The sequence below is a fragment of the Haliotis cracherodii genome, unplaced genomic scaffold (assembly GCF_022045235.1).
Source record: "Haliotis cracherodii isolate W230 unplaced genomic scaffold, xgHalCrac1.p SCAF_2, whole genome shotgun sequence".
Lineage (NCBI taxonomy): Eukaryota > Metazoa > Mollusca > Gastropoda > Lepetellida > Haliotidae > Haliotis > Haliotis cracherodii.
In genome coordinates, this window is record NW_027266275.1 from 75246992 (window position 1) to 75391170 (window position 144179).

The 144179-nt window shown below is 40.8% G+C and overlaps 5 protein-coding genes and 1 pseudogene across 9 annotated transcripts; 3 read left to right on the forward strand and 3 right to left on the reverse strand.

Moving 5' to 3' along the window:
* Positions 1-9379: 9379 nt before the first annotated feature.
* Positions 9380-39878, reverse strand: LOC139468518 (protein lin-54 homolog). Of its 2 annotated transcripts, none has more exons than XM_071250523.1 (12): positions 39790-39878; positions 37129-38153; positions 27098-27278; positions 25213-25346; positions 23920-24165; positions 21401-21597; positions 21038-21112; positions 20213-20367; positions 18918-19003; positions 17436-17635; positions 15128-15303; positions 9380-13657 (listed from the first exon to the last, which is right to left on the reverse strand). In XM_071250523.1, the coding sequence occupies exons 1-12, from the start codon at positions 39806-39808 to the stop codon at positions 13635-13637; spliced, it is 2517 nt and encodes an 838-aa protein (XP_071106624.1). In that variant the 5' UTR covers positions 39809-39878; the 3' UTR covers positions 9380-13634. The 2 variants fall into 2 exon arrangements, with proteins under 2 accessions (XP_071106624.1, XP_071106623.1); XM_071250522.1 differs by having other exon boundaries at positions 27098-27281.
* A 191-nt stretch (positions 39879-40069) lies between these two features.
* Positions 40070-55331, forward strand: LOC139469643 (COP9 signalosome complex subunit 4-like). Its single transcript, XM_071251871.1, has 11 exons — positions 40070-40164; positions 41295-41374; positions 41916-42067; positions 42289-42392; positions 42531-42684; positions 44037-44187; positions 47926-48010; positions 49516-49601; positions 52801-52916; positions 53637-53721; positions 54768-55331. Exons 1-11 carry the CDS (start codon positions 40082-40084, stop codon positions 54899-54901), a joined length of 1230 nt encoding a protein of 409 aa, XP_071107972.1. The 5' UTR covers positions 40070-40081; the 3' UTR covers positions 54902-55331.
* Positions 55332-68695: 13364 nt separating this feature from the next.
* LOC139469644 (peroxiredoxin-like 2A) lies at positions 68696-76667 on the forward strand (annotated as a pseudogene).
* Positions 76668-78812: 2145 nt separating this feature from the next.
* On the reverse strand, positions 78813-102842 carry LOC139468519 (histone acetyltransferase KAT6B-like). Of its 4 annotated transcripts, none has more exons than XM_071250525.1 (19): positions 102504-102842; positions 101019-101934; positions 98407-98515; positions 95888-96000; positions 95153-95234; positions 94820-94973; positions 93756-94660; positions 91373-91473; positions 89810-89928; positions 89063-89135; positions 88477-88707; positions 88178-88271; positions 87790-87936; positions 86208-86292; positions 85736-85895; positions 84232-84333; positions 83826-83937; positions 83166-83422; positions 78813-81871 (listed from the first exon to the last, which is right to left on the reverse strand). In XM_071250525.1, the coding sequence occupies exons 2-19, from the start codon at positions 101628-101630 to the stop codon at positions 79307-79309; spliced, it is 6021 nt and encodes a 2006-aa protein (XP_071106626.1). In that variant the 5' UTR covers positions 101631-101934; positions 102504-102842; the 3' UTR covers positions 78813-79306. The 4 variants fall into 4 exon arrangements, with proteins under 4 accessions (XP_071106626.1, XP_071106625.1, XP_071106627.1 ...); XM_071250524.1 differs by having other exon boundaries at positions 85679-85895; XM_071250526.1 differs by having other exon boundaries at positions 78816-81871; positions 85679-85895; positions 94422-94660; positions 102504-102838.
* An 11818-nt stretch (positions 102843-114660) lies between these two features.
* On the reverse strand, positions 114661-117437 carry LOC139467803 (uncharacterized). The gene is made up of 2 exons (XM_071249310.1): positions 117407-117437; positions 114661-115955 (listed from the first exon to the last, which is right to left on the reverse strand). The coding sequence occupies exons 1-2, from the start codon at positions 117435-117437 to the stop codon at positions 114661-114663; spliced, it is 1326 nt and encodes a 441-aa protein (XP_071105411.1).
* Positions 117438-143155: 25718 nt separating this feature from the next.
* On the forward strand, positions 143156-144100 carry LOC139467804 (uncharacterized). The gene has a single exon (XM_071249311.1). It carries the CDS (start codon positions 143156-143158, stop codon positions 144098-144100), a length of 945 nt encoding a protein of 314 aa, XP_071105412.1.
* The last annotated feature ends 79 nt before the right edge of the window (positions 144101-144179 follow it).

Genomic DNA, 144179 nt, shown 5'->3' on the forward strand with positions numbered 1-144179 from the left:
TTAATGTTACCAATTTTTGTTTATGGTCGTCATATTTGGGATAGCTGTACACATGAACAAGCTAAATTAATAGAAAACATTAAACTTAGATGCTCTTAGAACCCTATGTCCGAGGAACGAGACATCGACAATTTAACAAAACGTTAAAAAACAGAAGATACAATTCAAAATCGGTATTGTTTTACAAAATGAACAATCATCTCTCACCCGTATATCATTGTGGGCTTTTTCCTAATGCAGTGTCGGAAATCACAAAATATGATTTAAGGAATAAAGCTAGTCTTCAAACAGTGAAGTGTAAAACAAAAGCACATGCAGATTCGTGTATACCAGCTACAACACAACTGTGGAACACGCTACCAGAAAACCTCACGGGGACAGAGACCATTACTGAACTTAAGAACATACTTCGTGGAAGGGGAGACATGGATACACTGGGATATAAATTACGGAAACATTACGGTTATGTCACATTATTCACAGCCGCCTCGGGCTTGGCTGAAACTATCTTAACGCAGATAAGTATAAAAGACATATTTCGGATACTAAAGCCTGTTCCTGTGGATGGCATACCGAAGCCAAATGCACGCGCTTGATACAGCATATCATAATTACTATCATATCGTACTGAGTGAGTGAGTAAGTTGGGTTTACGCCGCTTTTAACAGTATTCGAGTTATATCGCGGCGTGTCAGCTAAATGTGGGAGGAAAGCCCGAAGTGATGCAGGTCTCGGACGTTTACCTCTTCGGTGAAACCCACGAGCACGGGTATGGTGCTGACAAACCTAGAAACATAATTGGGGCGAACATATCGTACTGCTCATCATGAAGCATATCTGGAGAGGTGAGAGAAGACAAACACATAGTCTATGAAATCCTTTATTTCTCTCCTCTAAAAATTAAAAGAAATAATTTTCCTGATGCTGATTGTGGAATAGAGCTGACAAGAGCTGACAAGACTTGCTTTTATGCATATTGGTTTTGTTTTCATAAAATACATATATTCCATTGTCATTGTGCAGGACTAAGATGAGAGTGATATTTCCTTACAGGCTGTGTACTTTGCCACAGTACGAATCAGTTACATCTTGTTTCGACTATACAATATTGAATATAAACGTTTTGTATACAATCCAAACTGTCACCCTCGATTATCCCAGGTATCACATCTTCATTCTAATAGGATAATTCACCTTGGACATGGACTCCTTCCTTACCGATCCGTGAAGATCCGGGGTAGAATAGGTCTTCAGCAACCCATACTTGCCGTAAAAGGCGACTATGCTTGTCATAAGAGGCCACTAATGGAATCGGATGGTCAGGCTCGCTGACTTGGTTGATACATGTCATCGTGTCCCAATTGCATGGATCGATGCTCATGATGTCAATCACTGAAATCTCTGGTCCAGACTTGAATATTTACAGACCGCCGTGCTATATAGCTGGAATATTGCTTCGTTTTGTGCCGTATTCGAAAGGCACGTCGCTAAAAATAGCCTTTCCGATTACTTTCACGATCGAGAGAAAGTGTATGCTCAGTGAGAGGGAGATGGCCATTTTTGAAACTAAGCCACAGTGGCGAATGGGTTCAGGGTATATATCTAAATTCAATGGACATATGAAATACTAGATAATCGAAGTTATGGGTTTCGAGTTCATTTCGGCACGGTGCATGATGAATTTGAGCATTATGATTTAACGTGATATATCCTTAATACCATAAATGATGATTTAATGTATTTAAGACATAAACATATTGTATTCACAATGTAGAGCTAGGTTGGTTACCTGTAGATTAACCGCGCTAAATTGATTTAGGAACCAAACGCGCAGCGTAGGGTTTCAAATGGTAAATGTAGCGTGATTAAATACACAGGTTACCGAGCTCTACCTTGTAAACACAGTATGTTTGTTTCCATTCTACCGTGACTAAATGAAACGCGAACTCTTTGGTGTTGGCAAATATACTGAGTAAAGCGGCATGGGTTGAGTCCAGTGTTTTCAGTGGGTTGTCGATCAGAATTTATGGAATCACTGAAAACAGCCTTTAAACAAAACATGGCGCTCTATATGCTCAAGCAGTTTGTTTACAGCGTAATACTTCACTGGAACTTATGACAGGCACTGAAAGTATGTAGCACGCCGATTTCGTAAGCTACAGTGGGGTGGGCACCCCAAAAGAAAAATAGGCACGCCCTACAGAGGTTTCGTTCCACGCGGCACGATACTATTATGACGTCATGTCGCTCTTTGTGACGCAAAAGATATGACGTCACACTCGGATAAAGAAAAGCTCCAAATAGCAAGCTCTATGTTGTCTTCAAAACTTGAAATATATGTTTGTAGATTTCTATCGTGATTTCTCCGCGATATGTATTGCCACACATCCTTTGAATATTGTAGTCACAGCAACTTTGCATTTGTAGCCTATAAGTGTGCGTATAAATTTTTAAATATGCCTACCGACAATGACTTCAAAAGAAGTACTATTCTGAAAAAAATAGCTTCCGCGGTGATGCGGCGGACAAATCGGCTGTTTCAATCAGAGGGAGTTTATTGTGATTTGAAACCTCTGATTAACCAATTAAAATCGAGTATTTCCCAAATTCATGGTTTAATATGCTAGCAAGATATAATGCTGCGATAAAACTGCATCACAGTGCTTTGCAGACCATTGTGACGTCATATTTACCTCGACATCAGTACTTTGTACACCCAATACACTGGCTATTTAGGAGATAAACCAACTGTGTTTTGAAATTTGATGTAGTCCCACTGTAGAGTAGATACCTCTTTATTAAAGAAATACCTAAAATAATGAGGTATCTACTCTGCAGTGGGACTACATCAAATTTCAAAACACAGTAGGTTTAACTCCAATCTACCATGACGGCAACAACGATTTGAAAACGGTGCTCTTGCAACGCGTAACAACACAGGTACACATGTCGGCAATCTTAGAACATTCTAACAATCATTACCTAAGTTCAAGATTAAAAACACCATAGTCTTCAGGAGTTTAAAATAAGCGTTCAAAACACATATTTTTTCAAAAAGAAGTTGACAAAAAACACTCCAAACTTAGTCCAAAGACAGATATTTTAATTTCTACCACCCCGTACTGCACTGTTTGGACTGACGACATAATTTCTTGGAATTGTGCGAGAGAGGTCATTTCTTGGAAATCGAATGTGCCATTTCTATCGTAGGGGTGACAGGTTGTATAAAAAGTTCTTAAAATGCTAAACGAGTATATTTCTACAACAAACTTTATGAATTTACATTCTATTATAATTCAACATGTGTAAGTGTTATTCGTTAGTTAGCAATTACCCCCAGTGAACAATAATAACATCAAAACAAATGCCTCTCCACCCCAAACTTGGATGTGGCAGAACTCGACCTACATCACAGTTACTCACACCTCACAGCTGTCAATGGCCGACAATCTTGTGCTTACATTCGCCGTAACTAGTTAGATGAAGCAAGATGACAACCCAGATCTATGATGTGATTCAACATTAACCTATAGATTTAATGGGAATGATCGAGCCTGCTGGTACTATATGATTACCAATGGAACTGCGTATAACCCGAACGGGCGCTTTTTAGCCTGCAGACGAGCCGGACATTTTGATACAAGGTGTCTGCATGGTTTGACCTGTCAATTTCAAGATTTCATGAATTCCAAGCCAGAGTCTGAATGAAATGAGACATTTGTGGCCCAGAAATAGGGCTTGTGTGTGATTTTCTTAATTGTGCGTGTTCTAAAATGAATTTGATCAAGTTTGACTTCAATGATGTCGGGACATTAGCTTTTTGAATGGACGTGGTTTTTTTCTGAGTGATGGACTTTCAAATTCTTTTCTGCCAAATCCTTACGATGGTGGTTGACGGGGATTGCAACGAATATCGATCACAAAGAGATTTGTAAACAATATGTTGTCATGAATAAAGTTTTTTCAAACAATTTTTATAATGCTATATTTCACTTTCATTGTCGGTTGTTTCAATGAGAAAATAGGGGTTAAATTGTTCCGATTCTGGTCACCATAGAACATGTCCCTAACAGTTTCATAAACATTTTATTTGTATGCAAAAGATATGCCTTCGTTAAATCTTTTACTGTCATCATCGAAGCAGTCAGGGTTGTGGCCTAGAACGCGCAAAACATCCGATTTCAAATTACCGTATTTCCTCTATTTGAGGCTATGTCATCTATTAATTTTGCGAGAGCCCTTGACTCGGCGTGTATCAGAGACCAGGCTGGTATTAGAGACGCAGCGTGTAATAGAGGAAATATAGATACGTTTTACAGTTAATATGGGGGTGATCGATCGGCAGCCATGTTTTATGAATCGATATGTAGGCTATCTATGTGTTCATACGCACGTTTTTGTGTGAAAAGGCTTAATATATTTGAAAGGGGTTTCCGTAGCAAGAAGGAAACCTCTTTTTAACTAATCAGAATCAAGCATTCATCAATGTCATGGTAGAATACTGTTTACAAACTGAGAAACTTGCAAGAATAATTCTGGATGATGAGCCTCAGAGTTTTAAATTTTTATCGACACGTGTTGATATATTTGATATCGAAAGACACTCAGGTGAGATTTTCTCTCTCGCTCGCTCTCTAATAACTTTGGTGAATCCCACGAGGACAGGTATAATGTTGGCCAAGTGGATAGCGTGAAGTGTTCCCGAGGATTACAAGGCGAAGGGTGACATGACAAGTGTCACGACATATCAGTACACCTGTATCGATCCATGGCGGGTGAGTGTTTTACTCCACCTTTAGCAATATTACAGCTATACATGGATTGGAACAACAAGAATATTTTCTTCACACATTATACACATGTTCGGAATCGAACCTAGCAAAATAATTATGGCGAACCGGGAATCGAACCCACGATCATTGGTTTCTGGCACGCCTAAGTGACGACAGGAGAACTGACACAACACAATACGCCAACAGTTTTCACGCGGATGTGAACCATGAGCCAAGAACATTCTTAGTATATCTTTGGCTTGGGCTGTAACAGTGACACGCGTGTGGACATATTTGCTGGCGTACGGAGGTATCTCAGCTGTAACTAGTCACACGTTTCTTCATTCATTGATATATTGTACTTGTTTATCAGCACACGCGTAATGAGGATAAAGTACCTACTCAACCACCCCTCACCGCTAATGAACTCGGCCATAGTTGGTTGAATTCCAATAAGCAGTATGGATAGAGCGTCTGCCCGGAGAGCGGAAGGTCGATGGTTCGATCCCTTTGGCGTCATATTTAAAAAACGGTGCTTGTTGTTAACCTGCCTGACACTCGGCTAGGAGATGAAACAAGGACTGGTCGGCTCTCTCTCTCTCTCTCTCTCTCTCTCTCTCTCTCTCTCTCTCTCTCTCTCTCTCTCTCTCTCTCTCTCACACACACACACACACACACACACACACACACACACGTTCATGCACGTCGTTATATAAGGGCAATAATATTGAAAGCGGCATTAAATTCCATTTGACTCACTTCCCCCATTGAGCAGGAACAACTATTGTGGACGAGAGCCTGGATTCTCCTTGCACGTGGCATGGTAGCAGCATGTTTAGCAAACGATTTCTCCCTTTTGTAAAAAAACAAGAACACTATTTTCTGGCACATTTCTCTTGATTTGGGTCATCCGATTAGTGCGCGGGATGTGCTGGTAAGTCGTGACAACCACAAGTTTGTCTTGTGAGGCCCATCTTCCCGGGGCAAGAGAGTTTAACGCCCATTGGAACAGTGTGTCAGTTATACCATGGCGTGTCCCTTATGTGGCAAGGTAAGACCGAGGCAATGCAGGTCTTATGGTGGAGACGCTGCTGTATATGTTCATTAATATATTAACAACAGATGATCATATCCAGGTGAGCGAGTGAATGCTGTTTAACGCCGCAGTCAGCACTATTCCATCTATATCACGGCGGCGTGTCATTACGCGAGTCTGACCCACACAAACCAGCAACTTAAAGCCTTAGTAAGGACATCGGGGAACGATGACATGCAGTCAGCATAATCGCATAACCTCGTCAACTCCCACAAGCAGAGGTTTTTATTACATTTTGAGTGTAACTACACACATCCCCACACGCACGGCGATAATGCACGTGCACACACATGCACACACACACGCGCGCGCGCGCACACACACACACACAGGCACATACACATATTTGGTAGCCAATTAATTACCTTATTGTTTGAATCTTCAATCAAGACGTCCTACCTTGCAGAGTTGTTTGGACAGCATTGTTAATAACATCAACTGCGATGTCAGTAGTGTCAGGCACGCAGAGTATGGCCTTACCGGCGACGGGGAACTATTTGGCTCAGTGACTAGTCAAGATTTATGCTGCATCGAGCTGATGGTAGAACCAGGGTTTACCGACGTCGACATGAACGTTTCTCCACACGGGAGGTCGACACATTGGCAGTGGCAGCATAATTATGTGGGCGGCAAACTCCTAAACTGGAGGTCAAAACCAGGCAACTTGACTTACTAGTGATGAAATCCTACAACAGCACGTTGTTTTCATTAAAAGCCATGCAAACGTCAACGCAACAACGTTAGACCGCATATAGCATGTGTAACACTGAGTAGCAACCGCAATGTACAGGCTCTCTAAATCGCCAGGTTTGAACCGATAGAACACCCGTTGGGCGAGCTGGATCGCCGCGTACGACAGCCTCATCCTGGACCACAGACAACAGCCTGCAGATGCACTGGTACTACAGGCTCAGTGGGATAACACGAGGTATTGAATTCTCGTGACTTTGACCTTTGTCATTTTCCGAGTAATGTCTTCACGTGCCCATGGTTACCTTTTTTACACTTATCAAGTGTTCAAATATGAAATATGTGTGTCGCTTTCCACACCAAACCCCTGGTTATGCGTTTCTTCTTTTGGGGAGTATAGTTGCAGTTTCAAGCACAACGGAATTATCTCCCTTTCTATTTCACTCTGTCGTGATGTTCATCCTTGAATTTCCTGTACCAAAGAGAGAAGAATTATTACTCTCAACACATATCCGAACCGACACCATGTTTCGAGCGGACACAGCAAGTAAACTTGTCAGTGAAGGCGTGTCCAGCAAAATCGAAATCCCGGCTCTATTATTGACGACGTCTCAGTGTGTGCCGGTGGGAAAGGACCATGGGGAGTTTTGATGAAAAATAGCCCTAACTTTCTCATCAAAAACAGATAAGTGAAAACCAAATATAAAACAGACTGCATCGTTTAATAGCTGTATTTAATCATCTACATTTTGATGTTTATCTTCCAACACATACACTCGTTTATGACTGCTATTATAATGCATTGCTTCGCGCAACCAGAGACCATGCATATACCGACTCTGACGCAACTCATCCATACTCCTGTAAATAATGTCATGAACAGTAGAGTGTTTAGGCTTCAAGTGGCAATAAAACAAGTGCTGCTGAGGTCAACTGCAACTTGTGTATGTTAAAAATTAGTTAACATTTATCTCGAGTTTTATGTTTTGGGGATTTTTTAGTTGTGCCGTTCTGGGCTCACTGTACCAACACTAACTGGTACATTCACGACACATCACCGCTCTCCCCTTGCATGCGATTTGTCTTACCTCGAAGTAATCAATATTCCAGCTATATCACGCCGACCTATAAATAATCGAGTCTGGGCAAACGTAAGATAGGGTAACAAGATAGACACATTTTTTATGGATAACAACTTCTTTAATACTGTAAAAAGCGACGTTTCGGTATAGATCCTTATACCGTTGTCAATCAAGACTGAATGAGGGACATAGTGCAGAATATATATAGCAAGTGGAGGATTAACAGTAGAGGATTAACAGTAACAACAAGGGCATACATGAGTGGGATAGCTATGTGTTTTCTGTCCATCGTGCTGTGATAGCATCATCCCTTTGTTGTCACACCTACCTATGTTATCCCACTCATGTATGTCCTTGTTGTTACTGTTAATCATCCACTTGCTATATATATTCTGCACTATGTCCCTCATTCAGTCTTGCTTGACAACGCTATAAGGATCTATACCGAAACGTCGCTTTTTACAGTATTAAAGAAGTTGTTATCCATAAAAATTGTGTCAATCTTGTCATCCGCCAACTTCTAAGTAATGCCTATCAAACAAGTTAAGATAGGGTACGCTGACATGTGGCAACCTGTAACCGTCCGATCCCCATTCGTCGGCTCTAACAAGCGCAGGATACTGGGAACCTATTCTGTCAATCCCAATAGGGAGCCTTAAGCATGGACACAGAGCCACGGTTTTGACTGATTTGTGAGAGATTACATATTACATATACCTTGTGCGTGAGAGTGAGTTGGGTTTAACGGCGCTTTTAAGAGTATTCCAGTTATATCGCGGTGTGTCAGCCTAATGTGGGATGAAAGCCCAAGTGATGCAGGTCTTAGACGTTTACCACTTCGGTGAAACTCACGAGCACAGATATAGTGCTGACAATGTAGAAACATAATATGGGCGAACCGGGATTCGAACCCGAAATCATGGTTTTCTGACGTGCTCAAGGGACGCCACTCTGCATCTCGAATGGTGGCGCCGTAGAAGACTGGGTCATCAGTCCCCCGACATACACTTGCGAACACGACGGGTAGAAACCAGGTTGAGACGTTTTCATGAGTCTTAATATGTTCATCTCATCGATGGTATTATTTAATGGAGACAAGAGTATCATTAAAACGTTTTCATACGAGAGAAACGTTACAATTTCAGGTAGGATATTCTTTTTTGAGAAGATGCTTTGAAAAAAGTGGCGACCGTGTTATCCTATTTGGTAAATAACCATCTCGAACAGATTTATCGCTTGAGCCCTCTAAACTTGCATTAATATTTTATTGTTTCAATGACGAAAATATTTGGTATATTCTGAATGCGTCTGGTCCGTTTTGACGAGAAAATGTCATAATATATGTCTATATTCCATTATCGTGCCAAGTTCGACTATTTCGAGCGTCAACCTGAAAGGCAACCTTGAACATACGGTCTGCTAAACGGAGGTTCGTGAAAACAGATGAAGCGGGATAGTCGCCGTCACCAGCTATGTAACTATTATGGGCTAGACAGTTGATAGGGGCATTGGCGACGTTTCACCTGACAACAGATCAGGATACTGGGATTGGAAGCCCGACAGAAGGTATTTGACGATACTTCAGCCAACTTCTCTTGATCTTCATCAATAGGTGCAGGTTATTTTACGGCCTCTTCCATAAGCTGGGACACATATTTTCAGAATGCATTATGAATGAGTAGCTAAACACAAACAAGACATGAGGACATTTAATATTTTGCATTAAATTTATTCACAATTTAAGAATGAGTTTATCATGCAGCTTACAAGTTGCATACTAGGAGAAGCAAGATGAAGCAGCACACCGAGACTGGGTGGACAAAGGACAGACATTCTACACACAATGCTTTCACCCTCCTCTAGCAGGCTCCCACAGATGTACCCTCTCAACACAACGCTTACACTTCATCGTCTTGCACTCTTAACAAAATGCTTACATTAGCATCTTCCTTGCATTCTAAAGACATTCATTAGATTACTGCTCTGCTACATATTTCTTCTACCCCTGTTATGTCTTTGAAGCAGTTTCATCTTACCCACTCCATGCCACCCTGACATCAACGGATCAGGCTCCATTGTGCCGTCAGTCTTGACATCTACAGACCTTACTTGCAGGCATCCAAACATATTCCTACAATACACATGTACCCTGAATCTCCCTTGAGCTAAAAACTGACCTAGCACTCAATACAAAACTTACTTCTACCATAACGAAGCAAATCACAGGTATTTGTTCAATTATTTTACATAACAAAGCTTTTATCCTCATTATGGCCACTGACTAAAATATCGTACTTGAAGAAAATGCTTCTATAATTCGCACACTTTTAGAGAAACACAATATCTGAATCTTTCAATAGATTCTTGAGTTGCCGAGGAAAAGAAATAGTCTGATAAAAACATAATCCATGCCAAGTCACAAGATAAGATCTGATAAGAAACCATATCTTTAAATTGTCAAGATATCTTTATCAAGAAATATTATGATTTAAATGTAAAATTAGATTCTCACAGTGACCAAGTCCTTATACTGTTTAGAAAGACAACAGCAATATCACAACCAAATGCCACTAGATGAAGTCGGGGACATTTTCATTGCAATGTCACAAAGGGAAGCATTGAATACAACTCCACCTTACTTGACCTGTACATGATCAGTTTCTAGAAGATTCGTTAGCCCAATCTCTCCATACGACACTCACCCTCATCATTCCAGGACTTCATTCATACCCAAGTTAGTAATGTGAGCAGGTCGTCTCACTAGACTTCCAACAGGTACTGATTGCGCAGATAGCTGTACTTAAACATTGTCTCGGTAAACATGGGTCACTATTTTGGCATGGTAGTGCACTTAAAATGACATGGAAAAGAAACTTAAATGAAAATATGTTGCTAAAGGGTAAATAATTTGGTGTATACAGAACTGAGGGTAAACAATAGACATATTTCGAGAGTATTGATGTAAGTAAAATGATGGCACTGCAATGAAACATGAGGTGTGTTGAACATGTTGATACATATAGGATGGCCTTTTCATTTTCAATTGTTTTTCCGACATATCTTTTAACTGACTAAATATATATTTACGAAGATATTACATTGAAATGTCCGAAGAGAATAATGTTACTTGTAGGAAAGATGGACATGTGTAATAAAGGCGGGTATCAATCTCCTTCTTTGATATGACAAAATACATTTTGCACATTACAAAAATCTTCCCTACCAAAAACTTAACTGGCTTAAATGTGATATTTGAAAATGAGTGTGAATATGGCCTGAATATTGCAAAAGTTTTTGAAAATACAGCCACAACGCTCTCCAGCTCACCTGAATGATTTTGGAATTTGGGGTCACAAATTTTGGCTCACTGCATGTGTAAGTAATTAAACATTTCTGTGAACAATAAGACAAGACACGGACCGTGGGTATCATGAATGACAAGATTCAGCTGCAAGGGCCTTGTGGTTTCAGGGGCAATGGTTTAGGATGGGTAGACAGCACACAACACCATGACACAAGAGCATATGAGCGATCAGTTTAGGTGAGCTGAAGGCTGGTTTTGGTCAAACATTTGTTTCAGAACTTAACAGATCAACAAGACATGACATGACCTGGGATGAGCCAAAAACAATACAGGGTGACTATAAAATGAAGGTTTGTGCTGAGGGGAACAAAAACAAAACCAGGTCATTTTTAGCATCTACTCACTAAAAAAATGCCAATACTCGTTAAGCATAAAAATTCTTTATAAAAATATGTTATCTTAATGATCATGTAAGTCACGTATGAAAACAAGGAACATAAGTTATTTCATCCAAATAAAAGACTAAAACACCACCATGAACCAACTGAATGTGAAACCATAAATACTATAGAAATGTGTATTCTAACTTATAAAATCTAAAAAGGTCAAGAATATTTTCAGAAAACATTGCTTTTTAATTACACTGGCTCATGGAAAGTATGAGCAGCCAACACTGCATGTGACCATCAATTAGGTAACTAAATGGCCACTTACATGGAGAAAGAGACCACTATCTCTTTAAGCAGAGACATGGGTTCAGGTCAATAGTAGCATCATGATTTTCAAAACAGAAAATGTATTCCTTTTTTGTAACTATGCTTAAGCTGAAGGCAAACAGGACAGCATAAATGATGTATCAGAATTAGCTTTACAATGACTTGTACATCAACGACTTACTTTGTGGTAAAAATATAGATTTCAAATTGGCTTGATGGAGGATGATGATAGTGGGATGAATGGCGATGTTCATGAGAATGGTGCTCAGCAGTTGTACTGAGGGAGGTGACACTTCCAACAAAGGAAACAAATAATCACTTATCCATTGTCCAGACAGATTGTACACTATAGATTCATACAAAAATATCACCGAATCATTAACTGTTTGGATTCTATTCCAAGATAACATGATTAATGACATCCGTACTGACAGCCCCCAAAACAAATTCTGAAAAAGAATCCTGAGTTGACCATTTTGTCCTATTTAGCACCATGCCCACTGGGCCTAGCATGGTCAAATAGGTCCCATCCCAACATAGCCACTTTCAACACCAACACTAATAAGCAACAGTTTATCACAAATCACTTGTCTGGTGTGCAATTTGTCCACATATAGTCAATAGTTCCATTAGTCAATCATGGTGCCGTCATATTTCAGCTGCCATTGTGGCAAATCTCTCCAACAAGAATTGCATGTTACACTGCATGACCAAGGATTTCACAGCAATCAGCACAGTTAACATACACAGCTGGGTTTGGTTTTCCCTCTCACAAATCCATTCTCACACATATCCCAAAAGAGGCAAAACTGCTGAGCACTGTCAATTAATGAGAAATGATCAGGATACAACAGTTAATTCTGAGTAAATCATGATATTGCACTATCATTACAGTCTATACAAATGATTTTCCACAGGGCTACCGACCCACATCCAACATGGGCAGCAGGAGGACAGCTCTATACACACCATCAGATTATGTCACAAGGATGCAACTGTTGAAACAAATACTACAATATTCCTGCCCTCCAGAGCATCACGTGAAGATACAAACACAGTGTAAAATTCAACAGTTTGGCACTGCCGAGTGCTGGCTATAAATATAGTACAAATGCTCGTGCTCTGGAGTCAACAATACTTTAAACAATAGTTTATCATATTTCACATATATCATACAGTTCAATAGATAATAAACAACAATAAAATCTGTTGTCAGCATGATCTGCTGAATAATACATGTGCACATATGCACCATCTTAACACTGTACAAGTTGAACATTATACAATATCTGCATATATTATTATATCTGAGATGGTAGTCCATTCCTACCAGATCCAAGTGGAGGCGTACTGGGCAATGCCAAGTTGGCAGCAAGTGAGGGAGCGAGCTTCATGACAAGTATCTCAAAGACAAGAAAGATCGTGGGCCGTCGTGAAGCTGCACTGACCAAGCTTCTATAGGCACAGGTGTTCGGACATCTTTGCATGCCCTCAATGTCATTTATCATTGCAAGGCCATGCCCTTAACGTCATTATCATAACATCATTTCATCAGACCTTTAGAAATGAATGGTCATGTCCTCAACGTCAATCATAGTGTGGTCCAGCTTTCAATATCACCGTCGGTCTTGTTCTCAGCCACACCAATACATAGATGTAAGAAGTCGTTTCACTCCTAACAGCACACCACATCCTGACTTCAGCTATGTATTGCCATTGATTTATACACAGTAGTATCACATTGCCACATGGTCTGCTGGGCGTGGCCAGCATGGTTGAGGAGGCGCTTCCATGGGATGCAGCACAGCAGCAGTATGGGACTTCTATTGCCTGGCAACGTATGAGTGTACTCCTTGCATGAAGTACTGTATGTATGTGACTGGAAGGGAACAAGGCATCTCATAGTGAGGCAGACAGAGTGGAGCTTCAGTCAGCTTCTCCTCAGGTTTAGTTCTGGATATTGGTCTCTGTCCATCAAGGCAATGATTCTTGAGCAGCTGAAACAGAACAGACACTGAATTAAACCTCCACCACGTTTTGTCAGGCCACATGAGTAAGTGAGTGAGTGAGTTGGATTTAACGACGCTTTTAACAGTATTCCAGTTATATTACGTCGTGTCAGCTTAATGTGGGAGGAAAGCCCGAAGTGATGCAGGTCTCAGACGTTTACCACCCACGTTTGAAACCCACGAGCACGGGTATGGTGCTGACAAACCTAGAAACATAATTGGGGTGAACCGGGATTCGAAGCCACAATCATAGGTTTCTGGCGTGCCCAAGGGACGCAACTCTGCACAGCGAATCGCGGCGCCTTAGACGACTGGGCCACCCGTGCCCCCTCAGGCCACATGAAATCAGACACGTGTTTTAAACAACAACAAGAGTTTGCCACTAACGTGGCTATATCCCCCGCCCCTGTTGCAGAATTTATGACATAATTAAATCTAAACAAACCCTAACCTTTTTTAACCGAGGTGGAATTTGGAATGTCTTAGTTGGTATTTCTGCTATCCAAAATGTCTTATTGTTGATATAAATGCGATGTTTTATAATGCGAGCAAAGACCAGTCACATTTTTTTGCATTTAATTCACAATCGCATAATTTCAAGATTTACAGTAGTCTCTGACAAGCACACACTCTTGTAAATGTTTATTCATGCTCAGTAATATTACAGCAATATGATGGTGGCCTACAGATGATCTGCTCCAGACAAACCAGTGATTGAAATAATGAGCAAAGTGCCATTGGAACCTAAGTCCATCTTGCTGCCATGGAAACGTAACATAATAAAAAATTCTAAAATTTCTAAATAGCAAAAGGCACCAGTTCAGCATGTACCTGACAGACCTGCAAAGTTTCATGAAAAAATATTGAACGGTGTATGAGTTATGCTCTGGAAACGAAACGTGACGGACGGATGGAGCCCGTTTCTATATCCCCTGCCAACTTTGATGGGCGGGGGATAAAAAAGAGGGGAAAGTCATTGATATTCCCCACAGTAGGAAATACTTGCTGTGAATTTGTCAACTAGTTATACTGATCACATAACTATTTCCAGTCTAAGTCAAAGTCGTTGCTGTGGAAAAATTATTTTTTCTAATCCCAAATTACCAAAAGGCACCAGTTCACCACTAGTCCATCAATGTGCCAAGTTTATACGTTTTTCAAGATCTGCTCTGGAAACGACTTCTTGCACACAGTGTCCATTTTAATAGCCTCCCCCCTTGCTTTGGATAAATAACTAAAATGGTATTGTTAGTTAGTTATTTGACAACAACTAAAAGATGTGTTTTAACTTTGAATATGAAATAGATCAATGTTAAAAAATCATATCAACCTAAGTTTTTAGTGGAGGAAAAGTATGAAATATGCCTTGATCCTTAACTATCTACGAACATAAAAGTCTGATCAATCAAGAGGAGTGATTTAAATAGTGCTTCAGTAAGGATGCAGATGAGCACTGACCTCTAGTTTTATTTGCAGATTCTATAATTTGCATGAGGCAGCGTCCAAACTCCTCAATGACCATCCTCTCCTGAACAACTGGGGGCATCTTCATCCGTTCCGCTTCCTCCGCCTGGGCCAGGAGACATGCACACGTGGCCTCTGCAACCTCTGTCGTGATCAATGTGTATGGCAACCTGGACACACAAAAACATTCTGGATAAAACACTGATAAATCTGTGTTGCTATGTCAAGAAATGAAGACAAATTTTACTCTGTAAATATATATCTTTGCAGCACATTCTAAACATTAAACAAAATTAAGCTCTAAAAAGATGCCACACGTCGACATTTAAAAACCAAATTTCAAGTGTACTTTATGAAAGTCAACATCAGACGACTTCCTTGTTCAGAAGCTAAACCTAGATGTGGAACAGATTCTGTAAATCGTGAAATTAATGTGTCTCCAAAACAAAGCGACCGCTGGCCCCTAGCCAAAAATGCGACTCAATATGAAGGCGACACCCCCCTCCTCTCATGCATCAGTGGATTTATATCTAAAGAAAATGTTCTCTGTCAGGTTTACAGGAGAATCCTCACCCTCATACAACCTTACATCAATCCAATCACACACCAAACAGCACCGCTTATTAGCGCGGATTAGAGTACTTCCGCTAAAACAATACATGCACGCTGGCTCGTGTCAGCCTTTGACGCAGTAGCAAAGAACACTGTGTTGTGTGGGTGGCGTGTGGGTGGACTTGCAGGTGTGATCAGTGATGACCTAAGTAAGTAGAACTCTTGTCTTGACTGCAGCAGTGACAATTCACAGGATGTAATTACCGTATATCGCTGTGTATAAGGCGAGTTTTTCGTACCTAAAATGAGGGGGCTAAGAAGGGGGGTCGTCTTATACACGGAGTCGAAGATCTCAAATTTTTTTCCACTAACGATGTCAACCGGCGTCCGATAGCCAGCCCAGCATTTGACAATAAAACTTCGCATTTCGTCCTAAATAACTGTTCCAATAACTATTTCCATACATAAACATGATTTGTATCTCTTTTCCTTGAATAAAGTTTAATAATTTCTGCAAATAAAGTTGAAATGACCCTCGCCTCGATGCAGATTGTCAAACCACCTGACACGGTAAAACAATCAACATCCGTGAGCAGAGAGCCGGAAGTACCGGTAAGTATTTGCATATTGCACATGTGACCTAACATGTGACCTAACATGTGATAACCGGTGAAGCTGAAATCAATTCCCACTGTTTTTACAGTTGTATTAACAAGTGTTGGAGACGGTGTGATTGTGGAATAAACACGCTGAATGTGAAGCAAACATAAGCCTAGTTAGTTACAACATAGTTAATTGGCGATTAAATTACTCACCATTGTCTCTTATATGTTATTACTTCATAAATGAATTTTATTTTACGGGCACCCATTTGGTGTCGTACCGTGTAAATACAAAATGGCGACGTGTGCTGGAGTTACACACGCGACCTATCATTGTAGAAAAAAAACAACGCAAGATAAACATATTTTTATTGCATATATAAGGTTTGTGTGCGCACTTGTGATGTGTGCGAAATACGCATCAGTCGGAAAGCGCACGTTAAATCTCCAAAGTAACTAACTAACTAACTTGTGATGTCCGTGTGCGAAATACGCTACAGTCGGAAAGCGCACGTTAAATCTTCTATATCAGTCAGACTTGTGATGTGTTTCATTCCCGGTCGCCTTATACACGGAGTATAGGATTTTGGGTTGATTTTTAAGGCGTGTACAGGGGGGTCGTCTTATACGTGGGGTCGCCTTATACACAGCGATATACGGTAGTGTTTGAATGACATTGTTTATATACATGTTACAAGTGCTGCTCAACAAACAGTGATGTGGAATACATAGTTGTTTGTTTTCTGTGTATGTCTTAGTTGGTATTTCTGCTATCCAAAATGTCTCATTGTTGATATAAATGCAATGTTTAATAATGCGAGCAAAGACCACTCGTATTTTTTTCTCATTTAATTCACGCTCGCGTTAATTTCAAGATTTACACTAGTCCCTGACAAGCACACTCTCTTGATAATGTTTATTCATGCTCAGTAATATTACAGCAATATGACGGTGGCCTACAAATAATCTGCTCCCGGCAAACCAGTGATTGAAATAATGAGCAAAGCGCCATCGGGTCCTTATCCATAGCCACAGTCACCGGCCCTTTTGACAATCATAGGTTGCATGGGGCATATTCAAAACTCAGAACCTCCACAGGGCTGCATCCAGAACAGTTGCTACGTAAGTCAAGATGTGTGGTTTCCTACCTCTCCCCACTGGCTGATGACAGCGGCGGTTTAGATGGAAGTCCCGACATCTGGGAAGACAGTTTAGTTTTAGCTGCTGTCTGCTGCTGCACTCGAACCTCCGCTGCATCAGCAAGGTGCATCAGTGTCTTCCTCTCCGGGCTCTCCTCAAAGTTTTTACAACCAACACACTTGCATATACTGGAGCACATAATCTTAGCCTGGAATCAAAGTAATCATTGTTACAGAAACAATAAAAACATGACATGAAGGATTCTTCCCCTTCCTAAGACAACCATTATCACTTTCACATGGAATTTAATCACATTTGCATGCAGACAAACAAATTCACAAACCATCAAATACATTTGTCTCCAATAACGATCCAAAGAATTAATGAATAATCATTATTTCCTCCCTTAGTATCGGAGAGAACAAACATGGAAATTAATTAATCAGTCTGTATATGCATGACAACAGATATGTATATAATCACGTCACAGATAGAGAATAGACGTCAGCTGCCATGAGGTTATTTCTTTGTTGACTTTGCTTATGAATTTAGCCCATGTATGTAGTGTCATCTCCTCTACAAGATGAGGAATGCCACCAAGTAAAGTCACATCTCTCACTTCGTTGTCTATACAATCTTCTATTTTAAGATATTGGTTAAAGCACAGTAAATCAAAAAGTTGCTCATAGAGGTTATTTCTTTCTTGCACCAGACTGTCACAGTTTACTAACTGGTGAAGTACAACATTGTTACATTCTTCTTCACACATCATACATATACCAGTTGTTATGGGTAAAATATCTAGTTTAACTAGAGCATATATTGGCCTGGTATTCATATTGTAAAAGTCACACATATTCCACAATCTGTGTGGAGCTAGTCTTTTATATATCATATTGAATGGTGGATAACATGGCTTTTGAAACTGTCAGTCCTGGTGGACTGGCAACTCTAAAAATTATCAGTCCCCCCTTATTTTTCAGTCCAAAATCAACAAATAAAAAAAAAACATGAAAATTACGTGGTTTTAATTCCTTCAACATCATGTTTAATGCAATGACGTCATCTCTGCAGCAACATAGTTAGATCTACACGTCATTCACACAAAGTTCACTCACAATTTTCACCTTTTTCTGAATATTTCAAGACTAAGTCGTTACAAATATATATATCACCTCGAAGCAAAGCGAAATGTTATTTCCTTGCCGTTAAAGTAGACGATGGGAAACCCTGATGCTAAGAGACAAGCTGACTTCATTTGAAAAATATACTTTTGTGAATATCGCCGATGTTTTGTTCAACAACAAATGTTTATAAGGTACTATATTTGCCGGTCCAAAGAGACTTGCAGTCACATGAAATACCAGTCCAAGCCTAACTTAACCGGTAAATACTGGTAATTACTGGTAAAAGGGAACATTGGGTTAGGCAGTAAATGAAAGAAACTAGCACAAAAACAATCTATGACAATATGCCATCTCCAACCTTACCTCGTAACATTCACAATAATTCTTCAGACATCCAGATCTCTTACAGTTACAGCCTTTATTGTGCCGCCTATCACCATCTACTTTGGCTATAAAAAAGACAATTATATGCTTGACAACTGGCAATGAACTTTCATTATAATAGGCAACATTACCATCAGTGCTACATGATTCCATTCCAGCTACTGGGTAGTTGACTTCACCAAACCTACTCTTATAACAAACTTCTGAGAGAAGGAGTTATTTTGTTGGAAGTTAAAAGCAATGAAAGAATACTAAGACTGGACAAAAACACAATGATCATGGTGAAACTTGTCCTACAACAACTTGCATACGAAGTGTCATACGAAACAAATTCATACATTTGCAGAAATTTTCCACCTAAGAAGATTATTTCCTGGTTAGTGCAAGCTTAAGGACATGTTCTCAAACACAGACTCTCGTTTCCAAACATTGTAATTAGCTGCGGCCCTTGCGACAAGCATGGAAGCACTGCCCTGCCCTGTAATCAGCTGCAGCCCTTGCAACAAGCGCAGAAGCAGGGCACTGCCCTGTTATCAGCTGCGGCCCTTGCAACAAGCGCAGAAGCAGGGCACTGCCCTGTAATCAGCTGCAGCCCTTGCAACAAGTGCAGAAGCAGGGCTCTGCCCTGTTATCAGCTGCGGCCCTTGCAACAAGCGCAGAAGCAGGGCGCTGTCGTGTAATCAGCTGCAGCCCTTGCAACAAGCGCAGAAGCAGGGCACTGCCCTGTTATCAGCTGCGGCCCTTGCAACAAGCGCAGAAGCAGGGCACTGCCCTGTAATCAGCTGCAGCCCTTGCAACAAGTGCAGAAGCAGGGCTCTGCCCTGTTATCAGCTGCGGCCCTTGCAACAAGCACGGAAGCAGGGCGCTGTCGTGTAATCATCTGTGGCCCTTGAGACAAGCATGGAAGCCGTCGATCTGCCCTGTAATCAGCTGCAGCCCTTGCAACAAGCGCAGAAGCAGGGCTGTGGCCTGTTATCAGCTGCTGCCCTTGCAACAAGCACGGAAGCAGGGCGCTGTCGTGTAATCATCTGTGGCCCTTGAGACAAGTATGGAAGCACGGCCATGCCCTATTATCAGCTGCGGCCCTTGCAACAAGCATGGATGCACGGCCATGCCCTGTTATCAGCTGCGGCCCTAGTTACAAGTATGGAAGCAAGGCCATGCCCTGTAATAATTGAGGGCCCTTGTGACAAGCATGGAAGCACGGCCATGCCCTGTAATCATTTGGGGCCCTCGTGTTATATGCCACCACACAAAAAACTACATCCACTTACATGTTTTTCCTATTTTTGGATGAAAAGCCATGGGGTTTCTATCAAGACAAGACTTGATTGCTCGAGAACGTTCCTCTTCATGCTCTAGGTTGTTGGCACAATTTGTACAGTTGCAGTTGTGACAGAATTCACCATTTGCAAAACAATCACAGTATCTGTGGACAAGAGAGGACCAGTCAGACATCGAGATGGAACAACAGGAACCTACATCTCCAACAGTAGTCTTACTTTAATCATTCTAATTAACAACAGACAAATAGACACTCAGGGAGACATACTCTTATTTAACTCTTTATTAGAATTTCATTCTTTAATGCCGCACACCAATATTCCAGCCATGTGACAGTGGTGTGTTACTTATCAAGTAACCAGATAATCTTGGTCGTTATGAGCTACATACAACGCTGTCATGATGACATGCAATCAACCACGACACAACCATTGTTGATCGTACAACAAGCATTGTTTGTTTGTTTGTTGTTTAAGGCCGCACTCAGCAATATTTGAGCTATATGACTGTGGTCTGTAAATAATCAAACTGGACCAGACAATCTAGTGATTGACATAATGAGCATCAATCCACACAATTGGGATACAATGACATGCAACAACCAAGTCAGGGAGTCTGACCACCTGATACTGTTAGTAACCTCTTAGAAAAGCATAGTCACTTTTTACAGCAAGCATGGGTTGCTGAAGACCTATTCTACCCCGGCTGTTCACGAGTTAAAAACAAGCACAAGTTGCTGGGGACCTTATCTAACCCAGAATCCAAACAGAGTGCTGGATTTAACAGTCAGATACAAAGATAAGTGCAATACTTACAGCTTCAAGCACTGAGATTTTGTACAATTACATGGTTTTCTTGGCCGAGCACCAGTAGCTTCTAGCGTTGTTGTTCTGCAAAGCAAAGACAAAAATGATAAAATATCAATTTCAGTTTAAGTCAAAAGTCGTTGCCATGGAAACACGAAAAATAAAATTTTCAAAAATATCAAAATATCAAATGGCACCAGTTAACCACTAGACCTATCTATGTGCCAAGTTTGGTTAAGATATCTCTCATGGTATTGTGTGCTTCTCTGGAAAAGAAACATGATGGACAGCACCCATTCCTATATCCCTCTCCCACTTTGTGGTGAGGGTAATAATACATACTAGTAAACAGTAAAATGTCCTGTTACTGACCCATTCAGTGAGTTCCTGGCCAGCACAGATGCAGACACAGAGGGATCACTACTGGCTATAGGAATGTAATCTCTCTGCTGCGTTTGCTGGGACTGCTGAGACGCCACCTGTATCGTCTGCTGTGGCTGTTGCTGTTGTTGTTGCTGCTGCTGCTGCTGCTGACTTGACTGGTTAGACTGCTGCATCTGCTTTTGAATCTATAAACAATATGTCAATGTAATGTTCAGATTGAATTCACTCATGTCAATAAAGTCCAGCAACCTAAAACAGGTGTTTCTTGCTGTCAGACCTTAGTACCAAAAGAATCTTAATTGTTGTTAACACCGCACTCACCAATTTCAGCAGTTTTGTAACATTTGATGTCCGAATAAAAATATTTTCTTCATTGCTATCCTGTAATTTTGTGACCGTTGACATGGCCCCACCACTGGGCCATATCAACGGTCACAAAATTACAGGATAACAATGAAGAAAATATTTTTATCATGTTTATTCGGACATGAAATAATACAAAACTGGTTAGTAAGGTCAAGGATTATTTTTAAGATAACCAAGTTTGTTACGTGAGTGTGTGTTTAATGGAAATAATTGAGAAAAAACAGTTGCCAAAATGATGGTTGATGGACTAAAGCAAAGCCCATCTGCCAGGGAACAGGACGAGTCACAAGGTCTCGGATGACATCCTAAGATGTGTAGACTGTACAATGCAAGTGAGTGAGTGAGTTGTGTTTAACGCCGCTTTTAACAGTATTCCAGTTATATCACGGCATGTAAGCTTAATGGAGGAGGAAAGCCCGAAGTGATGCAGGTCTCCGATGTTCACCACTTCGCTGAAACCCACAAGCACGGGTAGAGTGCTTACAAACCTAGAAACATAATCAGGGCAAACCGGGATTCGAATGAATGAATGAATGAATGAATGAATGAATGAATGAATGAATGAATGAATATTGTTTTACGCCTCATCAGCAATTTTCCAGCTATTCACGGCGAACCGGGATTCGAACGTACAATCATAGGTCGCCTTAAACAACTGGGCCACCCGTGCCCATACTATGCAAGTCTCTTTCCTAATGTGTTTAAGTACCACAGCAATTCACATATTCCATTGCAATTGCATATCTGTGTTTTAACATGGATGAATGAAAGGTGGGTTAGTTTTGACCCCATTTTCTTTTAATGTTAGAAACAAATGGTATCATGAGAACAAGGACCGTAATGTCTCCCTGTCTTAAAATATACAACTCAAGAACACCTAATCTGTCATGGCTGGCAGGCATTTCAACACACAGCTTTCCTGATGTGGCGTTACTTACCTTGTCTTGTGTAGTACCGTATTTTCTTGAGTATAGTGTGCACTTTTTCCAAAAAAAAACAGCTGTGTAGAAGGGGGTTGCGCATTATACACGAATTAATGAGTTTTGATGTTTTTCCCCCCATGGAAAGACATTACCGTGAGCATGTAACACCGGAAATACCATGTCAACAAATCCATACTGAAGTTCGCAAATTATTCATGTAATTACACTGTCTGGCTATAAAAGTGTTCTTTGTTTATCTGGACTTATGTTTGTAACTTATTTCATTAATTTTATTCAAAATTCCTTTTAATATTGTTTTAATTAATTTCGGCGAAATTGAGTGTGAAGCTATCGGAAGATTGCACAACTCACCGTTATTAACAGCAACCACGGTCAGATTGCCGCAATTGACGCCTTGAAACGAACTTTAGTTGACAGAGAATGGATACATATATCATACATGCTATACTTTGATTCGTTAAAAGTCATATTTGTTTTTGTTGGACGATTATATGTCAACAGGTAATTCTCGCGATCACGTGCACGGGGGCCTTGACGGTGACTGGTCAGACTGGTTCCATGTAAAATATAATACCCAGCAATAGTGATCAGCTGCTTCGCTTAGGGTTATTATTATTTTAAATATGTTTAGTAAAAGCTGCATCTAAATTAACAAGATATTGGAATATATTATTCCTGATAAAAAAAACTAGTTTCAGATACAACTTTTGCAGATCCTTGCTGTAAAAAAAAAAAATACTGTAAAGTTATATCATTGGGTGTGTCTTGACCGAATCACCGGTAGATTCCAAGAAAACGTGTGTACAGCTGATTGCTGTGTCCGGCTTAGTTTACGAGAAAATACACAAGGTAATCTTAATCCCTGGATATAATACAATGCCTAGCTGAACAAAAAATACCATTTAAACGGTAAATCAACATGTCTGGTGATTTCTTATCTCAAATTTCGAATTTGTACTGACAAAGTTTCTCATCACCCGTTCGTTTGCCGGACTTCGCTGAAGAGGTACTGTGTAATGTTTTTCTGCGCATAATATTCAAATTTCTTTTTTTCCAAAATATTTAACCCGCTAGAGGGGGGTGCGCATTATACATGTGTGCGCACTATACCAAAGAAAATACGGTATATTTACTGGAAGTTGTTACCTTGTCTTGTGTAGTATATTTACTGGAAGTTGATTGAACATGATGTCTCACCTGAGTGACATATGTGGCTGGCACAAGGGCAAAGCCTTGTAGTCCCTGTATGTTGCCACCAGCAGAGAGGATGGTGGCCCCAGATGGCAGGGCTGTCACGCCCCCCTGTGAAGACACCTGGACACTGTGTCTCAGCTGGGACAGGCTCTGGTTTGTTGCTGTCCTCACTGTGTTCACTGCGTTTGGGGCCGGAAGCAGAATACGCTGTACATTTTGAGAACCAGCTGAAACCCCTGACTTGGCTACCTATGGAAATAAGGTGAAGTCATGAATGGACTTCCAACTGTTCAAATGTTCCAACAAAAAGAGTTGGGTAAAGGCCATAAATCGTTTCGTTAAACATAGTTACACAGATTCAAACCTCTTGAATCAATTTAAGTTTCATTGGTCAAATGGTTTACAGTGGCAAGAAATTCATTTGCTGAAAAATTGGGAGCAGGGTCAAATCGCAAAGTTACAAAAAAAAGGTAAAAAGAATGACAACAATGTACATGTTGAGCCCCCTACTGACTTCACATATACTATAGGCTTCACAACTTGAAAAAGATTGACGAAATATCACGATTATTAATTAACAAAGATAGCTGCATGTGTACTAATACTCAAAGTATAAACAAGCCATTCCGGCGATTAGGAATATTATTTACAGAATGACAAAAATGGCAAAGTGCATTCTTCAAGAAATATATTTGCCAGCAATAACATGACCACTGACTTTTGATCACGTGGTTACAATGCAGGCAAGGATCGACAGTCAGGTCACTGCGAGCAGTTATATTCAGCAGTGTGTACATCTCAAACTAGGTTACTGACGACAAGATTATATGTAGTAGATAGACGCTGCATCCAAGTCTACACATCAGTCAATGAATACATTTGTCATGCACAGCTGCACCAGTAGCTTAAAGCCAGACACCCAAACAGGTTTGTTTTGGAAGCCAATACAGAAACTGTGACTTCAGCAATTTCAATTGGATATCGAAATACTTCCTACACATATCTCTTTTATAAACTGACTTCATGTTTCTTGGAAAATTGATATTTGTAATAAAATCACAATCAATTTTTTTATATTACTTGCCCTTTAGACACACTCTGCTGAAAACCACGAGCTCAGATATTGTGATGACAAACCAAAACAAATAATCAGGGAGAACTGGGATCTGAACCCATCTTTGGTTTCTGGCACGCCTGAAGGACATACATGTTCACAGCGATTTGCGGCAAACTTAACCATCGGTGCCCCCAAGGAATTATGAATATAGACTTCTGTATGAAGAGAGGAATTTGTACCAGTTGTGTTGACTGTACAGGGAGGGTTATCTTCACTTGGGAAGTGCTGGGTTGAGAAGCAGTTGTCAAGGAGGCTGGGGCAATGGGCCGCCCTGTCTGTATCACCTGGGTAACTGTTGTGGAGGGTTTCGACACTGCAACAAGCAAAAATACATTTAATGAATAAACAGCTGAATACAAAACACAAAGAACCAGACGTGCTTAATGCAGTGTGTTTACCGATATGAATGACACATATCAGGGATCTGTCTCGACCTGCTTAGAGGCCGATATTCAGGCACAAGTTTGCAGCAAATGTCTAAAAAATCCCAAAATGGAATCTTAAAATATTTCCCAATTCATGCTGTTATAGTTGTAACTAATGTTATGGTACAGGTGACTTGTATTTAATCGATAGCAGGACTTTTGCAGAGGCTTTAATGCTTAATTTTACATTGCATTGTATACAATGTTAAAATTCAATATTAAAATCAAGTCAAATCATCTTAATCCGATTCGGATGGTTGCATAGGATTATGTCGGATTAACAACTATGTTGGATAAACAAAATTAAGTAGTCAACAATTGGACAACTACGATACCAACATGTTATAATAAAAAAAAATTACGAATGGTTGTCCTGACGTGGCCTGTAATGGGATGTCCTCAGTGGTAGCGAAAACTTATTACTGATTTTAATGAGACTGAGGTAATCCTGTTTTGTTTAATCAAAGCATTAATTGTGTATTGTCAATTTTTTCTCTGCAGTCATTGTAATATACAGCTACTAGCCGACTCGTCCCACGTGAAAACACAGGCTGTGTACATGTAGGCAGATGACCATGGAGTATGTTCATCACTGTTGGATTCACAAGGTTGCTTAATGAGTGATTTCGGTAAATTGCTGCTTATTAGGTATGGCGGAGTCAGAGTGCGAGACTGTCAGATTGATGGGTTTAAACAGCACTGATATAAAAATCCTAACTTTGAACAAAAAATTATTTTTTACCCCAATTTGCCTGCCAAGGGCACTTAGTTTGGAATATCAAGTAAATCTCTACATCCATTCCCTAATCTTCTGCCAAACTCATCACCAAATTATATCATCTAATTGATAATCTTCAAGCAGTTTTCAAACTTAAGGGGTCCTGGGCTTCTTCTGGTTTGCTGTTACAGTAGTAGAATGTAGAGATCCTGTCCTTAATTTTGAACAAAAGGATCAGGACAACAAATTCCTGATTTATTTGAAACACTGAAGAGCATCCAATCCCAAATTCTAAACAAAAAGAATCCTGACAGCAAATCCTGATTTATTTGGAACATGGAAGAGCATCCCAATCCTTAATTCTTAACAAAAAGAATCATGACAGCAAATCCTGATTTATTTGGAACACGGAAGAGCATCCCAATCCTTAATTCTGGACATAAGATCATGGCAACAAATTCCTGATTTATTTGGAAGACGGAAGATCTTCCCAATCCTAAATTCTAAACAAAAAGAACCATGACAACAAATTCTTGATTTAACTGGGAATAGGGAAGAGCATCTGCCAGAAAGCAGAAATTCTTGATTGTGCCATCTGACTGAAGCCACGAGGGTAAGCAACCTGTCTGTCAGAAAGAAGCAATATTTCAGTTGATCAATAAGGAAGTAACAACTAGCTGCGAGTAATTACTGACTACCAGTCATAAACAAATTAATTGGTGCAAGAGTGGACAATATTCACACATACACAATTCTGTATTTTGAACTTAATTATTCTAGATATCATATACGATAGAAACTGAAGAAAAAAGTATTAAATGTCAACCCTACAACCTCGGACCCCAATGAGAATATTTTATGAAGTACTTTGAAAATGAAATAGTGACACCATTCCAACTGTTTTATGAAAAAGGCACCTACCTGTAGCAGTAGAGGTTTGAGAGGCAGGGCTGACTAGCCTCACGTAATGAAACTTGCTGCCGGGGACTTGTATTTGCTGTACATTGCTTGCCCCTCGGATCTGCATGGGGCGAAACACGGGCTGAGCAGGGGCGAGCTGTGGATGACTCTTCGTGGACACCGATTGAGCCAGTACATTAGTCTTCTAGCAATGAAGCAGAAAGCACAATCACATTATGCACCTGACAAATGTAATTCACTCAAGTCTTTCCACTGAGTGGCACATGAAAACCATTTCCATCACACAACACTAATTGAATCAGGAAACACATCCTAAATGAAATCAAATATTTTATGTGGCAGTACATACTAAAGTTTATTTCTGATGGTTGTTAGTGGCAGCTAATTGAAGTGCTTGTAAAATAGAGTGACCTCCCTTAGTTGTTCACAGCCCAAGGTCTGCCCCATTGCTTGACACTTCAGTTACACTCCTTGTATGAAGAGCTCAGATGTGAGGAATTTGTTTAGTTTTCGATTCACTACCTCATTTGAGACGCTTCACGAGGTAACACCACCAGTTTCTGGGAGGCTGCTTGTACCTATATAAGAGCGAGATGAGTGCAATTGGACGCCTTCTATGATCTGACTTATGTCTTATCTACCTGCCCAGGGCGGCAGACAGGATACCTATTGGAAAACATTGACTTGTTACCATTTCCAACACTGTCTCCTGGATTCAAGTCACACAAAACATTGACTTGTTACCATTTCCAACACTGTCTCCTGGATTCAAGTCACACAAAACATTGACTTGTTACCATTTCCAACACTGTCTCCTGGATTCAAGTCACACAAAACATTGACTTGTTACCATTTCCAACACTGTCTCCTGGATTCAAGTCACACAAAACATTGACTTGTTACCATTTCCAACACTGTCTCCTGAATTCAAGTCACACAAAACATTGACTTGTTACCATTTCCAACACTGTCTCCTGGATTCAAGTCACACAAAACATTGACTTGTTACCATTTCCAACACTGTCTCCTGGATTCAAGTCACACAAAACATTCAACAGTGTGTGTGTGCCCCCGAAAACTATTTGAACCATATTGTGGAGCTCTCTAGTTGAAACTTTGGGGGGGGGGGGGGTAAATTGTCTTAACACAGAGATGTAGGAATGATGACAAAAGCTGAAGTTCCAATGGTGATGTATATATTCCAGATAATGTTGAGACTTATGTGAGGCAAGGCAATTCAGAATAAAATTAAAATATGATGTTTAAAATACACGCCTGCCCGACTGTCTGATACGGGGCTACTTTGCTGACAGACAGTCAGTTTTCAAAAGTCAAGCTATCATTGTATTCCCTTAATTTCCTAAAAGTTCTAGTTTTAATATAGTGTAACAGGAAAATTAACTGTAAACGTTAAACACATTATTCAGTCACCTCCGCGTATGTTGATTATCAAGTTTCTGTCCAAATACTTTTCTTACCTTCACCCTTTTGTTACTTTTGTTTGATACTGATAGTCCAGAAAGTTCTGGACTGGCAACATATTATCTGGTCTGATAACTTTGCGAAATTGCCAGTCGGGTTGTCTGACTGAAATTTGGGGGAATATTACACACTGTTTTTATACAAGTTGTTTTGAGCGAATAGGTGTGAGATTACTGTGGCATTGCCTGAGAGCTTGAGTTTTGTTGAAAAAGTGTGAGTCTTATGCCAAATGTACGAGAATTACCAAATATAAAACAAATATCACATCTGACTTCTACATTTCATGAACTTGACAAATTACAGGTATCAAATCAGAGTTGGAAGCCTCCAAAGTGAAAACACACGTTGGGATAGAAAAGTCCCAGAAAGTTCACCAGTCGAAATAGTGGAAACATATCTGAACACCCACTTAACGTTTGAAATTGGACTTGCATTTAGATCATCTCCATTCTACCAGGACAAAAAAGAAAGAAGAGAGAAGTCTTTGCCAACAGCAAGGGTGATGAGTGATGTGGCATCAATTGAGTTAAATATATTTTGGTAGGTTGAATGGACAAATCTGGGTTGAACAATGTTTACTTTAATCGGCATGTTTGTTTCATATACCCAAACCATAATTTACACCATTATACTTCAACCACCTCAATAAAAGACAACAAAATAATCCAGCACAGATAGTCCTCCCTGGTGAATATGAAAGGTCCCTTGCAAACTTTAGTTCTAAAGTACACAGTACACACATTATGATATCATATTCTAGAGACAAGAAGTCCAAGACTTGTCACGACATGAAAGGTGTGATATTGCGTATGTTTTAGCACAGTGACGAAAGTCAAATATAGATATCATTGATGTCATTTCAAGTCATTGTTTCAGTTTCTGACCAGATTATATTGCAATACTTGCTCTAAATACTCCAGGACACTAAATACTGAGCAACCTTTATGAAGAAAAATCAATATTCTGAATTTCCAACCAGATCTATTCGCATCTATAAAATATTTGCAATGTGGTGATGCTGTTATTGCTAACAACATGGTCTAACATAGATAACCGATACCAGTGAGGGCCAATCCTAATGTAGAATTCTAGCACGACTTGGTAGAATCACTATTTGTTCGGGTACTGAATGTGTTGAAAACAGCCTCCTTTCAATATCTGCCTGGCCCTTGAACTATTTAAAACTGATCAGTTAGCCTGGTTTATAAGATGTGATCTGTTAGTAATGAGTTATCACTAGACCAGAACTGTCAACATGGCAGAATTTTTGTCAATAGCCTCTTCTCCTCTTGACCCACTTTACAGTTGAGTCATGCATTCAGCCAGTAGGTTACATTCAGGATGTTGATCTCAGTGTAAGTACACAGTAAATGGAGTGGTTTGAATCAAGAACAAACACTGGTTGAATGAGTTTGCTTATCTAATGCACTGCTTTCAAAATTCATTTTCACTAGTGGAGATTCCGAGTTAGAATAATTCAATATAGGTCCAAGCCACCTATGCTGACCTCCCTGGGGGATTTCTGGGTAAGAGTTATACAATATAGGTCCCAGCCACCTATGCTGATCTCCCTGGGGGATTTCTGGGTAAGAGTTATACAATATAGGTCCCAGCCACCTATGTTTGTCATAAGAGCCGACTAAATGGATCGGGTGATCAGGTTCGGTTAATTGCATGACATCATATTCCAAGTGTATGGATTGATGTTCTTGATGTCAATCACTGGATTGTCTGGTCCAGATCTGATAATTTACAGATTGTCACCATGTAGCTGGAATGCTGCGGAATGGGGTGTTTAAACCAAAAACAATATTCAATATTCAAAGCTCCAGATGACTTTTTGAGCAATGGCGATTTTACTCTTGGTTTTCCCTTTTAATTGGGTTATTACATTTTTCATTGGGTAACCAATATTTCTTCACCCATCCATTCATCTCTCTATTAGGTTTTTCCCAAAATAAGTGAAAATTTTAAGATTTAAAAAAAAATATGAAATAATGTTTTAGATGTATATAACTGTTCTAAATATATAGGCTCGATTCAGAAAGTAAATTAGCTCATAATTGTACACATGCTGAAAAAGCTTCATTGGATATTTACGCGTGCTGTTTTTATACATTTGAGTTTTTCATTTAATGCATGCGTTTCTGTACACAAGGTAATTGAAAGTAATTGGGTTTTGGATATTTTTGGGGAGTAATCTACGCAGCTGATCTATAGCTCTGAAATTCAAGCCTATTTACCTTATGCAATTGTATCTGCTTGTAAATGAACACAAGAATAGTCTTCCATGGTAAATGGGTTGAAACAATACTACTGGCACTGTAGCTCTCCTGGAAATGTAGTCAAAAGTTTAAAATATTGACAAAGAGGCCCACTCAGTAAACGCATTGTCAGCATTGACTAGGGCTTGGACAATACACCAACTGTGCGATCCGATACGTATGCGTGGTGCGAAAACCATCTTTTTCATAGACAAGATTGCCAAATACCTGGCACACTACTACTACATTAACAGTTGGCAGTGTCAGGTATGGCACAATGGATAAAAATATTTATACTAATTTCCTTCATTTAAACTAGTAATTAGTGTTTGGTGTAACACTTATTCAAGAAAACATTTAAGGTAAGAATCGATACTTTTTACTTAAGTGTGCGACTGTGATCGATACTTGTATCGCAAAGTAAAAAATCATGATCCACTAAAATGTAACACTAAAATCTATGAATTTGAACATCCCTTTCAGATAAGAATTTTACAGTGATTTTGAGAAAATATAAGAGCATGTTAAGAACAAGGTCAAATTTGAATATATCGTAGTAAAAACTAAATAACAGAATGTATGTGTTGAGTCCCACAATTAACAAAAGACTGCCGTCATGTAGCTGGAATGTTGCTGAGTGTGGCATTAAACAACAAACAAACAACCATTTCAAATGTATTTCTTGCATAGTTTCATATGCAGAGATTAAGATTACCGTGTGTATTTGTCTCGTAAAGTAAACACAAAATTGCAGCTGAACACACTTTTTCTCCCAATCTACCAGTTGATTCAGTAAAAAAATATCCAATAATAGACCTGAATTTTCTTTGGATGCAATGGTCAGAATTAATAGTATCCAAAACTATTACTTTAACAGGAATAATGTATTCTAGTATTATTATCTTATACAATTTAATACCTCACTTATCCAGGTACTAATGTCTGCACAAATGTGGAATATTTGTCCCCCAAAGAGTATTCCATTTGCATTCTTGTTATTATTCTCAACTCCCTGGGGAGAATACAACCAAAGCTGCCTACAGGTGCTGGAGAGCTTTTACATTCACTTCACATATTGTGTACCCATGTATAGAGAACAAACGAGCGACAAACATGGCTATTTAAGTTTCTTATACACGGCCAGAGCTCAAGCTTTTGGTTATTTGGGTATTTTACCCAGGGGTATGATTGTGATTGGGTATCCACAATTTTTAGAGGGTATTCAAATTATTATTACCCACCTGTTTCTTCACAATTGGGTATTTTAACTTGAAAACCTGTTTCGTCAAAATCCCTGGAAATCATGTAAAAGTAAATGAACAGTTGTATACCCGTTTGCACCTCTCTGGGAAGCCATCTTTGTTTGCAAAACCTACCATTGTAAGAAGGGTGTTATCTTTTAACAAACCAATCAGCCACTGTTGAAGATACATTGACTAGGCACAACATGCTTTTTCAATTGGAATCTATGGGCATTCGAGTTTTTTCATCGCACAAGCTTTTCTGATTGTAATAAGTCAGCATTAAAATAGCTGCAAGAATCACTTGAACATCCAATGAAACAGTTGTACCAAAGAGTGAAAGGTTTGTTAATGAAGTTTATCAAGTACAATCCAGTGTCAGTTGAGCATTGCCTCTTTACGACTTGCCACGCTGATCCATTCTAAAGACCTTCAGAACATGCTTGACTGGACTACACAAATACACTACACCTGCCTTCCAGTGTCTATTCTCCGGCACACAGTCCTGGCCAAATGCCCAAGTTATGGACAAATACAGTGACATGAAAAGATTGCAACTTTGATTTTCAAACAGACTGCAGCATGTTTTATATAAATTCCTAGGCCATTTGACGGGTTACAGCTTCAGCCAGCCCACATACTTGACTCAGTCACACTAGCATTCCAGAGGCATGTGTACATGGTGTATGAGAGCTTAAAAAAGTATCACAATTTGCATTTTGTTGTATTCACAGATGACACAAACACAGCATTAACCATAAAGTAAAGAGCCCTTGTCATAACCCTAATGCTAATAGTTTAACAAAGGTATAATTTATCCATACCTTCCCGATGTCAACAGAAGCTTTCAGTACTTATTATTCTATTTATACTGACAGTCAGCGTACATAGTGTAGACTTTCTGTATTAAACAAAAAACATTTCCATTACTACAAATCACAATGGAAGTTCATTCTAAGTTGTGTTTACATAGCCTGGTTACAGGGACTTATCTAGACCTGATCAGAGGCTGTTATTCAGCTCCAAGTCTGAAGCCAACGTGAGTGCAAATTACCAAATTGAAATTACAAGTTCCCAATTCATGTAGTTATAGTTATTACCACAGATAACAACCATTATGGCTTTGGTGAGGTGTTAAAGACTATTACATCAAATGCATTGTTAAAACAGCTCCTAATCTGAGAAAATAAGAACTTTAATCAAAATCCCAATTTTGAAAGAATTTCCATTTTAACTCAATTTCAAAGACTGTGTCTGACTGGTTCATCTCAGAAAGCAGAAAAATTGTTGGAGGTTACAATCTACCAAAATGGCGATATGACAAATGCTGTTGCACTAATATAGTGAAGTTCATGCACGTGTGTGTGTGTCTGCTTGTACTAGTCCAGACTGATGCTGATTGATGGTGCTAGCTCACTGAGATACCATGCCACAGTTTAACATGAATGCCCCACTCAGACTCTCCGGCGGACACTACCACCAGACCATGGAGGCGGCCCAGACAAAGAAGAAAAGGAAAGAGATAAGAAAAGTGACCTTATGATCATGACAGACATCAACGAGACAGAAGTTTAAATCCAAAAGGAAATCTGAATTGTCATGGCTCATTACCACTGATTCATGTACTGCAAAACATGTAGGCCATGTTGTCCTTTTTATTCCAAGTACATAGACCCTCATCATACGAGAAATACAAACTGTCATCTCCTGTTGAAGGGTTGTAAAAATGATGATTTGTTTGTAATCTACTCTAGCATACATAATGGTATGAACAAATGAGGCCTCAAACATTCAAGGTGGGCTAGTTATAATTTTCAGTCACAAGCCTGTCTGGCTTGTTGAGAATAAAGTTATTTCAGACACTGCACAGGAGACAACTACAACTACAGTACAAGGACAGTTTGTATGTTTGTTGTTTAACGCCGCACTCAGCAATACTCCAGCTGAATGACGGAAGTCTGTAAATAATTAAGTCTGGACCAGACAATCCAGTGATTGACATCATGAGCATCAGTGTATGCAATTGGGATATGATGACATGTATCAACCAAGTCAGTGAGCCTGACCACCCAATCCCATTAGACACCTCTTACAACAAGCATAGTCACCTTTTACAGCAAGCATGGGTTGCTAAAGACCTATTCTAACCCGGATCTTCGCAGGTTTAGTGAGTGCTGACAGGGACCTAATTGCATGTACAACAATATTCCTTGAATACTCAAAAACACATTGTTTTTCTGAAAAACACTTAGTGTCACAGGATGGATGTCAAAAGTGTTGAGCTAAGACCCAAGTGTTTCGCTTATGTCTGTGCCTAAAGAAAATGTCAAAGAGAAAACCTGCATCAGAGATTCTCAAAGGTGACGACCAAAGTGTTTCACATGAAATTACTCTTATTTTACGCCACTGATTACTCAAAATTTTCAATCAGGGTTGGCCTCTCTGAATTTGGCTGATTGACATGTTTCTAATGGGACCAGACAATCAAATGACACTTCAATGGTTTGGTTAATTAAAGTAAACAAAGTATTTTGTTTTATCAAATAAACAAAGTTTTATGTTCTATGCCAGTGATACAGGATTCAGCGGGAGCATCCATTTTATGAACTGATTCAAAGAAATCATTTTTCAAAACAGATGGCCTATGATTCTCCAGGTTGTCAAGGAGGCTCATTTATGAGTTTCATAATTATTTTATCAACTATTGCAGTTTGTTGTAGAAATAATTGGTACAGGCCTTGAGGTCTTCCGAGGTAATTACAGTAAAACAAAGTGAAACAGCTGAAGAACAGCAAGCTATATTTGTGGCAGCCAACTACAGTCAAGTCCCATTAATCCGACATTGTTGGTTGCATATGATTATATCGGATAAGCGAGTATGTCGGATAAACAAAATTAGGTATTATCAACGTTCGTGATCGAAAATTGGAAAACTACACGATAGATAACGATTCAAACATGTTGTAATAAAAAAAGGAAAAAGGAAATATTCATAATGTTGTGTTACATTGTTCGCGGAATGTTTTCTAATCATGCAACCTCTAAAGTTTAACACAAAACACAAAGTTTATCTCTGCAGCCGTTTAAATATGCAGCTACTCGTCGACTCGTCTCTCATCAAAACACGGGGCTATGTACTCGCGGGCAGATGACCATGGAGTATGCTGATCACCGTGTCAGATTAACGAGACTGATTAATGAGTGATTTCAGCAAAAGGTTGCAAATTAGGTGTGTCGGAGTCGGAGTGCGAGACTGTCGGATTGCACTGATTTAATCGGTTCCCATCATTTGTGTTGGATAAAGCCGATTGTCGGATTAACGAGTGTCGGATAAACAAGACGACTGTACAGCCCTAATGTCCCCATGGGCCAAGCATCGACTCCTCATTGTCTTTGTTCATGTAGTTTCCTTGGCTTCTTATTGAAAAAGACCCCTTTTTTGTCAACGAAGGGTCTATTGGGCCCTTCAATGAACAGGTCTTGGGAGCAGTGCAAGAGAAACTGGCAATGATCAGTTTTACAATAAGCAGTTACCTTGATCTTAGACCATGTAGACTGATGTTGACAAAAAGCTTTAAAAAGTAGTGCAAATATTAGGGGTGAAACAATGCATCAATGCACTGGAGCACAGGCGCATCATGAGTTTTCATGTGATGATATGAATCACTTTACCTTTTTTTCTGTATCAATACAAAATGATACACTTGCTAAAATAACTTTTTATTGTGAAATGTGTTGTAATTAGGGTTTCAAGTTCATTACGAAAAATAGCTGCTATGAACATGTGTCCACAGCTAGCTTTACCTTTTTAACTGCTCTGAAAGAAGTTTCCACAAGATTTGATGTAAATATGCATATTGCGATAAGTATCGTATTGTGAACTTGCTGTATCATTTCAACCGAAGGAAATATACTACAAATTTGGCAATAAAACTATTGAATTCTTTTTGAGAATGTTTAACAACAAACCCTCATACCGGAGCATGACCTCATGACTTAAACTTTAATAAAATGTGACAAAAGATTTCTGTGAGGAAATTTAGAAGATATCAAGGCTAAAAAAAATATTTTCTTGCCTTCTCATGCACTGCCAAATCATCATAAAACCCACTGCACGTTGCATTTTTAATTCCATTTTGAAAAAAAATATCTGTAAATATTCCATGTCTCAAACTCGTGACCAGCAATACAAATTGTTGCTAGTCCTATAGTCCTTGCCAAACTGCCCAATAGTTAGGTATCATAAGGACTAGTAGAAATTTGCCCTTTGTAAGGGTTTTGCTTTATGTTTTCATTAAAAGGACTAGTGGACTAAAACTGTTAGTTTCCATCACCACTATTGAATGCTTTCTTTCATCTGTAACTGTAAGTGTTATGAGCTTAATAAAATTAAAAATAGAGCCATACATCAGATTTGCGATTTAAGGTTCGCGTTTCCAGGCTGTCAACTGTCATTTTCAAGGTTTTATAGTTGGGTTAGCTTTATAGTTTTTTTAAATCCAGCATAATATATATTCAAGGCTTTTCAAGCTATTTTGGTGATTGTCAAGGTTTCTTAAGGTTGACACTGAAAATCAAGGCTTTTCAAGAGGGACCTCAAAGTTCAAAGCTTTTGATGCCTATACGTACCCTGGTAAAAGACACATTAGATAAAGGAAGCTGGTCACAGTTTGATTCAATTTTTTATCACAGGGATAAGTTGCTAATTTCAACTGGACTTGTCAGTTATGTAAACTTTGCTAACAACATGAAAATGCAATACACCGGTATGTTACAAACATTGTGATACTTTTCATTGGTATTCCAAATTGGGGTATATCTGTCAAACTGTGCACCTCCACCGCCTGCCATCGGCACTTACTGACTTAGTTTAGAATCCTAAATAAATACCTGGTATCATCTCAAATCATAGACACAATAACATTTGAGTCACAAAATTTCACTGCCTGCCATATATTTTCAGCTGGTTGTACCTCCTGGTCAGCACAAGATTAATCTGAAACATCAATGAGAAAAGAAATTATTATTGGTCATGTTTGCTTACCCCATTGCCTTGCTTAATTATGAGTTTAGATGGAGACATTGTGATGGTTGCAGGTTTGGCCGCTGAAGTTGTGCATGTAGTATGCGTGCTTGCTAAGTCTGTGAATGTCCTTGCCATTACAGTGCCACTCGCTGATACTGTCATTAAACGTTGTGGAGATTTAGCTATAGACACAGGGATCATAGTAATTTTTGTAGGAGTTTTTGCAGGCGAGAGAGGGACTTTATTTACAGGGATGACTTTTGTAGGAGATCCTGGTAATGTTGCTAGCACTGTTTTCATAGGGGACACAATTCCCTGTGAGGTTATAGTCACATTTTTTGTAGGAGACTGAACGTGTGGCATCACATTTATCCCAGCTAGTGATTGCAATGAAACAGTCTGACCTGGCTGAACTTGAGCCATTTGCACAGGAACAGCCTGGGGCTGACTAGTCGTAGGGTTTTTAGTAATTATCACTTTAGTCACAATTGGATTGGTGCCAGATCCAGAAGACAGTTGCCTCTTGATCCCCACTTTGTCATTACTAGATGGCACCTCCACCACTGCTGTTTGCATTTGGTTGGCTCGAACACTGCCTGTATCAACCCGTATGGTCTGATGTCCACTATCCGTTCCCAAAACTCCACTGTTGCTAGGGGACTGTACAACAATAGTCTTGGTACCACCTGCAAAAGAATCCAGAGAACCACCAACACCAGGGCCTCTCAGATAAATGGTCTGTGTGCCTTGAAGTGCAGAAGATAATGATCCAATCAAACTGGTAGAAGGTTGAATCACAACAGAATCACCACTCGACACAATATCTTTTGGCTGCAACTTGTCAGAATCAACCCCAATGACTTCCACAGTCTTGATGTCCGACCCCGAACTATTTGCCTGGTCAGCACGTCCCATCAATGGAGTCAATAGAGACACACCCTCTGAAGAGATTGTTTTCACAATGGGAAGTGGTGTTGTGTCTACATTCACATTCTCAATAGATGTTAAGAGCAATCCATCTGTTTCGTCATTTTTGGTAATGCCTGAAAAAGATAAAACAAAGCTGTAGATATCCAAGCAGCACAAAGCTCAAAGAAAAATGCAACTCCTTAAAAGCAAATCAACAGGGAATAGCAATCAATGAATACCACACAAATTTTGATAAAGATACTTACTCCTGACAGGCAGTTTACCATTTCATATCAATGTAATTTCACAATTCACCTGACTTTTGAAATACCCTGAACAGTTATTATTTTTACACTGCATGACTACAAAATCTTCAATATCCTGTCAGTTTCAAACATTATTAAAGAAGTACTCATTCACTGAACTGTAAACATGGTAAACAGCATCAGATTCTAAAACAAGTATCAGTTTATAGATTCTCTGCAGTTGACTTCTAGACAATTTGTTTACATGACACGGTTATCAGGTTAAAATGCTTGTCTTTCCAGATGACCAAATGGATTGGAGGTTCAGGCCCAGTGCCTTGATTGAGCGTGTGTCTCTCAGTATTCCATCGGCGTGGAATGTTGTTCACTGGTCTGTCCGGTCCAAACTTGAACACTAACAGGCCACTGTCACATAGCTGGAATATTGCTGAGTGTGGCATTAAACAACCTAGAAAATCTAAGATACATAAACCTTGCAAAATTTAACATGCATAGTAATAGTGAAGGAATGTGAAATTTTACAAGTATTTTTTGGTTCAATTGTCCCAAAACATCCACAGGTCATGCCAACAAGACTACACCCAATGAACATGATTGAATTTTTGTTAAAAAATTAAAATACCGGTGATGCAGAGCAAACACATATTTTAGTTGTCCTGCACATCATACCTCTAGAGGAAAGACTTGATAACAATATACTTACATTCTCATAAGGGATTATTGTAAATTAATATTATTGATAAAACTTGAAATGAAAGTAAATATGCGAAAGCAATGAAACAGAATCATGAACCTGTACTGAAAATCGGCATTACATTGAAGAATTACTCATTACGATGAACTTGTAGCAAATCTTATCACACAAATCTCTACATAACAATAAAGAAAGAAGTATTTATCTCACTAATCAGGTTAGATAACAAAATACACCTGTAAATAAAGATAATTTCAATGTGCACTTATGTATGCTAATACAGAGAAAAATGCATGGCCTATTTCATTTGTATTTAATTCCTGTGACTTCTGCTGATCATAGTTTGTTAATATGGACATTTTCTTACAGTAAATTGTCTTTAAAACACTTGATCGGGATTGTTAACACAACCGGATACTTATTCCATATCTGGGACACGTAAACATTGCTTGAAACACGCGCCATTTGGAGATGAAAATTCAGGGAAATTTAAATCGCCGGGATGTTTTAGGAGTGGAATATGCCTGTACAACCTCAATAACAACCTATTATATCATATCGCACGTCTGAAAGCAGGATCGTTCCATCTATATTTGATAGAGAACAGGGGATTATTTGCATATTTCAGTACCTTACATCTCTATATCGCACCACTGTGCCATATTTACCAAATAGGGTTGGATGACATTGGAGGACGCATTACATGGCCGTTTGTATATTATTGCCGAATCGTCCTAATTAGTGATTTAGTTTTCCGTGAAAGCTCAACATGGCCTTTCAATTGTGGTCCGGGGCTCAGAAACCACGTACCTGATCTCTGAGCAGGCATTCTGTATTTGTTCAAAATCACGCGCCCACCATTACCATCCCATAATGTGGACACTCGGCATCATTTTCCGCGAAGACAGTCGCACGGATGGAATAATCTTTCCGCGATAATTGGCCGAATATACATTTTTGCATTAAATGATTGTGAAAATAAAGATAAAAGAATAGATGTGAAATGCCATGACACAGTGCAGTTGATTGGAGTCAGTACTAGTATCACCAATGGTAATAAATGTTTTATTTATTTTAGTGCGCTCCTAACGTGTCAAGAAACATGGCTGCCCCTGTGAAACAACAACTTTCTCAACTGGCAAATTTGTCTCATGCAGGAGGTTCTCACAAGGATGTCACTGAAAAGTATTCATTTTAATTTCCAATGTTCCTATGGAGAGACTGAAATTCGCATTTACGCGTTTTCATAATCATTTCTTTAATGCATCGCATCTGGGTTGTCTGGTCCACACTCGATTATTTACAGACCGCGACGCGTGAAGATTCCGGGGTAGAATAGGTCTTCGGTTACCCGTACTTGCCGTTAACGGCGACTATGCTTGTCGTAACGGGATCGGGTGGTCAGGCTCGCAGACTTGGTTGATACATATCATCGATCCCAATTGCGTGGATCGATGCTCATGATGTCAGTCACTGGATTGTCTGGTCCAGACTCGATTATTTTACAGACCGCCGTCATAGCAGGAATATTGCTGAGTGCGGCGTTAAACAACAAACAAACAAACATTTACAGACCACCATCATATAGCTGGAATATTGCTGAGTGCGACGTTAAACAACAAACCAACAAACAAACATTTACAGATCGCCATCATATAGGCTAGCTGGAATATTGCTGAGTGCGGCGTTAAACAACAAACCAACATTTCAGACCGCCATCATATAGCTGGAATATTGCTGAGTGCGACGTTAAACAACAAACCAACAAACAAACATTTACAGATCGCCATCATATAGGCTAGCTGGATTATTGCTGAGTGCGCGTTAAACAACAAACAAACTTAAGACATTCCAGAGTCATTTTACATGTGACAAGTTTTGCAATCGGTACAATTTCTTTAGTTGTTTGTTTGTTGTTTAATGTCCCTACCAGTGATATTCCAGCTATGTCATGGCAGTTTGTAAATAATCCAAGTGTGGACCATTCAATCCAGTGATTGATACCATGAGCATCTGTCCACAAACCGGACTCTAAGTAAATCGTAAAGGGGTGTTTGATTGAAAAGTTGTGCCAAGGACAGGGTTTGAGGGTAACCTACCCTATTTGGCTAACCCAAATACAGCTAAACCCGAGGATCAAATAACCACAGCTGGAGCTTATTTAATCATGTTAATAGCACTATATAGCTAGGCTCAGTAAACGGCAGTCTTGCCATCTTTTGTCTGATGAACCAAATTAAGATGCGCAGACTGTTTTTTCAGTTGACATTCAACAATTTCAAGTGTATCATGTTGTATGATTGTTCCATTTTCAGATATAAAGCAATCCTTGAAGTTGTATTGAAAACTGGTGGGGCCGACTTGATACCATCTCTGCAGGCATTTGTAGAAGCTTGTGAGTTCTTAGCTTTACTCATTCATTGATGGACCCCTCCTTAACTAGCTGTGAAATAATACCTTTGTTGCTTTCCACATTAACTATCCTGTCCAACATTTTTTCAAAACAATTCACCAATGTAGTATTTGACAGAGCTTGTTGATTCCGGTGCAAGCTCAGCATTGGGCTCTCTAACATTTTTTCTATAGCAACGATTCATAGCTATGTATTTGCAATGTGATAATGTTGGATAGTAACATGTTAAAAGCAGAGCATGATATCAGGTTTCAAAATTAAGCATGAAAATCGAGGATCATCAATTTAATCCTAATGTTAACAATTTAAAAGAATGCAGACAATGGCAGATGCACAGGGTACCCCATATTTTTAATACTGCCTCTGCTTTCACAGCTACCCCATTACATGTATATAGTGAAGAAAAAGATACCTGATCAACAAGCATTTGTAATGTTATGTTTATTTATGCTACATTTCCAACAGAACTTCCAACAGAAAAGACTGACCCTTGCATTAACCTTTTCAATCTTTATCATTGCAGTGGTGAATGAAAATGTTAGTCTGGTGATATCTCGGCAGATCCTATCAGATTTCACCGCTCAGTTATCTAAGCTACCAGATGCTATAGCCAAGCAGGTGGCACACTACACACTAGACAAGATACACACAAGAGTCATATCCTTTGAAGAACAGGTAAACATAGTAAAGTCAGATCAAATTTGAAAATATCACCTTTCATCCATATGTAATTTCTATGTTTCTTGTCATAAAGTCACATCCGTTTGAATGTTTATTTTATCGCATCTATTACATATGCAATGAAAGAATTACTTGTTCATGTTGGTATCTGCAAACAAATGATTGACACATGGAAGGATTTGTTTGTTTACAGCCTGGTTATTTATTTGCTACAGGTTGCAGCCATTAGACAACACTTAGCGGACATCTATGAGCGCGAGCAGTGCTGGAGGGATGCAGCAAACGTCTTGGTTGGCATTCCACTGGAGACTGGACAGAAGTAGGTTTACATTAGAGAGTAACCAACACTGCTTCCACTTTACTATTGTTGCCACATTACAAATACACACTCACTTGAAGTCTACTGATAGCATGACACACTAACAGACTGTAAATCATATTTGTGCTTGACTTTAAGGCAATACAGCACTGACTACAAGCTAGAGACCTACCTAAAGATTGCACGATTGTACCTGGAGGATGATGATCCCGTGCAGGCAGAGGCGTACATCAACCGAGCCTCCCTCCTCCAGGCTGACACGCAGAGCGAAAAACTCCAGATACACTACAAGGTGATTAGAAGGTTATCAACTCTAAATTTGGGGACTGCCTCCATGTTCTAGTAGAGGTGAAACAATACATCGGTGCACCATTGTATTGTGAGTTTTCATGTGACCATACGATACGTTTTTTTCTGTATCAATACATGATGATACACTTTTTAAAATAAATTACTTACTACCCCTTTAATGACCCCCACCCCAGCGTTTTTGTCAGTCACATATTGCAAAACATGTACTTAGCTTTTCAAGTTCACTACTAAAAATAGCTGCTAGGAACATGTGTCTACAGCTAGCTTTTCCTATGGAACCTGCTCTGAAATATTAATGTCAAGCAGTTTCTGCCCTATTTCATGTAAATATGTGTATTGTGATAATGTATTGTGATAAGTATCACGTCGTGACTTTGCTGTATTCTTTCATCCCTATGTTCTTGTGGATAAAGTGTCTTCCCAGAAGGCAGAAGATCGTTTGTTCGATCCCTGGCCGCATCATATCTAAAGGCGTTATAAGATGTAACTTGTTGTCACTCTATCTGGCGCTTGGCATGAAGGGGACCAAACAAGGACTGGTCAGCACAGGGTTCATATACTGTCTCCGAGTGGGCTATCCATGTTAAACTGCAGCATGGTATCTGCATTGGTTAACACTATAAAACCGACATTAGTCCGGACAAGTGGAAGCAGTCACACACACTTGGCATGAAGGGGACCAAACAAGGACTGGTCAGCACAGGGTTCATATACTGTCTCCGAGTGGGCTATCCATGTTAAACTGCAGCATGGTATCTGCATTGGTTAACACTATAAAACCGACATTAGTCCGGACAAGTGGAAGCAGTCACACACACTTGGCATGAAGGGGACAAAACAAGGACTGGTCAGCACAGGGTTCATATACTGTCTCCGAGTGGGCTATCCATGTTAAACTGCAGCATGGTATCTGCATTGGTTAACACTATAAAACCGACATTAGTCCGGACAAGTGGAAGCAGTCACACACACTTGGCATGCACAGTAAACCCCCTTTCAACTCAAATTTAGGGTCTTGTGAGAAAAGCGATGAAAACTGGTTAGTCAAACCCAGTCAGGATTCCGAGTCACAATGGCAATCTTAATATATGTAAACATTTCTGTAGCTGTGAATTAATAATTAAGTATCGCTAGTCATGAATTTGTATTGATATAACATTGCCATTAAATATTCATCGATAATGTGATATCTAATGATATCCCTAATATACACCAGACATTAAAGAGAATAGGTAAACTGACAATTTTTCCAAAGTACAGCAGAAGTAACAAAAAGTATAACAGTTTAAAGTGTAAAACGTATGACTGTAATTATGTATTCATTGTTTACAGGCCTGTTATGCACGAGTACTGGATTTCAGAAGAAAGTTTATAGAGGCTGCCCAGCGCTACAATGAATTGTCGTACAAGACCATTGTAGCAGAACAAGAGAGGCTGACAGCGTTAAAGAATGCACTCATCTGTACCATACTGGCTTCAGCAGGTGCTTTCAAAGTCTCACACTCATTCACCCATTGCCTTTTATGAGGGTTCTCCTATGTTATTGATGAACATAAAATGTTCAATAAATGATGTGTTGAGGGTCATTTGTGAAAAGTGATGCAGGATTGTTCCAGCACTTTGCCAGGGGGACACTTAGTATTTTCTGGAGGCAAGTGGTTTTAGTGGGGATAAGAGAATGTTTAATGCCACCTTTAGCAGTATTCCTGCTGTATCATGGCAGCCTGCAAATAATCCAGGCTGGATGAGCCAAATCAGTAACTGAAAAGAAGAACTAGAATCCATCCCCTGGGGTATGATAATTCACAATCAGCCAAGCCAGACCACCCGAATTCTTGTTATCTTTTGATTAAATTTTATTTTCAGTTGTTTTCAATATTTTAAAAAAAAATTGATTTCAAACTAATGTCCAATCTGAAACCTTGATACAGAAACAGGCATACTGATCCATAGACATCCATAGTGAGTAAGAACTATCAGGATGGTGACCATTTTAGAAGAATAATGTTCATCCTATCAACCACTGCTTTACCTGTTTCAGAGTTGATAACAGTTTACAGGCTGTCATTTGTTATGATTGTAGTTTTGCTGAATATCAACCCATGAAATCTCAGGTTCTCCTATTAAGCTTTTAGCGTTGTGGAGATTCAATAACAGGTCCCAGTAACCTTTTTCTGTTGTAAGAGGCAACTGATGGGTCAGATAGTCAGCCTCCATGACTTGGTTGATTGCATGTCCCAACAGCATGGAAGGATGGTTTATTATATCAATCACTTGTTTCTCAGATCCGGACTGCAGCGTTAAACAACAAACAAATATTAACTATTTTGAATCTGATCCTATCTCACACGATGCACATCCTTCTTCTTTGATCCTGGAGTGAAAACAATCCTAAAACAAGTTTCCAGTTTAAAAAAAACATCCCACCCCAACACATTCCCGTCATCACCATGACCGATTTTAGATCCAAACCCTGTTACCCCCTGCTTCTACTCTCTAATCTTCCAAAGAAAGACAGCAGAAAGAGTTTTCAATATGAAGATCTTCAATTTGCAGTACTTTTACATGGTGTCCATCGCCTTGCTTCGCACAATCAATAGACCAGGAGACGTCATGGTCACTCCAGATCTTCAGGACACTTACTTTCAAATACTAATACATTGAGACCATCATCGATACCTCTGCTCCATATTCCAAAGATTGCTCTGTGATTTGCTGTGCAGAGTTGCGACCCTTGGGCACGCCAGAAACCTATGATTGTGGGTTCGAATCCCGGTTCACCCCAATTATGTTTCTAGATTTGTCAGCACCATACCTTGTGGGTTTCACTGAAGTGGTAAACGTCTGAGACCTGCATCACTTCGGGATTTCCTCCCACATTAAGCTGACACGCCGCGATGTAACTGGAATGCTGTTAAAAGCTGCGTTAAACTCACTCATCAATGGATGGTGCTCTCCTTTGAATTTCAAAGGCCCCGTGGTTATTCACCTGTGTCAAGAAACCTGTCACCCAGTTCCTGCATCGTTGTGGGATCATCCTCGAGGCCAACGTCAACGATTACATACAGACTCATGCTGAACCAACCAGCTCTTGTGAAACATCTTGACTTCACAAAGCTGCTGCTACATAATTTATTTTAGTGGGCTGATCAATGTGTCCATCACAACGCCTCTTCCCCTTCCAAAGTGGGGAAAATGTTCCTTCCGACAGCTTGTTGAAAATCCAGAAGCATGTGCCATTGTCTCTAAAAAAAATCTCTCCCTCTCTAACAATGGCAGGAATTCCTCAGCCTTCTCACACTGGCACAAGCTCTCCCTCAGCGAGGTCAACTACACCTTCCACTGATACAGTGTTTCCTCAGGCCATTTCTCCATTTCTTCACTGTTGTCATTACACCATCACCTCCAGTAATGGCTTCAGGAGTTTTCTTCAAGCCATTCAGACCGACTCATCACTTATTCATCAACACTTCCACCTTCAGTTGGGGTGCTTACCTTCTGGATCATCAAAAAGCATGACATTGGTCAGAAGAGCACCAAAAGCTGCAAATGAACAATCGGGAGTTCCAAGCTGTGACACTGGCCGTATCTCATTGGGCACATCTCCGAGCATCTCAGCTCATGATTCAATCAGACAACACTTTGGTAGTTTGGTACATCAACAAGATGGGGTCAACCAAGTCTGCATCACTTCTATGAACGATGATTCAGTTCTTCTCTCTTTGACTCGCTTCACATCCAGTTTCGAACCAGACACATTCGGTGGATTCAGAACGTGATAGTGGATGAATTATCCTGTCCAGATCAATTGTCCTTGAACTATATCCAGAGATCTTTCAATGGATTTGCCATCTCTATTGAACCCTAGACCTCAACCTCTTCACAATCCCCTTCAATGCACAGTTGCCAAAGTTCATATCCTCCATTCTGGACCCATAGGCATAGGGTCTTCTACCTATGGTTCTGCAGAAGGTAGTGGACTGATTATTTACCATTCAATTGTCTTCGTTAGTGGATCCTGACAATATGTCAGAGCCCTAAGGATCTCCTTGAGATTATTCATCCCACTGTCGACTGCGGCATACACTGAAGTGTCTCGGACTACAGTGTCCTTGTGGTTGCGGCCTGCGATCGGTCAGCTTACACGTCTGCAGGTTTACCACCTCCAAGGGCCTCCAAGCCACAAGAGACAGGGGCAGTTGCTTCAACCATAGCAACTGCAGTTCCCGGCTATAATGAAAGGTTGATTTTGGAAATCAGAGACAGTGTTTGCCTCTCATTACCTCAGGGACATCTCGGTCTCAGATGACCATGGACTCTGATGAATATACATGTACAAGCCTTTTCCAGAATCACAGGTCCTATCTTGTATTTACAGTAATAAATGATTGAATTTATTTCACTTGTTTATTATTCTTTCAGTCAGGTTCCCAGATGAGTTCCCAATGGAGAGTATATGTATACTCATCTGAATAGGCTTATGTCTATGTCACAGAAGTCACCATCAGGTGCAGCCATATGCCTATAGGTATTCTGATCTTCTACCTGCTAACCTGTTATGTACATGTTATGTCTCAGTAGTCGTGTCGAAGACCTGTAGGGGTATGGTCGATTATTTCCTCTTCTCATTCTAAGCATACTCAATTGCTGCTGTTGTAATCGAAAGCTTTGACAAAGGAGATTCCAAGCTGGCTCACCTTACGTACCCTGGATCGTAATGTGTGTGGCCTGTCATGCTACCACTGTCCAAACGTAGGATCAATTCTTAGTGTGAGATAAGATAAGTTTAAAAATTTGAAAATCTTTCAATAAATTGTATTTTTATATACTTATCCTCTCACACGCTAAACACCAACCCAACCATCCCCGCATCACAGTTACACCAGCCTGTACGCTCTAGGAAGAGAATGAGTACGCTGGGAATGTTATGTGATCAAGATGCACAAGATTCAGGTAGTAATCGACCTATTGTTTATGGTGGTGACCATGGTGATGACTGAGATGTGTTGGAGTGGGATGTTTTCTTTTGAAGCTGGAAACTTGTTTTAGGATTGTTTCCACACCAGATCAAAGAAGAAGATGAAATACACAGTGTATAGTGTAAGAAAGAATAAGTGTAAAAATATACAATTCATTCTAAAATTTTCTATTTCTTAATTTGATCTTAATTCACGTTTGTTCATATGTGGAACAGCTGCCTAATAGACATGTCTCTGTGCAGGTCAGCAGCGATCCCGGATGTTGGCCACTTTGTTCAAGGATGAGAGGTGTCAGCAGCTGCCAGCCTTCAACATCCTTGAGAAGATGTGGGTCACCTTACTTACATCTGTTGTCACATGGATTTGTTGTAATATTATCAGTTGATGACAGTCAGTAGGGAATAAATTCAAAATGTCAATGCCATAGAATAAGCAGCCTCAATTATCTGCTGAAACATATTCCATTTGGCGTAAGATAGTGATGAAAACTATACGAATGGATCACTGAAAATCAGTGTTCACGAAAAGGGTAAACATGCCCTGCTCTACTGGTAGCTCCCACCAGTCACACAATTTGCATTATAAAGTTAGTGCTTGATTGTTGCCTTACGCCACATCCAGCAATACTTCTTCCATACCATGGTGGCCTGTAAACAATCCAGTCTGGTTCAGACACAAAGTATGTGTGTACAAAAAGTTTTAGTCACTTATTACAAAACCTACCTGTTTTGCTCCCAACATTATTTGTTGAAGCATCTCCAGTATATATCCAGTACATATCCTCAATTGCTTTGGTGCGTTTCTTTTGGCACGTAATTCTATGCGTCATGAGCAGGCTACTATTTGTGACAATGTAAGCTCCATAATCATTCGCTTAATTGAATGTCAGGAACTGTTGTACCATACATGGTACAGGATCGTATAACTAAATGTGTGTAGCCTTGTGCTTGAAGCGTTTCGTTATTTCGTTTTAAAAAATATGGGTTTAATTCCCCCATAAATGCAATCATATTCGGACCTATGTTTGCAGCAAAGGTTAGAACAAATTCCCATATTAGATACAAAAATTCCCAGTTCATGCTAATATAATTATAGCTACTGTTATGGCTTTGTAGAGGTGGCTTGTGTGGAGCCTGCCGTGGTATTGCTAGAATGTTCTGATAGCAGACGGTCATGCCCGGAGGGTAGCAGACGGTCAGTGTTTAGATGATAGAAGGGTAGACGGTTAGTGTTCAGATGGTTAGCAGACGATCAGTGTTTTTGTGGCTTGTATTTCACTGATAACAGGAAGTGTGTGAAGCCTGCTGTGATATTACTTGAATGTTTCTATTCTAAAATCTGGATAATTCTTACTCACATATTCCCATGTGACTTAACCCATTAAGATCTGTGTTAGAATAGGTCTTTAGCAACCCATGCTTACCGTAAAAGGCGACTATGCTTGTCTTAAGAGGCGACAAACAGGATCGGGTGGTCAGATTCGCTGACTTGGATGATGCATGTCATCGGATCCCAATTGAGTAGATCGATGCTCATGATGTCATTCACTGAATTCTCAAGTCCACTTGATTATTTGCAGACTGCCATCATACAGCTCAAATATTGCTGAGTGCGGCATTAAACAACAAACAAACAATATATGAGTGGAACAATGGATATTGTGTGAACAGGAAAGGGTATCACATTATATCCAATAAAATAAACTCAACTCTGATCACAGCAACATGGAAATGAGGTTTCTGTTCATAGTTGAAGTGAATGTCAGGTGATAGCAGGAGTTGACTCATCGTGGGTTGGCCGACCTTGACAATGAATGTGTTTTTGTCCTACAGGTACTTAGATCGCATCATCCGCAGCAGTGACCTCCAAGACTTTCAAGCCTTGTTGCAGCCCCACCAGAAAGCCATCACCGCAGATGGTCAGTGATTACATAACAGGAGGGTGGAGAATATGTGATTACATGATAGGAGGGTAGCAGGGGGTCAGTGATTACATGATTGGAGGATAGCAGACGGTCAGTGATTACATGATAGGAGGGTAGCAGGGGTCAGTGATTACATGATTGGAGGATAGCAGACGGTCAGTGATTACATGATAGGAGGGTAGCAGGGGGTCAGTGATTACATGATTGGAGGATAGCAGGGGGTCAGTGATTACATGATAGGAGGGTAGCAGGGGGTGGGTGATTACATGATAGGAGGGTAGCAGGGGGTCAGTGATTACATGATTTGAGGATAGCAGGGGGTCAGTGATTACATGATTGGAGGATAGCAGGGGGTCAGTGATTACATGATAGGAGGGTAGCAGGGGGTCAGTGATTACATGATTGGAGGATAGCAGGGGGTCAGTGATTACATGATTGGAGGATAGCAGGGGGTCAGTGATTACATGATAGGAGGGTGGAGAATGTGTGATTACATGATAGGAGGGTAGCAGAAGGTCAGTGATTACATGATAGGAGAGTAGCAGGCGGTCAGTGATTACATGATTGGAGGATAGCAGACAGTCAGTGATTACGTGATAGGAGGATAGCAGACGGTCAGTGATTACATGATAGGAGGATAGCAGGGGGTCAGTGATTACATGATAGGAGGATAGCAGGGGGTCAGTGATTACATGATTGGAGGATAGCAGACGGTCAGTGATAACATGATAGGAGGATAGCAGACGGTCAGTGATTACATGATAGGAGGGTGGAGAATGTGTGATTACATGATAGGAGGGTAGCAGAAGGTCAGTGATTACATGATAGGAGAGTAGCAGGCGGTCAGTGATTACATGATTGGAGGATAGCAGACGGTCAGTGATTTCATGATAGGAGGGTGGAGAATGTGTGATTACATGATAGGAGGATAGCAGAAGGTCAGTGATTACATGATAGGAGAGTAGCAGGCGGTCAGTGATTACATGATTGGAGGATAGCAGACGGTCAGTGATTACATGATAGGAGGGTGGAGAATGTGTGATTACATGATAGGAGGGTAGCAGAAGGTCAGTGATTACATGATAGGAGAGTAGCAGGCGGTCAGTGATTACATGATTGGAGGATAGCAGACAGTCAGTGATTACGTGATAGGAGGATAGCAGACGGTCAGTGATTACATGATAGGAGGATAGCAGGGGGTCAGTGATTACATGATAGGAGGATAGCAGGGGGTCAGTGATTACATGATTGGAGGATAGCAGACGGTCAGTGATAACATGATAGGAGGATAGCAGACGGTCAGTGATTACATGATAGGAGGGTGGAGAATGTGTGATTACATGATAGGAGGGTAGCAGAAGGTCAGTGATTACATGATAGGAGAGTAGCAGGCGGTCAGTGATTACATGATTGGAGGATAGCAGACGGTCAGTGATTTCATGATAGGAGGGTGGAGAATGTGTGATTACATGATAGGAGGATAGCAGATGGTCAGTGATTACATGATTGGAGGATAGCAGACGTTCAGTGATTTCATGATAGGAGGATAGAAGGCAGTCAGCGATTACATGGTAAGAGGATAGCAGACAGTCAGTGATTACATGATTGGAGGGTAGCAGAAGATCAGTGATTACATGGTAAGAGGATAGCAGACAGTCAGTGATTACATGATTGGAGGGTAGCAGACAGTCAGCGATTACATGGTAAGAGGATAGCAGACACTGATTACATGATTGGAGGATAGCAGACACTGATTACATGATTGGAGGATAGCAGACGGTCAGTGATTACATGATAGGAGGATAGCAGAAAGTCAGTAATTACATGATAGGAGGATAGCAGAAAGTCAGTAATTACATGATAGGAGGATAGCAGAAAGTCAGTGATTACATGATAGGAGGATAGCAGAAAGTCAGTAATTACATGATAGGAGGATAGCAGAAAGTCAGTGATTACATGATAGGAGGATAGCCGACGGTCAGTGATTACATGATAGGAGGGTAGCAGAAGGTCATTGGTTACATGATAGGAGGGTAGCCGGCGGTCAGTGATAACATGATAGGAGGGTAGCAGACGGTCAGTGATTACATGATAGGAGGGTAGCAGAAGGTCAGTGATAACATGATAGTAGGGTAGCAGAAGGTCAGTGATTACATGATAGGAGGGTAGCAGACGGTCAGTGACTACATGATAGGAGGATAGCAGACGGTCAGTGATTACATGATTAGAGGATAGCAGGTCAGTGATTACATGATAGGAGGGTAGCAGGCGGTCAGTGATAACATGATAGGAGGGTAGCAGACGGTCAGTGATTACATGATAGGAGGGTAGCAGAAGGTCAGTGATTACATGATAGGAGGGTAGCAGAAGGTCAGTGATAACATGATAGTAGGGTAGCAGAAGGTCAGTGATTACATGATAGGAGGGTAGCAGACGGTCAGTGACTACATGATAGGAGGAAAGCAGGGGGTCAGTGATTACATGATTAGAGGATAGCAGGTCAGTGATTACATGATAGGAGGGTAGCAGGCGGTCAGTGATAACATGATAGGAGGGTAGCAGACGGTCAGTGATTACATGATAGGAGGGTAGCAGAAGGTCATTGGTTACATGATAGGAGGGTAGCAGGGGGTCAGTGATTACATGATAGGAGGGTAGCAGAAGGTCAGTGATAACATGATAGTAGGGTAGCAGAAGGTCAGTGATTACATGATAGGAGGGTAGCAGACGGTCAGTGACTACATGATAGGAGGATAGCAGACGGTCAGTGATTACATGATTAGAGGATAGCAGGTCAGTGATTACATGATAGGAGGGTAGCAGGCGGTCAGTGATTACATGATTGGAGGATAGCAGATGGTCAGTGATTACATGATAGGAGGGTAGGAGAAGATCAGTGATTACATGATGGGAGGATAGCAGACTGTCAGTGATTACATGATTGGAGGTTAGCAGACGGTCAGTGATTACATGATTGGAGGATAGCAGACTGTCAGTGATTACATGATTGGAGGATAGCAGATGGTCAGTGATTACATGATAGGAGGATAGCAGACGGTCAGTGATTATATGATTTGAGGATAGCAGATGGTCAGTGATTACATGATACATGAGTGGGTTTGTTTGCTGTATGCAACTTCCTTGTATGAATTAGTTGCTTTGCAAAAACATTTGGTTGGTTGTTTGTTTTTAGGGTCAACCATTTTGGATCGAGCGGTAATAGAACACAACCTGCTCTCTGCCAGTAAGCTTTACAACAACATTTCATTTGAAGAGCTTGGCTCCCTCCTGGAGATTCCTCCACAGAAGGTAGGTGTCTGACGAGGTGGTGGGTGTTCACAGCACATTCAATTGTTGTTGGAAAATGGTAACATCATCACATCAGCAGGAGCAGCAGCATCAACACGATTGTTTTGTTAAAACATTTCTTTATTTCCTTCAAAACCTGTTCCAAGGTACAGGAAGTCAAGTAAATTCTGGCATTGTCATGTGTGGTGAAATCATATTTATCATGATGATACCATTTCTAGTAATATCGTCCCCATAAATAAGTGTCTGGATTTACAAGTAATTATTACTGTAAAGGTCTTTGTATATATGTAGACATCCCTAACAGTAATCGGTTGGAATAGGGACTTCCAGACACCTGGGTTTCACTGCTTGGGATGTCAGTGAATAGTCCCTTCAGTCTGTCTGCACAGCGCTGACGAATATTGTACGGTTTGAATATTAACTAAGGGAAGACTTCGGAGGACAACTGCTACTGCCATCTGTTTTATACTGATGTAAAATATTTGTGCAGACACTTCAGAAAGGCTTAGCCAGATGGAACCCCTCCATGCCACCATTATGTCATTGGGTGGATGCATGGTGAAATGAATTGATCATTCTTATTGCTGTTACTTTTACATGCATGGTAGCTAAACACACCATACCTCGGCTTTCAAAACTTGATTATGTGCCTCTTGCGTAATGAATGTTCATAAGTTTACAGAGGCCAAATTTACCTGACTTTTGTCCCTTTTTCAGGCCGAAAAGATTGCCTCCCAGATGATCACCGAGGGACGCATGAATGGGAACATAGACCAGATTGACTCCATTGTCCATTTTGAAGGTAGAACAACAGCCCCAATACATCTTCTTTATGTATTTAACCTGTTGATGTGTTACTGTTTACTGACATCAACAGCTTGTCCCCTCCTAATTGTGTGTACTGTACAGCATGATGGACGGATGGCACAGCTAAAGACTCCCATCCAATGGGTGTTGGTCATTAAAGTCGTGTGTAGTACAATTATAACTTGAGATGCGCAGCATTACCGGTATACCACAATTTGAAATACTAATGAATATGTATCACAATATGTTTTGAAAATACCGGTATATTGCGTTTTTCAAATTCATGCATATTTTCATTTTCAAAAGTAACAATTATAAAATTCTGTTTTTAGCAACTGATTCCCGTAATAAGAAAAGCAAACTAATTGCAACCAGCTTCTTCTATCTAATGTGTCTATTATGCATGTAATGTGACCATAGCAACATCCAACAAAATGGCAGATGACTATGAAGTTTTCAAAAATGTGGAGGGTGGAGTCTGATGTATGGGTCCATTTCAAACATGATCACAAAATCAAAGATAACATTTGCAGTTTGCGAACATGGTCTGACTATTTTGTGAAGTATGCTGGGGTTGGGGGGCCACAAATTTTATTATGTACATACAGCAACATCATCCACTGAAAATGCGATCCTGTGTAAATTACAGTTGAAGTTACAGACGCATGCAATATATTGCACATATCGCAATACATGAAACATAAGCAATTGCAAGAACAATACGTTTGTTTTCACAAATTTACCTTTTTATACAACTGTCACTCATCCTTGATGCATTACTAAGAACAAAAAATGATAAAAGTCTAAACATTTGTGATAAATTTCTCGTGGCCATCAGTTTGAGATTTAATTCTGCCTGACATTGGTGATGTGAGATTAGAGATGTTTTCATAAATTTTATCAGTGTTCTATTCTGGGTTTGTTTACTGTTACCTTCAACATGTTTCAAACAAACTCATTTGTACAAACTTTAAGAAAATCCCCACCTGCTCAATGACCTGGCTAACATTTGCTGATGTCTCCGTGTGTGTCTTCCTACAGCACGAGAGACGCTTCCTACCTGGGACCGGCAGATTCAGAGCCTGTGTTTCCAGGTGAACAACATCATTGAGAAGATCTCCCAGACTGCACCAGAGTGGATGCTGAAAACAATGGAAGCACAGATCCAGCAGTGATGGACCATCTTGCATGCCTGTCGACACGCGACAATAACTTGGACTGTCATACAACTGTCAGCTTTAACACTCAACATTAATTTGGAAAGGAGACTACACAACGTCTCACAACGTGCTTATGGACAAACATGCTCAGCATGTGAAGGATATGAAGGAGATGCCTCACCTCCAGTCGGGATAGATTGTAATTTGTTATGGCATCCATCATACATCAGTCACTTTATTCTAATATGTTTGTTACTTATGTGACATGATCAATGACACTGAAGACCGGTGAATCATTCAGTAACATCTCTGCTGTATAAGAGAGGTCATGTTGGCCTGTACTGGTGTCAATTCTAGCTGGAGACTGCTCCTCACAGATCAGAATTGTTTCCACACGAATGGTGATGCCAAAGTCTCCCTTACGCAAGTGAGAAGTGCTATGAGAATAAAGTATTTATATTCATGAATGTTTGATGCCTATGTGTTGGGTTGTGTGCCATCATGGAGATGAGGTACACCAGTAGCCACGTCCTGCTGGCGCCTCCAGGGATTTATCCAGTAACTTAATCCTGCAACTTTTGCAAACTTTGACTCACCAATGAAATTACGAACAAGAAGTCGACATTAGCCAATTAGAAAGCAGTTATCTGGAGCTTCACGGCACTAGTTTCAAACAGACGACTTCCATTCCTGACTATGCTTTGAAAATATTTTGGCTAAGTTCTCGATTCAAAATTTGAAAACTGAACAAAACAACATTCTGGAATGTCCATAAGATGATTGAGTTTATATGTCTGGACTTCCCAAAATCTGTGGAAAATTTCTTCTGTTTGAAATTTTTATTCCATTGAAGCGAGAAACAAGTGTACTGTCATTAACCTTTTGAATTTGCATGATTACAAAACACATTCTGACTGTCACTATCCCGATCTGGTAACTGACGCTCTGGATGACTGGCAGGAAAGGTTGATGTTGATGCTGCTCCCAGATGTCCTCATCTTTTTTTCGCAGTAGTGAGCACAAAGATGTGATTTAATGAGATTGAAGTAATATGGCATCACATTGATCCGTTGTTGTAAATAATGGCTAAACAGCAGGTTGACTTGAGTGTTGTTTTTTGGGGGGGGGGACATTTGAAACAGGATTTTTCTTTCTTAAGAGGACAAAGTGATATCAAGGATAACCTACATGAAACTCAGAAGTACTGATTTCCTGTCTCTCAGGACTTACACCATTCATTGACCAACGAAGGTCTGGGTTAGAATTGATCTTCAGCAACCCATGCTTGGCGTAGGCGGCGACGAACGGAATCAGGTGGTCAGACTTATTGACTTGGTTGCTGCATGTCATCGTATCCCAGTTGCGTAGATTGATGCTCATGATGTCAATCACTGGATTGTCTGGTCCAGTCTTGATTATTTAACAGACCGCTGTCATATAGATGGAATATTGTTGACTACAAACTTCAAACAAACAAACAAAAAACACCATACATTAACACAGGAAATAACTTGTTACTCATTGCGTATTCTATCAGTATTTAGCATTTTTAGTGAAACAGTGAGTGAGTGAGTAGCAACAGCATCTAGTGTTTGACAGCAGTGTCTGGTGGATGGCAACATTGTCTATTGAGAGGCAGCAGTGTCTAGTGTGTGACAACAGTGTCTAGTGGGTGACAGCAGTGTCTGGTGGATGGCAACAGTGTCTATTGAGAGGCAGCAGTGTCTAGTGTGTGACAGCAGTGTCTAGTGTGTGACAACAGTGTCTAGTGGGTGACAGCAGTGTCTGGTGGATGGCAACAGTGTCTATTGAGAGGCAGCAGTGTCTAGTGTGTGACAACAGTGTTTAGTGGGTGGCAACAGTGTCTAGTGGGTGACAACAGTGTCTAGTGGGTGACAACAGTGTTTAGTGGGTGACAACAGTGTTTAGTGGGTGGCAACAGTGTCTAGTGGGTGGCAACAGTGTCTAGTGGGTGACACAGTGTTTAGTGGGTGGCAACAGTGTCTAGTGGATGACAACAGTGTCTAGTGGGTGGCAGCAGTGTCTAGTGGGTGGCATCAGTGTCTAGTGAGAGGTAACAGTGTCAAGTTGGTGGCAGCAGCGTCTAGTGAGAGGTAACAGTGTCTGATGGGTGGCAGCAGTGTCTAGTGAGAGGTAACAGTGTCTGGTGGTTGGCAGCAGTGTCTAGTGAGAGGTAACAGTGTCTGGTGGGTGGTAGCAGCGTCTAGTGAGAGGTAACAATATCTGGTGGGTGGCAGCAGTGTCTAGTGAGAGGTAACAGTGTCTGATGGGTGGCAGCAGAGTCTAGTGAGAGGTAACAGTGTCTGAAGGGTGGTAGCAGTGTCTAGTGAGAGGTAACAGTGTCTGATGGGTGGTAGCAGTGTCTTGTGAGAGGTAACAGTGTCTGGTGGGTGGCAGCAGCGTCTAGTGAGAGGTAACAGTGTCTGATGGGTGGTAGCAGAGTCTAGTGAGAGGTAACAATGTCTGGTGGTTGGCAGCAGTGTCTAGTGAGAGGTAACAGTGTCTGGTGGGTGGTAGCAGCGTCTAGTGAGAGGTAACAATATTTGGTGGGTGGCAGCAGTGTCTAGTGAGAGGTAACAGTGTCTGGTGGGTGGCAGCTGTCTAGTAAGAGGTAACAGTGTCTGGTGGGTGGCAGCAGTGTCTAGTGAGAGGTAACAGTGTCTGATGGGTGGCAGCAGTGTCTAGTGAGAGGCAACAGTATCTGGTGGGTGGCAGCAGTGTCTAGTGAGAGGTAACAGTGTTTAGTGAGAGGTAACAGTGTCTGGTGGGTGGCAGCAGTGTCTAGTGAGAGGTAACAGTGTCTGATGGGTGGTAGCAGTGTCTAGTGAGAGGTAACAGTGTCTGGTGGGTGGCAGCAGTGTCTATTGAGAGGTAACAGTGTCTGGTGGGTGGCAGCAGCGTCTAGTGAGAGGTAACAGTGTCTAGTGGGTGGCAGCAGCGTCTAGTGAGAGGTAACAGTGTCTGATGGGTGGTAGCAGTGTCTAGTGAGAGGTAACAGTGTCTGGTGGGTGGCAGCAGTGTCTAGTGAGAGGCAAAAGTGTCTGGTGGGTGGCAGCAGTGTCTAGTGAGAGGTAACAGTGACTGGTGGTTGGCAGCAGTGTCTAGTGATAAGTAACAGTGTCTACAGGGTGGCAACTTCTAGTGAGAGGTAATAGTGTCTAGCGTGTGACAACAGTGTTCACTTAGTGACAACAGTGACTAGTGTTTGACAAGTGTCTGGTGGGTAGTAGCAGCGTCTAGTGAGAGGTAACAATATCTTGTGGGTGGCAGCAGTGTCTAACGTGTGATAATAGTGTCTAGTGGGTGACAACAGTGTCTAGTGGGTGACAACAGTGTCTTACGTGTGACAACAGTGTCTAGTTGGTGTCAGCAGTGTATAGTGTGTGACAGCAGTGTCTAGTGTGTGACAGCAGTGTCTGGTGTGTGACAACAGTGTCTAGTTGGTGTCAACAGTGTCTAGTGTGTGACAGCAGTGTCTAGTGTGTGACAACAGTGTCTAGTTGGTGTCAACTGTTTCATCTGAGAGGTAACAGTGTCTACTGGGTGGCAACTGTCTAGTGAGAGGTAACAGTGTCTAGAGTGTGACAACAGTGTTTAGTTGGTGACAACAGTGACTTGTGTTTGAAAACAGTGTCTAGTGGGTGACAACAGTGTCTAACGTGTGATAACAGTGTCTAGTGGGTGACAACAGTGTCTAGTGGGTGACAACAGTGTCTAGTGGGTGACAACAGTGTCTTACGTGTGACAACAGTGTCTAGTGAGTGGCAGCAGTGTATAGTGTGTGACAGCAGTGTCTAGTGTGTGACAACAGTGTCTAGTTGGTGTCAACAATGTCTAGTGTGTGACAGCAGTGTCTAGTGTGTGACAGCAGTGTCTGGTGTGTGACAACAGTGTCTAGTTGGTGTCAACAGTGTCTAGTGTGTGACAGCAGTGTCTAGTGTGTGACAGTGTCTAGTTGGTGTCAACTGTTTCATCTGAGAGGTAACAGTGTCTACTGGGTGGCAACTGTCTAGTGAGAGGTAACAGTGTCTAGAGTGTGACAACAGTGTTTAGTTGGTGACAACAGTGACTTGTGTTTGACAACAGTGTCTAGTGGGTGACAACAGTGTCTAGTGTGTGACAACAGTGTCTAACGTGGGACAACAGTGTCTAACGTGTGATAACAGTGTCTATTGAGAGGTAACAGTGTCTGGTGGGTGGCAGCAGTGTCTAGTGTTTGACAACAGTATCTAGTGGGTACCAACAGTGTCTACTGAGAGGCAGAAGTGTCAAGTGTGTGACAACATTGTCTAGTGGTTGGCAACAGTGTTTGGTGGGTGGCAACAGTGTCTGGTGGGTGACAACTGTCCTGTGGCTGGCAACTGTGTCTAGTGAGAGGTAACAGTGTCTAGTGGGCGGCAAAAGTGTCTATTGAGAGGTAACAGTGTCTTGTATGTTACAACAGTGTCAAATGGGTGGCAGCAGCGTCTTGTGGATGGCAACAGTGTCTTGAGGCTGACAACAGTGTCTAGTGGCTGGCAACAATGTCTAGTGGCTGGTAACAGTGTCTAGTGGCTGGCAACTGTGTCTACTGAGAGGTAGCAGTGTCTTCTGGCAACAGAGGTCTAGTGAAAGGCAATATTGTCTAGTGGGTGACAACAGTGTATAGTTGGTGTCATCAATGTCTAGTGGGTGGCAACAGTGTCTATTGAGAGGCAGCAGTGTCGAGTGAGAGGTAAAAGTGTCTTGTGGATGGCAGCAGTGTCTTGTGGGTGACGACAGTGTATTGTTGGTGTCATCAATGTCTAATGGGTGGCAACAGTGTCTATTGAGAGGTAGCAGTGTCTAGTGTGTGACAACAGTGTCTAGTGGGTGGCAACAGTGTCTAGTGGGTGGCAACAGTGCCTAGTGGGTGACAACAGTGGCTACCGAGAGGCAGCCGTGTCTAGTGGGTGACAACAGTGTCTAGTGGGTGACAACAGTGTCCATTGAGAGGCAGCAGTATCTTCTGTGTGACAACAGTGTCTAGTGAGAGGTAACAGTGTCTGGTGGGTGGCAGCAGTGTCTAGTGAGAGGTAAAAGTGTCTAGTTGGTGGCAGCAGTGTCTAGTGAGAGGTAAAAGTGTCTTGTTGGTGGCAGCAGTGTCTAGTGAGAGGTAACAGTGTCTGGTGGGTGGCAGAAGTGTCTAGTGAGAGGTAACAGTGTCTGGTGGGTGGCAGCAGTGTCTAGTGAGAGGTAAAAGTGTCTAGTTGGTGGCAGCAGTGTCTAGTGAGAGGTAAAAGTGTCTTGTTGGTGGCAGCAGTGTCTAGTGAGAGGTAACAGTGTCTGGTGGGTGGCAGAAGTGTCTATTGAGAGGTAACAGTGTCTAGTTGGTGACAACAGCGTCTAGTGAGAGGTAACAGTGTCTGGTGGGTGGCAGCAGTGTCTAGTGAGAGGTAACAGTGTCTGGTGGGTGGCAGCAGTGTCTAGTGAGAGGTAACAGTGTCTCGTGGGTGACAACAGTGTCTATTGAGAGGCAATAGTGTCTAGTGGGTGGCAGTAGTGTCTAGTGAGGGATAACAATTTCTATTTGGTGACAACAGTGTCTAGTGGGTGACAACAGTGTCTAGTCGGTGGCAGCAGTGTCTAATGAGAGGCAACAGGGTCTATAAGAGAAGTCTAGTGGGTGGCAACAATGTCCACTGAGAGGTAGCATTGCTTGTGGATGGCAGCAGTGTGTCTAGTGAGAGGTTACATTTTCTAGTGGGTGACAACAGTGTCTAGTGGATGGCAACAGTGTCCAGTTGGTGGCAACAGTGTCCAGTTGGTGGCAACAGTGTCTAGTGGGTGGCAATAGTGTCTAGTGGGTGACAACAGTGTCAAGTTGGTGGCAACAGTGTCCAGTTTGTGGCAACAGTGTCTAGTGGATGGCAACAGTGTCTAGTGGATGGCAACCGCGTCAAGTTGGTGGCAACAGTGTATAGTGGGTGGCAACAGTGTCTAGTGGATGGCAGCAGTACTAATTGAGTAGCAACATTGTTATGGTTGTATACAGAGCTCGTTGAATAGGAACGGTGGGTGATAACAGTGTTATTTTATGGCAAGCCGTTTTTACATTTATTAAGGAGTTACTGATATCTTGAATTGAATTAAATATATCGTGAATGGAATTGAAGTTAAATAGAGATAAGTGTAGATATCTGCAATAACATTTAAGATATCACAAAATGAATTTGGGATTTAGTGAAGCTTTTTACTGATATCTTGAAAAGAAGTGCTGATACCTTAAAATCGATTAATGATATCAAAATATGATTTAAAGATATCATAAAGTCATGTTTTGTTATGATAACAGTAATTCAATTCCTGATATCTTAAATCTAAATACAGATATCAATAATTAATTATTGATATCTTCAATTGGTGCCATTATTAAAGACCTCCGCTTATTTATAGATATCTTCAAATACTTCCGTCTGTTAAGTACTGTGTGTAATGTTTCCAACCATGGCAGAAAATGTCTTCTCACTACGGAGGCCATGTTTTCAAATTGATCGCTGCCGTCATAGTCAGTCCCCTCAACTCCTCCGTCAATTGCTTGAAGTGCTGTTGAGACTAGTTCCGGCAGAAGTTGGGCCATCTTCCCGAGGCAAGTGAGATAACTGACTATAAATGTCCAGTTCAGTATCTCTAATTGAATTAAAGATATCTAAAATGAATGAATGATATTTGTAATGCATTTGTGGATATGTATAACTTATTTCAAGCTATCTTGGATTGAATTTATTTCTAATATGATTATGTACAGTAGGATGGTAATTGTTTAATGATATCTTAAATACATTCAGAGATATCACGAAATATTGTGTTGATATCACAGTAACATTTTAACATATCAGTAATTTCCATTTTGGATATAAGAAATAATTTTTTTTAAAGCATTGACATCTTTAATTAGAATATCGATATCTTCACTGAAGGTATCATTAATTCCGTAATAAATGTGAAAACGGCTTGCCATATTATTTGGGTAGCAACAGTCTTTGAGAGTAGCTACATTGTATCAGCAGTATTGAGTGAGTTGTAACAGTATTTAGTAAGTGGCTATAGTGTTCATTGATTAGCAACAGTTTCACGTGGGTGACGACATTGTTCAGTGAAGGGCAACGGTGTTAACTGAGTAGCAAATTATTTAGTGAGTGGCTACAGTGTTAATTGATTAGCAACAGCGTTTAGTGGGTGATAACAGTGTTATTTGAGCAGCAACAGCCTTTAGTGAGTGGCTTCAGTGTTACGCAACAACGTTTAGTGGGTGACATCAATAGGTTGCAACAGTGTTTAGTGTGTGCCTACAGATTTTAGTGAGCGGCAACAGTGTTTAGTGTGTGCCTACAGATTTTAGTGAGCGGCAACAGTGTTTAGTGTGTGGCTACAGATTTTAGTGAGCGGCAACAGCGTTTAGTGTGTGGCTACAGATTTTAGTGAGCGGCAACAGTGTTTAGTGTGTGGCTACAGATTTTAGTGAGCGGCAACAGTGTTTAGTGTGTGGCTACAGATTTTAGTGAGCGGCAACAGTGTTTAGTGTGTGCCTTCAGATTTTAGTGAGTGGCAACAGCGTTTAGTGTGTGGCTACAGATTTTAGTGAGCGGCAACAGCGTTTAGTGTGTAGCTACAGATCTTAGTGAGCGGCAACAGTGTTTAGTGTGTGCCTTCAGATTTTAGTGAGTGGCAACAGCGTTTAGTGTGTGGCTACAGATTTTAGTGAGCGGCAACAGTGTTTAGTGTGTGGCTACATATTTTAGTGAGTGGCAACAGCGTTTAGTGTGTGGCTACATATTTTAGTGAGCGGCAACAGCGTTTAGTGTGTAGTTACAGATCTTAGTGAGCGGCAACAGTGTTTAGTGTGTGGCTACAGATTTTAGTGAGCGGCAACAGCGTTGAGCCTGTGGCTACAGATTTTAGTGAGTGGCAACAGCGTTTAGTGAGTGGCTACATATTTGAGTGAGCGGCAACAGTGTTTAGTGTGTGGCTACAGATTTTAGTGAGTGGCAACAGCGTTTAGTGTGTGGCTACAGATTTTAGTGAGTGGCAACAACGTTTAGTGTGTGGCTACAGATTTTAGTGAGTGGCAACAGCGTTTAGTGTGTGGCTACAGATTTTAGTGAGCGGCAACAGCGTTTAGTGTGTGGCTACAGATTTTAGTGAGTGGCAACAGTGTTTAGTGTGTGGCTACAGATTTTAGTGAGTGGCAACAGTGTTTAGTGTGTGGCTACAGATTTTAGTGAGCGGCAACAGTGTTTAGTGTGTGGCTACAGATTTTAGTGAGCGGCAACAGTGTTTAGTGTGTGGCTACATATTTTAGTGAGCGGCAACAGTGTTTAGTGTGTGGCTACAGAATTTAGTGAGCGGCAACAGCGTTTAGTGTGTGGCTACAGATTTTAGTGAGCGGCACAGTGTTTAGCCTGTGGCTAAATATTTTAGTGAGTGGCAACAGCGTTTAGTGTGTGGCTACATATTTTAGTGAGCGGCAACAGTGTTTAGTGTGTGGCTACAGATTTTAGTGAGTGGCAACAGTGTTTAGTGTGTGGCTACATATATTAGTGAGCGGCAACAGTGTTTAGTGTGTGGCTACAGATTTTAGTGAGTGGCAACAGCGTTTAGTGTGTGGCTACAGATTTTAGTGAGCGGCAACAGTGTTTAGTGTGTGGCTACAGATTTTAGTGAGCGGCAACAGTGTTTAGTGTGTGGCTACATATTTTAGTGAGCGGCAACAGTGTTTAGTGTGTGGCTACATATATTAGTGAGCGGCAACAGTGTTTAGTGTCGGGCTACATATCTTAGTGAGCGGCAACAGTGTTTAGTGTGTGGCTACATATTTTAGTGAGCGGCAACAGTGTTTAGTGTGTGGCTACATATTTTAGTGAGCGGCAACAGTGTTTAGTGTGTGGCTACAGATTTTAGTGAGTGGCAACAGCGTTTAGTGTGTGGCTACAGATTTTAGTGAGCGGCAACAGTGTTTATTGTGTGGCTACAGATTTTAGTGAGCGGCAACAGTGTTTAGTGTGTGGCTACATATTTTAGTGAGCGGCAACAGTGTTTAGTGTGTGGCTACATATTACTATGTACAACTACACTGTTACATGAGTAGCAACATTGTTCAGTGAGTGACTTCACACCTTTTGAGAGTGGTTGAGTATCAACTTAGTTTAGTGAGCGGCTACTGGGTTGAGCGTGAGGCTACAGTGTTGACTGAGTATCAACTTAGTTTAGTGAGCGGCTACTGGGTTGAGCGTGAGGCTACATTGTTGACTGAGTATCAACTTAGTTTAGTGAGCGGCTACTGGGTTGAGCGTGAGGCTACAGTGTTGACTGAGTATCAACTTAGTTTAGTGAGCGGCTACTGGGTTGAGCGTGAGGCTACAGTGTTGACTGAGTATCAACTTAGTTTAGTGAGCGGCTACTGGGTTGAGCGTGAGGCTACAGTGTTGACTGTAGCTTCAAATTTTGGTGATACCTTTGTTTTGTCATTTAAATAGGGAATGTTTCTCCCTCTTGCCTTTGAGTTTTTATAGGGCTTTTTAATTGTTCGGTTGGCGATATTGTGGATACATTATCAAACAAGGTGGGATCTAACTGCAGTTTGTGACAAATATTGGCATTCTTGGTGATATTTAATAGTGGGCACCGTTTCAGTGTCCCACGTGACCTGGTTCTATACGTCCTAAATGTTGCCTCATCAACAGCGAATCGGGTGAAAGAGATTGTGAAAACTCACATTTTGGCGAGAATTACACCATCATGTTTGCAAAACGTCAACAGAGTAATCATGGTGATATGTCTCAACCTGGTTCTGCTTCAGAAGCCCGTGATCCCATCAATAACGTAATTATTTTCAGGCTGTTTGATCTTGAATTAATAAATTTTAGCCTAATTGGTTTGGTACGAGACATTAAAAAGAAGCGTTGTGATTTATCGCCAAGGAAGTGATGAGACATTGGCGACCTGGTCATTCGTTGCAATATTGGGTATGCTTTTGATATTTCATCTCTTTGTGAAGTGCGTGTATCAGATGTCATATACCACAGAGAATCAGTGATAAGCGCGGGTAGTTTACAATGTGGACACTGACGTTTCTGAAGCTGAACTAAATTCTTTAAAAGTACATCATGGCAAACGTGTCCTTCGCGGAAAAAAAAGGAAGTGATCCCATCAATCCCGTTGACATTTTCAACACATTTTCTTTGGGTAATTATATGTCAGTCCGGGGGGTGTTTTGGACACGGGTGGCATTTGTGAGTTGTGTCCCTTGAGCACGTCAGAAACCTATGATTGGTTCGAATCCCGGTTCGTCCAAATTATGTTTCCATTATGGCAGCACCATACCCCTACCACCATACCACTCTTTTAACAGAGTGCTTACGGGATCGGGTGGCCAGGATCGCTGACTTAGTTGATGCATGTCATCGATCCCAATTACATGGATCGACGCTCATGATGTCATTCACTGGATTGTCTGATTCAGACACGATTATTTACAGACCGCCGCCATCTAGGTGGAATATCGCTGAGTGCGGTGTTAAACAACAAACAAACAAAACAAAAAAGCTAAGCCTGGACGGAACCATCTTCCCGAAGCAAGGCAGTTACCTCCCTTGCCTGCAGAAGATGGGTTGAAAACACAAACATTTGGCTAGGAAAGGGCATACTACAAAGTTGTCACATATCTCTTCCCGCAGACCTTGGAACTTTTCTTAAAGCTTGTGCACTTTACAAAAGAAGACTTCTAAATGATTTAGATGAAGCTTGAGAACATATTCTTATAGGTTAAATAGATTTACTCCTATTTCATCTGTATGTGCAAAAGTCATAGGTATCAGTGTCAATAAATTCAGAATATGTGTAATCGGGAAACAGTTACGCAGAAATAACTCGTGATCAGAAAGAAATCCTATTGGCTGATACGTTTGAAAACGTCAGCAGTCCAGCTAATTTTATGGATTCATTCAGAGAATATAAGGAATCGTTTGTAAACAGATTTCTCAAGATGTTTCTGCTCCGCAAGCCCAAACTGATTCTGATCTCCACATGCCTATTACCTTACATGAACACAAAGAAGCATTTGCATGTAAGTAAAATACATGTACATCTCCAGGTGATGCCTATCTCCGCTGAGATGTCAAAACATATGCATGATTGGGTAATTGATGCCATCAGAGTCGAAGAGTGAGTGAGTGAGTATGGTTTTTTAGCAATATTCCAGCAATATCACGGCGGGGGACACTAGAAATGGGCTTCACACATTGTACCCATGTCGGGAATCGAACCCTGGTCTTCGGCGTGACGAGAGAACGCTTTAACCACTAGGTTACCCGACCGCCCCTTCAGAGTCGAAGAACTGGTAGAGACATGCCATGGCCACTCGTGTGAAGTGGGGTGAGGTGAAAGTGGGTGTAACGTCGCGTCCAAGATTATTGCACTTATATAGCGACGTGCATGCACGTGTGTGTGTGTGGCTGCTTGTACTAGTCCCGGCTGATGCCGATTGATAGTGCTAGCCCACTGAGATACCATGCTGCAGTTTAACATGAATACCCCACTCAGACACAGTATACTGACTCCGAGCCGACCAGCCTTGTTTTAGCCCCTTAATGCCGAGCGCCAGACAGGGTAACAACAAGTACCATCTTTTAACGTCTTTTTTGTATAACGTGGCCGGGGATCGAACCCCGGACCTTCCGCTCTCCGGGCGGACGCTCTACCACTAGACCACGGAGGCGGTCTGGCGACTCGTGTACCCAGAACACGAAGTCACCCTACTGTTCCAGACACAGACACCAAGCCGACATCTTTCACTTCTAATCTCTGCAAAATCATGGCCCGAATTGTTACTTATCGTTTGAATTATCATTTCGAGAGTAACACGCTACTGTCAAGAATTGAATCGGGTTTCCGTTCAGTAAACGTTTCCTGTGTTTGATCCGCAGGTTCGTCTTCAGACCTAAGCTTAAAAGCTATAACATGTCATGAATACACGATGTACCTGATTCTTGTAAAGCCTTGTGGCATGGAGTGAATGAGTTGGGTTTAACAATGCTTTTAACAGCATTCCAGTTATATCACGGCGTGTCAGCTTAATGAGGGCAGAAAACCCCAAGTGATGCAGGTCTCAGACGTTTACCACTTCGGTGAAACCCACGAGCACGGGTATGGTGCTGACAAACCTAGAAACATAATCGGGTCGAACCGGGATTTGAACCCACAATCATAGGTTTCTGGCGTGCCCAAGGGACGCAACTCTGCACACGAATGGTGGCGCTTTAGAAGACTGGGCCACCCGTGCCCCCCTTATGTTATGGAGGGGAGACAAGACCTTCAGTACAAACTGCAATATCTCGTGTAACCGGAAACTTGCGCAGGTGGCTTAGAACAACTGACTTCTAAATAGCTCAAAACTATTCAAGCATGCATGTAATACGTCCTTTTGTCTGTGTTTTAACATGGCACTCTGCAATATTCCGTCTTTATGACGGCGACTTGTAAATAATCGAGTCTGGACCAGACAATCCAGTGATTGATATTTTGAGCAATGGTCCACGCGGTCGGGGTACGACATGCAATCAACCAAGTCACCGAGACCGACCACCCGATCCATCTGGTCACCTTTTACGACCGGAATAGGTTGCTGAGGACCAATTTTAACTCGGCATCACCAGAGGTGTATATGAGATACACCTCAGGGAAATGTCATTAGTCCCACATTGTTCAATGTAATGGTTAATGACATTAATGTACATGACTCTCAACTGTCTCCGCCGATGATGGGTCATTTTGAAGACGAATTGGAAATCTTAAGTTTGTGAACGCGTCTACACAAAAATGAGTTAAATAATTGATAGATGGTGTTCCAGATCGGGGTCATTTTCCTGATGCGAGGCAGTAACTGACTGTGGAAACTGGACTTTTAAAGACAGGTAACTCCCTTGCCTCGGGAAGATGTAAGAGGAGCCCAATTTGTGCCCTTTGGGATGCATACCCCTTGCATAAATGACTTACCCCCAACTTTTGCATAGATGTTATCAATGAGGAAGTCCAGCTTTTCACATATTGTTTTCTCAGTAAACTTCAGATGGCAGTCGTTTGAATTCTTACAGGAGTATGAGAATTCATGACATGAATTCATGTTTTAGCCTCGCTCTCATGCTGGAAATACAGGAATTCTTACACTCGTTTCGTAAAATCTGTATACCACACACGCTCACATAATAATCTCTGTAACTGGCCAATCTGGTTTGAGAATTTTTCACACCTTGAACAAAGGCAATGACCTGTATTACATGTCTTTAACATATTGCCTCGAGATGCATCACATGTCGTTGTTGAAATGTTTGGAATTTAATAAAGGGTACCACTCGGACAATTGTATGTCTACTTGATTTTTAACGTTGCTGTGAAATAATTGTGAACGTTCTGAACTACAGTGAATATCTTTAATGCCAAACAAGAAACACTGATATATCGGAAGCTGTCAAACAATTACATTAGCAGCCAGAAAATGCTGAAAGTTAAAACACGCGAAGAGACAGAAATCAAATCACATGGTTTTTATGTTTCATTCATAAACATACGAGCATTTGTAATCAAGTATAAGGAAAAGAATTAGTCTATCAGTACAAAACGTGATGAAATAAACACACCAAAATGCCAAATTATGATGTATATTTTAAGAACGACATTTACAAGACATCAAGCAGGTGCATGGGCAGAGGAAAGCCTTCGTCAAAGAGGGGATAACTCTTTAAATTTGACAGAGTTACTTCCCTTAGACCGAACCCTCGCGAATTCTGCAGCACCATGTAATAGGGGTGAATTATGACAACTTAATATAAGTTGCATGTCTCTGTCCAAACTTCAAGAGTTGTTGTCCAACCCTAGGTGAGCTGCACTGCTTGGTTGTAGGATATCGAAATGTTTCTTAAGATAGCATGTCTTTGACCCATATAGCCATCGTTGATCGAGATATTGCAATTGTCCCGAGAAGGTGATGGGCCAATGATATGCAGTCCAAAGTCGCGACCACGAAATGTCAAAAACTCCCGGCTCGTTTCTCTGCGTGCCCGGTCTCCCAGATAGTGACGAGTCATCGTTCACAAAAGACTTAGTTCGCACAGCGCGACATAGTACGCCTTAGACATTGGCCCTTCGTAACCAGGGCGAGAGTGGTATTGTATAACAAATTTCATGAGTAGTCGAGTCACTGTATAAATCGTCGCTTATATATAACCTACAGCCAGTGCAGACATAGGATCTAGTGACATTTGTGGAGGTCGGTCTATAATTAACAGAAATATGACCAGACTGTCCTTTGTAATGTTTTGTTTTGTCACAGGTGTTCAATACAACCTAGAATTTGTCATTATATCCACGGATCTTTACGTATATGTCAATAATTGCCTGTTTATAACAGGTGTTGAAAACTGGGGACGAACTGTAAAATAAACCTTTGAAAGACAGCACACAATGAACCATGTAAACAGCTCATAAAACGACCCTTTATAACGTGCGCAAGTTCAGTGTCTAGCAGCAGTATTCATACAACTTTATGTCTGTAGGCCGTGAATGGCGGCTAGAGCCAGCTACACCGTCGTGGTTGCAGTTGTAGTAGCAGTCGTAGCTTTCTACGGGTTGGTATTGCCTCGCTCAGCTTACAGTAACCTCTCTCTTTGCTTGTTCACATAGTCAGCATGTAACAAATTCACATTTATCAAAATGTCTAAATAAACCCTAGTTCTAATCCAACTTGAGAAATAGTTAATGTTCTAGCCAGAGTGACCTTAGTTGTAACAAACTGATACTGTGGGCTCCTTTGAATTTGTTATATCTGGAGATGACTGTAATTAATTAGTTATTTTATTAAATTCATTCATGACAGTTATGTTGAAACTTCACAGTTTAGGTATAATACATTAGATGTATACACTTGTAGGCTGCATAAGATGTATTCACTTATTTTGAACTGATTATATGGACACTATAAACAGTCTCATTTCATCTACCGTATTTGACGTAATAAGCGCCTAGAGCGCTCTCAAAATTAGCAATAGGGGGCTCTTATTAGAATATTATTTTGGTGAAAAAAACACAGTTGAAAGATGAATTTCGTGGTTTTTGCTGACAGCCTGAAATGTTTATGTACGACAGATATATTTTTCCAGAATTAAATTGCCCATAATTAAGGATGCATATAACACACGAGTGTGTATTATTCGCGAATAAATAAGTCTTGTGTACATTGATCAGTTGGAAGGGGTACTAATTGGGATTGTTCACTTGCCAATATATTAGCAAATATCGCTGTGGGCGCTTATTGTAGCAGGGTGCTTATTATGTCGAATACGGTATCCTCAATAACAAACGTGGGTCCATACAGTTTTCACAGCACTGACTGACACTGAATATCAGCCTACAGGTTTCAGTGACAACTGGTGCCAGGCCACCAGGTCCCTAGGTTGCATCCTGGCTGTCTAGCAGGCACATCGTCATTGCAGTATACCAATGTCAGGATGACCACATTGTTTAATTCTATACTTGCACTTCAAGTTTCATGTCCTTGTTTTCTGCTTCTGTGTCTTGTTTTTAAAGCCACATTCCACATATTACAGATGTGTAACGACAGCCTGTAAATAATCAAGTCAGCAATCCAGTGATTGTTATAATGAGCATGAATCCATGCCTTCAGGGTGCGATGACACGCAATCAACCAAGTTGCCAAGTTGGATAACCCAATCCATTATGTTACCTCTTAGAACCAGCATAGGTTGATGGTGACCTAATCGACCCAGAGTCCCAATGGGATTGATGTGCTGAAATGGGCCAGTAACCGTTATGTCGTGTCAGGCTGCACTGATGGGAACATGTTTCACTCACTGTACAAAGAATTTGTGTTTTCCGAAGCAATTAGATAATCTTCTAAAAAGCATAAGGATATTATGTTGTTCCACATATTTTTTGTGCATTGAATATTAGACTATATTTCCCATGAAAATCCCATAATATGTTAAATTTCATTTAGTTTCACTGCAACTCCAATCCTGGTATTGCTAATGCAGAGAATCCTTGTTTTGCAGCCTCCCTGCAATGGGGTTGTCCCGTGTGTTATTGGGCGTGGCTGGGGTTGCTGCGGGGGCAGCCATCTTGTGCAACCTGCCAACCAACCCGTTTTTACCGACGCCAGTGAAAGCAACACTGCCATACTTGTCTGGGATCACTCTGAAGACAATTGAAGAGAAACCACGAGAATTCCAGGTGATCATCTGATTGCTCACTGTAGAAGTGGGAGAGTCGTATCTGAAATTAATCTTCCAGGCTTATTTATCATCAGACTATTTAGAGTGAGTGAGAATGTTGTTTTACACAGCGGTCAGATTTATTTCAGCAATGTCACTGAAGCCTGTAAAATATCTTGAAACTAGTCTTGTCCACACAGTGGTAGCTGACATGGGAAACAATTCCTGTTGTCAGGGTAAGCCAACTGTTAAAACACGAGTGGGGTATTGGAGACCTATTCTTCCCTAATCCCATTGGCAGTGCAGAAAAAGGGATTTTTTGCTTTTTCATATAAAATGGGAGGTAACTCTTGCAAGTTTAGCTCATAAAGTTTCCAGTACCCAATGACAGGATCAGACCACATCAGCGAAGTGTGGACAATTCTGTGATCCATCTTGTGGGAAGCACACCTGCGATGTGCCCCTCCTGTGTCATAGCCCCATCTTGTGTGAAGCACACCTGCGATGTGCCCCTCCTGTGTCGTACCCCCATCTTGTGTGAAGCATGTGCTCCTCCTGTGTCGTAGCCCCATCTTGTGTGAGGCATCTGCTCCTCCTGTGTCGTACCCCCATCTTGTGTGAGGCATGTGCCCCTCCTGTGTCGTACCCCCATCTTGTGTGAGGCATGTGCCCCTCCTGTGTCGTACCCCCATCTTGTGTGAAGCATGTGCTCCTCCTGTGTCGTAGCCCCATCTTGTGTGAGGCATCTGCTCCTGTGTCGTAGCCCCATCTTGTGTGAGACATCTGCTCCTCCTGTGTCGTACCCCCATCTTGTGTGAGGCATGTGCCCCTCCTGTGTCGTACCCCCATCTTGTGTGAGGCATGTGCCCCTCCTGTGTCGTACCCCCATCTTGTGTGAAGCATGTGCTCCTCCTGTGTCTTAGCCCCATCTTGTGTGAGGCATGTGCTCCTCCTGTGTCGTACCCCCATCTTGTGTGAAGCATGTGCTCCTCCTGTGTCTTAGCCCCATCTTGTGTGAGGCATGTGCCCCTCCTGTGTCGTAGCCCCATCTTGTGTGAGGCATGTGCCCCTCCTGTGTCGTAGCCCCATCTTGTGTGAAGCATCTGCTCCTCCTGTGTCGTAGCCCCATCTTGTGTGAGGCATCTGCTCCTCCTGTGTCGTAGCCCCATCTTGTGTGAGGCATGTGCCCCTCCTGTGTCGTAGCCCCATCTTGTGTGAGGCATCTGCCCCTCCTGTGTCGTAGCCCCATCTTGTGTGAAGCACACCTGCGATGTGCCCCTCCTGTGTCGTACCCCCATCTTGTGTGAGGCATGTGCTCCTCCTGTGTCGTAGCCCCATCTTGTGTGAGGCATCTGCTCCTCCTGTGTCGTACCCCCATCTTGTGTGAAGCATGTGCCCCGCCTGTGTTGTAGCCCCATCTTGTGTGAGGCATGTGCTCCTCCTGTGTCTTAGCCCCATCTTGTGTGAAGCATGTGCTCCTCCTGTGTCTTAGCCCCATCTTGTGTGAGGCATGTGCTCCTCCTGTGTCGTAGCCCCATCTTGTGTGAAGCATGTTCCCCGCCTGTGTCGTACCCCCATCTTGTGTGAGGCATGTGCTCCTCCTGTGTCTTAGCCCCATCTTGTGTGAAGCATGTACTCCTCCTGTGTCTTAGCCCCATCTTGTGTGAAGCATGTTCCCCGCCTGTGTCGTAGCCCCATCTTGTGTGAAGCATGTGCCCTGCCTGTGTCGTAGCCCCATCTTGTGTGAAGCATGTGCCTTGCCTGTGTCGTAGCCCCATCTTGTGGGAGGCATGTGCTCCTCCTGTGTTGTAGTCCATCTTGTGTGAAGCATGTGCCCCACCTGTGTCGTAGCCCCATCTTGTGTGAAGCATGTGCCCTGCCTGTGTCGTAGCCCCATCTTGTGGGAAGCATGTGCCCTGCCTGTGTCGTAGCCCATCTTGTGGGAAGCATATCTGCTCTGTTCCCCACCTGTGTCGTAGCCCCATCTTGTGTGAAGCATGTGCCCTGCCTGTGTCGTTGCCCCATCTTGTGGAAAGCATGTGCCCTGCCTGTGTCGTAGCCCATCTTGTGTGAAGCACATCTGCTCTGTTCCCCACCTGTGTCGTAGCCCCATCTTGTGGGAAGCATGTGCCCTATCTTGTGTGAAGCACGTCTGCTCTGTTCCCCACCTGTGTCGTAGCCCCATCTTGTGGGAAGCACATCGCGATGTGCCCATTTTGTGTGAAGCATGTGCCCTGCCTGTGTCGTAGCCCCATCTTGTGTGAAGCATGTGCCCTGCCTGTGTCATACCCCCATCTTGTGTGAAGTTGTGGTGTAGTTAGATTATTGGTTGCATATTCGGGGCTCAATACATATGCTAGACAACTAGACAAAGGCTGGAGAAAGTGAACCCTGATGCCATTTTCATATTCAACTGGCCAAAAGGGTCGATGAACGTACCTGAGACTACCATTACTATGGTATCGTTAATTGAGCATTGTTGGCTTCTCTTTTTACTGGCTTGCTTCATTGGTTAAAATAGGCGACAACAAACTAAAGCTGTATTCACAAGGGTTGGTGGGGTAGCCAATTGGTTAAAACATTTTTCATGCCGAAGGTCTGGGTTTGATTCCCCATATAGGTACAATGTATGAAATCCATTTCTGGTGTCTCCCGCCATGATTTTGCTGGAACATTGCTTAAAGTGGCTTTAAACCATACTCACTCACTGTATTCACGAGGGATGGAGGAACGTTACTTACACTCTGTGCAGTATTATCACTGATGAATGTCAAGGGTTCTCTTCATTCAAATTTGCCATGTTAAAGCTATACATGGTTTGTTCCAGCTGACTCCAGCCAAGACTTCACCTAAAAATCCAATGCAGTTTTTTGTCTCAGCAATGTTTAGAAGATATATAAATGAACTACAAAGAAGGGTTATATTATCTTGATTATGCTCATGAAAATATAGACTCCATGAAATATTGTTTCGTGTCATGTGTGATAATTCTAACCACTGACTTCCTCCGTCTGTGTCTCATTCCAGGCCAAAGCATTGTGGGAGAAAAGAGGTGCAGTCATAATGGCAGTGCGGCGACCTGGATGACCTTTGTGTCGGGAGGTGCGTTAGGGCCATGTTGACTTTATGCTTGTTTCATATCATGTACCTTTTATTGAGTCTTGTAAAATTAATCTAACTGAAGCACATGTAGCACATGGCAAGTGACTTTGTTCGAAATGTACCTTTGTTCCCCCAGCTATGAACTTCCCAGGGAGCTGAGAATGAAAATGGAGTGCACACTGATTCATTGACCGGGGAAATAATGGAGTGCTTTGAGCATGCTTTAGGGCATGGATTTGGCATATTGTGCACAGTATTTTATAGCACCTGACCTATCCGCTTTTGCCCCCTTCTACACACGTCCATCCACCCACCCATGCTCTCCTTGACCCTCTCTCCTCAGCCCTCTCTCCTTGACCCTCTCTCCTCAGCCTACCAATCCATCACACTCTTCCCCCAGTAACTTGCTTTCCTGCTTATTCACCCCCTCTCTTTTCTCCCATTTATACACCGACTCACTCCCAAGTACTCATGCTCTCGCACACCTATCCATCCACTCATCCCTCAGCACCCATGTACCCAGTTTCCCACTGCTGTCCTCCCCCTGGCTCCCCTCTTCGTGAGCACCCATGTACCCAGTTTCCCACTGTGTCCTCCTCTATTACAGGAGGCCCAAGGGCTGTCCTCCCCCTGGCTCCACTCTTCGTGAGCACCCATGTACCCAGTTTCCCACTGTGTCCTCCTCTATTACAGGAGGCCCAAGGGCTGTCCTCCCCCTGGCTCCCCTCTCCGTGAGCACCCATGTACCCAGTTTCCCACTGTGTCCTCCTCTATTGCAGGAGGCCCAAGGGCTGTCCTCCCCCTGGCTCCCCTCTCTGTGAGCACCCATGTACCCAGTTTCCCACTGTGTCCTCCTCTATTACAGGAGGCCCAAGGGCTGTCCTCCCCCTGGCTCCCCTCTCCGTGAGCACCCATGTACCCAGTTTCCCACTGTGTCCTCCTCTATTACAGGAGGCCCAAGGGCTGGCTTCCCTCTTCGTGAGCACCCATGTACCCAGTTTCCCACTGTGTCCTCCTCTATTACAGGAGGCCCAAGGGCTGTCCTCCCCCTGGCTTCCCTCTTCGTGAGCACCCACGTACCTAGTTTCCCACTGTGTCCTCCTCTATTACAGGAGGCCCAAGGGCTGTCCTCCCCCTGGATCCACTCTCCGTGAGCACCCATGTACCCAGTTTCCCACTGTGTCCTCCTCTATTACAGGAGGCCCAAGGGCTGTCCTCCCCCTGGCTTCCCTCTTCGTGAGCACCCATGTACCCAGTTTCCCACTGTGTCCTCCTCTATTACAGGAGGCCCAAGGGCTGTCCTCCCCCTGGCTCCCCTCTCCGTGAGCACCCACGTACCCAGTTTCCCACTGTGTCCTCCTCTATTACAGGAGGCCCAAGGGCTGTCCTCCCCCTGGCTCCCCTATTCGTGAGCACCCACGTACCCAGTTTCCCACTGTGTCCTCCTCTATTGCAGGAGGCCCAAGGGCTGTCCTCCCTCAAGACGGAGCTTGATGCCCAAGGAGTGGCTCTGCATGCTGTTGTGCATGAGACCCTTGGAGTCAAAGAGTTCCGACCCTTTTTCAAAGGCGATGTCTTCCTGGACAAGGAGGTAATTCTTGTGGTGTTATATACCCGTTAACATCTTTATCAATAAGAATGGAACAAATATCCAATCAATCAATAACTCTACTGATCATATTACAAGACAATGGAGTTTTGTTCTGCAGTATGAAAACAAATCTGGAAAACAACTTGATTTAATGTGAGGCACTAATTTCTAATGTAGATGTCTGTAACAAGCTGATGGGGTGTTCAAAAGTGGTTAATTGACCCTTTCAGGCTGAAATAAAGTTCAGAAGTGCCTGCATCGGAATAGTCTGACATGAATTTTACGATGTTTGTTTTATTGCAGCGCAAGTTTTATGGTCCAACAGAGCGATGGATGTTGTTTTCAGCATTACTAAGAGCTAAAGTGTGGATGAACATTATTTCCAACCGACAGAGCGGGGTGAAAGGCAACATGATTGGTGAAGGAAGGATTCTAGGAGGTGTGTGCTGCCTTTCAAGTAGATTGTCGTCATTTGTCCTATTTCTCTATGACCATGCCATCTTTTATGTTGAAACCTACACACAAGTATGTTGATATAAGGAAGTACAAGATGGTTTGTTTACTGCTAGTCAGTAAGTCAAAATCCTCAATCTGGCAGATGATCAACACTTCATACAGCCACTAGTGGTTAGAAATTTTAAGTACTGGAACACTTATCCTATCTCCAACACATTTATGCTTGTATCTGTTTCAGGAGTGTTCGTGGTTGGCCCAGGAGAACAAGGAATATTGTTCGAACACAGGGAGAAAGAATTTGGAGATTATGCAAACCTTACAGAAGTAATGGATGCAGTAAAGCAAATTAAGCAATAGACATTTTGTTATTTCAGTGTATTTTAAGACTATATCAAGCGATGTATAACATGGGTGAGTCTTATCACCACCAACCATCTCATCAGCTGTTGCACGGTCATGGAATGAAGTCTCAGGTCAAAGGTTACCTTCCTGAGATGGAGGAAGAAAGACCATGGTAACAGCTGTAGAGCTGTATGGAGTTGTCTCATTTATGTGAATATCAAACCTATTTAATAAAATTACCTTTGATGATTTGTATATTGTTTCATCGTTTCCGACAGATGATTACAAAATGTCATTTTCTTATGTTTTTTTGTTATGATTGTTGTTGTTTTTTGTTTAACGCCACACTCAGCAATATTCCAACTACATGACTGCGGTCTGTAAATAGTCGAGTCTGGACCAGACAATCCAGTGACTGACACCATGAGCATCGATCCATGCATTTGGGATCGATGACATGCATCAACCAAGTCTGCAAGCCTGAACACCCGATCCCGTTAGTCTCCTCTTATGACAGGCATGGGTTGCTAAAGACCTCAATATTTCTTTGTTCATGTACATGCTCAGGGTGGGTCCCTTGAAATGTTTTGACGGAGAAAACATATCCACACTGTGGCATCTTTAACGAGAAATAAGTGCCCCAACTGAAGGAACTTTGTCTTTATCTCAACTACGGTAATATTGGGTCAGTGTCCAACTTGAGTTACCACAGGTGTCAAGAGGCTGTGCCCTGCAGTCTGGGGCCTATTTTAAGTCTAGGTCCAGACATTGTAATTTATAGCTGTGTGTGAAACCAATACATTCTTCTGTTTAATCATAAACTGCTAAATTCATATACATCTTCAGTGGGGAACGATTTGAATAATAAATTCCAGCATTTCCAATTTACCCAAACATCTTACTCCTTTAGTTGTAAGGTAATGGCTATACATATTTATCCTCCAGCCACGAATTCGGGCAGGGGATATAGGAATGGAGTATGGCCATCCATCCTTCTGCATCCCAATGGGGACAAGTTTTTTAAGTTTAAATGGAGAAATTAAAGTTTACACAGATGTTACTGGTCATGATCTTAAATTATTTCCAAACTAGGTTCTTAAATTCAGTTATGGCCCCTGCTTTGCAACTTTATGCATATGAAATGGGGACTAATTTTCGCAAAAATGACATGTTCCATGAATTAAGGTTTGCATGCTTTTGTAAGAGATACTTGTCAAGACTGTCTTAAAAAAAAAAAACATTTTTAAATTCCATGTTATTCATAGTCACTTAAGTTATATTAATGAAGTATTGCAAGCTTATCTAAAAGGATCTATACATACAAGACATTATTCTAAAATAGGTGCCATAAATTTTCTATTCCAGAGAAGGGGCCTTTATGTGTGTATTAATTTCAGTCTATTCCATATTATTCACTATTGTACAAACAAGATGGCTGGGGAGGGGACATGTGTGGCACAGTTGTCCAAGGTGAAAAAAACTCGCTGTGCAGAGTTGCATCCCTTGCGCAGAAACCTATGATCGTGGTTTCAAATCCTGGTTCACCCGAATTGTTTTTAGTTTTGTATGCACCATGCTCGTGGGTTTCACCCAAGTTGTAAATGTCTGAGACCTGCACCACTTTTAGCTTCCCTCCCACATTAAGCTGCAATACTGAGATACAACTGGAATATTGTGGTGTTAAACCAAACACACTCACTCACTGTTGGTGGAGGATAGTGATAACACTGTTTTCTTGTTATATTTTACAATGGTGGAACTCCATGATCAAATTGAAGACAATTAACTTTCTAAGCCCTTTGGTAGTTATGCAAACTTTGTTCAACCTTCACTTTTTAATGAATGAATTTTCAATACAAGGTATTTCATCTTGACTTGGCATGTGGTGGTTCTAGTAATGTACTACATCCGTGTTGCTGGTAGTTTGTTAATAATCTTAAATGCAAACACTTTTCTAGTTTCATAAGAAATTCTGAATCTAAGAGTCCAGTGTGTAAGGTGTTACTGCCTCACATCAGGTGTTTTCTACGATGTTTGACTTCATTGGAGTCCCAGTTCTGTGTTTGTATTCAGCTCTTCATCATGATAAAGACAAAAAGACATTCACTCAGATGAGTGATAAATAGAATTAAGTTATAATTTATTCAAAATGCACAATGCACATTTTTTTTAAAGATCTTTACAATCTAGACAAAAATATACCATCAGACAAATACGACCTCACAGTTATCAATGGAAGGTGAAATAATAAAAACTGTACAACAGTTGACCTCTAAGTAAGAAAAACCTGAGACATCTAGTAAAATAGACACTCGGGATGTCCCTGTGTTCAGAAGGTGAACTTTTTAAGTCAAATGTACAGCATGTCTAGGACAAAATGTCCAAACCATGTCTACGAAACAATGATTATCTTGTTCTGCTGGGTGTAGTAATCTCCACTTATTGAACATAGCACTCACTATCTCATGTCTGAGATCTTTGATCACTTGTCACAAATGTCACTATCATCTTGTGATCCATCACGGCATAAATTAGTTTAACACTTTGCACCTGAACAAATGCAAACAATGAAAATGGGTGAAAATGAGCAAACTCTCTGATATATATACACAAAATGAAATGCAATGAAAGTTTTATGGCATGTGTTGTATGTCAGTGGGGCAAGTACTACCTCCGCATGACAGGGTTAACATTGTTCATGTTGAGTGATGGAGCAGTCATATAGCTGTAAGCGTACATGGGGTTGTTGGACTGGGACTGCTGCATTTGTTGCTGGAAGGGTTGCTGGGCTGCAGGGTGCATGTTCATCATCCCAACCTGCATTGGCAGTTGAGGTTGGTTCAAGAAACCATGGTTGGGAATATAACCATGATTTATCATTGGTTGACGATAACTATTGAACACGTTCATATTGTACCGGGGAAGCATACCAGACCCTGGCTGAATTGTCACGTTTGGAGTGAACGGCACACTGGGGTTTACAGTCACATTAGGGTTAGCACTTTGAGGTTTACGTGTGGTTTGTCTGCTCCTTGGGTACTTGCTACACTGTTGAGGCTGAAGTTGAAGTTGTGGCTGAAGATTGGGAATGGGCGGAGTTGCCATGGAGCGGATCATGGCCGGAGGTGGGGTCATGGTATGAGGTGGAGGGGTCAGATTGGGTGGTGGGGTCATGGTATTTTCATGCATCAAGTCCATCATATTAGCAGTCATTTGCTGTAATTTGGACAAACTACAGCTATTTGGATTCTGGTAGTTGCCCGTGTTCTGTTGTCCTCCACAAGGAGTATTATTGTGAACCAGTCTGTGGGTATTCTGGGGTAGCATACTAGGACTGTAACTTGAACCAGATGACCCGTATACCACAGAGCTTGTAGCTGGTGGTGGAAGGTACGTTCCTGTACTTACAGGCATCTGCATTGGGTGATGTTGAACAGTGTCCATGAATCGAGTCACACGACTTTGGTTATTGCAGTACGACTGCTGGGCTTGAATACAACAATTCTGTGGCAACTGAGCACAACTCTGAACCTGAGCACAGCTCTGCTGCTGTTGTTGCTGTGGCGTTGCAGGGGGTAGCTGCTGTGGTTGAGGCATCTGGGTTGGGGGCATCTGTGCTTGTGCACAATCAGAATAATTAGGGGTGGGAGCAGATTCAACTGAGTTGTTGGCCATCTCATTACTACTAATCGATGTAGGGGACTCAAGACCTAACTGTGTCACATCTATATCAACTGTATTAAATCCATTGTTGCCTAGATTGGTATTAGGCATGTTATTGATCTGCGTATTCTGAGGTGAAAACACAGGTCCCACACTACTACAGGTCTGGCTTGGATGGTTCGGGGTTGGGGGCTGTACATTGTTCATGCTCATGTCACGCTGAGCCATTTGCTCGGTTGCAATGCTACCTGTTGCACTATTGTCAATTTGTTCATAATTGTTCCTCAGTTCCTGTGCAAGAGCTTCCTCAAAGTTATTAGAGGCACCGAGAGTATCCTGCACAGTGGTATCACTACTAATATCCTGGAAATTATCATCACTGGGTATGTCTGCTGTCTCTGGTGTGTGTTCCACAGAGGAATTAGTTGAAGCAGATGTTGCTATTGGGGTTTCAGCTGCTGCTGCTGCAGGAACTGGTGTTGGTACTTGTGGAGATGGGGGAGTCTCTGGTTGTTTGCTCTCCTGAATCACTGGCTCTTCTTGGCGCGGAGTGGGTGGCCGTGGCTCTGGCTCATGCATAGGCAATTGCTCAGGCTCTGGCTCAGAGTCTGGGTTGGCACCTGGGCTTGGCATGGGTACGTTAGGAGACATAGGCCGTGGAGTTGGCACTTGTGGCGTGAGAGGGGCAGGGGGCCCATCATCACTATTTGAATCAGACACACATTCTGTAGGTTCAATGGCTGGACTTGGCTCAGGTGGACCTGAAGACTCACTGGGTAATGTTTCTCTTTCCTGTTCCAGACTTGCTGGAGACTCCAATTTTGGAACATTTTTGGGTGAACTTACAGTCTCCTCTTTCTCACTTTCTTCACTTTCCTCCTCCTCATCTTCTTCCTCCTCCTCTTCATCATCATCATCGTCCTCTTCCTCATCATCATCTTCATCATCATCACTTTTAATAGCACTTTCAACTGTTTCCCCATTCTCTTTTTCCCTTACGGTGTCAAATCCATTGGTATGAATATCAACAGATTTCACCACTTTCTCACTTTCAATTGGGGCCTTAACAGATACCTCTATATCAACCTCACTACACTTCTTCTCATCTTCCTCCTGACTTTCATCCTCCTCCTCATCATCATCATCTTCATCATCATCACTACTGTCACTATCAGACGACGACGATGATGATGACGATGAATCATCACTCTTACTGTCTTTCTCTTCATTGTTGTCATCACAGTCGGCCACATCATCACTCTTGCTCTGTCTACCCGAGTCTGCAGTGCTGTTCACAGACACTGTCTTGTCAGGTGACACTGAATTCTGTACAGAAGTGTTTGTGATATCCATGTCCATCTCCTCCCCATCACTACCATCTGTCAACTTACTGACATCTCCATTGATGGTCACCTCATCATCAACATCCTCCTCTTCTTCACGTTTTGTCTCAGGCTCTTCCTCCTCAGTATCACTTTTGTTTTCCAATTTTGGATCCACTGGGGATGATGGGCCATCACTTTCCTCTGCACCTGAGACTTGAGATTCCACCAGGGTTCTGTGGCGAAGCTGAAGAGAAAAATAGGAATTGGATGCATTCTTTAGTTTCCTAGGACTGAATTTAAAGATACCTTCTTCAAAGAATAAAAGGAAACATTTGATAATTACATCAATATTTCCTTGAAAGAGAAGACAAGACTTTTAAGCTCTCTTGGAAGATTACAAGACATTCAGACAGATTCAGATCAAGGTACCTGTCTTCATATAACACAGATATCGGAGTAAAACACAGCATTCCTTCCTCCAATATTTTCTTACACACAAGGCATCTTTCTCTGCTTAAAGTACTTCATGAGATTTGCAGCATCTCTATCGATATGAAAAGACATTGGCCCTCCTTTTCAACAAATAATAGGAAGTTCATCCCTTTGCTCTGAATAAGCAATACACTATTCAGTACTACATGGGGCAACTGGATTGTGATACACATACCTTGAGTGATGTCAGTACAATCTTAGTTCTTTAACTATTATGCACAAGCTAAATCTAATGTTTGTCGTCAACAGTAGTGAGAAAATATTGCACAATTGGACATGGTTTGATACCACAGGTTGACAAGTTAAAAATCTTGAAGAAAGCAAATTGAAAAAATACTTCTCTAATACATAAAATACCACATGCGAAAAGTGAACGTGTGCATAATGTGACATCCTTATGAATCTTGTGTTCTTCATAATGCATGGAACAATCATTGAGTAGAGTGCAATAATAACCAAGCTATAACAAAGGATGTACAGAATGATATTGTGCATCAAGTACCTTAATGGACAAATTTTACATTACACATTCCCATTCAGCCAAAACAAGATTGCCTCTATAAATGTCCATTAAAAGAAGGCAAGTTTTCAATCTTTGTGAACAATAAATGATCTTGCAGGCAGATATTTTGGTCAGAAACCTGTGATATAGTTACAGGTTGCAAGACGTATCATAAGCCAAATTGCAGATTCACCACTGCGCATTTAGTCTTAATAGATTTTCAATAACATTTAGCATCTGTGGAATTCGACATTTAAAATATGAATCTGCATAAACAATGGTCCAAGGAGAACATAAGGCACTCTATTTCTCTTTCTTTTCTAAATGATAGGTACTTAGCTCAAGCAATATGTATACTTCAGCACAGTTGAAATTTCTTATCATTGATATTCATCTTCCCTGATATACATTTTCAAGAGAGAAGAAAAGAAAACTAAAAGCATGATATGGCAAATAGTGCCGGACAAGCCATCTACATGAACTACTGATCCGGATGCGGATCTCATTATGTCACACCTGTCACAGCTCATGCAGGAGCACCCACCTTTCGTGGTCTGCCTGGCCGGCCTCGACGTACCACCGGGTCTTTCTTCACAGGCGAGCCACGGGGAACTCCTTTTGGCCAGCCACCTTTCCTCTTTCGCCTCTTCTGAACAACATGTTCTGCTACAATATGTCCATTTCTTCGAAGTGTGATCTCAGGTCTTCCTTTGATTTCTTTCTTTAGAGTCTTGTTGGACATTTTATTACAATTGTTGCCATTAAGATTGTCTTCTGTTTTAGGAACACTCTTCAGTTTATCTGGGGATTGTAAATATGAATACACATGAGTTATCTAAGATATCAAAATATAAGTCATCAGAAGATGACAAATCCCCTCCCCCCCACCCCTAGCCCCCACAATAGCATAAGGCATACTTCAGGCCCTGGTGAATATATGTATCATGTTTGGATGAAAAATCTTGCATGGTTTTTAAGTTTCTAAATACAGACGGACAGACCAGATGATGACATATCAACCTAAGTCTCAATTTACATATGACCTTACCAATCAGATTTGTTGCTTTTTTTCTTTAATTTCAAGGCAACATCAAAATCACTTGGCTGAACAAAATATTAACATATCAAAAATCAATTGGTTGCATAAACTAACATATGTAGTTAGCAATTGTGTTGTGAGAGTCTTAACAAACTAATCCCTCACCTTCAAGGTAGCTGTTGCTGATTTCTGTCATAAGACTCTTCCGAGATCTCTTGGGTTCTGGCTCAGGAGACTTGAAGCTGTTCAACCTTTTTCTCCCTGGCTTCTTGCCAACCTGAAAATACATTCACTTTTCAAGGCAAACTGAATATGGAATTGGGAGGAGATGAGAGGAGTTACTTCCTCAAGGGTCCTTGAAATCTGATGAGTTGTAACAACTTGAAGCAACAACAATCAAGTCTAATGCCTTCAATATCATAGAAGATTTCATAGTATTAACTCAATGATAAGTCAATCAAAGCTTTATGGACCCTGACAACAGGCCTTAATGGATTTACGTTGTTTACAACATTCAAAGGCATAAACACTTTTTAAGGCCTTTATGGCAGTTTGTTCAAACCCAGCTTACCTTTTTGATTGGGACCTCTTTTACAGGACTGAGCTTTGAATCTTCTAGCAGCTGGCGTCGGTCTTCTGCTATGCTGTTGACCACTTCACTCATCTCTCGTAACTGTAGCACATGATTAACACATTCATTTAATATGCATATAGATACAATTTCCAAAACGCCTAGACTTCACACTCATAAGACTTTCTAAACTATTCTTAACAGACACCATTTTTGAAATAAATATTATGAATATATTGTTTAAACCTTGTTACATTCTTAACATACTGCAAATACAGTGGGAAAACATTCTTGCAACATCTTTTGCTTAATGACAATTTGACATCATGTGATACTGGTTATTAATACGACCTGCTTCTTTATATATTTTTCGGTGTGACAACAACAGACAGAACATAGCTCTGACACACTAAATGAAGCGTGCAATGAAATGTTCATGAATCAGTATTAAAGAAATGAACAGTTCTTATGAAACAACAACATGCAAATAAAGCATACCGGGATATAGATTATTGAGTTGGTTGCGACGAAGTATATAAACCAAACACTCAATGTATGAAATTGAGAGTAATGACTATTTTTTCTAAGACTGTCACCAACATGTATTTAAAAAAAATGATATGTTCTTTTCTATTGATGTGCAAAATATGTGAGGTATATCTACTTAAAAAAAATTCAGATGATAAAATGAACTAAAGTCTTTGGGATTACAACACCAAAAAATTCACACATCAAGGTTCTACATTCATGAAGTCTCCTGAATAGATTCAGAAATGTATTGATCGAATTCAGATGAGTTTTCTCTCAACCTTCCTGGCAAATGTTAATATCAGACATCACTTAATACATTTTGCAAGAAGCTTGGCATTGACTTATCCCCAGAGACTATCACTGTTCAATACCATGATCAAAAAGGTTTAGATTGTTTTCTACATAAAAGATAGACTTGAAAGTGTAGTCTAGGCCAACACAGTTCAAAATGATACATTCTATGAAAAACATTATTCTCACTGCAATTAGTGTACATAGCTATACAAACTTTGTGCATGTCATGCTGCACCTTACCCTATATCAAATGACGCACATCTTAGTTTAGGATGATTGAGTATAATGCATGTTACTGCGAAAGCATTCATGGCAAAGCTTTAGCTAAAATGAGTCTTGGCTTTAAATGATATGATATGCTACTTCATTCCTTTCCCAATGAAACAACTACATTTGTGATGAAGAAAAGCTATCTAAGGACATAACAGAACTACATACAAAATGTGGATAATGGTCAAAGTAATAATGACATACCTTGCTACAAGATACCCCTGAGAAACAAAAGTACACTATGCAGGTGGGTGCAGACAAGAAAAGCCCAAGAGTTGCTGGTAACATCCCATACAGAAATGGTCTTCACAGCACAAGCATGCCACCATACAACAACCCAAATATTACCCACCCTAAAGTATCTAGAAGTTGTAGGAGCTCCAAATGGCAGACGGAACCTTGGACCCACCTCTTTCTCAGCACGTTTCTCTTCTTCCAATAGAGTTTGATTTGATATTAAAGGAGTCCAGCGTAGGCACTCAGCATCTAGCTCAAGACGTTGGTGTGCTTTTAACTTCAGTTTATCCATGTATTCTTGGATCTTCTTGCGATTCACAGATATGACAATTCTAAAAAACATGTACAGTATTTACTATTATAGTAAATGTAACACCTATTTACTGCAATCTAATAAAAAACAAAACAAAAATGAAAAAAGCATTTAAGATATTGAGACTTATATGGCACTATAGATGCCTTGATGAAAGAAAAAAAATAATTCCAGTAACTGAAGAAAAACTTGTTGTTTGCCACACGCCATGTCCAACTGTATGACACACAATCACTGAATACTGAAACTGTTTTTTAGTATTTTCTTACTAAAGGGATACATGTAATTAGCAACATGTTCTTTGGTTGTAATATATAGTCTCAATACTTACTTTCCATCTTTCTTGATCATGAAGGTCAGCTGCTGCAGGGTTCCAGCAACATCATGAGGACACATCCCAGTAGAACGACTGATAGCTGGAAAAAAAGACAAAGTTGCAATATTTGCAATTTCCTAGAATTCAAGACACTGCATAACCGTAAATAACAAGACAAAAAGTGAGCAGGGCTCACTAATATCCCCAACTTTGACTCCCAACATATTTTTAAGTTCAAAACATGAATAAAGCAATATATTCTCAGAAAATCCAGTTATCGAAATCAAACTTTGCACTGCATCTTTCCTATTGGTATAGACACTGTACCCCAATTGAAAAGAATCCATGAAGTAGTTTTTAAGTCTCAGGTTGCACAAATGTTGAATTTAAAGAATTCTAAGTTCACAAACTTATAAACATCATATGTTTTTCAGAATATACACTATCAAAATCAAACTTTGCACTGCACATCTTCTATTAGTATGGAAACTGGTCCCTAAATTTGAAAATAATCCATGCAGTTGTTTCATAGTTATAGATCACAGAAATGATTAAGTAAACAATTTCTAAATTAAAAAAAATAAAAATATGTATTTTGTCAGAAAATCCAAAAATAGAAATCAAACTTTGCACTGCGACTTTCCTATAGGTATAAAAGGTGTTCACCAAATTTGAAAAGTATTCATGAAGCAGTTTTCAAGCTATAGGTCACACAAATAAATGTCTTCGGAAGGAAGGACGGACAGATGGATGGACGGAATTCCTTGGTAAAACTGTATATAAAAATCAAGCATGCAGATGACAGAAAATGTTCCTTTGCAATGTATTTGAACCATACTTCAACCTCTTTATGCTTAACAGAGAATGAATTCTGCTTGTCTGAAAGAGCCTTGAGAGTTACTACACTTTCTTCTTTGAGTTTAAGGCAAAAACTAAGGTCTCAATGGATAGACCAGGCCTCAAGTCTGTCAGCCCAAGACAAGTGAAAATCTAGAAAGATCAGTTGATTTCTCCCCAAACCTAGGGATTTAATATAAATCACTAGTCCGAAATCACTAGTATTCCCATGTGTGATAGTTGCAAATCAAATTTCAAGAGGCAATAGCACTGCTTTTTCCAACAGAACACATCAATCTAATCATAGCAGTCATGGGCCATATGAACAGGAAAACTATCTCTAAAGTTTAATGGACAAGCCTATGACTTATGATGATGTAAAAGTTTCAGGGAACTTTTTCCATAAAAGGTATAACTCATTAATATAAATGAGCTCACAACCGTTGTTCGTAGAAGTGAGATATGTTGCAGTTTCTAGACAATTGTACGTTCCAATCAAACTTAGATTCAGGAAACTTACTTCATATTGACAAAAAGAGTAGTTTGTTAAACAGTTTTTCAACATAGTACATATTCTCTAAAAGTGCATTGAGTTTGAATGTTGATCCCATCTTGCACTTGGAATAGGCAAGAAGAGTTAGCTTCTCAAACATCTGATAAGGCAGGTTTACCACTCGGTCAATCAGAGCTAAGAACTTACAAAGCCACAAAAAGAGATTAAATACAAAATATGAATAGAAAACTTGACTACCCTACTGACCTTTGATGGTTATTTTATCGTCGGCCACCTTGTGCATGTATTCAATGATGATGCTGCGCCAATATGCCATGTAGCTGACTTTCCCCAAGTCTGACAGTGGCTTCTCTGGGGAGCCAGGTTGACCTTCAATCCTTGACAGTAGGTAACCTGCACAGGAAACCAATCGTTTCATTCACAACACCATATATTCAAATCTAATCTATTGCAATGCAGATACTGTACACGACTATATGTCGCCGAACCATATAGGACAAATAGATTATGGGTAGTCAATTCAATAGCCAAACTGTTGAACTATTAACTCTGTTACAATTTTCTATGAAAAACCTATTTCGTAATACAGATATTTTATCATAAAAAAGTTTGCTTGAGCATAACAGATACATACTGAATTCAATGAGAAATCTGCCATATCCCTTCCGCTGGTGCTGTGGCATTGTCATGATACAGGATACATTGTACTTCTGTTGGCAGTGCTTCTCCTGGAATGTAGGTAAATCATTCATTTACAGTAGACATAACATCAAGACATGCATTTCTATTTACAAGGGTTCATAAAAGCATAGCCAATGTAGACTCAAGTCACATTCATACCTGTTACATTTGAACTTCTTCTCTATAGAGTGTTACACAGTTTCGTAGCATCAATTCTTGCCCCTAGGTATTGTTTCTATCATACAAACATACCTTTGAGAAGTAGCCCACCAGATGACATCCGGTGTCGTCATTGTGTGTTAGTACATAGAAGAGGAATGGTTCTACATCGTAGTATAACGTCTTGTGGTCAAGGAACAGCTTTGCTAGTAGACACAGGTTCTGACAGTATATTTTGCTGACATTGCCATCCACCTCGAACACAGAGAGATCTCCTTTTCTGTAGATCTCATTGGCTGGAGGATGGTGGAGGCCACACTTGCTCTGGTGAGAAGAAAACACACAGATGCCACAAAATGTCATAGAGTGTCAGGCTACAACCTCATTACATATCACACCCACAAAACACAGACAAAAACAACTTAGCAACTTGCAAAATCTGATTTATGATGAAAAAACACTTGACTATACTTCCAGGGAAGAAGCCAGTCTAAATGTGTAGAAGAGTATCCTGTGGTATAATAAAATCTTAAATCTTGATGGTGTTCCAGTGTGCTATCATTACTTAGGCTTTCTGGGTTACTTTCGGTCAGTGTAAACTAACTTTCACCTTTTTTACATTATGATTCAATCAAAATGTAAATGTAGAACAATGCACATAAAAAAGAACTTGACTAACCATGTGTCTTTGGAGAATGCTTCTACTCTTCATATATTTCAGACAAAATTCACATATGTACAACTTTGGTAACCTGAAAACAAGAGATTTTCAGTATGAAATGCAAGTAATGTTCAACTGACAACTTCTATGTTGTGTTCGAAATTAAGCATGAATATCAAAGGGTCTTTGTCATAACACTCAGAATAAGATTTAGAGGGACACTAGATTCAAATACCCGAGGAGAAGAGAAGACCTCAAGGACCCCAGGATCCCCCGTAATTTGGAAAGTGCCATGTATCACATGTCTCACATGAGAGGCATGCAACAGTTTTTAGGCCCATAACATAAAACAGCATAACTTTGAATCCATGCTTAACTGATCACATGGTATAAAAATAGTTTATTTCATCATCTTAATAAAAGCAATGAATAGCCACCAGGGCTCAGATTTCATTCATACCAGCTAGTACCAGGTTTTATAATAAGTCTTGTGATAAATAATTGAGCATTTATTCGATAGTGCCATGCGTGTTTAACAAATGGTGAGACCTTGTACTGATGAAAACCAAATTTCCTTTGGGATAATAAAGTGTTATTTTAGGTCATGTTATCTTAAAAAAGTCAAGACAGCAGGGAATTCTTTACCTGGCTGCCTGTTTTCATCTAAAAATTAGATGAAGTGATTTTCCACTTTGTTAACCTCTCTAATTGCTAATGGACACATTTTCAAATTTTCAATTTCCAAGTACCACGGTCTTGACTTACCTGGCATATTCTTGTGGATAGGGAGATGAGTACCATGTTTGTATCTCATATTTCCCAAATTCAATACATGGTGGAAATCGGTGTTGAGGTTCGGACGGAGCATCTCCTGTGTTGGAGCTCTGAGAGGCAAAACAAACAATGGTTATACTACAAGTTGTGTACTCAAGCCATGGCCAATATCCAGCACTCAGAATGCCAGTTACATGAGGAAGACACCTGGACAAATATACATAATGTCAACACATGCAAAGGCACAGGAAGCAAGCCAAATAATGTGCAATATCACAGATCAATCAAACTTCATTCTCACATCAAATGCACTGCCCAATCAACAACAAAATATTCCTATGACTACTGAGATTCACAGCTTTATCTAAATACATAACTTGTTGTTTATTCTATTGACTTATAAATATGCCACTGTAAACCAGTGTTAGGAATGGTGTCAACTCACTCCACTGGGACATATTTGTATGAATCATATTGGCCACAAAAGCCAACCACTGTGAAAAGACTATCTCTTGGTAAAAACTTGACGGAATGAGTGTGAGGAGAAAGGCTCATGTATATTTTGCAAGTTGCAGTTTCAGTATATCTTTATTATGAAAAATTCTGTTCCTCCAGTGTACATTTCTCTTCTGTATTGCATAGAAACTCGTAATCTTTCTGACACAATTTCAATATGTTCAAACGTCATAATAATAGAATATCAGTAACACTTCCAAACTTGGTCACAAATTGTTAATGAATATTGTAGTTGAAATAAAAAAGAAAACACACAGTTTGTTTTAAAACAGTTAAAACTGGAAAAGCAGGTAAAAGCAGCAATGTCAAAAGAATACAAATGCAAAAACAGGGAAGAGTGCATGGGCTGACAGAGACACTTGTGAGACACCACAAATTACATGATATATCAATGATAGCCATTCAACATAAAACACTTAACAAAACAAATACAACATCATGCCTGTCATCAAAAAATAAAATTGAATTTTTATTGATTTCATAATTACAGATTTCATTACACCGTTAAAATTTTCCAACATCAAACTAATCAATTACTGCAAAAACATTTTCAAAATTGAAAATTCGTTTTTCTGGATTTCATGTACCAGAATACACAGCAATATTACGAGGATTTTTATTCAGACTGTTTAGGTTGGACCATAGCTTGCAAAGAGAGTTTACATCCAAATGCATATATACTTCTGTTTACTAGAAGTTTTCATACATCAAGAAGACATTCTTACATGTAATTGATTAATTTTCATCAAGTTGTATATATACGGTCCATAATTTGGAGGTGTTTATCGAGGAAGCCATCCGATTTTAACAAATTTGTGGTCAATTCATGGAAATTCGCGACAGATTCTCATCACTGCATATATAACATCAAACATTACAAAACGCAGAACAAATTCAGTTCAAAGCATTTATATTTCACGATGCATTATGAATGATGGCATATGAACAAGATTAAAATGTGAAAGAGAAAGGAGAAGCAAAGCAGTGCTTGCATGTTACGACAGAGACCTTGTGACCATAGCCGCCGGGCCAACTCACTTGTCCGAGCGACTGCTGTGCCTTTTCCTGCGCCTGCTTGAACAGATCAATGTCACCCTCAGTCACCAAGTGAGGCAGGGGGGCTGCAGAGCTCTCCTTGTCTGTAACACAACATAAATAAGTGTTAAACCATATCAACAGAAGCACAGCAAATCTCATCATTCTCGCAGTGTGGATCAGTGTTCATACTTAACAGTTGCAATCTTCAGTGCATTTCCATACACATTGGTACAGATATATCTTTTTAGGGTACAAACAAAATAACCTCATTCACAATAGATATAGCACCAGTGGGAGCCTATACAGATTCATTTTGCTGATATGACATAAAAGTTTGTTTATTGTTTACTTCACTTGTCACGTTATGTATGCTTCAAATGACATGAAACATGTTTTTGTCACAATACAAGAGAAAACATTGTAAAAGTGCAAGTAATGGCAAACATGTCAACACCAGAGGTCTCTTATAAAATTGGTTTCAGATTTTTTTGCACCCAATCCACAGATTGGTATCAAGAGATCATCACCACATTCAATAAAACAGAGCACTGATACATACCTTGAGAGGAAATGGAACAAATGTTTCAAATATCAACACAATTACAATGACAGTTTATGAAGATGATACTCTCGTTGAGTAAAAGGCCATCTCAATAACATTCACACAGTGAGATGTATAATACATTCTCTAAAACAATGTAACACATAAACATTTGTGTCACACTGAAATAAAAAACTCATGAATCTGTCCCCAATAATGAAATAACTAGTTCATCAAGATCCACTGTTTATTGCGACTAATTGATACAATCTGGTTCAGATTGGTCGCGGTGCGGATCAGTTGACCTCAAGCGTTTCAACCACCAGAGACTTGGACAGATGGCTTTAACTGTATTTTCCATGTTAAATGCTGGCATCCCCTCAAACATCCGTTAGCCTATGTCTTAATGTGGCTCAATCAACTTGTTGTTCTGTCAGTCATACTAGACAGTGGTCAACTGTGGAATCTTCTGAGCGACATATCACCTAAATACCGAGGGAAAGCATAGATTTTATACTCTTAAATAATGTGATGCCAGAGCTAAAACGATGCATTTCCCATGAAAAGACACATAGACAAAGGCTTCTGTAGCTAAAAGCAAAATATCAAATTCAGTAAAACCAAATCTGTTCAAATACTTTAAAATGAAAGTGGTAACAAAAAGCTGAAAAGAAAAATGAAAAATGATCAGAACAACTTCACAAACATTATAACAAAATTATATGAAACTAAGCAAGATCAGGCATGATGATCATGATACATATTTTTGTATAAATAACATGAAAAAAAGAGACAATTCTTCATTACAAACAAGCAGCATATCAAAAGTGCCGAAAACTTAAAACATGAATAGTGAAAGCTGCACGTAACTAACTTGGTTAAATGTTTACTATGAAAAGTTAGAAATGGCATGCCGTCCACCCTATGGAACAACTGAGCAAGGTGCAATAGATCTACTGTCTAAGTGGGCCTGGCCTTGTTTTGCTTTTCATGAATACTTCAAACATATCTTGAACCGTAACCTTGTCACATAATTATATATACCTTCAGCAACAACAGTAGCAAAAAATTCAATCACGGTATTCAGCATGTTGAAAGATAAGCAGTTGGACTTCAAAATCTTTGTTCATTATTTTCCACAGAATACCCATGTTGATTGGCTATGGTTTCATCAAACTAGGACTGGTCAGATCAAAGGCTCTTTTGAAGCCATGTATTACAAACACACTTTCCCGAAATCTCTTAGTTGAACTTGTATGCGTTCCATAGGAGTGTTGTTTGACAAACCATTTCAGACTTGGCAGATTCAAATAAAAACACCGCAACCAACCAAACCCGAACTAATCTACTGAAGGAAAGCAGACATAAGCTACATACTGTAACAACTACATGGCATCTTCATGGCTGGTACTATCTGCCTATTTATTTGGTTATTGTGATGCAAGTAGAGAAGAGGACAGTGGGTGAGTGAATGGGTAGTGAGTGAGTGAGTGAGTGACTGAGTGAGTATCTAGGTAGGAAGAGGTAACTGGAGAGTGAGAGCCATGCACATGTTCGTCACAGAAGGCTTTCCTTCAAATTTGGGTAGCAGGTAGGTAGTTGATCAAGAGTGAAACATCTTCGTTGTCGTTCCAGGATAGGATAGGAGGTTTCCAAAGACAGAATGATGATCAATGCATTCACAATGGCATTGTACACAAACAGGACAAGTACTGCCCATTTCTAAAGTCTGGTTTCAGATTCTGCCCATTTCATGAATACACAGTTCTTTCTCACTAGCTACTCTGCCTTAAGACATTGCCACATCGCTTGATTTTGTGTAAGTATCATCAATCATCTTACCCTTTTTCTGTCCACGGCCTCGCCCCCGCCCTCTGCCAATAGAGGTTTCGGTTGGCGTGGAAACCCCTCGTCCTCGTCCTTTGTGCTTGTTGAGGGACGTCGAGAGAAATCCTAAGTCACTCCAGTCAGGTTTGTGAATTCCCCTTCCCCTACCCCTGATAGGTGGGAGAATTACAGGGCTCTCTATGCCAGTAAATTCAAAGGGATTGTCTGGTTTATCAATCTCAATATCCAAGAAAGGGTCTTGAATAGGTGTACTAGTCTGTATTGACAAGAGCTTTTGCATGCCCCTTGGTGGTGTGTAAATTGGAAAGTTACGCTTCCTATCCCCCTGTGCAGTAAACAGGTGTGAAAGGCCATCAAAAAGGCCCTTAAGCTGACCACTACCTGGTGGGCAGTTATGAAATCTGCGTCTTTTATTCACTTGTAAAAGTTTGGACTTTTTCAACAATTTTTTTGCAGCCTGTCGCGATTTGCTGGGTCGACCAGGTTTTGGCTTAGACACTAGAGCTGCCAAGTCAGCTTCTAAAGAACTAAGTGAGACTCGAGATTTTCTCTTGTTAGACGGAGTAAAGAAGCGTGATAGGCCATCTATTAAGCCCTTAGGTTTGTTGACAGCCATGAAAGGTTGTAAGATGCTCAAGTCCTCATCACTGTCTGACTCACATGAGGATGAGGAGGAGCTATGATTGCCATTTTCTGCCGTTGATGCTGCTGCCCGTGTGTTTTCCTTGTCCTCTCTGCTGCTGTGACCATTTTCCAGGGACCTGTAGTGTTTCAGATGGACATTATTCCCTGTTGTGGCCATCAACAATGATGAGGACATGGAAGTAGTACCAGGAATTCTGTGCTTTGGACGCCGCCCTCGAGGTAGGCCCTTCCCAGAAGTCACAGATTCATATTGCCTGTAAAAGTAAATTCATATTTATTAAAGTTATTGGACTACTGCAAATGCAATCTATAGGATTTTCTCAACTAAATCAGAAGAACATCTACAAAAATGTATGAAGAGCTTCCACAAAACATTAATGAGACATAATCTGAATGAATTTGACTGTACTCACTTTCTTGCAGCATTGAGGACTGCCTTTGCTTTTTCAAGTTTAGCTGCCTTTTCTTTGGCCCTCAGCCGCTGTGTATATCGTGCTGCCATTTCAAGGAACTTTTTCCCTTTCTTGTTACCCCTATCTGGATCACATATGTTGCAGCTCCATGCCCCTACAATCAGGAAGAACAAATGCAATAAGATCCACACCATTGTGATATTGTTGTATTTGATTATTAGTATTCATACTGTATGACACAATACTTTATTTTCAGTCGATCAAGCTTTACAAACTATTAGCTTAAACTTTACTGCCTTAGTCTGAAGTGTATCTTCATCATATTGGCCTCACCTTTTGGAGCTTTGTTCAATGGTGGATCACAACACTGCATATGATATCCCCTATCACAGGCATCACAGAAGAGCATATTGTCCTGAAAGAGAAGACACTTTTTGTTAGATTTCTCAACATCTATGTTTTTCAACTGTGATACAAACTGGTGTGTAGAGCATTAACCATGCATATCTCAAATCAACCTTCTGGACATGCCATCAAACATTATGTTACACATCTCAAAATCAAAACACTGGCCAGAAAAGGGCAGCAGGGGGTTGCTTTCAACTGTTTTTCTTTACATAAAAGTGCATGTATTACTGGATGTTTCTCATGCATACTCAAGACACTATCTGGATATCCATAATAACTGACATGTAAAATCTGCCTATTTGTTTAACAACAAAACTTTAGAAATTATCAGTGGGGTTCATGTGTAGCAGAAACTTGAGTTTTGCAGTAAATGTTGTCCAATGTAAGGAAGAAATTACAGCTTTGACTCATGTTTTGTTTGAACGTGTTTGCTATTAACAATGCACAGAGATAGGCATGTGACAAATGTCATAATAATTCTAGGCCAGAATTTACTGGAACTGCCAATTCATATATACAAATAACTGAGGACTGTATGTATTTGAAAAGATGAAGTTAAAGTTTTTGACAAATATATTACTTTGAGCAATGGTCCAAGTTTGTGCCTTACAGGAAGCTTTTATATCAGATACATCCTATGCAGTATTCAGTATTACTGACCTCTTTTCCAGACTTCCCACAAAACGAACATCTTTTGCAGTCTATACACTGCCATCGCAATCTTCTCACTTTCAATGCCAGTTCGGGCGCAAATTTGAGACATGTTGGATGACCTGAAAACCAAAAACACACAATCAAATGAGGGAATCAAAAATATTAGAAAACTGATCTAGTATCTGCTGAATAAAGGAAGGTTTTCAAGGCATTGGAAGTATTGCTTACTAGTTAAATTTTTCAATTGACCATTAAGTTTTAGGTGAGAAAGATCACTGTGTGAGTCCAACATTCAGAAATATCAGGCAACCAACCAAAGTAAATATTGCACTGTCAAATATTTGGAATTCACATCAAGTTGATGTATTTAATAGATGTTAAAAAGAATTGGCAATGAATGTTTACAGAATGCAATGAAAACACATAAATTTGGTGCAAATGTAAGCACAGCAACCAATGTTTTGACATACGTCTGATAGTTTCAAAAGCCTGAAAACACCCTGTTTGGACTGATATTGAGTGACAGATATTTTGCAATTGTTAGACAAAGCAGAAAATTCCATGTTGTGGTCGAATAATGGTTAATCAAATTTTAAAACAGTGTAGGTAGAGGCAATGTTCTCAAATACTCTACAAGTTTGTAGACTATTCTAAAGTTATGATGTGTTTGTTATCTATTGTACAGTGAAAAATCACAAAACAAACATTGGATCGGTCATAACATTTGGCAGGGTTAAGAATTAAGGGTGCCTTTGAACGCTTCCATGGTATTTGCAACAATGATTAAGTAATTTGAATATCAGCCTGTTTAAGAGTAAGACCCAAGTAACTTTCCTAAAAGTATCTCACCCTCCCACAAAATGTATCCTTTTCAACAAAATAGTTTCAAAACATGGTCCATTATGCCAATGCCAAGAGACTATAGAGGATAATCAACTGATAAAACTAAATCATTAGTTAGTTAAGTGGTATAAAATTAACACAGAAAATGTCTTACAATTTCTGCAATGACAATGAACATCACATGTAGACTGACAATAACTCCACCCTGCACAGAATAATGCAAGCTTTTCAAAGTTACTGGTGTATCCAACTACGTAATCTGAAACTGGACATGGGTGATAAGTTGCCAGCTGAAGTTTTTTGCAAAAGCCCAGTACAGACAGCAGTGGGTTAAGCAGAAAGAGGTGTTTAGGTTCATAGCTACTTATCTTCCCAGATTAGTCGAGCAAGGGAGTATCCTTGGTTTGGATCACTGATGTTTTCCAGAGGCCTCAGTACCTCAGGAATGTACACTAACAAGGCAATCAAATACCTGAGAAACAGTGTGTCAGGTTACAGACAGTCAAGTCCATGACAATCAGGCTGTCTGAACATCACTGTACTTGGCTCTTCAAGTGCATACAACAACAGTGCAGAATGTAGCTTGATGTGTCAATAAACATTATGTTCAGGTGGAAGGTAAATTCAAAATATGAAAATGATTATTCCAGGCCACTCAAATGCTGCTCCTGCAAATAGGACACCACAGGGATGCTATAAATAACTTGTTGCTGAACTCTTAACAGTTGGAATATAACATCCTGGATGTTTTAAGCAGTGACTGAACAACATGTCTAAATAATAAAATTTAATGAGTAAACGTATTTGTTTCATCAATTTAACTGACAGGTCATTTTGATTTGTTCTTCCACATTTAATGCAATAGCGTTATGTTTATCACATGATTTTGAAACATTGAAGGAATGAAAAGGCTGACACCTCATCTTTATTTCTACATCTTTACCTGGGAAGAATGTCTAGCTAAATATATTACTTGCAGATAGGAGTGTTCTACAATAATCTATGTAACCTCAGTAACCTGTGCTGTGTGTTGGTGAAGATGAAAGATAAACAACATTAATTACAACAAATCAGTCTGAAAACAGAACTATTCAATATGTTAGCTCAGTGAGTTTAACATTATTACCTTTAACTTTGTATTTGCAGAATTTCAATTTTCATCTGTTAGCGAGATCAGCCATTGTCACCAACTGTCACTTTGTCATCAACAGCTAGTCATCTTCTGTGCAGTTACGTCACCACTTCTACAAGTGTGTGAGTGTGTGTGTGCGCCCTCAAACACTACCAATCTTGTTTTGTGTATTTCCGTTAGAGCTCCATGCAGTGACGAAGCCAGAAGGGCATAATAGTCTGACTTATATAAGCACATGCTAAAACTTTGTGCTTGTTTGGTTGGATGTTTAGCTTCATCAAATCTCAAGACATGGAGACCACAAATGTGTACGGTTTAAGTATCTTAATTACCCCTCATATGACTGTCACACATCCACAAACTTTCTTTCTAAACTCAGTAGTACCATCTTCATAAACAATCATTGTAATTCAAAACAAACATATCAGAAAGAAAACATCAGAACACATTCTTGCAGCTCAAGCAATCTTATTACTTCTTTCACATTCTTTAACACTTTCTGAATTTACATTTAATATTTTACTAGTAACGAAATTGGTCAATATCTTACCACTACTACCACAAGTTGCACATGAGATGAGTTCTTCAAATTTGCCGTCCCTGTTTTTCTCTGCTGGCCCTAGACAGAAGCTACAGAGTGGCAGTGGCTTGGCAAGTTTCTGAAAACAAATTAGACATATTAAGACTCTTGATTACATCAAATACATGCTAAAATGAAATATTGAATGTGGCTTTCACAGAAAGTCCAACCAACTGCAACCATGCCTAATTTCACAGGTAATGGGTTACTTTACCAACAAGTATTCAATCCAAATATAAAGATATACATCTAAACATTAATTATTACACAGTAACTCAAAATCTTGGCAAACAAATTTTGATTAAAGTACACTATAATTTGTTGTACCCTTTAACCAAAAGGATAAATGTCTTCTCATTGAGACAGCTGTCACTACATACACTGTATCAGTTGATGGTATAAAGGAAGCAAAAACGCCACAAAGTATATGCTAAAAATATCTACTCAAAATATTCTTAATTGAACAGTTTGACAAGAAATGTAAATAATGAACCAGTTAGCTAATAACCACATTAAACACCATTAAAGCTGCAGTAGTAGAAATTATCATAAAAGTAATATAAAAATCCTCCAATTTAAAAAAAATTCATCCCATGATACCTTAACAATTATGAATAGTTGGGACAACAGGACTAGTGCTGCTTTCTAATACTGTGAATTTGGCATACAACAATGCGAGAGTAAGTTAAACGCGTCTACAGAAACAGGAAATGATTGCTGTTACACTGAAATTTGTGCTAAGTTAAATACTTCCTTGTGATGACAATAACAGGAAATTCACAACTACTATCATCTATTGCACTTAGTATTGGATATGTCAGTACCCAAATCGATAAACATTAAGAAAAACTGAAAGGCCCATGACATGACCTCTGGAGGGATGCTATAAGCACCTCAAGCACAACTTCAGTATCAACTTGCCAACTCTTACAGAAAAAGTACTGTTGACTTCCAGGTGCTATCATTACTCTGCTAAAGATTCACATAAGCCATAGCTTGGGGTTATTACTGTGAGCTCAGTGCTGATATGTGAAAGCCATACAAGATTATTTTATACTTCTTAGCACCACAATAAAATCATTTTAAAAACTGCAAAATATGTGCATTAACTGAAACTTACAATTTATTACCAAATTTATGTTTAAGATACTATGTCTATCTTTAACATGGGCATGTTTAGTCACAGTCACAAAATTGGTATCCAGTAAAAATTCATTTGGCCCGGAAACCTTGGCTAATGACAACGTACACGAAAAGAGTAATATGACAAGTTTGGGCTAGCAGACTAACAATTTCTAGGAGAGACAGCTATTAATGCACAATAATAAAAGAAACAAATTTCCCGTAAAATCTTTTATCATTCTTTAGTATGTGACAGTTTCCCAGGATGGATTACAATCTCTGTACCTTATCACCAAGATAACCATATGTCAAAAATCATGTCAACAGCTCCCCATGACCACTATCTGTTGATATATCCTGCGAATGAACATATGCATACACTCTAACTTTAAGATTTAACACGATAATTATAACCTTCAAGTTCTAATAGCTTAATAATTTACTGAATCTCCCCACTGTCTTCCCCCAATAGCAATTAATCTAGTGTCAGTTAGAGTGTAACAGTATCAGATATTATGCAGCACTTGCCTTGTTACACTAATGACACTTTTCAGAAAGCCAGCTCCCTATGGCCGTATTGATTGAGCAGCCATCAAGGAAGGGGTATCACATGATCAATCAGCGAAAGAGAAACACCACACAAACAGATTGTGCTACTATGGCTTCCACTAGGCAAGTGCCGTCAGAATCAATACAAGAGCTACTTGCGACATTATCAAGGCTCGTTGCTCCTCTGAGCTGTTGGGCAGGCAGGCAGCCACAGTGGGCAATACTGGGCATGCTAATTCACTGTTAAGGGCACATTGGACACCTCATCCTACAAATACACCATTTATCTCTGTTGCTCATCCTACAAATTTAATCAGCCAATTACTGACTTCCCTCTCTCTTTCCACATGTGTTGAGAAAGATTTAACTAAGCACAACACACGAAAGACTTACAACTGGTGTCTAAATTCACCATTCACATAAAGAGTCAGTCAACCAGCTAGACAAATGCAAATGTTTAAACCCCCTTTGTTTGGTATGGGGTAAATAAAGCTAGCAGGACTGCGACCCAGTTATACTGAAGAATGTTCTGTCCTGGCAAAGCGAGAACTTGCCAACCGCAGGATTGCCAGCTAGACACGCTTCCAGGGTAAACAAAGCCATGTGACTCAGGAATCACAACAACTAACATGCATGTGCTTGTGACAAGTTGCATATCAACTAATAATACATAAAGTAAACTGTATAGATTTTCAAAAGGCCAGCTGGTACAATTTTTTGTTAGATACTAGTGTTTAACAGGAGTGACAAAATAAGTCAATGTATACACAGATACTACTCCCTAGAAAATCGATACACGAAAAGGGGTCTATTCAAAACAAAAACAACTTTAATAGAATCTTAAATATATCCTCAATAAAACATGATATATGACTGTGATATGATATGTGTTGTCATTCACAAATACTTACTTTGTGTCTTTCAAACGGCAAAATGATGTCGTCAAAGTGTTTGTCATCATCAATACTGCTGTGAAAACTGTTGCTGCTGTTCGAGCCAGCAGAATCAGATTCACTGACCGGTGCAGTCCCAAGTTTAATGAATCTTCCATCCTGCAAAAGTAGTCCTTTTTGAATGCCAGATTTTATGGACAATTTTATTTGCTGTGCCAAATCAACTCCATCACACAGTTCAATGTTATAGCTTCTCCTGATAAACTTCTCAATGCTTTTCAGGCTAGAACCTCCAACTTCACCCAACTCTCTCACAGTTCTCACGATGACTTTAGTTAGGTCATCTTTCTTTCCGATCTTCAGATTTCGTGACTGTAGCTGAACAATACGAGATGGGTCCTTGTAAGAGATCAATCCCTTGTTGTAAGTTTTCAGTACAATTCCATCAGTAACAGCCAACTCAAGTTGTTCCTCGATAGATTCTTTACTGACCTTGTGGTTTTGACGGACTGCATTGCTTATTCGCTCTAGACTCGGCCGCTGCTTCTGTTGTTTAACTTTCTTAATAGCTTCAATCAACCATTTTGCATAGGTCGGATTGGTCAAACCCGTGTCCCCCTCCCTAACCATGTTGGGGGTAACACAGTGTTACACTTTGTTGATTCGATTTGCTTTGTCACAACAGTCCATCATGTCCACCCGAGTCGGCAACTCTCCGGTGTTCACAAAGTTGATTGGCTTAACTTGCCACATCGGATGTGACAATCACTCCAATATATTGGATATATTAGGTAATTGTTAGAAAAATTAAAATAAATTATTATTTCGAGAAATAACTTGATAAATCCACAATTCTTGAGAATTCCGTCAACCAAAGGTGTTCATTTTGGATGAGATGACAGCGGTAACGTCTGTTTCTAAACGTCTATGGCATCTGAAAAAAGCAGAAAATATTACAATTATTCTCCTTGTAACACAAAAATTACTAACAATATCCTTAAAATTAAAACCGACCTACTGACACGGTATCTTCTCGGCTCAACACACAGCGCGTAGACAAAGGACAACCGCCGAACAAAGGCCCTATCTATTGCCAACTTGACACACTTACAGCAACACATCAACAATTTGTTGTCATTACTATCACATACGAAATAGTTGAAAATTCTGAGTAATCGCTATTTTTTGCACAGATCTTGGCTTCAGCGGGTAAAAATGGCGACGCAACTTTCCCTCCCGTCTTGAGCTTGAAACAGACAAAATGGCGGTCGCGGCTTCTGCGTACTGACAAAAAAATCCAGTAACCACTTATTGGGACGTTTAAACGATATCGCTTTGCAATATAAAATAGTATTTCAACCCCATGTATATATACGGCAGGTCAAATAATGTGACTTATACATGTAACAAAATATATTAACCATAACCGCTTTGGTCGAATCGGGGTTTCAAATACACTCCAAAACATACGGGAAGAAATAGGTAATTTTTGAGCGTACTTACCATTTTCCAGTGCCATTAATATTATATTTGGCAACTATGGCATCTTGTCCTTCAAAATCAATACAATTGGGGTTATGTATTGTCTGTACGCCACCAGGAAAATTGTTAAAAGTCGCAAGCTTTCAAATCCACCATTACACTTGAAAGCCGTACAAGCAAATATGGCCGCCGTCTCATAACAGACGCTAGCCAATTCTTTGGGAGAATTTAGATGTTGATCATGAAGTGCACGTCTCTTTCGGATTTTCGTGTCGTTATTGTCATTTATCAGCGATGAAATACAAATGAATCACATAGCTTTGTACGTGATCTATATGCATGTAATATCCAGATTGATGATACTTACTTCGTAGTCCCGAAAATATTACGAATGTGAAATTCACCTGACATACTTTCTCCCGCCCGATAGCCTTGTTGAAACAATTTGTCCCGTTCTATAGGAAGAAGCGATTTGATTGGCTGATGTTGATAAGTGATATGCTTCGGCTCTGTGAGGGCACTAAATTGTGTATAAAACGAAAACATCCCAGTAAATAAGTTTGGATACTGTTATCAGAATCCCGTCGCATGACTTGTACGAGTGTAATCAAACCGCCTTGAGGTTTATGTAATATATTTACGCGCCACCAGCGTGTATGGAGCTTTTAGAAACGAAGTCTTAGGGAAATGGAATTAATGTAACCAGTCGCCCTGTTACTGATATGACTCATAATGTTCAATAATACTACATGCCACAACATCGGGTATAGGATGTAAATTATTTTAAGCACATTAATCAGATTTTTTAGGCGGTTACGTTCTATTTCCTCTATACTTTATTTTATGTGTTGTGTCATATCTACCCTTTCTGGGACAAAAACAGAATCGATTTGTCAATCAAACAAAAAGAGGTGGGTAAGGCTTGAATAATTTTAAGTACTAATAATTTTTATCTCTTTATCGATCTGCATGGACATTTACACGAGCGTTGTATGCCCAGGTAGCAAAACATGTATTGTTGACAAAGTGGCAATAGTTACACAATATTTAATCAACAACACCCCCACTGGGATTTGTTTACAAGTTTATGTCTACTCTGTATGTTTATATGACTGAATGACATATATTCATTAAGCGTTATCATCATTCTACAACATTGCTTTTTGATGATTATCTATTTTATAGTTTCTCATAGCTCTGTCACATTTTCAGCGCATAAACCCTCGTTACCGTAATACACAAAATAAATATTGTTTTATTGGCTCTAAATCACCAGGGCTTTATTCCATAATCTCCACGTGAACACGTAAGGGAATGGTGTGTAATGGCTTTCTTAGACATTAGAGCCACGAGGAATTAAGGATTAGCTCTCCTATTTCAAGTGCAACGTTAGTCGGGTTCTAGCTAAACACCGTTGCCGAAAAAGCCATCGTTGTCTATGTTTGCGTGTTCACTAGTTAATGGTTATGATGTTTTAAACCAGAGGGGATTCAAAGTCAGCTTCTGACGGATTTCGTGTTAATTTCGTAATTTCATCAATCACTGGTTTGCCTGGTCCGGATTGTTACAAACAATCGTGCTGTAGCAGCTCACCGAAGTAACATAACAAAAACGACACCTTAATAATATATTTTCTACCTGGCATATCGTCATTTTGTTTACCAGAAGAGTTAGTGAGTATTTTTTACGCCGCTTTTAGCAATATTCCCGCAATACCACGGCGGGAGACACCTGAAATGGGCTTCACACATTGTTCCCATGTGGGGATTCGAACCCGGGTCTTCGGCGTGACGAGCGAACGCTTTAACCACTAGGCTACCCACCGCCCTTTTTACCAGAAGGATATACCGGGCGGCAATATACTACATTCTTTAGTTTGCATGATTGTTTTAAAATGATAATGTCATGTTATTGCCTTAATAAATAGTATGTTCTCCATGAATTGATTATAAACACAAAAGCAAAGACATCCTTAAAGAGAGACGGAAGGTTGTACCGCCTAGTGCCCATTTAGCACCGATCAAGCCGCGGTTAATTGATGCTTTGTAGGAAATTGGATGCTACAGGAGTGAGAGGTGACAAATGCTGGGCTGTGTGAGGGACATAATACGAACATGCTAGGTCTGCAGATTAGACGGGGCATAGTCCATCTTTAAGTGTGCCGAACAGTGGTAAGTGAAGTCGCCGTGGAACAAATCGGGTTGCAATGAAAATTACGGAGTGTGCATTCAGAATCGTTTTAAGAGACCAGATCAATTTTCTTTTCTCAAAATGAATTATGAATACTACCGCTTTATATTTTTTTTCTATGCGTCACTCTTATACAGGGATATCACTCTCACACTTGCGGCGGCATCCCTTTTCGTCTATTTACATGGCACATAAAAATAATGACGCATGGCGAAGTGATGCTAATATATTTGACTGATAAAAGGTTTGTCTTTCACAGTTTGATGTTTCTCTGTGTTTAAATCAGTGATGTCCTGACATGACGTCGGATAGTATACAGGGAATGTTACCCACACAAATGCAGTTATCTTTATATTATGAACATTCTAAAAGTATATGTAGTTCAGTTCGTTATTACTTTTGTGAAGAGGTAGAGCATGAACATCGTATCGAGAAGCCAGTAGGGTCAACGTGACCTCAACGGTGATACACTATGACGTCAATATCCTTGTGACGTCATTAAACAATACCGTCAACAACAATGTCTGTATTTCGTCAACAATGAAATATGACGTGAACTACGAAGACGATCGAGTGTAATAATTATTAGAAATGTTTCGAATGTTGATTTGTTTTATCGTTCTTGTGTGGATAATTAACGACAACATTGTATGGTAAATATGTCGAGAAAAGCTCTGAAGACGTGTGTTGATATGACGTCAACAATGATAGACTGTGACGTCATTAGTAGAGGGCGCCCATTACACATGTAATTTTTTACATCAATGTCAGTACGTGTGAGTCTTTCGATTATACACATGCATTTAATATCGATGGGTTTATTGAGAAACTATCATTCTGCCATTATGCGCATCGTGGTTATTGGTGGAATGGAAGAGATATCATTGAGACAAAAAGAAAGAATGCTTCAAAATGTAAACATATTACCAAAACGAAACAGTTCTTTTATTTGACGTATCAGTGACAAGAATTGTGTCCGATGCAAGTCTTATTTTGACTTGTACTAAATATGGTCCCTTTTTATTTTTCATTGAAAATTTACTTGCCTTTGCATGTGTTTGTGTCGGGTGCCACAGATGGGTGGGATACACTCACCTTTTCGCGAACACCTGGTATATATATACATGAACCTGGTATATAAACACATGTTTATGATATAGTCGAAATGGTACGATGGACATTACTTTATTTAGAGATTTCTTATGATTATGGAAACGGATTTTGTCGCTTTTTTATTTAACCTGTAATTACGGTACTTCTGACCGGTAACGCACGATCATGACTGACAGCATGTAGTGTTATGACATATCATTTGGTTCCAAATAGAGTTATAGACAATATACAACTTCAAATATTAGTCTTATATCATTGGAATAAAAAGAATGTCAGAAAAGAATTCACCCCGACTTTCCGAATACAAATAGCTCCATTTCTATTTCAGGCTAAGAGATGGAATCAGTACTCTAAGAATATATGTTCTGTTTATTATCTTTATAATATGTTCGGACATGTGTATAATCGGACATGTGTCGATTGCGAATTCATGCCATTCGATATAATAACCCGTGTCATTTTAGTTTTAAATATATTATTAACATTAATCTTTTCATTTAGAGTTATGTAATAAAACAATATCATCAGGCGTAATTGTAGCATATTTCATGAATACTGACCGATGACTTTCCGGCACACAAACTGCCGGGCATAAGACAATGTAACCAAGCTGGATGGTAGCTAAAATGAAACAAACACGAAATGGTTATTCGATAGTGACGTGATGAGCATCGAGAAGCAGTTATTGTCAGGACCAGTTTGGGTTGGTTCACAGATACCAAAACATTCAACCTAGTGATGTTTTAATAACGTTTACAAGTATGTTTTGGTCACAACAATTTTCAAGTGTATGCTTTATTTTGCCCACTTACGATATACACGTCATATATTTTATTTGAGAGGATAATTATATAGATGTACCTTTCCATGTTGCAGAACACCAAAAGTTGATAACAATGACACCTTATATAATAAAATATAATAAGAGTTGAATTGTTTTATTGCTGCGGTAGTGATTTAAAGTCAATAATATGTCTTGTTGAGAACCAAACACTTCTAAACAGGATAATGATTGTGTAAAGCATAAATTCTTTCTTTTTTTAAGTAAATGTACTAGAAAGTGTATGTTCATGTTTTCTTGTTTAGTAACACTCACCTTTCATAAATTCCATATACATATTCCCACAGTTTCAATTCAAATACCTTTTCCTATTCACGTGACGAGAGAAACACGGCATGGTCGGCCACAATACACAACATGGATATCGCATTTATCACATATTATATTTATCAATATTCGAATATTGAATTTGTCATTTCAAATTCATCATTCGTTTGACGACGTTATGCGTGACGTCACAAGAGCTGATAACACAAATCTTGCTATCAGACAGCGCCATTCAGAAAAAAATCATTCATGGAGAAGAGAAACATGTTTTTTGTCCATTTATCGCGAATAGCTTTTATTAAACTTTTAAATACAAACTGTGAAAGCAAACAAAGTTACCCTTATTGTTAATTGTTTTTTTTACCGTTTATAATAGGAAATACAATGGCTCATAAAATATATACGAATATTCAGCTACTCATTCTATGCCCCATCAGACTTTTCAATGTCTTTGTTATCGTTATTAACTATTTTATGTGCTGACGATAGTATTGCGGTATAGATTAATGGTAATAAACGAGTACCCTCAATCTGTCGCGGTCACCAAGACGGTGCCAACTGACCTAAACACATATTAGTCCTCAACATCTCAGAATGAAGTCTTTGACGTCATGTCGTGCGACGTCCAGTGATTCCAAACGTTTAACAGGGATACTTAACCGAAAGAGGGACACTTACGTACACAGCGCATCAATCACACCCTCTGCGAGGCAACACGGCCCATTATGTAACGAATGTCAAAGTCACCGTCGAAGTGATGACAGTCTAAGCCTCGTTGTATCAGCTACCGTACTTAACATCGCCGTAACGACGGGGATCCGTCTAGTGATCACGATAGGGTTTCTTGCGTATAAAGCATAATACTTTTTCATCACATGTCCCTATCAAATATTGGATGTTACATCTCCGGATATTACACGCGAAGATGGTTGTTTTCGGTCTAATGCAATCATCGATTAAGTGCTGCACAAACGCCATACATAAATTCCGGTACATCAATGTCCACTGACGTCGCTCGTTTCTAGAGCGATGTTAGATATTGTTGTCTAGACGATAGCTTGCACATTTCATACAACTAACGTGTTTGCCGTTATAAAATCAATCCCGATGAAATGGACAACCTGTCTCATTAACGCATCAATTCACATGGGTATCATACAAATATCATGAATATATTATTTCAACATCAAATACATATCACTGTTATTTAGTAACAGTATCTGTAAGAGCCCCATGTTTGTCCAAACACGTGTCCCGTGCTCGGAATAGAAGCTGCTACTGTAATGGACGAGGTTGATCGACTTGTATTGACCATACTACCGCCTGCTACATTTCTCCGTGCTTTTTGCCAAAGCAATGTCATCGATAACGCTGTAGTAGTTAGTATCATCATTATTGTCGAATTGAGCACCTCGTCGGCCTTTCACGTTTACATAAATGCCTGGCTTGAGACGATGAATAAACATACGGTTAACATCGCCGTGCTTTGATTATAGGAAACATAATCTCCGTCACCCTAGACGGGGCTTGGTATGTTTATCATGCGCTGATTATACATCAGAGGTGTAATCACAGCTGGCAGCGCTGCTGAGCTCGGAAACACCATCACACAATGCTCAAGTTTATATTATGCATGTATTATCAGAGAGATAAAAATGGTGATCAGAGCAGTACCGTTTGGAACTTAATGACTCTCTTTATGGCCATAACAGTTTTTCAGATTAGATCAATATTCTTTTCGATTGGTTATGGTTATAAAACAAGGCAATTAGACCGAGTATTATTTGATGAAACCGAATCCTCCGCTGAAAGACATGTTGCCTCGATTTAGTAATCCGCGGAGTTAGAAGTCTTGATTCATCACTCGGGGGATACCAGAAACGCATTTAATCATAAATCATGATTACACATATATGCTTATGCCAGATCAAAAGCAAGGCAATTCTCAAGATGCCATGAAAACATAACCCGGAGTATCTATCGCACTGCACAATCATATTACAGATGCCCAGATTCCAATAGACAAACTAAATGATGAACCGCGCCAGGAGAAAGCCCTTTTGAAGATAGCCCAAGGCGGCGAAAGAGTGACATTTCAATTGCCCCGTATCAGGCCCCGCGCACAAGGCCGACTATAGCTTGCTAAAATCGATCGAGCATCTCCAATTGAGCCTCTGCGGCCTACCAAAGCTTTACAGATATTGATTTCATAACTGTCTATTTTGAGCGAGTTGTTGGTGAGAAGTACATCTCGACCGCCTTGGTGTGGATTGCTGGTCCTTGCCACCGAGCCTTCAATAATGATTCTGGGCTGAACGGTCAGGAAATTGAGAATTAAAACTGGGAGAATGTATGTAATCAACATCAAAGATGTTTATTACACCGATTTCCCAAGGTTTCAATAAATATTACACATAGAAATTCTTTGGGTATTTGGAGATTAGGCTCTCAGTGGACACATGGCCTAAACAATTGATCGAGCATTTCTGTATTTGCTCAAAGGAAAAAATAAGAACTCCTCTCCCTTTGAAGCTAGCGGAAAATCGATTTTCAATCTGAGAGATGACTTGACTTAAAGATTGACAAAAATGGCAAGTTTTTCTTGAAATGAGTTTGAGTGTGAGCAGAGAGAAACAAAGAGAGGTGAAACAACCAGCTCCAGCGCTGAACAGGCTGGAGGTCAGGACAGAACGCTGACTTGTGATTCATCAGCTTTCGATAAAAACAACTTCGAAGCTCGCAGTTGATTGAGAATTGAACTGAGCTTTCTCTCTTTCAGATTTGTAATGGCATTTAAGTGGGACCGACAACGTGTTAGATTTAAAAACAACCCAAGAATAGAATAATGCTTTGTTGAGTGAAAGTAGAGGCAGGTCATGTTCTAGTAGACGTGACAGTTGTGTGTTCTTGTAGACGTGACAGTTGTGTGTTCTAGTAGACGTGATCATGGTGTGTTCTAGTAGACGTGACAGTTGTGTGTTCTAGTAGACGTGACAGTTGTGTGTTCTAGTAGACGTGACAGTTGTGTGTTCTTGTAGACGTGACAGTTATGTGTTCTAGTAGACGTGACAGTTGTGTTCTAGTAGACGTGACAGTTGTGTGTTCTAGTAGACGTGACAGTTGTGTGTTCTAGTAGACGTGACCAGTGTGTCTGTTCTAGAATGCGTGTCATGTGACCAGTGTTTGTTCTAGAAAGTTTACCATGTGACCAGTGTGTATCTCCATTGGGCCTGTCACGTGACCAGTGTCTGTTCTCGAAGACTTACCATGTGACCAGTGTATCTCAAGTAGGTCTGTCATGTGACCAATGCCTCTTATCTGTAGAGAAACTGACATTTCTTTCAACATTGAAATGATACACATTCTTCATACCTTTCCCCAAATTCCGAACCTCAAACCCACAAGACATTAAGTATGGAGTCCCTTTCGTGAGATGATCGAGACTGGTTATTGTCTGGCGTTGACGTGTATGAGTTTGTGTTACAGCCGTTGGACAACCTTATCGGATACCAGATCCTGTGTACACGAAACCAATATCAGTGTTAAGGGAAATGCTTGGGAAAAGAACACCCTACTTTATTACATGTTTATTGCGAGAATTAATTATATACACGTACATATGTGTTTGTTTATTCTGTTAACGGCGGAAGAAGAAAAAATGAATCAAACTGCCAAGATGGCTCAGACATATAGTGATCATTAACATGACCTCTGACAGGGATGACCTCTTACATCTTTCCAGTCACAGCGATAACCTCTGACAAGCCCCGGTCACAGAGGTGATTTCTAACATCACTCTGGTGATAAACTCCACCGTCACTGTGTGTTCCTCTTATGCTGATGAGCGACTTAAATTATCAACTCACTCACTCAAGCTCACTTACGCCTTGATAACATTGCGTGTGTCTGCGTCACAACATCCAACCACAGACATAAGTATAGGTGTACAAAAACAAACATTGACCAGTGTGTCCTTCAGACTCGTAGTGGTCAATGTGGTCAATGGGTCAATATATTTCAAGTTTTTTTAACAGCTACGTATTCCTATGATCACACACGATGCCCAAATACTCGTCCGAGACTTTGGTGAGTAACAATTACCAACGTTTACCTCCCCAAGCTGCAAACGCAAAAGTAAATAAATCCGTGTTTCTATTGCCAGTAAAATAACATGTTATCTGACGCTGAACCTGTTTTCAACACCTATCGTGAATCATACAGCTGAACAGCCGACGGAGAGGCGTACAAGTTGCCGTCATGCAAAGTCCGACCGTTCTAGTCTAAGCACAGACGGTTTGCACCGAAACAACCCTATCAAAACTTCATATCCCCGGGAGGGTTTTTAAAAGGGAGAATGGCTGCGTTTGAGGGAAGAAAAAGATCACAAATCATGAGGGACCTTAAATCCCATCACTAAACGGAAGAAGCTTTTCCCATTGATGACAAACTAACAACCTGTCTTTCGTAGGGATGAGTGGTTCAACGATGGCAGTGACACACATGTGTACATTATCCTGAAGAAGAAACAACTCCTCCGCTGCAGGAACCTGGCCTCCGGCATGTCAGAAGTATATTGTAGCAAGGATGGCAAGTGTCGGATTCCGCCGCTGAAGACCTGCACGGATAATGGAAGACGACCCGGCATTAAGCACAGGCAATAAAGCACCGGACTGATCCGCGTATCTGTTACTATCAGATGTACGGTATCGGCTGGAGGAGACATGCGTTTGGTAGCTGGTCTGGTAATTGCTGAAAGGATTCGGTCTCATTTCTGGGTTTCTGTTTGCACACACAAGGAAGGCTCTTAAGTTCTTGCTGTCGTAGAAACAGATGAGTGAGTGAGTTAAGATTTATAGTCACATCGGCAATATTTCAGCCATATCGTGCCTAAAGAAACAGATTGAATGTTTACTATTTACAATCATTTTAATGAACACTAGCATTTAAAGATGTGCAACCATTTAGTCTTTTACAACATATTTAGTTTTCCGATTAAGATATATATATATATATATATATATATATATATATATATATATATATATACTGTGCAGTGCTTATAGACTATCGAAATATCTATGAAATTTTTCATTACATGATCAATTGTTCTAAGCAACCCTAAAGTTTCTTAATTTCAATATTCTCAACTGAAGCTCTGCTCATGTATTTGCATTTGTATGTTCGTTTGTTGTTTATATTCCAGCTTTATGACGGCGGTCTGTAAATAACCGAGTCTGGACCAGACAATCCAGTGACTGACATCATGAGCATCGATCTACGCAATTGGGATAGGATGACATGCATCAACCAAGTCAGCGAGCCTGATCACCCGATCCTGTTAGTCGCCTCTCAAGACAAGCATAGTCACCTCAATTTCTTGTTTCTTATCTCCAAACCAACCGCAGACTCTAATTTAAATAGAAATTTTAATTCCTTTCGAATAAGCAAGAACCCAGCTGATCTCTTGAACTCTGGCAGATTGGCCCTCATCTTCCCGAGGCAAGGGTTTTAACTTGCTTCGAAGTCCAGTTTGCACCCTTGGCGAATTACGCTGGAATTTCGTGGCTCGATCGTAGCGCCACCAGTGGTCATCGCGAGTTATGTCCCTTTTATGTCCCTTCTATTGACCAATCAGATTCCTGCTCTCACATCGCTTGCATTGGCTTCAAACAAAATGGCGGCGCCCAGTCAAGCCTGATCGTAAATCAAGTTCTATATTGTAATAAAACGGGCCATACCTCGGAAAGTGCAGCAAATCCTGCAGTCGATCGAAATCTGTATGTTGAATTTAATGTTCAATGAACCGGATGTCTAGTTCGTTGCGCGTTTTTGATTGGACTATGCATGGACTCGTTAGTCTAGCCGAAATGTGACTCCAGAATTCCACCCTAATTCGGCAAGGATGGAAACTGGACTTTAGCGGTCAGTTACCTCCCTAGCTTCGGGGAGATGCCTGGCCCATGGGGTCTACAATAGTCGTGAATAAAAATTAGAAACCTTGTCACGTTGTTCCATTTTTCATTTCGACCGACCTTCCGACACATTAGACTCACAAAACATTAAATGTCTCCGTTCTACACAGATGTGTGATTCCCAGATTAACACACATGCACAATTCACCTTGTACGCAGTGGCATAATCCACCTTATCACAAATTCATGATTCACCTGAACACGAATTCATCATTTACCAAATACGCGAAAGCATATTTCGTCATAATCCACGGTACAATAATTCACCAAAAACCAACAAAAATAACTTATCTTTCATACAGATGCATAATTCATCTTTCACACAGGAATACAGTACCCCTTATACACATATGCGTAGTTTATCTTTCACACAGGTATATAGTTCCCCTTATACCCGTATGCATAATTCTCCTTTCACTTATGTAAGGCGTTGACATGCGTCGTGAGAGATATATTCGGCGTTGATGTTCGACGTGATATCTGCATCAGGCAATTATTGGCGTCGTGAGTTATAAATAAGGCGTTGGTGTAAAATTCATTGAATGCTGTATGCAGAAAGTGATACACGTCCACGCCACGGGGTTTTGTGTGTGTAGAAAATGCGAAAAAGTGACAAACACGTGCCGCTTGAGCAGCCGAAACTACACGCGCAATAAGGGTATATAAATGAGATGGACGGCGTGTCAGACACTCACACTAATACAAAACCACCACAGAAATGCCTCGACTGACACCCGACCAACGCGAGCGGGCCCTGGGTATGATACAGATGGAAGCCACCCACCGTTGCTCCCGTGTTACTGTAGCTAACCTGATGCAACGTTACAGACAGACATGGCAGACATCAGACACACAAAGAACAGACAGACACAGGGTAACTACGCCCAACTAAGATCGGTACTTGCGTACTTTGGATCTACGGATTCGATTCCTGTCCTAAGAGTGACGTCATCAGCGACGAATGCAGGGCATAAGGTTAGTCGACGGACACAGGATGGGCGACTCAGGGCTCAAGGAATAAGGGCTGACAGGGACGTCATCAGCGACGAATGCAGGGCATAAGGTTAGTCGACGGACACTGGCTAGGCGACTCAGGGCTCAAGGAATAAGGGCTTACAGACACTACAGAGGAAAGTTATTAACAGAGATTAGATTGGCCCAGACAGTACGTCGATGGCAGCTACGTGACTGGCAGAGGGTCGTTTTCACTGATGAAAGCCGTTCTATCTGTTCAGAACTGATGGAAGACAGCGTGTTTACCACCGAAGAGGAGAACGAACAACGTCAAGTAGCGTTCAGGTGGTCGTGTCGTATGGTGGAGGGGGTGTTATGGTGTTCGGAGGAATTTGTGGGCAGGCGAGAACACCACTGGAAAATTGACAATTTTCGTCCGTTTGTCCTATCATTTCTACAACAGTTGCCACGTGGTGTCCTTTATCAGCATGACAACGCCAGACCCCGTACAGCCCGAATCGTACAGAACTTCATTTCACCCAATAACGTCAACGTGTTGCCGTGGCCCGCACGCTCTCCAGACATGTTCCCCATAGAACACCTCTAGGATGTCATGGATCGTCGTGTTCGACAGCGTCCACAATCTCCAGCCAACCAAAAAGAACTGATCAAGGACCCCCAAGAAGAATGGCGATGACTGACTTTTTCTGTGCACCGGAGAGTCTTGTAGCTGGGGATTGCCATACACGCTATTAATGTGGCGTGTCATTGAACTTGAGCGATTTTAGATGTGTGTGCCTTTGTCGATTACGTTGAAAACTGAGGAGATTGACGAATGGAATTATGTGAAGAGATTGGCGAGTGGAAGGATGTGAGGAGAGTTGGGAGTGGAAATATGTGAACAGATTGGCGAGTGGAAGGATGTAAGGAGATTGGCGAGTGGAATTATGCGAGGAGATTGGCGAGTGGAATTATGTGAAGAGATTGGCGAGTGGAAGGATGTGAGGAGATTGGGGAGTGGAAATATGTGAGGAGATTGGTAAGTGGAAGCATGTGAGGAGAATGGCGAGTCAATGGATGTGAGGAGATTGGCGAATGGAAGGATGCGAGGAGATTGGCGAGTGGAAGGATGTAATGAGAATGGCGAGTGAAAGGATGTGAGGAGATTGGCGAGTGGAATTATTCGAGGAGATTGGTAAGTGGAAGCATGCGAGGAGATTGGGGAGTGGAAATATGCGTGGAGATTGGCGAGTGGAAGCATGCGAGGAGATTGGCGAGTGGAAATATGTGAGGAGATTGGTAAGTGGAAGCATGCGAGGAGATTGGCGAGTGGAAGGATGTGAGGAGATTGGCGAGTGCAATTATGCGAGGAGACTGGCGAGTGGAAGCATGCGAGGAGATTGGGGAGTGGAAATATGTGAGGAGATTGGTATGTGGAAGCATGTGAGGAGAATGGCGAGTCAATGGATGTGAGGAGATTGGCGAATGGAAGGATGCGAGGAGATTGGCGAGTGGAAGGATGTAATGAGAATGGCGAGTGAAAGGATGTGAGGAGATTGGCGAGTGGAATTATTCGAGGAGATTGGTAAGTGGAAGCATGCGAGGAGATTGGGGAGTGGAAATATGCGTGGAGATTGGCGAGTGGAAGCATGCGAGGAGATTGGCGAGTGGAAATATGTGAGGAGATTGGTAAGTGGAAGCATGCGAGGAGATTGGCGAGTGGAAGGATGTGAGGAGATTGGCGAGTGCAATTATGCGAGGAGACTGGCGAGTGGAAGCATGCGAGGAGATTGGGGAGTGGAAATATGTGAGGAGATTGGTATGTGGAAGCATGTGAGGAGAATGGCGAGTCAAGGGATGTGAGGAGATTGGCGAGTGGAGTTGTGTAAGGAGATTGGCGAGTGGAAGGATGTGAGGAGATGGCGAGTGGAAGGATGTGAGGAGAATGGCGAGTAGAAGGATGCGAGGAGATTGGCGAGTGGAAGGATGTGAGGAGAATGGCGAGTGGAAGGATGCGAGGAGATTGGCGAGTGGCAGGATGTAATGAGAATGGCGAGTGGAAGGATGTAATGGGAATGGCGAGTGGAAGGATGTGAGGAGATTGGCGAGCGGAAGTCTGAGAGGCGAATCGCGAGCCTGATCTGATATTAGATCAAGATTAAACTTATCTGTCCTGAACAACATCTTCACGTCATGCGTGTGAAAGTCAGTAGGCCCTTATTACAATTTTCAGCTGACATTATTTGTGTATCTCGCTTGAGGCACTTGTGATATTTATAGCCAGACAGGTGACAAGCACAGGCCCCGAAGCATGACCTGTTTTACTGTTGTCAGGAATAGTACAACAGCATTGTTCTCATATCGAGGCTCTGAAATGCAGTCTGGCTTTGTTGACAGTGGCCAATTTCTGACACGCTTGGGTAAATTCTCATATTGAAAGCAAACAGGGAGCCGAGTAGAGAAGGTTAATAACGTGCTTAGTAAGTCGGATCAAGCGAGACAGCCCTTCCACGGATGAATTTAGAAAGAACACGACATATTTCATTTGTACGTGTCAAATATTTGCTAAAGAAATGCATGTTAAGCATATTATATTGAATACATTGAGTGTTTGTACACAGTATAGCCAGCCCGTGGTACCCCAGTGTGAATGTTTGCGTGTCATTTGGATGAACAAAGTTTTTTCCTAAAGAATCGTTATCAAATAAATTAGATATCCAGCTAGAAATATGACATTCTAACCAGCCAATATAAACATGTGATTTTTTTAGACCGATGATTCTATAGTCACATTATGATGTATAATAGATGTAATTCACTTGTACAATTATATTTTACAGAGCGTTAAATAGATCTTATCATATTACGCTTGAAAAATACGACATCAGTGCATGAGCTGGGACGGGTAACTCGGGTACTCGGGTCGGGTTGGTATTGGGTAGGAACAGGGTACCCTCAGGACTACTCGGATCCGGGGTTAATCACGTGATATATTGTTTCATGACAAAAATTTACTATATAACTACATGGTTACACGACAATTTTAAGTCTCTAATGTTCGCATTTCTTCATGACTATGAACACGTTCCTTCTGGACTATATCTTTGAACAAACTTAAACGCGATGATCACATCGTTTTATACATGTATCTAAATACATTCTGCCAGGGCTTCTGTCAAACTATTCCCAATCAGACATTTTGTACCTATCTCTTGGCACCAACAGCGGGTACCCGGGAGGGTCGGGTAAGAGGGGTGTGGTTACCCGGGTAGGGTCGGGTAATAGGGGTGTGGGTACCCGGGTAGAAAATTTGGACTCGTCTCAGCCCTAATCAGCGCTTATTGTTGCCTGCGTCTGTCAATGGTTCTTAAACGGTAACGCCTTGACTGAGCATGCGCAGAACAGACGTACAATGGCTTGTGGGCTTGTCAGTGTCGTTTCTACCTGTCAGGGCGGGTAATCATTGCTACCTGGCGATTTCCGTGTCAGGTATTTAGTTTCTCCGACGCGTCATAGGTCACTGGCGCTATATACATCCTCAATTTCGAGCTTTTAATCCCTGCTTCGGACCTGTGAACAAAAGTTACCTGCCCTTGGTGGCAGCTTATTCACCCCCATCCGGGTACTGACCGAAGACCGAGAGCTTCCGACTGGTCCACCCTGGTTGTTAGCTTGCCACACGTATCGTAGAGTTATACACAGTTCCGCATGGATATCTTTTTTGTTAGAATGTCATGTGAACTATGCATTTCGATATACAAATAAAGAATAAAAGAATTCCTTATGTCCTTGTGATGGAGACTGCCTCTGTGGTCTAGTAGAGAGCTGAAGGTCCTGGGTTCGATCCCCGGCTGCGTCATACCAAAATACGTTAAAAGATGGTACTTGTTGTTACCCTTCCTGACGCTCGGCATTAAGAGGCTAAAACAAGGGCTTTTCAGCTCGGAGTCAGTATACCGTGTGGCAGTAAGGCCAGCACCATAAAATGCCTTATAAGTGCGTAATCTTGGTCTTGGGCGCGACGATAAACCCCAATTCACATCACCTTCTTGAGGTGGCTTGGGACAGACACACCCACACCCACCCAAACCCAATTTTAACAAACAAAACCTCGTATCACTGTTTAATTATACAAGGGATGTTATGTTTCTTTGTACCGCCTCCGTGGTCTAGTGGTAGAGGGTTCGATCCCCGACCGCGTCATACCAAAAAGACGTTAAAAGATGGTACTTGTTGTTACCCTGTCTGGCGCTCGGCATTAAGGGGTTAAAGCAAGGCCTGGTCGGCTAGGAGTCAGTATACTGTGTCTGAGCGGGGTATTCATGTTAAACTGCGGCATGGGCTAGCACTATAAATCGGCATCAGTCGGGTCTAGTACAAGCAGCCACACACACACACACACACAAACACACACACACACACACACGTGCATGCACGTCGCTATATAAGTGCTATAATCTTGGACGCGACGTTAAACCCAATTTCACCTCACCTTCACCTATGTTTCTCTGTCTGTGTATCATAATGGCCATACGCAGACCCAAATGGGGACCCACCGTGCGAATTTCTTTCCCGAAGTGCGTGCTAGCATTTATGTATTTTCAGGATAGGTAACTGAATAATTGATATACTAACAGTCCTTAAGAATATGTGTCCTTACGTCGCCGCAAATGGCTGTTACTTGTTCACTCACTCACTCACCCACCCTACACGTCCAAGTATGAGTTGATGCATACTGTAAAAAAGACTACTGCGTACGTAAGAAAGAATGTGATCTTTACCCAAGAACGCCCCCACCCTTGGTGGCTCGAGCCCTATCATCACAACAGGCAGATAACGCCGGGGGATTGATGTCGCAGTCTTACACTAGAGTAAACTTGATTGATCGGCGTAGACTCACAGTAGAGACTTCCCATGCCCCGTGCAGTCACCAGATTTACGTTTCAATGGCAGCTAACCATACGCAAGACGTGAAAAGCTCCGCTACGCAGTGTCGTCTTTCGCCGTTTAACACGCCACTTGCCTGAAGCACCGAGATCAAGTGATCTCATTCAGCTGTGCCAACACGGGTCACGTGGCCTTTCCAAGCCCTGTGTGTCTTTTGGCAAGCATTAGCAAGGTCAAAATTAAATTTTGCGTTTCCTGAATTCCCCGTGTGATGATAAGCTATTTTGAGATTTAATCCTGGTCTTTGAAAACAGATCGACAGTCTAATTAACTATGCTCATCTGTGCAGCGCAATTGAGTGTTCCTGAAGAATCTTCGCGTGTTTCCCAAAGGACATTTCTCAGTAACTCGATATAAAGACCTGAGTTGGCTGTTTACCTGCTGTTGTTAACAATATCCTTGACAAATTCCATTGATACCCAAAGGATCAAAACACAAAAGGAGTCAGACATGTAAGGGGAACACACAGGAGTGAGATTCCTTTAAACATTTGCATGATAAAAGGGCCATAACAAGATCATAGCCGTCCAGACTATCATTATCCAGAACTAATTAAATAGTGCAGCTACATAAATAATAATAAATTCCTCCCATGAGTTATAGCAAGATTACACGTACAAATGACACCGACATTATGGACGGTAATAAAATACTCATTTCAATGATAACACTGGAGTAGTCTGACCTTGACAAATAGTCAATTACAAATATTTACAACGTTACAGTAGACCCGTGAAGATCGGGGTAGAATAGGTCTTCTGCAACCATGTTCGCCGTAAAATGCGACTATGCTTGTCAAGAGAGGCGACAAACGGGGCCGGTGGTCAGGGTCGCTGACCTGGTTGATAAATGTCACCGTATCCCAATTGCGTGGATCGATGCTCATGATGTCAATCACTGAATTGGCTGGTCCAGACTCGGTTATTTACAGACTGCCGCCATACAGCTGGAATGGTGCTGAGGGCGGCGTTAAACAATAAACAACAACAAACAACAACGTTACAGTTGGAGGTACGGTAGTTACAAGATAACGAGGATCACAGAGACTTGGGTCTAGCTTTACTCCGCCATTGCTACTGGTACTTATTCTAGTATATCAGGTTTCATCACCGACACTCCTTCTTCGCCTTGTTGCGTAATGGGAACAGTCTGTCTGTTGGGTCTGACACTGACGTGGTCGCTGCTGTCAGAAGCTCTGCGATCGGATGGCGAGTTCATTAGGCATTGATCTATATTGTTAACTGTGGTGGTCGGGAAACAGGCCTAAGAGATTGACAAATATTGGGCGATGAGGATCTCTCTGTAGCTTATTGATTTAACTTAGCGTCCAAATGTGATGAGAATGGGGATATCAACTTTCCCCTCTCTACCGCTTGACGTCATGATCGTGATAGATGATGTGAAGTTATCGATTGGTATCGCCTTACAGTCGTGTAACAGTCCTGCAGTCGTCGTGGAGGTGTTTTAAAAAAGGCATTGCACGCCGAGTAAAAATCTCATCTAATGATTGAATTACAATAAGCTAAGTATCTCTTGGTTATCATATTCCAAGTATCAAAGGGATTGATTAAGAATGCCTGTAAGCTTGATTAAATGTGTTGCAATTTTCTTTGAAGAATGGCTTCTTTTTAACGCTGTAATCCTGCGAGGAATGTTCAGCGGACTCTGTCACGACGCGAAACCTCAACGTCACTGCGAATCGCGGGGAGGAGAAGGCGGTAGAAACACTTCAATCAGAGAACTCTAATGGGACCTTCATTACTTCGAAGCACGTCGCTAATATTAACAGCCTTCCGTAATGGTCCGAGGTGTTCCGAACGGGTTCGCCTGTCGTCAGAAGATCAAAGACAAAGACGCACGATGTTACATCAAGAAGGGACAATACCCTATATGCAATTTGCGCTCGCAACATCAATGACTCATTTCGCTCGTACCGATGTCGCTTCACATCAAACGGTTTTATTTATTAGATTTTTTCTCATTGCAGTTGAATCATAATGATAACGGTTCTTTAATACGAATTACATTAGAAATCGTCTTAGTCATGACAAGAGCGCGTATAAGGTTAAAGTAGGAACATAATGGGTTATGCACACACGACCTGCAAACACAAGAGGCAGCCAGTAAATCGATTAAGTTGAATATTTTGCTCAATCTTGTAATGTTTAATTCATAAACCACAAATATAAAACAACCGTTATTCCCAAGGGGTGCTTAAAGACTTATTCGGTAGCATTCTGCAGTAGGGCCAGCCAAGGACATAGCAGTGCACTGTTATATGTGGGACGGTCGGGTAGCCTGTTGGCTAAAGCGTTCGCTCGTCACGCCGAAGACCCGGTTCGATTCCCGACATGTGTACAATGTGTGAAGCCCATTTCTGGTGTCCCCCGCCGTGATATTGCTGGAATATTGCTAAAAGCAGCGTAAAACCATGCTCACTCACATCAACCGCCTGACAACCCGATCCAATGAGTCGCTTCTTACCACAAGCATACGTTGCTGAGGACCATCGTGAACGTCAGGTGAAACGAAATGCTTGTATTTATGCATATTAGTGTGTCTACATAAGTCAAATTCCCTGTTAATATCATTGAGCGAGTGGTCTCCTCCCATTAGTAAGACAGCCCAGTTGTGAGACATCTTAAAACATCAGTGCCATACCTGGTTGCACATGTTAATCAGGTAATTAACCCCTATCATGAAAATGGACTTGTCTTATTATAGACAAAAGAAATGACTCAAGATGCTTGATACCCTCTTTAACTTATTTCATTCAACATTTTAATTCATCCATCCCTTAAATCCATTGTTTTAACATATTCGCCACTTAGAGTTCAGTTAAAGTTAATATAACAGTTCACATCACAGTTCACATCGAGGTTGTCACACTGACACAACCTTAATCCATCTTCAGAAGTTTGCCAACAGCATCCAAGAACTGGAGTGGTGTCTCGACACCCTGGGATAGCTGATCCTTCAGTCGATTGTCAATCTCTTTGTACACAGGCTTTCTTGCTGGTGGAGCTGCACCTAGGTCTAACTGAGATCGCTTGGTCTTCTCAGATTTCTCAATCTTCTTGATGATCTCGATGAACCTGTAGAGATTAGGATGACGATGATTCAGTGATGCATTGAGGCGACTGTGGAAACCCTCCAGGTTGTTGTTGGTCCTTGAGCCGAATGTCTGGTGATGGTTCCACGGCGAAAGAGGGAATCTGGCTTCATAATCCACCCAGTTTGTGACTATGTAGTCGTTGAATTCGTCAGCATTAGGTACATCAGGAGACTGGTTCATGGAGTCAATCCATGCATCCTGAGCCTGTTGAAGAGGCAGCAGAGGCAAGTACCATCCATGTAGACAATGGAAGCTGACTGGAGGACTCTAAGCTGATCATCAGTTGCAAATACCAGCATCTTGTCTTCTTCACCGTCGGCAAAAAGCAGAAACCACTCACCATCATGGGTCTCTCTCCAGGGTGCAGCAATGTCGACTTCAGCTCTGGTTTTAGGGAGTTTCGGGATGGTGTGACTGCGGTGTCTGTACATGGCGCTGCCGACTGAGCTGAAGGAGGGAAATATAGCTGCAGCCTCCGGATCATGTCTCAAGACCTCGTCGTTGTAGAGGGCTGGCATAGGAGTGGTTGGTTCTTCTCTTGCTCTCTTCCTTAAGCTGCCAAGGAACTGGATTCTGCTTGTGTCTTCTGGTGGGTGGTTGTGTACAGTGAAGTTTCTAACAAAATTTCCAACTGTTGTACATTTGCCAATGCAGGTCTTAACGGTACATCGCAAATGAGTACCAGTTTGTCTTACTTTGTTCTTGTAGTGGAGATATCCCTGAAAGAGGACCGGGAGAGTACCTCTTTGACTGGTAATGAACTCAACCTGCTGCAAACCTGCCATGATTGTGCATGAAATGTTCACAGACAAGGGGGAATTTTTATGTGCAATAAGTAAGTTTTAACAAAACATGCATCTCAACTTTTTGAGTAAGCTCCTACTAGCTCCTAACTCATTTCCTGAGAATATTCAAACAGAATTACTGGCCTACTCTTATTAATTAATCCGCTAATCATGGGCTGTGACCATTGTTAAATGGGTAGACTGGCTATGTTTGTTTAATTAATCCCACCTATTCCACTGTCTTACAATGGAATGTCTTACTAAGGGGATGTAACCGAGCGAGTGAGTAGGTGTTTACGGCACTGTTAGCAATACTCCTTTTTCATTTTGGCTTCATACATTTTGCCTGCACGAACTCGAACCCGGGTTTCAGTGTGACAAGCGATTGCTTTACCCACTGGACTACTCACGGTGTTTCACACACGAGGTACCACAATACTCTGATGTAGGTATGTTCTTATAATATTTCGGGGCGTTTTGACACATACAGCCGAGTTTCATTCTGCGTCGTGTGCGAGCCAAAGTGCTTATCCCTGATCAGACTGTGTGTCGTTCATCTGTATGTTTGACTGGGTAATTTTTTCGGTTCTATGGAGTATGAATCGAAACACCGATTTGCAAACTGTATGAATCCGCGTGAACAATATTTCCCTAGTGTTAATACGATATTTATTAACTCGGTTATTTTTAACCTCATAATTAATAAATTATGATATCGGGGAAATATGGTAGTATATGCAGTGTGATTATGATTGATTATAATGTTTTGGATTTACGCGAAGCAACGACAATCATATCAGTGCACTGTCGCAAATAATCTAAATGACGTCATATTCTATTTTCTTTGACTTCTTTCCAACAATCGATTTACAGAGCTAAAATGTTTTTTTTAGATCAAACCTACATACCTTATACATTTTATTATAAAAAAAATATTATGGATAATATAATAAACAGACTAGCACCAGACAACTCGGAATTAGGGACCATCGGTAAATCTGGGATATAATGGTAAATGTCCTTATTACAAAAACGGATTGTGGAATATTAAAACGAAACATACGTATCTGGTCAAATGTGTGTGTGTGTGTGTGTGTGTGTGTGTGTGTGTGTGTGTGTGTGTGTGTGTGTGTGTGTGTGTGCGTGACTTAATCATGCTCTGTAATTGCTCATTAATGTCACGTGTATTATATTTCTGTACCGTTGCAACTTCAGAAAAAGTAATCAATAAATTCTCATGAACACTCATGAAATCAATGTGACTTCAGTATCTGTGATAACTGGATAACTAGAAGCCATGTTGCTATCACCCGGAGCTACTGACAACACGGTGTTATACATCAATACATGAAGTAACATATGTACACGTGAGTGGGTGTATTAGAACACAGTGTTATACATCAATACATGAAGTAACACATGTACACGTGAGTGGGTGTATTAGAACACAGTGTTATACATCAATACATGCAGTAACACATGTACACGTGAGTGGGTGTATTAGAACACAGTGTTATACATCAATACATGCAGTAACACATGTACACGTGAGTGGGTGTATTAGAACACAGTGTTATACATCAATACATGCAGTAACACATGTACACGTGAGTGGGTGTATTAGAACACAGTGTTATACATCAATACATGAAGTAACACATGTACACGTGAGTGGGTGTATTAGAACACAGTGTTATACATCAATACATGAAGTAACACATGTACACGTGAGTGGGTGTATTAGAACACAGTGTTATACATCAATACATGCAGTAACACATGTACACGTGAGTGGGTGTATTAGAACACAGTGTTATACATCAATACATGAAGTAACACATGTACACGTGAGTGGGTGTATTAGAACACAGTGTTATACATCAATACATGCAGTAACACATGTACACGTGAGTGGGTGTATTAGAACACAGTGTTATACATCAATACATGAAGTAACACATGTACACGTGAGTGGGTGTATTAGAACACCGTGGTATACATCAATACATGCAGTAACACGTTTGCACGTGAGTGGGTGTATTAGAACACAGTGTTGTACATCAATACATGCAGTAACACATGTACACGTGAGTGGGTGTATTAGAACACAGTGTTATACATCAATACATGCAGTAACACATGTACACGTGAGTGGGTGTATTAGAACACAGTGTTATACATCAATACATGCAGTAACACATGTACACGTGAGTGGGTGTATTAGAACACTGTGGTATACATCAATACATGCAGTAACACATGTACACGTGAGTGGGTGTATTAGAACACTGTGGTATACATCAATACATGAAGTAACACATGTACACGTGAGTGGGTGTATTAGAACACAGTGGTATACATCAATACATGAAGTAACACATGTACACGTGAGTGGGTGTATTAGAACACAGTGTTATACATCAATACATGCAGTAACACATGTACACGTGAGTGGGTGTATTAGAACACAGTGTGATACATCAATACATGAAGTAACACATGAACACGTGAGTGGGTGTATTAGAACACAGTGTTATACATCAATACATGCAGTAACACATGTACACGTGAGTGGATGTATTAGAACACAGTGGTATACATCAATACATGAAGTAACACATGTACACGTGAGTGGGTGTATTAGAACACAGTGTTATACATCAATACATGAAGTAACACATGTACACGTGAGTGGGTGTATTAGAACACAGTGTGATACATCAATACATGAAGTAACACATGTACACGTGAGTGGGTGTATTAGAACACAGTGTGATACATCAATACATGTAGTAACACATGTACACGTGAGTGGGTGTATTAGAACACAGTGTTATACATCAATACATGCAGTAACACATGTACACGTGAGTGGATGTATTAGAACACAGTGTTATACATCAATACATGCAGTAACACATGTACACGTGAGTGGGTGTATTAGAACACAGTGGTATACATCAATACATGCAGTAACACATGTACACGTGAGTGGGTGTATTAGAACACAGTGTTATACATCAATACATGCAGTAACACATGTACACGTGAGTGGGTGTATTAGAACACCGTGGTATACATCAATACATGCAGTAACACATGTACACGTGAGTGGGTGTATTAGAACACAGTGGTATACATCAATACATGAAGTAACACATGTACACGTGAGTGGGTGTATTAGAACACAGTGTTATACATCAATACATGAAGTAACACATGTACACGTGAGTGGGTGTATTAGAACACAGTGTGATACATCAATACATGTAGTAACACATGTACACGTGAGTGGGTGTATTAGAACACAGTGTGATACATCAATACATGCAGTAACACATGTACACGTGAGTGGGTGTATTAGAACACAGTGTTATACATCAATACATGCAGTAACACATGTACACGTGAGTGGGTGTATTAGAACACAATGTTATACATCAATACATGAAGTAACACATGTACACGCGAGTGGGTGTATTAGAACACAATGTTATACATCAATACATGAAGTAACACATGTACACGTGAGTGGGTGTATTAGAACACCGTGTTATACATCAATACATGAAGTAACACATGTACACGTGAGTGGGTGTATTAGAACACAGTGTTATACATCAATACATGCAGTAACACATGTACACGTGAGAGGGTGTATTAGAACACTGTGTTATACATCAATACATGCAGTAACACATGTACACGTGAGTGGGTGTATTAGAACACAGTGTTATACATCAATTCATGAAGTAACACATGTACACGTGAGTGGGTGTATTAGAACACAGTGTTATACATCAATACATGCAGTAACACATGTACACGTGAGTGGGTGTATTTGAACACAATGTTATACATCAATTCATGAAGTAACACATGTACACGTGAGTGGGTGTATTAGAAGTTGTCGTGATCAGCATGTGTGGGGAATAAAAACTCGCATACAAAATGATGTCATGTCGCTAGGTACTGTCGAGGTCACTTCTACTACAATACATACGTTGCACCAAGGCATGTAGAGTAAAGCTTAGAAATATAAATAATTTTGATAGAAACAAGAAACTACGTATAAACTGAAAAGAAACTCCATTAAGATGGGAGATTCACAACCTATGGAAAATCTAGACTTGCTCCATCATTACAATTATAGAAACAATAAACAACATTTAAATTGAAAAGGAGCCTCAGTGAGATGGGAGATTCAAAACCTGTGGAACATCTAGACTTGCTTCATTTAGGACTACAGCATAACCGTAAGGGCTGGGCAAAAGGGAAAATGATAAGCTTCCGGGACTGTGAGACAGGCTACATATCATATTTTGCTTCAACCTTCCAACACATATATGTTATTGATGCAATTACTTCCATATTTTTTTAAACAAATGACACATGTTACAGTTTATTCTGTTCTGCATATGTGACACGTTATTATTTCATACTAATCGATATCAATGAGTATGATCTATGAATGTATTAATTATCAAGGACAGGCTTTCATCCATATGTAAATGGGAATGGTGCACTTAAACCTCACAATTATTAATGCGTAATTGTATTACATACTTAGTGTAGACATATGCTGAGACGATAAAGAATACCCTCGTTTTAAGACACGGCCAGATGTTCGTGGTTAACACGTGTGGATCAGTCCACGATAAGTCTCAGGAAGAAGAAGAAGAAGAAGAAGAAGAAGAAGATATTTTATTAAAGTGTCACACACATATAAATGTGTCCGGCCAGATTTGGCCTATGAGACACTACAATTCAATAAATGTCTGTTCAAATATAGTTTAAGATATTGGTTTAAAATATATAAAGCTAACAATGACAATCATATATCGTGTATGCTGAAAGGATGTGAAATTGTTAATAAATAAGTTAGTAATGTACATAACTATATATAAGCAAGTGTCGAGCTTCCTCGGTCGAACATTTGCGACACCATGGCAGCTAGGGATGTGACGTTATTGTCATAATTCAGCAGGTGGATAACCTTTTGTGATGGAGATTTTCCCAGAAACGTCGGGTCAGTCGTATATATTTTGTTAAAATGATTATGCCGCAAATGCCTCAGGTGTGTTTACCGCGGACCGGGGTGCGGTCGGGTAGCCAAGTTGTTAAAGCGTTGGCTCGTCACGACGAAGACCCTGGTCGATTCCCGACATTGGTACAAAATGTGACGAATATTTCTGGTGTCCCCGTCGTTATATGGCTGGAATGTCGTTAAATGCGCAGTAAAAGACAACTAACTCACTCACTACAGATCGATCATGGTCATGTTGCGACTCCGTTAATGTCAGCTTGAACTCCATTAACCTCGTGGTCCCCTTGAACACTTCACACCCAACACCTCCTGAGAACGTTGCCACCCAGGAAGTACTGCAGTCTGTGTCGTGAGATCCCTGCTTGTGTGTTGACTTACTCGGACACTGGGGGCGTTACCACCTGACCCCCCAACTCGACGCGCAGTTCAAATTTGTTGTCGACTTTTTTTTAAAGAGAAAATGTTAGTCACCATTCAGAATGGTTGACCCACAACTCTGTGATGCTTTTTATTTACATCCAAACACAACAAAAAGAGTGAGTGAGTGGGTGGGTTCAACGCCGCTTTGAACAGTATTCCAGTTATACGATAAGACAATATTTTTTTATTGCAGAAACATTCCATGCAATTTTTAAATGACAACACATGATGATACATACATTCAGAAAATATCCCTTTTAACCGAGACAAGATCAAGATTATTTAATCAGCAGGTGCGACAGCGGTCAAGTACGTTCGGTGATGTATGAGAGAAGCATTAGTAAACCTTTTATCCGAGTTGCCTCATTGAACTCAGTCCAACGTCCCTGCCCTCACCTGTTTCAAGTTCATGAACAGTAAACTGGCTAAAGGTCACGACCCCGGGCTAATGGTGTCTGTATCTCACGACATATATCCTCTCTTGCCGATCTCCACACACAGACAGGGGTATGATATTAGTGTCATACCAGAGCGGCCTGTGTACATGCTGAACTTGATAAGTGACGCGTTCAGACCTGTCCTGTGTTTCGTCAGGGTATTGGGAATGTTTACATTCAATATGCCTTTGTGTCGCTGAAAGGACGAGGGTATTAATAACACCTTCAGTAGGAGGGCGATAAACAACACGCCCTGGCTGATATGAACTGATATTGCCATGTTTTAGATAGTGTAGATAGATGTATGACTGTCAATGTTAATACGGTAGATCAATCAACACAGTGGATGCATATACACTTGTCATGGGCTTCTAAACAACTGCGACCCATTTGACTCTTGTACATATCATACGACTCGATATTTATATCTCCTTAGGGAGCAACCATTTCATTTTCGGGGCAGGGGGTAGGGGAGGGGAGTTACGCATTTTGAAAACAAACACATTAATGTTTGGAGCTAAAACACTTGTTCAACATAAACAGGGCAAATATAAATAATTTCGACTCCACAAGTAACCAGTGCAGTGAAAATGAGGCGAGGTGAAATGGGGTTTAACGTCGCGTTCAAGATTATTGCACTCATAGAGCGACGTGCATACACGTGTGTGTGTGTGGCTGCTTGTTCTAGTCCGGACTGATGCCGATTTGCAGTGCTAGCCCACTGAGATACCATGCTGCAATTTTACATGGATACCCCATTCAGACACAGTATACTGACCCCAGCCGACCAGTCCTTGTTTTAGCCCCTCAATGCCGAGCGCCAGACAGGGTAACAACAAGTACCATCTTTTAAACTATTTTGGTATGACGGGGATCGACCCCGAACCTTCCGCTCTCCGGGCGGACGCTTTACCAATAGACCACGGGGGCGGTCGCGGGGAAGATGAAGCATTAATACCGGAATGCTAACATCTCTGGATAACCGGCATGCAGACAGCGAGATTTCAACGTGATCTCCAGATCGTGGGACGCCAAGACAAACGTGATTTCACAGGGACGCCCAGACGAACGTGATTTCACTGGGACGCCCAGACAAACGTGATTTCACTTGGACGCCCAGACTAACGCGATTTCACCAAACTAATGAGATCATAGATCGTGTTTTTCAGTCCAGATGCGATTATTTACCGCCGTTGTAATAGCCTACATAATTGAAATATTGTGTTAAATAATTGTTTGAACATAAGTTAATCACCTGTTGAAGACATCATTTGATGAAGCAACAAGAAGTAGCCCTGAAACGTCGTACGAAGATTAAAAGAAATTGCTATCCCTAAAAAAGTGTCAAAATTCAGAATCCCATCAGTCAACGGCCTCGTGCCCTTAAGGGCAGATGAGCTTAGACAAGCGATGCATGGATCATGTTATTCTTACCAAAGATTGAGCCGCATTGAGCACGAGGTGTTTGTTTCACAGGGAGCGTTTGGTTTGTGTTGGAAGCTCCCTACAGCTTCTGCTAATAGCTTGGGCATATTGACTTGTTCTTTCCATGCATGGCTGCTCCTGGTATTGCCGCCTCCTGAGCGATTACAATTCATCCGTGTCGGCTCACAGCGGCGTATTTGTCAACAAAGGATAATTACCCAGAAAGCCAATATTGGATCAATGTGTCTGAGCTGTGGAATCAGCATTCAAACGTGTTATGAATATTTGATACCTGTAATGTATTTGTGTAATCGAAATCTTAGCTGGCATAACACAAAGACAATGGCGATATCTCAAACACGTGATTGGAGGACTGGCGAAAACCACGAATCGTGACGCTCAATTCATCCTGCAGCGTGCACCTACTTCAAAGAGACTGGTTGTTGTATCGATCTTGTGTATACAAATTTGATATAGTATTTCTCTTCCCCTAACAACGAGAAGTTGTCCCATGCCTATTCAGTACCAAAAACATATGACATCATTTTTATAAGAATATCACATTCAACTTTAATATTCCTTTACAAATAATCTCTAAGCACATGAAAAGAACGTCCTTGGTAATTGTTTCGCAAGAAGGTCTGGTGTCAATTAATGTTTCACGGTGTTTCAGAGCAACAAAGACTCATTTGAAAGGGTGTGTCCACTTCTTGACGCGTCTCCGTTGACGCCGAACCATCACAGTCTTCTTCAATTGTCAGATTACCGGTAATTGACCGCCATCTTTGTTTCATTCGCTGGACTTCCGGTTCTAAAGACGGGATCGATGGTTCTGAAGAGAGTTATGCCGTAATCCAGGGACATCGACCCCGACGTCTATGTGTACGACATCGTCCACAGGGCGGTGAATGTGTTTACTCTTCATTACGTTCAGTGTCATGAAGAAACGATCGATTTCCGCTCGAGGGGCCCACGTCGTGGGGATTCCGATAGGGTTAGTTGGCGTCCGTTACCAACTCCGTCCTGACACGACCTTCAAGTGGGTGTAAGGAGCATGTTAGATGAAAATTAATGGTTCATACTTGACATTTCAGTTACCGCGATGATAAGTAGGGTGTGACTTTTGAAGCTGTATTGAGAATTAAATTGTTTGTTTTTTTCACATTGATATCTTGACACGTTGCCGTCACATGGTGCCATGTTAATAAAAGGGGGGCTAACCTCGTACCTTTTGGCCGTCCTAGTAGCCTTCATTCAAGTCCTTCAAGCTTGCTGTTAAGTCTGCTATCTATGATTGATAATGTACATGTATAGCAATAATTTGTTGGGGGCACGGGTGCCCAAGTCGTCTAAGGCGCCGCAATTCGCTGTGCAGAGTTTCGTCCCATGGGCACGCCAGAAACCTATGAGTAGGGGTTCGAATCCCGGTTCGCCCCGATTATGTTTCTAGGTTTGTCAGCACCATTCCCGTGCTCGTTGGTTTCACAGAGGTGGTAAACGTCTAAGACCTGCATTAAGCTGACACGCCGTGATATAACTGGTATACTGTTGAAAGCGGTGTTAAACACAACTCACTCACTCACTCAATAATTTGTTTCAAAGGATAGGACCCGTGAAGATCCGGGCTAGAATAGGTCTTCAGCAACCCATGCTTGCCGCAAAAAGGGGACTATGCTTGTTGTAAGAGGCGACTAACGGGATCGGGTGGTCAGGCTCGCTGACCTGGTTGATGAATGTCATTGTATCCCACCATGTGCGTGAGCTATATTTCAGCGTACAATATCATTTTAAAATACGTAAAATGTTTGCCTTCAATTTAAGTGAAATGTGTACAAATACCAGATACATGTAGTGTGTCATAAAAAAAAATCAACATATCATGACCAAGTAGTATACAGATCATGTCGATTAAAATATGGCATAGTTCTGTATGTCATAGTCTCTCCTGGGCATATATTTACAAATAAAATCCACCTGTGAAGATTCGGGGAGGAATAGATCTTCAGCAACCCATGCTTGCCGTAAAAGGTGACAATGCTTGTCTTGAGAGACGACTAACGGGATCGGGTGGTCAGGCTCGCTGACCTGGTTGATGCATGTCATCGTATCCAAATTGCACGTATCGATACTCATGATGTCAATCACTGGATTGTCTGGTTCACACTCGATGTAATCCTGCCTTCATATAGCAGGGATGTTGCTGAGTGCGGCCTTAAACAATAAACAAAACAACATTTTCAAAGAATGGTGTCAAAAAATAAGTTTGCCTCAGGTTTTTTTCCACACAAAATACCAACTGGATGTGTATTAAAACGTAACGTTCAAAACACAACTATGACACCAGTATCAACTACATCACCATTGACTAACCTTTTTTTCATGTTTAGCCACCATCACAAATGGGGCTATACTTTCTTTTACCGACAGTTTAGTCGGTCACTTACATTCTTGACATTATATCACAATTTCCCCATAAAACCCACAAGGCGATCTAGGAATAACATTTATTGTGAGTCTATGTTAAAGTTAGGGGTTACGATACTAACGCTATGTTGGTGGGCGATACACTGCTCTTGAACCGACCAAAGTTGTCCGCTTCATATTGTTTCTGGGGTCGAACCTCACGCGTCAGTATTCGCAAACAAACAAAAATAGTAAAATACCTTTATAACGAAGACGCTTGTAGCGAACTGACGGATATAACGAAATGTGTTTTGAACCCGCCCATTTGCTGTATATTTGCTTTACACTTGTTATATGATTATAAGGAACTAAAATTAGTGGTCCCTTTGAGTTCGTTATAACCGTAGTTTACTTACACGATAGATAACTAATCCATCCACGGAATATAAAGCAAACACTATGGTACATTATCTTATTCATTACAAATATTTCTCCACAGTGAAACAAATAATGAACCAGATATATTTACCCTTATTTCAAGATTTTTTTTCTTTGTTTTTTTTTAAAAAACATAGGCGAAGAGATTTATACATATCACTTTATACATGGCAGATGCAGGCACATGGCTCTCGGGGAACTCATGACACCGCCCGCTTTGCTTATCTCTACAACGTTTCCTGATAGCGTAAATCGGGGATAATGATGTGCATGTCATCGTATCCCAATTGCGTGCATCGATGCTCATGATGTCAATCACTGAAATGTCTGGTTCACACTCGGTTATTTCCAGACCGCCGTCATATAGCAGGAATATTGCTGAGTGCGGAGCTAAACAACAAACAAAGCAAGGTTTACGTCTAAAGGGATATAAACAGGATTTTGGTGAATCTTGCTAAATGGCCATGTCTTCTTCTGGTTATGACCTCCTGAGCGTGTTGCGACAGACAGCAGGCAGATTGCAACCCTCCAGCTTGCACTAACGACTGCGCGCCTGAGATGCCGGTAGCTGACGAGTGCCGTGTCACATTCCCTCTGGTTCCCAGAAGGCAGGACAGCTCTCCCACCGCAGTCGTCTTGTTATGCTCCATACATGTCCACACGTCGGCTTGGTGGCATTGATTATATGGCCCTGATCAGTAATTGAGAAATCAGTCGGTAAGCGGCCGTCTGGTGCAGCTTAGGAGACGCTAGGAGATCGAAAGTTCCCAGGATGGATATGAATGGTTATTTAGAGAGAGAGAGAAGGAGAGAGAAGGAGAGAGAGAGAGAGGTTCCCATGAAGGATATATACTCACCGCAAAAAGAAACGCGTACTATATAAACATATAGAGAAGTATGTACGTAAAGAAGAATGTTTCTAATGTGCACCAATTACTGACAAAACTAACAATCGGTTAATTGTTACCACTGGATGACTTTATTCTTATCACTATATGCCACCCGTGATTTCCAAACACTAATCCTGCACGAGACAAATGGTGCATCTCGGGTCACAGATCTATGACGTCACATGTGATGCGTTCATGAGCATCGGTTCACACAACATACCAGTATGTTCGTTTGTGTAACGAACCAAACTTATATCTCTTCAATATCAGTAAGTCTTCATATATTAACCAGCATGTATGTATTCGCTTTTCTTTGGCGGTATATTATTTATATATATATCAATGTGTCTTTGAAACAGAAGACGTAAAACATATATTTTGGGAATGCAACAAAGTTAGCTCCATCTGGGGAGAACTTGGATATCGCCTAAAACGCAAAGCCCGGTAAGAAAGAAAATGCTCTTTTTGGTTATTTTTCGAAAATAACAATCCTTTAAATCTTTTCATTATTTTGTCAAAATGAAGCCTTTTCAACATTAGAAATAATAACTATCCACCATCATTCCAATTAGAAATGAAGGAGCTCAATGAATCTTATACGTTAATAAAGTATACTTCCGTCATTGATTGTAACAGAGATTACTTTGATAAGCGTTGGCCAAGCAGTCATGATTTCTTTCTTTGAATATATTGTTATGAAAAACCGTGTAAATGCTTTAGAAAAATAAAGAAATTATTAAAAAAACAAAGTTACTGTCAATGTGTAAACTGACACTTAGGCAATTTACAAAATGGTAAAATATTTCAGTCATTTTAAAATTATTTTTCAATTTATTATATGATGATAACGAATTCCAATCTGTTTATGCTCTATTTCATCACCTGTATATGAAAATAATAGGATTAAAAGAAAACCAAAGAAAGTGCATATGTTTTTAAATTTTAAGCCTCTAATCCTAACATAATTTACCTATTGTGATGCTTTTAAGCCCTTTTGAACTTCTTAATAACTTTTAATCAATCTGAAAAAAGTAATTGTAAAATAGTTTGGCATTTTGCAAGTGTTTGTCGGTTTGTTTTTTGTTTATCGCCTGACTCAGCAATATTTCAGCTATGTGACGGCGGTCTAAATAATCGAGTCTGGACCACACAATCCAGTGATTGACATCATGAGCATCGATCCACGCAACAGGGATACGATGACTTGCTTCAACCAAGTCAGCGAGCCTGACCACCCGATCCCATTAGTCGCCTCTTACGACAAGCATAGTCGCCTTATACGGCAAGCATGGATTGCTGAAGACCTAATCTAACCCGGATCTTCACGGATAATTGCCTAAGTGAAATTTTCAGTCATTTTACACATTGACTGTAACATATAAATACTAATCCCATGACCCTCCTTAACACATCTACCTAGGAGTATAAAATCAAATACCATCACACCTCCTTAACGCATCCAGCTAGGAGTATAAAATCAAATACCATCATACCTCCTTAACACATCCATCTACGAGTATAAAATCAAATACCATCACACCTCCTTAACACATTCAGGAATATACAATCAAATACCAAGACACCTCCTTAACACATCCATCTAGGAGTATATAATCAAATACCATGGCATCTCCTTAACACATCCATCTAGGAATATACAATCAAATACCATCACACCTCCTTAACACATCCATCCAGGAATATACAATCAAATACCATCACACCTCCTTAACACATCCATCTAGGAGTATAAAATCAAATACCATGACACCTCCTTAACACATCCATCCGGGAATATACAATAAAATACCATCACACCTCCTTAACACATCCATCTGGGAATATACAATCAAATACAATCACACCTCCTTAAAACATCCATCTTGGAATATACAATCAAATACCATCACACCTCCTTAACACATCCATCTAGGAGTATAAAATCAAATACCATAACACCTCCTTAACACATCCATCTAGGAGTATAAAATAAAATACAATGAAACTCCTTTACACGTCCATCCAGGAATATACAATCAAATACCATCACACCTCCTTAAAACATCCATCTAGGAATATACAATCAAATACCATCACACCTTAAAACATCCATCCAGGAATATACAATCAAATACCATCACACCTCCTTAAAACATCCATCTTGGAATATACAATCAAATACCATCACACCTTAAAACATCCATCTAGGAATATTCAATCAAATACTATCACACCTCCTTAACACATCCATCTGGGAGTATAAAATCAAATACCATGACACCTCCTTAAAACATCCACCTAGGAATATACAATCACATACCGTGACACCTCCTTAACACATCCACTCAGGAATATACAATCAAATACCATGACGCCTTCTTAAAACATCCATTTAGGAATATACAATCAAATACCATCACACCTCCTTAACACATCTCCCTAGGAATAAACAATCAAATACCGTGAAACCTCCTTAACACATCCACTCAGGAATATACAATCAAATACCATCACACCTCCTTAAAACATCCATATAGGAATATACAATCAAATCCCATCACACCTCCTTAACACATCCATCTGGGAGTATAAAATCAAATACCATGACGCCTCCTTAAAACATCCATCTAGGAATATACAATCAAATCCCATCACACCTCCTTTACACATCCATCTAGGAATATACAACCAAATACCATGACAGCTCCTTAACACATCTACCTTGGAGTACAAAATCAATCGAATTCCCTCAACCAACATTGATTATGTATTAATATGTGTAGAGTTAATTGACGTATTACCTAGAGAATATGTTCTTTTATATCACCACCACGAGTCGATGCTATAATCCCACAGCGCTCCGCCCAAGCGATAACCCTTCGTGGATGTCATTACCGTATTTCCTCCGAAACATGCTCCAGGCTCCGATCATGGTGGTTTGCCTTCCGACGCCGTATGGAGCTGTGTGTCATTCTTGAATAGGACGTTTTGTGTGTGTTTTTATTGGCCTATCTGCGCATGACGCCGGCATTGCGTGATGTGTTCGCTTTGATGCACACTGACATACACGATGTACTCAATGCCACGAAGCTGGTCCTGTTTCTACAAAGAGACTTTTTAATGCTGAACTAACTAAACTCGTTTTTTATTTGGAATGAAGCACTTTTGATGTGTGGTTGTTTTTTTTAAAAAACACAAATCTATGTTTACTTTGATGATTGTCTCTGCATACTGGCCTTTATGGCGGAGATCATTTACCCGTGCAAGAAAAAAGTGGAATATTTGTTTTTAACACTTTCGACCTTTTCGAACCATTTACACTGAATTATCATTTCTTTCATGGTGTCTGTGTTTTTCCCTTGCCAGCAAACACGATGTGTTCAGAATATAGGATGATCACTGCGTCGGCTTCTTGTTATATTGTATAGATCCGGGGTAGAATAGGTCTTCAGCATCCCATGCTTGCCGTAAAAGGCGACTATGCATGGCGATTAACGGGATCGGGTGGTCAGACTCGTTGACTTGGTTGATTCATGTCATCGTATGCATGGATCGATGTTCATGATGCCAATCACTGGATTGTCTGGTACAGACTCAAGTATCTACAGACCGCCGTCATATAGCGGGAATATTGTTGAGAGTGGCGTTAAACAACAAACAAATCAAAAATCAAATTGTTATGTTGTAAGCAATAATAAGTAATCAACTAGTAGCTGTCTGGTGTATACGACTACATACCTGTAAGATAGTTTTAACTATGTGGGAAGAGGGTCCTGTAGAGGTAGAAGTCCCCTATCGGTGCCTACAGGGTGTGTACACTTTACACTAACCTGGCGTGCCATTGTTGGTTTTTTAATGCGTGTTTAACGGTGGTCTGAAAATAATCCAGAACAACCAGTTGTTTATATTTTGAGCAAACTCAAGCCAATCTTACTGTCTCCGAACCATGGTTTCCCTCAGCCCAGCTCTTACTGTACTGCAATAACCCTCAATGAAGCAAGTCTAGATTTTCCACAGGTTCTGAATCCCCCATCTCACTTACTTTTAAATGGGGTTGTTTCTTTAAAAATTATATTTTCAGAGACTAGGCATTAGTCATAGTAAAGTCATACACTGTCGGGGTACGATGACGCGGGTCTGACCACCCAGTCCATTTTGTCTCTTCGGACAACTGGACAATCCCCGGGGACAACAATATAGCTAAAAGTTTAGTTCGCGAACACCGGGTGTTATCACTGACATATGTACAGTGGTATGGGGTTAACGTGTGCAGCTTCACTTTACGTTGAATCAAGTTACACATTTCATGGGACAGATACCAATCGAGATGCCCTACCACAGCACAAACGTTGAAACATAAATAACTGAGGAGATTTTAGTCCTAAACATTCTTCAACGTGTTAATTATGAAAAGGAAAAACTCGTTACAGCAAATGCGATCCTATTAACATTATCTCTACATCTGAATTAATTATGTTTTATTTATCTGAAGCAACAACAGTGTTATTTTGGAAGACTTTAGAGACAAAGAAGCTACAAGTATTTGTTTTTAAGAAAAAGGTGTAGATAATGTAGTCATGTTGAACAAGGCACCACCCATTTGATGCTATTGGGGTGTGGGTAGTAGAGGGGTAGGGGCCAATATTTATGACTTGGACATACATTAACATGCGTGGTACCAACGTTGACATTACTAGGCAAGTCTGTGCAGTACGCGTACCTATCTATATACGAACTCGATAAAAGGCAATGTATGATAAGAACCCTACCTATCTTTGTGCATCTTTAACAAATAATGCATAGTTTGTACGAAAGAAAATGAAGAGAGAAGGCCAAACTGTGTCAAAAAGGCTTATTTCAGAAATTGTCTGGAAGTATTCTTCTAATATTAAACACAAGCAGGTGTTGGGACCTTTCTGATTTGGTAAGGCGATGTAGATAGCGACTGTATAAACATGTTCAAAAATCATACAGTAGACTACGGTTAAAACGAATACGCTTATAACGAACTGACGGATATAACGAACTTACTTTTTGGTCCCGACTATTTGCTGTAGTTACGCTGTATATATGCTTATAACGAACAACGGTTATAACGAACTACAATTAGTAGTCCCTTTGAGTTCGTTATAACCGTAGTTTTCTATATATGACCATGGACACGAGTGAAACTACAAGTATAAGATGGACAGAACTGTTTTGGGTGACTTGGTCCAGTGGAAAGAGCCTCGTCATACTTCGTCTATGCACTCAGCACTATTCCAGCTATGGTCTGTAATAATCGAGTCTGGACCAGACATTCCAGCGATTGACATCATGAACATCGATCATGCATCAACCAAGTCAGCGAGCCTGACTACCCGATCCCAATGGTTTGCGATGGTACATTTATGGTGTGTATGTACACATTTACACTTATATGTAACTCTGCAGATATGTGTAAATGGGTGCATGTATATTTCTGAGTATTTCCTCCAGTCCGCGACTCGCAGGTTGACTCAGATGAGTACTACGTCTTGCGTTCGTGAAGGACACGTCATCTACAAGAATGGACGTCATCATCAACCTAACTATAAACATCAGATGAGGCTCTGTTTACCGAGAATTAACTGTTATAAATGCGCTCTTTAAACTCGTCCTTTAAAAAAGAGGAATATAAATCAATATGGTTATCTTTGCATGGACAGCGAAGTTAGAACGGCCCATCCCACAGCACCAGATTCCGTTAAACATATGCTGTTAATATTTGACTGCTTTTCTCACAGACACGTGTCAAAATACTTTTCAGAAAAACATATATGTCTGATTTTACATCAAACTCAAATCAGAAACCGACGGCACTGTTTTCAACGCTCTTTATTTCGCTGTAGGCACTGGCTGACCTCGGATGAAATGAAGGAGTTCTATCCGAGGTCGATCCGGCATTTGTTATCGCGACTAGGGATTACTGATTTATTCATAACATATTGATTTGTAATAGCACCGAGGTCATGATACGATTAATCAAGGCTAAACTGTGGCCTGTTATTATAGGTCGAAAGTGGGCAGAAAATCTTCAAGCTAGTTGAGCTCGAATCCTCCAGGGGCCACCGCCTGTTCGCGAACACTAGGGGGCGCTGACTTAACTACTGCTCGGCAAATTCCGTAATTGGCTCAAGGTGTATCAGTGTCAGCGGGATAAGATGTCATTATTATAAGTAACTGATCGCGGTTGTTGGGGGAAAGGCGTTATAATAGATTTTGTGTTGGACAGCGCATTGACGTATAGACAGATAATTATAATAACAGTGAGGCAGTGCGTGGAATTACGCCGTAGCGGGACCGTGTGTCTGGACCGTATGGCAACACACGAGAGGCTATGACGAGATGGAACTTGAGATATGATAGGTCTCCGTTCGGATCTAATATATTTCTCTGTAAATGTGGAAGATACCTATCTGCATTGTTTCTGGTCTTTGTTGGTAACTGATACAGAAACTAAGGTTTCAGATGTGCGTCTCTGGTGCTGTTTGTTGTTGACATCATCCAGTGGTCACAATTCAGAATGCATGTACAAGATTAAATAAATAAATAAATAAATAAATAAATAAATAAATAAATAAATAAATAAATAAATAAATAAATAAATAAATAAATAAATAAATAAATAAATAAATAAATAAATAAATAAATAAATAAATAAATAAATGGGTGGATGGATGGATGGATGGATGGATGGATGGATGAATAATAAATAAATAAATAAATAAATTAAAAAATTAAAATAGTTTTGATTCATTTTCATTAGATTGCAATGGTAGTGTTGTCTGTAAGTAATATTTTTTAAATGTATACACTGTAATAGTTATCTTTGTGTCTGATAAAATAGGCACTTGAAAGATGCGCGACCTGGACACGCCGTTCGACGCAAAGCGTAAACAGAGTGGTCTAAATGGACGGAGATGGATCGCCACAAGCATTAAAGAGACTCGACTGTTTCCGCCACGGCCGTCCGAAGGAACCTGAACAATACGAAACCCATTTCATTTAATCAAATACACTAGACTTAAGTGTTTGATAAACAAATGCTAAATCAATACATAAAGCAAGGACGTTAATGTTCGCTTTTAAACACGAAACCAGAGAGTGGCTGGAGCACGCTCATCGTCATTACCCGAGTTCAAATCTATTATGGCCATGACAAGACCTTTTCTCTGTCACACTTTATCAAATTAGATTTCACGCGCTGCTTAATGCAGCTTGTTTCCGGAAATACCCGAAGATGGCCGGTGGTGGCAGCTATGAAACCCTCTCAGTCGAGCGTCAATAGTTCTTCTATAGGCAGCACCAGGGGAACTAATCCACTAATTATTTGATATTTATTGGATCCACTCAGAGCTCGAGATGCATCCCACGTGGACATTGTCCTTGTGCACTCATGTACTTCGTGCCAAACAGCTAATATTTGCTTATGTCCGGGCCCGTGCCTCGAAATGGCCAAACCATGCACACCATTAATCTCACGACATTAATCATACTCTTTGTTGCGCGCTCTCCTCTTGTAAATGTGCATTTTATTGATAACGATTACCCTACGGCCGTTCGCAGTGTGATTAAAGCAATGCACTTCGATTACATGTATGTAACATTACTTGTAGAGGGAATTGCTTCTGGACCGGGATGCGTATGGATTCAACAGAAGCGGCCTCAACGTTATCAAGCACCATACAAGGAGCAGCTCCAGCATAATGAAAACGTCAAGGGTATTCGCACTTCTCTGTCTTATGAAAGAGAAAATGAAAGACAATTTAGGCTCCTACGCATAAAATGTGAATAAAGCTACAAAACTCATTTCTATATCTAACAGTAATATCTGCATAAAGCAGAGTCGATAGCACGATTCCGACTATATCATGAGCATGTGTTTGTGAATCATCATCAAATAGTGATGATACCAGGTGCTCGCGAAAAGGTTACCGTATCCTGCCCCACCGGGGGCATCCGTCACAGACACATGCAGAGGCAAGTCAATTGTTCACCTAAAAATACACGGGAACATATCGTAAAAGTCACAATAGGGAATTACATCGGATCTAATTTTTGTCATTGGTGCGTCAAAATTGTTATGTTTACCATAAAACTTTTCGAAATCTTTACTGGGGCCTTGAATGTTGTAACCTTTATCAAACAATTTCTGTGCAAGAGTCGGGTATTAATCCTTGCATTTTCTGTTTCACGTTAAACAGGCAAATCATGTATGTCCTTAATGTCGGCGCCATGCACGTGCAGCTATTTGACATTGAAAGTTATTTGATATTGACATTGTCAAGAACTCGAATGCAAGATACAAGATTTTATTGCACAAATGTTCCATGTAGAAACAGAGACAATATTCTCTAAACTATATAAACACGTGCATAATAAATCAAGTTAATAATACGAAGTACCAATACAAAATAATATGTTATGACCTAGGGTTATCTATAATAAGTACTCAGTTTAATTTGAAGTTGTATACAAAATAGCAGATTATTTCCATGTTACCTCATTCATAATTTGAAAAAAAGCAGACTAAATATTTCTGTGATGTTAAGTCTCCGCTTGATTCCCGGCGATTAAGGTCCAATCCTGTGTGTGATCATTGGTGACGCTATCACTACAAGCATGGATGAGGTGCCCATCCGTCAGCACATTACAAGCGACGTTCCGGCTGTCGAAAACGTTGTCCTGGAACACAATAAACGACGTTAATGATTTGCGACGTTGCGGTCGACCACTGACAAACCCATTGCGTTACGACTGGATCATTATCCGGACCCGTCCACGGGAACTTTTGACATCAACCACGAAAACCTGAACCAATCAGCGACAGCCAAGCAAGTCGATAAAACAGCGACAACAACCGAAGACCTGATTTGACGTAACGACGGAGCTCATGTAGTATGCTAGAGAAACAGTCGTTAAGGGTACGGCGAAAGGGGAAGGGGTTGGGTGTGGTAGGGAGGGGAGCGGATGTCGTGGCAATCAATGCCGCATCAGACATATCTCATGGCGTGTTTAACACAATGGGGATATCGAAAAATTGTATATCAAGCTCAGTGTCATGTTCTCACGCACCGGATTGTAACCTTTTCGAAAGCCCATTTTATGGGCACGGGTGGGGGAGTAATCTAACCGGAAGTGACTGTGCATGATTGCAGCCCCTGCTCTTGCCAGAAACCTCTGATCGTTGGTTCGAATCCCGATTCGCTCCGATTTTATTTTTAGGTTTGTCAGCGCATCCCACATTAATACTGCTCAGGGCGAGGTTAAACCCAACTCACACACTCATTCGTCGGACAGTATACACATGTCCATCAGGCATGGTCAACGGACATACGACATGGACATCAGACATGGTCAACGGACAGATGGCACTTGGTCAACGGACATAAGACATGGATATCAGGCATGATCAACGGACAGGAGACACTTGGTCAACGGACATCAGACATGGTCAACGGACATAAGACATGGACATCAGACATGGTCAACGGACAGGAGACACTTGGTCAACGGACATCAGACATGGTCAACGGACATAAGACATGGACATCAGACATGGTCAACGGACAGGAGACACTTGGTCAACGGACATCAGACATGGTCAACGGACATAAGACATGGACATCAGACATGGTCAACGGACAGGAGACACTTGGTCAACGGACATCAGACATGGTCAACGGACAAGAGACATGGACATCAGACATGGTCAACGGACAGGAGACACTTGGTCAACGGACATCAGACATGGTCAACGGACAGGAGACATGGACATCAGACATGGTCAACGGACAGGAGACACTTGGTCAACGGACATCAGACATGGTCAACGGACAAGAGACATGGACATCAGACATGGTCAACGGACAGGAGACACTTGGTCAACGGACATCAGACATGGTCAACGGACATAAGACATGGATATCAGGCATGGTCAACGGACAGGAGACACTTGGTCAACGGACATCAGACATGGTCAACGGACAAGAGACATGGACATCAGACATGGTCAACGGACAGGAGACACTTGGTCAACGGACATCAGACATGGTCAACGGACATAAGACATGGACATCAGGCATGGTCAACGGACAGGAGACACTTGGTCAACGGACATCAGACATGGTCAACGGACAAGAGACATGGACATCAGACATGGTCAACGGACAGGAGACACTTGGTCAACGGACATCAGACATGGTCAACGGACAAGAGACATGGACAATTGGCATGGTCAACGGACTTAAGACACTTGATCTATGGAAATTAGACATCTCAACGGACATCAGACATGGACATCAGACATGGACATCAGACATTTGGTCAACGGATGTATTTATCATCGCTTGACGTCTTTTACATCAGAGACCGCCTCCGTGGTCTTGTGGTAGAGCGTCCGCCCGGAGAGCGGAAGGTCCGGGGTTCGATC

What these genes read in the sequence shown, in the direction of transcription:
- LOC139469643 (XM_071251871.1), top strand. Translation starts at nt 40,082, where the DNA reads ATGGCTGCCCCTGTGAAACAACAACTTTCTCAACTGGCAAATTTGTCT. An exon ending in AACTCCAGATACACTACAAG is followed by an intron (nt 42,685 to 44,036) that starts GTGATTAGAAGG and finishes CATTGTTTACAG; the next exon opens with GCCTGTTATGCACGAGTACT. An exon ending in TACCATACTGGCTTCAGCAG is followed by an intron (nt 44,188 to 47,925) that starts GTGCTTTCAAAG and finishes GTCTCTGTGCAG; the next exon opens with GTCAGCAGCGATCCCGGATG.
- LOC139467804 (XM_071249311.1), top strand. Translation starts at nt 143,156, where the DNA reads ATGATCAACGGACAGGAGACACTTGGTCAACGGACATCAGACATGGTC.
- LOC139468518 (XM_071250522.1), bottom strand. An exon ending in AAATCTCAGTGCTTGAAGCT is followed by an intron (nt 20,368 to 21,037) that starts GTAAGTATTGCA and finishes TCTTGTCCACAG; the next exon opens with ATACTGTGATTGTTTTGCAA. An exon ending in TCCAAAAATAGGAAAAACAT is followed by an intron (nt 19,004 to 20,212) that starts GTAAGTGGATGT and finishes TCTTTTTTATAG; the next exon opens with CCAAAGTAGATGGTGATAGG.
- LOC139468519 (XM_071250524.1), bottom strand. Translation starts at nt 101,630, where the DNA reads ATGGTTAGGGAGGGGGACACGGGTTTGACCAATCCGACCTATGCAAAA. An exon ending in TGGTGGGCTACTTCTCAAAG is followed by an intron (nt 88,272 to 88,476) that starts GTATGTTTGTAT and finishes CCTACATTCCAG; the next exon opens with GAGAAGCACTGCCAACAGAA. An exon ending in CGATAAAATAACCATCAAAG is followed by an intron (nt 86,293 to 87,789) that starts GTCAGTAGGGTA and finishes CTTTTTTTCCAG; the next exon opens with CTATCAGTCGTTCTACTGGG.
- LOC139467803 (XM_071249310.1), bottom strand. Translation starts at nt 117,437, where the DNA reads ATGGGGGTGAATAAGCTGCCACCAAGGGCAG. An exon ending in TAAGCTGCCACCAAGGGCAG is followed by an intron (nt 115,956 to 117,406) that starts GTAACTTTTGTT and finishes ATATCAGATCAG; the next exon opens with GCTCGCGATTCGCCTCTCAG.